General features: G+C 44.0%; 2 long non-coding RNA genes across 4 annotated transcripts; both read right to left on the bottom strand.

The window, feature by feature from the left end:
• Window positions 1-26,413: 26,413 nt before the first annotated feature.
• LOC143830464 (uncharacterized) lies at window positions 26,414-42,733 on the bottom strand. 3 transcript variants are annotated; one of them, XR_013228461.1, is made up of 5 exons: window positions 42,449-42,733; window positions 42,251-42,327; window positions 37,933-38,055; window positions 36,231-37,011; window positions 26,414-29,489 (listed from the first exon to the last, which is right to left on the bottom strand). It is a non-coding gene; the product is annotated as an uncharacterized LOC143830464 (long non-coding RNA). The 3 variants fall into 3 exon arrangements; XR_013228462.1 differs by having other exon boundaries at window positions 37,933-38,008; XR_013228463.1 differs by lacking the exon at window positions 37,933-38,055.
• A 62,431-nt stretch (window positions 42,734-105,164) lies between these two features.
• Window positions 105,165-142,570, bottom strand: LOC143828811 (uncharacterized). Its single transcript, XR_013227895.1, has 3 exons — window positions 142,468-142,570; window positions 117,930-118,000; window positions 105,165-105,321 (listed from the first exon to the last, which is right to left on the bottom strand). It is a non-coding gene; the product is annotated as an uncharacterized LOC143828811 (long non-coding RNA).
• Between the last annotated feature and the right edge of the window lie 1,609 nt (window positions 142,571-144,179).

Below are 144,179 nucleotides of genomic sequence, written 5' to 3'. Positions count from 1 at the left end.
GATGGAGCATGTATATTATTCCCATTCTGCACACCCTCCATTGATTGCCCATTTGTTACTGAGCTCAGTTTAAGTTACTGACTATCACCTATAAAGTGATAATTTTAGTTTCTCTTATCTATGGGGCTGCCTATTTCTCAAAGCTCCGCTGTGACAGCTATGGACATATCAGCAGGGGTTTCTGCAGATGACAACCTGAAAATGGGTGAAATCAACAACTGTCCATACACATGTATGGCAATCTTACACTCCTTCCTTCTCACTATCTACTTTCTTGCTGAGCAGCCCCTTTTATCTGTTTTTTTTCTTGTTTGTTTGTCCCACCCATACTGATAGCACACCAGCGGTGCCGTTCCGGCTGCTGGCGGTGCATATCCCCACAAGGGACCATTTCTGGTGGCACACTCTGTCCACCCCAGATTTCTGCAGCCTCACAATGTAGCCAGTGTGGAAAGATTCTGCCCTGTGGGTGAAGAGGAGTTATTTGCATGAAGGTAGGATGGTGTAACAATACAATCTCAACTTCATGAAAAAAATTTAATGCCCCATTTGGCCCCATGAAGCCCCACATTGCTTACTGGGACATTTTTGTCCCTGCTGAACAACTGTAAGCTGGAAGGAACCATGCCTGGAAGAGAAAATCACCTGATTTTGAAATTGCACATGACCGTCTTCTGAAAGTTCCAAATAAAGACAATTTTTAATTTAACTTAGAGGAGAAAAAGGTCATGTGGAATCAGGTGTAGGATGTATGAGGTGATTAGTTAATAAAACTGGTGTAATTATGTATTCATACAAACACCAGATAATTTATAACCTACACACAAGCATTACTGCTATTCTATAAGTATTTAAAACTTTGAGGAGAGAGGCTTTCCTTTCAGTTTCTGCATAAACACTGAGTTTCACCTTTAGAAGGCAGGAACATACAACCAAGTTCCCAAAATCCTTCTTTATATACAGATCACTCCTCTTCACTAGATGCTATTTCTAGTTCAAGGGGGTGGCAGGTTACAGTGGATGAGTGATAGGATGGTGAGTGTCCTGCATAGCTCAGGGGGTTGAACCAGTGATGTTGGGATCACTGAATTTGTGTTGTTTAGAACCACTGTTGGATTGTTATTGTTGTATTTGACTATGTTGTATGTTGATTAGTTCCATGTATCCCCCTATGATGTTGTATGTAAACTGCCCTGAGCCGTATGGAAGGGTGCTATAGAAATCAAATAAATAAATAAATAAATAAATAAATAAATAAATAAATAAATAAATAAATAAATAAATAAATAAATAAATAAATAAATAAAATAAATAAAATAAATAAATAAATAAATAAATAAATAAATAAATAAATAAATAAATAAATAAATAAATAAAAAAATAGATGACCCAAGAGAGCCCTTCCTACTTTATTATTCTATGATCCCTTTCTTAACTGGGCAGGGATGACCTCTCTTTACTAGGAAATTTCTCCTTTTTTGGCTTAAATGGAATCTTTCTCAATCTGCTCATGCTCTCAGCTTTGGTGCTGTTATTCCCAATTGTCATTCCTTAATTAACACTCTCCACAGAATTCCATTTCAACAGCCTGTTACTCAAAGGTTCTCAGGCTCAGTTAGGCATTAACCCTTGATAGTCCATCACAATGTGTTTTCTCTGTTGTGGCTTTCAGCTTGTGGAATGGCCTGACTAAGGAGGTCAGGAAAGCTTCCATTCTCCTGGCCATCTGGAAATTATGCAAAGCTGAACTACACAAGAGGGCTTTTCAAAACAGATAATGTGCAGTAAAGCCTCACTGCAGCCGCTGGTTGATGCTACGGAGGGCTGAAGCAGCCTGCTTCAGCATGCATGGCGTGTACACACAGCATGCAGCATCTGTGGGGTGGGAGGAACCTGCAGTGCCTATAAAGGTGCCACATGTGAGTGTCCCAGCCTCTTGGCCCAGCACGCCACGGAGTAGCTTCCCTCCTACCCACCCTACATTCAGGTGGATACAGCCTTGTGGCAGTATTTGAGGGGAATTTCATGTTTAATAATTGATCACAACTGCAGATTTGCATAGGACGGAGGTAGGGAGTCCAATGTGCAATCAGACTCCCTGGGGTTCGGAGCCTCCATAAGAGGTCGCATGTAAATGAGCACGGCTTACCCACCAGGGAAGCAAGGGGCTCATTTTGCCAAGTGGCCTGGGGTCAGCCAATGGAGGTTTGTGCCCAGTTTGCTCCCTAATATAGGCATTTCCCTTAGTGGTGGACTTCAGTAGGCAAGGGGATCTGCTCTCCCGGCTGGGAAAGGTGTGGATCCCCAGGGTGCCTTTGGACTCCATGGGGTGTTGGTGCAATCTGCTGACTATTAGGTCAGGCTCCCTCTCCCATGCTGTGACAACCACCCTGAGCTGTAAAGAATAGACGGTATAAAAATCCAAATAAATAAATAAACAAGCCCTCCCATGGGGAGGTAATAAAGCTGTGGCCTTGTTTATATCCAACAACTGGATATTCTAGCCCAAAATGCCCTCTTGCAAGTCAATAAGGCTGCACTGTACAAAATGGTTTCACAAACCCATTTGGATAAAAGATTGGGACTTGAGGTCTTTTCTGCTGTATATAGCATATTGTAAATGGGATCCTCTTTTAATTATTTCTTTTCACAACTGGGGAAAGAGTATGTCATTAATTACTAACCTTGACATTTTTATTTCTCCAAAGGGAAGGTGAATTTAAGCCGCTTTGAGACTCCTTTGGGTAGAGAAAAGTGGCATTTAAGAACCAGCTCTTCTTCTTCTTCTTCTTCTTCTTCTTCTTCTTCTTCTTCTTCTTCTTCTTCTTCTTCTTCTTCTTCTTCTTCTTCTTCTTTGTCGTCGTCATCATCACTAATTTACTTTTGCCTTATATATGTACTCTTATGATCCTTGTTCCGTTTAGTCTGAGGAAGAGTGCACGCACTTGAAAGCTCACACCTTGAATAAATCTTTGTTAGTCTTAAAAGTGATATTGGACTCAAATTTTGTTAGAATCCTGTTATGTCATTCTGGTATTGCTGAATATGTCATATTAGTACTTATGCTATGGTTTCTAGTCTTCCAATATCCTAATGCACTACATATTGAATATGCAATTTTGTTGATTGTATTGACTCGCTGTATGTAATCTGCCATGATTCTGTATGAGAAAGGTGGACAATCAATAATGTAAATAAAATAAATACATTCATTCTTCTACAATCCTTGCATACCTTAGGAGTTAGGTGGAATGTCCCCTTGTTACATCTTACAGGACTTCTTGATATTCAGTGTAAGTTTTGCGTATCAGGATCTGCCTTTCTTCTTCCCTTTTCCTGGTAGCCTGGTTGAACATCACAGCATAAGAATAACCCTGCAGGAGTAAGCATCAAGCATGCCATTTAATTCAATAGTCAGATAGTAAAGTCAATATCCTCCAATGCTATTGTATCCTCCTAGCAACGGATATTGAGTGGCATACTTCATAAGTGCTTATAGCTGTGGATCTATCGTTTGCAAGGTTGATCTATTTTAAAACAGCACTTGTCAAGCCATTCTAGTTAGTACTGTCCTAGTTAGTGCTCACCACCACATCCGGCATGGTGTAGTGGTTAAGAATGGTAGACTCTAATCTAGAGAACCAGATTTGATTTTGCATTCCTCCACATGCAGCCACCTGAGTGACCTTGGGCTAGTTACAGTCCTCCTAGGGCTGTTCTCTCAGTATAGTTCTGATTGAGTTCTGTCAGTCTTGCCTACCTCATAGGGTGTCTTTTGTGGAGAGAGGAAGGGAAAGATGTTTTTGAGCCTGCTTTGAGCCAGGTAGTGAAAAGTGAAGTATAAAAAAGAGCTCTGTCTAGTAAGAGCAGATACCATAAATCTTATACAGGATGAAATAAATATTTTGTTTTGGCAAGTGAGAGCTCCATTACTGGGTCCTCAGGACAGCTGGATTCCAGGAACAATCCTAGCTTCCCCTGTCTTCTCCTCACCTGCTTTGGCCATCCCAAGGACTGAAATGAAACACTGATGAAATTATTTACCATTTCTCTATGTACATCTTTTTTCTTATCTATGTATTTAAACCAAGATCTCAACATGCTAATAATTTTGGGATTTTGGGTCTAGAGCTACCATGTATATTGCAGAGAGAAATATACGGAGTGCTAGAATATCTGCAGTACAATCTCACACAAGGGCTTCACTGCAATGCAGTTTTACATAAGGGCTTGTAGGAGCAGACAGAATGTTATTAGACCATAAAAGCACATCAGGCTGATTTATGGTTTCTGATCAAGGTTTCTGTGAAAATTACTCTGCATCACCAGCTCAAGGTGACTGCTACCATTAATGTGTGGAAAATAAATGAGATGAGGAGGAGGCAGATATCAGGAGAAGTGGTGGGAAGCGGTGAGCCAGTTTATATAGCGCTGGCTTCCCATTTTGTTTTACAGTGCACAGAACACTTTCATCCAAATGGTTGCTTTGGGGCAGAAAAGGCAATTCTTGATAATTAGATCTTATGACATGGAGCTGCTGCTCTCCTGTATCCAGTAGGTAACAGTTATCAGGTGAAATGCCTTGCTCTCTCTCCCTGCATGTGACCATCGTTTCTATTATCCTGTAAATATAGGAAGCGTATTTTAGAAAATGCTGTAATGCTAACACTATTTTGCCAATTGATAAATAAATCCCAAACAGGATCTTGCAGAATGATTCAAGCCAAGGCTTAGGTTTGCAAATGAAGATGGCTATTTCATTTTTGATACCACAATATCCTTAAAAAATAAATACATTTGCCCCAGTTCAGTGTCCTGTTTTTGCACTGTACTGCACTCATTGCCAGATGACTTCACATACTGATCAGGATTTGTCCTACTTACATATAAAGTAAAAGAGAATATCATCCATCTGGCTGTGAGTTTTGAATTCATATACTTGAAAACACAAACATTGATTTAAATGCTGTTAAGAGTGTGTGGGCTTTTAGTCTGAATATATTTCTAAAGCTTAGATATTGGACCGTAGGACTGCACTTTATATTTTCTATGTCTGGCAGTCTCCATTTTCTGTCTTTCATTTTATAAATCCATTTTCTTTCTTTCAAATAGTTCACAAATATTGTATTTGAAGAGGGAGAGCAGAAAAGCAGAATGTCTATGAAGAATAGCTCTTCTACAAGCACAATTGCTGTAGCTCTTCCACCAACACAGAAGGGAGGCAAAACAGCCCACTCAGTTATTTTCCAGTTTGTTTCCTTTTCCCATCTATACCCATAAATGAATCAATTTCCGCCCTTTCCTTCCTCTGGGCCTTTCTATGCTCCTTCCCTTACAATAGAGCAACCTTGCAATCTTGTCTTATTCCTTTTATATCTTTCTTCCATCCTGCCATTTTGTAGACCTCTTGACATTTCTTCACCTTCTCTACGATCAGTTGCTGTCCTAAACAGAATCTTCTTTAGTCATTTGAAGTCAATGGGCTTAGATGGGTGTAACTTTGTCCTGCCAGTTCCTTGGATTCTCTTTCTCTAAGGTTTAAAACACTGAATTCAGACGTTGACTGTCTTACTACCCATCTGGAGCTTATCAGTTGCTGCCTGCACAGCTGTCTGGAGCAGCTGATTCTGTTATTATTAAAGGGTACATTTTCAAAGCACAGTATGAGATGAAAACCAATAAATCCTGGTTTTCAGAGATTTGTGCACATTCCCTCTCCACGGTACTTTAGAAATGGAAATGGCAATGCCCTTGAAGTATTTCTGTCAACTGACCCCCAAACATAATATGTGGCTCTACAGTTTGTGCCCCCAAACAGTCCTCAGCCCATAGCCTGTGTAGCAGCTGGTTTTTTGTACGGCAGTTAGCCTATGAGGTGGTGAAGTTCCAGCCAAAGTTATATTTGAAACGTGCTTAGCCAATGCCCCACCAAAGTCCCTAAGAGAAAAAAAGAAAGACTTTATTCTTGTACCAGGATAATTAGCTTGTGTTGCTAATAGGGTGGATTTCCTGGTACTTAATCGAAAGCAGGTGGATAATTAAAACAAATATGTATCTAATCAAGAGCCTGGCGTCAGACAATATGATGCCTGATTCATCTCATGATAAAAACTGAGCTTTTTCAGCCAGTATGCTTTGGAAGCTAATGTGAGAGAGGGCAGGAGAGCTGAATCCTGTTGCGAGCTTAATTAGAATGTATGTTGAGACTGTCCAGAGTTGAGACACAATGTTGAAGTTTTTATTTGCTTCACTAGCAAGGTTATTGGGTTTCTTTTCATTTTAAAACTGTTCTGAAATAAGCCAACCCACGGGGAGAAAACAAAATAACAGCAACATTTAAACTTATAGACAACCACCTTTTGAATGCTGACTTCTGAGCACTTTCTTACAGTTCTACAATGTCTTTTGTTAATTCTCTAGTGTAGAAAAGGATTGTCATTGAATGGGCTATAGGAAAACATATGACTGGATTCACACTGCAAATTATAACATTCAGCTTTCGCTGAGTAATTTGTGTGAATCTTGGAGAGATCCTACAAAAAGACAATACACAAATTTCAAAACAAATCAGTCTTGATGCTTGAACCTGAACAACCATGATGTGCACCATCCTGCTTTCCCTTAAATACCACTTGCCAATTATTTCCACACTGGGAACTTTGCTCCCATGCAGGAGCACAAATCCAGGCTAGATGCAGTGCACTGGGCCAAATGTTCCCCAGTGCAAGAGCAGGAAGAGGAGAAGAAGGTTGGTTCTTATATGACACTTTTCTCTACGCAAAGGAGTCTCAAAGCAGCTTACAATCATCTTCCCTTTCCTCTCCCTATAACAGACACCCTGTGAGGTAGGTGAGGCTGAGAGAGCCCTGATATTACTTCTTGGTCAGAACAGCTTTATCAGTGCTGTAGGGAGCCCAAGGTCTCCCAGCTGGTTGCATGTGGGGGACCGTGGAATCAAACCCAGCTTGCCAGATTTGAAGTCCGCACTCCAAACCACTACCCCAAGCTGAGGCCGGGTAACCTGCCCCGGCTCAAGCTCCAGCCTACAGCCTGGCACAAAGCCTTCAATGTGGAAATGGTCTTCTCTATTGCTTTCCTTTCTCTCCTCTTTACTACTTATTTCTTTCCTTTCTCCCTTTTTTGTCATATTATTTGTTGATAGTTTCAAATTTATTGTTGTGTGAATTGGTGTTTATTAAAGGAAAAGGCCCAGTGAAGTAGAAAGGATGTCACAAAATCTCCCATCCAGCTGCTGCTGCTAAAGGCAAATCCTGGCTTTGAGATGACAGTCCATCAGCCTTTTTCATGCACTGGATAGGATTGTGAGGCTAGAGATTAGTTAAGTGGTTCTGCTTCTTGGTTTTCCAAGCTGGATGGAAACAAGCTTCCTAAGGAGGCTGCTGGACAGCACAGATGCTTCTTCCTTTCCAGACTTTTAGATCTTGGCGCCCAGTAAGTAATCTGTTAAGTTTCAGGCCAAGAGGTTGGCAGGAAGTCTTTCAGAGAGTTACATGGTGGTTTTATTCAGGTATGCAAATTCAGAAATAAGGCTCCTCTGCCCAGACACTCAAACGTACACACAATACATGCCAGAGCTGGTGTGTCTGTGGTCTGACAACCCAATTCTTCTGCATGAAGGAAAAATTTTGAAAATGTGGAGAGGCATTTCAATACTTTTGCTCCCCGTATTGACCTCACATGCCCGATTCCTTCTCTAAACACTGAGTTGTCTGCTAACACTGTGGGTCAAAGGGCCAAATTTATTGTTGCAGTTGGGTTGGGAATTACTTGGAGACTTGGAGCTGGTGGGTTTGAGCCAGGGAGGAACCTCAGGAGAGTCCATGGAGTCCATCCTCCAAAGCAGCAATTTTCTCCAGAGGAGCTGATCTCTTTAGTCTTAAACTGCAATTCTGGGGGGTCCCTATGTCCCACCTGGAAATTAGCATGCCTAGCCAAACGTATGTTACATTTTTGACAAGTTTCATCCACCTCCCTTCCCTCTCACCACTTATCTCCAACAAAGAACAACTAAATCTCCTCTCCTCATCATTCCCTAGGAGGTTTTAAAAATAGAGCAAAAAGTCTCATATGCCCATTGGAGCCTCCTGGACTCTGGAATTTCAAACAGATAGAAAAATGGGTGAGAAAGACTTTTAGTTTTCTCCAGTAAAATATCTTCTGGGAGATGTTCTTGACATTGCTTAGCATAGGGTTATGCTGAGTTTAGAGCTGATAACATTTTTCTGCCACCTGCAACCACATAAACTTATACTATAACAGCTAAGGGCAACTGAAACAATGAATCTTCTCAGTATCAACATTGTCTAATGAGATACTAATTTGAGCAGTTCTCTGAGTACTGAAGAGTTACTACTACATGGCCTCAGTTTAGTGGTCAATGGCAATTTCTCATCCAGAATTTGACTAGCATTGCAGATTCAAGAAAGTTACACTAGTCAAATATCATGTCAAATTTATTTCCAAATAAGACTTGTGTGGTGAAGTGATTAGATTGTCAGTCTAGGAGTGAGGAAACCTGGTCTCAACTCCCTACACAGCAGTAAGGCTCACTGACAGAATAACCTTCGGCCAGTTACCCTGTCAGCCTAAACAGTTGGGGCTATGGGATAAAACTGCGACAGATGTCATTCATTAACATTGAATGGGAATAGCTAATAGCTGCCACAGGGAGTGCAGGTGTTCTGAAATATGCTCCCGTTAAAGTCCACCAAACTAGACTGTATTTATTTGTTTGTTTATTTCTTTAATCCTTCATTCCAAAAATTTGTGTGCTGCCTCTCCAGGGATCTGCTCAAAGAGGCTCACAAGGTAAAAACAATACAATAAAACCATGTGCACATTACACTCTTCCTTCCCAGCCTCTAATCCATAATGTGTTTTCCACAGCTAAAAAAGCAGATCTCAGAGCCACTGCCATTTTCTAAAACCAAATCATAGTTCCTCTCTTTGTATGTATATGTATATATATATTTCCTGGCTTCTCCTAAGGATGAGGTCTCTATTCTATAAGGTACATTATGATGAGATTATCTGCCTATGGTTACCAAGCATTCTTCATATCTGAAGGAAATTTGAATCCAACATTTCTCTAGCATGCTTTCTGGAATACCACGCTACTTTATTTTGAAGTTAATACAACAGGTCATGCTGCTATGAACAACAAAAAACTGCTACATTTTAAACTTCCATGCACACCTGTGTAGGAGTAAACAACCTAATATTGTTCAGCATTTTTTTCAGTCCTAAGAAAAGTATGAACCTTCTAAGATCATTGATTTGGTGGAAATTTGTATACGAGGGTGCTGTTAATTTGTTAACAAGAACTATTTCTCAACTACTACCTCACTATTAGTACCGTTGGAGCTCCATCCAAAACTAATACAGTCTCTGAGAAAGAGTTTATCATTGGCTCAAGATGCCTTCCCTTGGCCACTCAAATAGGTGGCTATCCATCCAGTACTAAAAAAGAAAAAGACTCCAGAAAAATAATGTGGCCAATTATCCCCAAGTCTCTAATCTGTACTTTCAGGGCAAAGTGATTGAAAAAACAGTGGCAGACAGCCTTCAGGTTTTCTTGAAGAACCCAACTGCTCTGGACCCTTTTCAGGCTGGGAGATGGAACAGAAATGGCATTGGTGCCTTTAGTTGATGATCTCCATCTGAATGTAGACAGAGGCCATGCCTTTTTGTTGCTCCTGCTGGATTTATCTGCGGTCTTTAGTACAGAGCCCATTCTTTTTCCCCATACTATTTCTATGCAAAGCCCTTGGAAGAGAAGAGCTATCTCAGCTTCATCAGTATTTAAAATCTTTAAAAAATCAGATTAAACAGAGGTTCACCAGTCACCCCTTGTGAAATGGGCCAATCAGTATCTTACAATTCATAAAAATTGTTTTTGAAAAGTAAATCAGGAGAACATGTTCTAAAGTGTTCCTTCTTCCATGCTAATTAAGGGTAGCAGAAATGATATTTAATTTTCCTTCTGGGTTTGGCCAGTAAATGGAAAAGTCCCTTTGTTCAATTCAAAATATTAAATTTGCCTGAGCAGAAATTAGTCATGTAACAGGATGAAAGAGCTGGGCATTATTTTGTAGGTAACACACAATATATATAATGACATGTAGTACTGGCTCTTCTTGTTAGGCTATGTCCTAATATTTGATTTTTGCACTTTTTAAAACAGAAGCTAACAACACAATCTCACAATCATTGTCAATATAGCCAGGTGTATCAAAGCACACCACGCTACGTCCTCCCCAGGTACTACAAAAACAAGGAGAGGTGATTTTGACTGTACAGTCAACCAAAGAAAGTTGGGTACATGAGAGAGGGCCCTTTAAGTAGCAGCCCCACAATAATGGAACAGCCTCCTAAGGGAAGCGTGACTGGCTTCCTTATTCTCGAACCTTAGGAGACACCTGTAGATAGTTTAATTCATGGTAGCATTCGATTTATTTTACTTGTCTATGTATCAGAAGTTGATTTTAAATTAGTTTGTTTTATGGATTTATGTTATTACTATTTCTATACAGGGTTGCCAGCCTTCAGGGAATGGTTGGATATCTGCTGGAATTATATTGCCAAAAAGGCAAATATGTATACCTGTATTTATTCAAGTAGATCAGTTCACATTCAGGTTTGAGTCAAAAGAAGAGAAAGAAGCCTAACCTAAAGAGTACTTTCACTAGGGAAAATGGCCAGCTTCTCCAACATCATGTATGAGAGTATGAGGGCATTGCATCGAAAGGAGAGACCTGCAGAAACATATATCTCCAAGGAAGTCCATATGAAATTAGTGAGAAGACCATGTGAAATTAGGTCAGAGGACAGCTCTCAAGTTTAGACAAAGGGAGGCATCTCATTCAAGGACCTAGAGTTATGTAGCACTCCCTCTCTCCTCCCCTGTGTGCAGCCATGCTGAGTCACTCACTCTAACATGAAGTCACTCCCTTCCCCAAGACCCACCCATATCCAGCCCTAAATTCTCGAGGTATTTCCCAACCTAGAGCTGACTACCCTATTTAAATTGTAAGCCACAATGTGTTCCTGCAAGGTAGTTGTGAGTTCCTGCATAGTGCAGGGGGCTAGATTAGATGACCCTGGAAATACCTTCCAACTCTACGATTCTAGGTATAAAAAGGTAAAGGTATCCCCTGTGCAAACACCGGGTCATGTCTGACCCTTGGGGTGATGCCCTCTAGCGTTTTCATGGCAGACTCAATACGGGGTGGTTTGCCAGTGCCTTCCCCAGTCATTACCATTTACCCCCCCCCCCCCAGCAAGCTGGGTACTCATTGTACCAACCTTGGAAGGATGGAAGGCTGAGTCAACCTTGAGCCGGCTACTGAGAATGAACTCCCAGCCTCATGGGCAGATAGCTTCAGACAGCATTTCTGCTGCCTTACCACCCTGCGCCACAAGAGGCTGATTCTAGGTATAAAGGTGGCTAATAAATGTTTAAAATAAATAATACAGGAGCATATTGAGGCTTTATTTTGTGTGTGACATTGGCATTCAAAAATATAGGAAAATATGTTCATGGGTTCAAAGAGGCTAAATCTATATGAAATCATTTCCCTCCGTTGCACATGTATAAAAAGCACTTCCACTCACCAAAGTGTCTACACCCTTGAAAAAATTAAGTATCAAATCAGACAAGTTATTTCAGGTTCTCTCTGTGTTTACTTGTTTAATGATTAGAGCAGTTTACCGAGTAGCTTTCGTTTGCAAAATCCATCTACCCCCTCCCAAGATGACTGCAAAACAACTCTGCTCAGGCAGTAATGATGGCTACAATATGACATAACTGTGTAAAATGTGTTTTAAATGTAAAAAAATAGATAAGGTGATTTTAAAGTGTGAACAGAAAGATGTAGTGCTCTCACCTTGTTTCAAGCTAAAGATCCACTCCCAAACACAGAGCTGAAGCCATGAAGCATTAAACAATGGCAAAATTAGATGCAAGGAAATGACTTTTAAGTCAGGCCAGAAACTTTTCATTTTGTGAAAGCAGAAAATTAAAGCAAATACTGCTGTAGAAAGAATGAATTGGGAAGATAATATGGTTTTAGCACATTATATCAATAGACAAAGGAATTAATCACTAATAAAAATTGCTTCAGAAAACATAGGTATGTTTCAGGTGGGATTTTTTTTGTTAGCAGTCAATAGATTAAATGGTACTAATGGCCTTTTTGGCAAGCTGTTTTGAAGCTTCCATTACTATATTAGCAGGGCATGCATATGTCCCATTCTGATATCAGACCTGGCTACTCACCAGAGAGAATCACATGATCAAAGTCTTCGTCAAGGTTCCAACAAAGAAGTTCTTTTTTTTAGCTAAGAAAGTGTGGCTCAAAATCTACTCCATCTGTGGACCAAGAGCCAAAACTGACATACTGGTATCAGGTAAGGTAGCAAAAATTATTCACATGTTTTTTTTTTCTGAAGGATATATATGCATATATTATATTTCGTAGCATAAGGTTTTATGATGACATCAAAATGGCAAAAAGCCATTTTTTTCCCTACAATTTCTAACTTGGGTTATAACTCATGAGCCAAGTGACCAATTTCAAATTTAAAAGTACAGTTTGAAATGCTAATAAATTCCTCTACAAACAACCAATATCAATAATTCCTTTCTTCATTACACTTTTTGTGATATATGGCATGAATCAAGGAAAAAGTCTTTCCCCCCACATTTTATAAGGTTTATAGCATATACCGCTTTTCGTAATCCAGATATTCACCTGAAGTATATCAGACAATCATAGCAACTGTACCAGTACTGAAAGAATATACACTAGGGCAGTGCTACATGCATTAGAAGCAACCAAGTATGAGACACAATGTATTGTTGTTCCCAAAGACATGGATAAACTCAGCATATATCTTGGATTTGCAGGGGAAATATCATGCCCTGGATTTGTTAAATGTGGGACAGAGTCATTTACGGACATAAGAAAATAACAGATTCCCTTGGACAGAATGAGTTCCTTGCCTTGATTGGACTACATGTCTTTACTGAATGCAACATGGTGTGAGCCTTTGTAAGTCAGGGTAAGTTCCCTCCCTTAAAGCTACTGAGAAAAGTCAACCAGGACACCTTCAGTCCGCCTAGATTCAGAGAGATAAGATGCTTTGGAGCACATTGAAGAATCTCTGGAACCATAACACCTGTTCATTTCTACATGACAAGGGCAAGGCACCGAGGGTCATAGAATGCAGGCAATAGATTTCTGCTTGGAGATAGCCATGGGCAGAGGATGAATGACTGTTCAGAAACATGATCTGTGGTATGGAGCATGTAGTATGTGACATCAAACATGATTGGAGAAGCATTTTGGGGGACTCTTTCATGAGGACAAGAGCCCTAAATCTGGATTGGGGGAGGAGCCTACCCAAACTGGCAGGAAGATTTAAAAGGTGGAATCTTCCCTTGTTCTTGGATCAAATGCTTTGCCGGGATGCTGGGACCATGTGCTAGGGTTGTCAGATCCAGTGGTCTGGGCATGAGTCCTCCACTTTCTGAACACCCCTTTCCCCCTCCAAATCCCCCCCCCAAACTTACCTGTAACTGGAAAAACACTGCATTTTAATAAAATGTACTGATGTCACCCAGAAGTGATGTTGGCACATCAGGCTTGTTGGGGGGGGGGGGGTGATGCTCTGATTTGGGGGCAAACCTCTATGGTTAGAAGTAAATTCTGCCATACAATTCTGCCCAAAAGCCAGAGCATCAGTCCCCAATGCCTCCAATATACCAATGTCAATTCTGAGTGATGTCAGATGTGTTGCTCCTGGAAAGTGCCCTCCTATTCCCTACTAGCTATACCAATGGACCTACCAATTCGAACCCAGGCTCCTGTGCAAGAGGATATAGAAGGCATCTGGGGATGTGTTTGTATCACAATAAAATAACTGTTTTGTATTTTGACTTAGTTGGACTTGTGTTTATATTCTTTTCCTTAGATCTGTACTCACTAGACCTGACAGCTTAATCTGTAGCAATAACATTTATTTCCTGTTTAAGAAAACAGACTGTTATTTAAATCCTACCCATATGCATGGATTGCTCATACACACTAAGAAATTGCATGTGGGGGTGGGGGTAGAGGCTAAAGTAATTGGAAAGCCCTGCCCTTTGTACAGAGACAGCCCTACCAGGAATCCCTGGGGAACTGGTTATATGACAGACTGTAATTTTGTAATTTAGGGCAGCAAGACATGAAGAGAAACATACTTTTACATGTTGACAAACATGCAGCCTGTATGGGAGAACAAAAAGATGTAAGTAGGGTTTGTGACCCAGTCAATTATGGAAGACATGGGAAATCTTTACAGAGTTGTTTGAAAAGGTAGAAGGAGGAAGAGGAGGAGGAGGAGGAGAAGGAGGAGTTGGTTCTTATGGTCCACTTTTTTCTACCAGAAGGAGTCTCAAAGCAGCCTACAATCACTTTCCCTCTCCACCCAACAGATACCCTGTGATGTAGGTCAGTGTTCCTCAACTTTTTTGCGGTTGAGTACCGCCTCCGGGGGTGGGGGAGAGCCGGTGGCCCGGGCACTGTGCACACGCAGCAGCTGTGTGCAAACACTCGTGCACAATTGCTGTGCATGCCCATTTGCACCTGCAGGGGGCGCAAACGCACATACGTGGCAGCTCCATGCATACACATTTGTGTCCACCGGTGTGCCAGTAGCCGTGCCTGCCTCTTCTCCCCCCTCTCGCAGCGAGAAGCTAGCCAGGCCGTGAGCTAGCTGGGCCGCAAGCTTTGCCGGCCACTTTGCTCGAGACCTGGCAAGCTACTCGCTACAGGGGGGGAAGAGGCAGGTGCGGCCGCTGGTGGCCCGGTACCAAGGCCTTTGCAGCCCGATAACAGGCCGCAGACCGGGGGTTGATGGCCCCCAATGTAGGTGATGCTGAGCTCTGATATTACTGCTCCATAAGAACAGCTTTATCAGTTCTGTGGCAAGCCCAAGGCACACCAAATCATGTGTCAAATATATGTTCCAAATACCTATGCTACTTCTGTACATGATCTATGAAATGAACCTTTTTTGTGCCAAGCATGGAGAGATGAAAAAGTTGTCTCTTCATGCACATATTTAGAGCCAACTGGTAGGGAGGAATTTGAAGTTTGCAGTTTGCAAAGCTAGGCAAAGGTACCTAGCCCAACAGATTATGGCTGGTTGACAGACTGAGATGGCCCTCTTGTCATTGATGGAATGCATGAGGTGCCAGTTGCAGTTTTGGAGAAGTTATCATGAAAATGAGTGAACTCCTGTCAACTACCAGACTATACATGGTTGTCCTATATATCAAGTACCAAGTAACTAGGTACCAAGGAGGTACATAGGGCAGCCATATATAGGCAAAAGATCTATGATAGTCATTAAGCAACTCTACTTCATAATAAAAATGATCTGGTCCTTATAGGGGGACTGCAAGAAACTATGTAATATCATACTCATTTTGTCCTATTGAAATGTCCACTGATGATGATACTACTTGGACTAGTGCTTTTTTTATAAAACAAAAACAAAAAAGTGCTAGTACTCATATGGGCCTATTTCCACCAGTTCCTTCATCCCTCTACAGATCTGCACCAGGCTATTCTGGAAGGTCCACACTCTCTTTCTGCAGCTGAGTTGGGCAGGACTTGGGAGAGTATTTACTGAGTAACATCCATAATTTGTTAGGTTAAAAAGTGGCAATCTCACTTTTAGCTATTTCTCAGTAATGCAGGCTTTATGGGCATTTTAAAATGTGTTTGAACCAACCAAATGAGGAACATATTGTTCAACAACACATTGCTTTAAGAACCCACACTAGTATTGACCTCTTTTTCGGCCTACTTAAATATGCCATAAGTACTTGAGCAGCCTCTGTTCCTATGACTGTTGCTATCACAACAACATATGGTGATCAAGCGCTTGCATATATAATCTGGTAGTTCCCATTAGCTGACAAATTCGTAGTCATGGCCACAGCAGATGTCGACAAATCTTTTTTGTTCATTTGTTTTACTGAGTAGGTGAATAGGACTTCTTTCAATTGCCCATCTGCAATCCTAGCAGCATTGTATAACAATTCAAGTTTTATTGTATTTCTTCCTTCAGATGTTAATTACCCCACACCTATTTTTGCAACCTAGAGGTATGGATAATACTATTTGGGTGGTTGTATTCAGCAGGCTAAGAGCTATGTGCGTGCTCCTCTGTTCTTCATAAAGGTCAGACACAGGATTAACAAAATTAGATTGTGAAATGTATGATGATCCTATTTTTCCACTGCCCTGTGGATGACTTCATATTCGAGCAATGGAGTAAATGACTACATTTAGTACAACTAAGACTCAGAACTTGCCATCTGGATGCCAGCCGACATGATTAAAATACTACAAACTGATACTATAGCTGGGGCTATACAAGGTCAGCTTTCCATTGTACAAGTATGAAGATGGGTTTCGCCTGCATAAATAGCAAATGTGAGTCTGGGAAAAGCTATTGTCTGTTATCTCTAAAACTTCAGGGCTCCTTTCAAATTCAAAGTTCCTTTTTAAACAATGGCAATCATTTCAGTGACCTTGTATGCAAACATTATGAGTTGGATACAGCTGACTTTTCTATTGGAGAAGAAAGGCAAAGAAGTCCCCTTTTGATTATCTGAAAATGCTGTGGTGGGAATCATGGACAAAAGCCATGTAGGACAGGATTTGTAGTAAGGTTAAAAATTTGGCAAGACTGAGCAGTAAAGCTGTCTGAATTGAGTCCAATATCTTTACAAGCTTTCTTTAGTGGCTACTCAATAAGCACCGTACATGAGCAAGTAAATTCACTAATTTATGGACTTCATCCTGTAGTTCCTCTACATATTATACTTGTTTGGTTGACTTTTGCCAATTAATGGTTTATTAAATATAAAGGTGCATCAAAGTTGGCACAAACCTCAAAAGGATGTTTCTTACACAGAGACTGTCAGCACAGGACTTGTATTGATATGTGAGGATAATCTTAATAAAACTGTTAATTCAGGTGTCCTGATTCCATAATTGTGTAGAAGATTTAAACCTAACATTTGAATTCCAGAAGTTCAGCAGTAGATGCACACATTTGGAGGCGAATTAATGACTAATTAGGTTGCGTGTTTCACATAACATGAAGTTGCATTAAAGGAACATTGAATCCCTTACAATGACCTCAGTCATTGTAATATAGAATTCAATTATAGTTGTATGACAATAGATTTCTATAGAATTTAAATACATGTTGCTATGACTGTGCATGGAATCACAGTGCTTGGTGCAAGTCCAGAGGTCCTCACTTACTATCTGTAGTTGTATATGAATGGAACTGCCTTAGGAAAATCAAACGAAAAACACAGCCATTCAAGGTTGACACACATTTGCATCTGCATGTAACAGGGGCTCCGAGTGGGCACTGTGCCACCTACTGACACCTTTCCTGGCACCCTCCAAGTGCTTTTAAGAAGTGTGGAGACAGGTGGGGCTCTTGCCCAGGAAGGATTCTGATTGGTCAAAGGAGAGCTGATAGGCTTTACAGATTAAAACAATAAGGGCATAACCATTCACACAGCTAATCAGTTGACGTATAATATGGTAGGAACATGTGTGTACAAGCATGACTGTATTTGTACAAAATCAGTTGGGCATACGATGAATCACAACTATGTGTTACATCTGTGCCTCTGCACCAAGGATCTCAACCTTTTTCGACCTTTGGCCACCTTTAGCACTCTCCCACAGGTGACAGAGCCAGCCACAAATGTCTGTCACATGAAACAGAGCAATGCACACAGATGAAGTCCAAGCAGAGAGAGGGAAGGATAATTTAAAAAAAAAAATTAATTGCCATTGCAACCATATTCTCTTCCACAGACAGATATTATATCCATTTATGCATTGTATATCTTTATCCCATTATACCTTCAAGGATCTCAGGATTGCATGCATGGAAGGTTTGTGTAATGTAATGGTTCAATTGTCTGGCTCTGCCTTGACCTTCACCTTGAACCAGACACCCACTCTTCGCCTAACCTATCTCAGAGAATAAAATGTTATGATAAAATGAGGAAGTGTGAATTTATGGGCCCTGCCTTGAGCCCCTTGGAGAAACAGTGGTATAAAAATGTACTAGTAGATATATAATACTCGATCGTTCCAATTTCTCTCCCTTTTAAATTATCAACAGCCCTGTGAGATAAATAGGGATGCCACAAATTTTGCAGTAAATGTGTTCAGCAGTGGAGCCTCAGGAACAGCATTTGAGGGGGAATTTTAAGAAACTGGTAAAAGTTCTTACACATAGGGGAAGTATGAGGCTGCATCCAACATTTCACTGTGGTCATTAGCTGGCTACTATTCCGTTTGGCACCAAACAACTTGACCAAACAGGTTTGCAGTGGGGTTTTACAGAATCACATCAGCATCCATTAACATCACTAAGGATTACTTAGATCAACACTGAACTGTAGGGTTTTTTAAAAAAAAACAGCAGTTATTTATAACTGTATTATAAGATTAATGACTGATTTAACTGTCTCTATAAACAATTGCCTGTCAAGAGGAGAAGTCAGTTCCATGTGAGCTACTGGAACTCTATAACTCACTCATGCACAAAAGCTTGATTGCACTATGAGGTTCTGTTAGGAAGGGAGGCATAGATTCAGCCTTCCAAGCAGCCAAGAATGGGTCAAGTAGTCAGTTGAAAAAATCCTTGATTTTTGTGACTGGCATACAGGATGTGAGGCATTGCATCAGGCATCCCTAGAGGTGAGTTAATCTGAGAGAGAGATTGTCCCAAACTCATTGAGTAATATTCCTGGAAGGGGGCAGGATTTGAATCAGTTGTCTGCTACGCTTCCCTAAAGAACACACAAGACAACCAGAGATGTATTGAACTAGTTTATTTAAATGGCTGATCAACTTCTTGATCTTTTTCTGTTTATGAGCAGGCTGAGCTTGTCAGCCTTTCATGGCTACCCTTGTTGGGCAACCCTAATCTGGCTCCAAATGTAGAAATCAATCAAATTCTCACTTTGTTCTCATCTGCACATGAACTGTTCCAGACAGTGTCCAGCTCTATTGCTTTCCACCCAGCAAGTCATATACAACTAAGAATTTGGTTGATGCTACTCAGAATACAGAGTCCTCCTTCCCAATACATCCTGCTATACAACCATAGATGGGCTATTCAGGAATGCCCCTTTATCACTGCATGATACACAAGAGTGCCTGACAATTCTCTGAACTATTTGCCATATATTTTGCCCTACCTGAGCTATTTGCCATATATTCCTTCTAAACAAGTTATGGCCTAACCAGTCCAAAGAACAGATCTAGTCATCCCAGTCATTCTGAGGTAGCATGGAGCAGGAACCTCCTACGGAGGATGGGTAGGCAATTCACATGTCAAATACCTGCAGAGGGGAGTTTTGAGACTGCATATATGCTTCCCAGTTGCTAATCCTCATAGGCTGGGTTATCAGTATGCAGCAAAGTCCTGTCACGTGCCTCATTTAATTTATAGAAGGAGCTGGGAGAACAACATCCTTGTCCATAGCAACCATGAAAGAATCTCTCACTGGTACTAATCTAACACTCCAATTCCGCTACATTACACTGATTCACAAGGGTGGAATATCTAGTTCTGTGCAAACACATGCAGAAAGCAGTTTTGCTTAACAACAGAAAAATAGGTGTTACTGATCACCCATTTTTTTCTCTTTTCTTTCACTTCTCTAGATAAGTCATTTCAGCAAATATCTTGCAACGAATGGGGAAAAAATCCCTTTCATACTCAATATCATTATATATGGTTGTGTCATAAGTGGCACTAGGAACTGAAGATATGGTGAAATTCAAGGATGGAGCAAGCTGACATGAAGCTACAATTTCTCATTCAATTCATAGAGAATTCTTCCGTATGGGAAGTCTTTGTTTGTGTTTGGGTGTGTGGGTGTGTGTGTGTGTGTGGGGGGGATTGTATTCTGAGGTAACTTTGAGGGAAATGGGCCATGTAGCCTTCCCTATGTATGTGTGTAATTGTGAGAGAATCCATTTACACCCTTTTTCACTAATATTTGTTCACTTATATGATGAAATTAGTTCTAACCAGGGGATGAGAACGTTCTCTCTGTGGCGATGATGCCCCTGGGACCCTCACTCCACAGGAACCCCATTTTACCAGGGCTTGTTTCCCTATTTGTACATGTGTACACTTCATTGTGAGCCTAGGAATGATAGATGAAGCCTGTAACAGATGGCAGTGAATCATGCTAAGGGCATAAAAGAAAGCAGGGCAGCTCCTCCATCAATCATGCAAAAGCTCACCCTGAGAGAGATTCAATTTTCTTTCCAGATAATGTGATCTAAACTGAGGGCATTTCCACATGCCAGGTATGTAGCCTCCCAGCCCCCAAAGGCAGGCAGCATATTCCAGCCGCTTCATATGATGTCACCTATCTCCAGCGGCTGGCTTGCCATGTCTGCCATTTTAAACCGCGACTACAGGAATAGCACAAAGTGGTCACCTCCCGGGAATGTGCGATCCTCCCACAAACAACCCACCTGCAAACAGTGGAAAGGAGGTTTGGAGGGAGAAATTCACTGTAGCCTATGTCCTGCCCTCATTCCCACCCTCCTCCCTCCAATCCCTGCCCAGCGAAGATGGCAGATTCGCCCGCCCCGACCCCCCCCCCATCATTGCAAGCAACAGAATTCTCTTTTTAGGTTTTCCTACCTAAGTGGATCTTCCCCATCCTCTTCAGTTTGCAGACCCCCATCCCTTCGTCTGTTCTCCCCCCCCCCAGCCCACTGCTCCACCAGTCCATACCAGTGCACATTTGCCCCGGATGCCTTCCCTCTCTCTGTGAGTACCTCATACATCAGGCACTGCTTCCACGCCACCCACATAGCGCCCGGCATATGACATGCTGGGGAGGGAGAGAAAGAGTCTGGGGTGACTGTGCACTGGCATGGACTGGTGGAACAGTCCAAAGAGGACAGGAAGGATGCACTTAGGTAAGAACACCTAAAAAGATAATTATGCTGTTTGCAATGGTACGGGGGATCTGCCACCTTCACCATGCCCTTCGCTGGCTGGACGTGGTTTGTTTTCACATTTGCTGCTTGTGCAGCATGTGGAGAGGGGAAGACACGGCAGGGAGACTTTACGGTGTGGAGGGGATTAATAGCTATGCAAAAGGCATTCTGCCATTTTGGCCAAATGCCCTAAGTTTTCAGATATCCAAAACAATAAGCAATATGCCAATCCCAGCTATTTCCTCCATATTTAATAATTGAGCAGGAAACTTTCTGCCTTCCTTAATCAGGTCAAGTACCCAGCTACAATTCTACCTTTCAAACCTCCCAAACAGGGGGGGGGGGAGATGATATTTTTAATGCAACCAGGGAAAGGTCCTTTTCTCTGTGAAAATAAAGTGTTTTCAAACCAGCTTATTTCTAGAAATATTGACTCTTGTATTCCAGTTCCAACACTCCTTTCACTCTTCACTCTTGACAAAAGGGCATGAAGAGGTATCTCTCAGGCTCAATTTAAATAGCCAGTTGGGTGTCAACTAATTACCCCAACTTCATAGTTGGCCCTTTAAATATTTTTTATTTTTATTTTTATTTTATACAGCTGCTCTTCCAATGATCTCGTGGCAGTTCACAACAATAAAACACTAAAATACAATAAAACCCTTAAAATCACCCCTTACAACAATAATAGGAAGCTGGCAATCACATATTAAACAATTCTAATTTGCCAATCCCCTCCTTCCCCATTCAGTCAGAGGCCAAGGCCCATTCCGCACAAAGTGGAAATGCTATTTTAAATAGTGGAATCTTGGTGTTCCGCATACCTTCATTTGTAGTGGAATCCAGTAGCGTTTCATTCGTTCCCCACAGGTTTCCGGTCTCGCAGGAATCGCTAGAAAGAAAGCGATTTTTTTCTGTGCTTGTTCCCGCCCATGGCCGTCAATCAAATGGAACAGCCAATGGGCGGTTGTTATCATGCTCCCAAAAAGCCCCTTTCCCTTTAAGCATAGGTTTAAAAAAAAAAACAGTTGCAACGAATATGTGTTGATTCGTTGCAACGCAGAGACCCATCTAGCTGGCATGTGAGCTGGCGATTCATCGTTACCACGCTCCCCCGAGTGGAAAAAAAAATCCCCCCCCCTGCATGGGTGTGATTTTTGGCCGAAATTAAAGGGAACTGTCGAACAGGGGGCTGTGTTGTGCTTGGGGACTTTGGGGAGCTTTAAAGCACTTCTGTGGAGGGACTGTAGCTGGAGAAGCCTCACTGGGTGAATGAAGCCTCGCTGGTTCATTGCTTTCCCCACTCTGAGGGGGAAAAAATGGTGATCGCTTCACCAGAAGTTCGGAGGAGAGAGCCAGGGGGAGGGACTTTGTTGCAACCGCTACATTGAGAATGCACAGGTCTTTTTCGCAAGTGTTGCAGGTTGTTGGCAAGAGTGTAGCGATTTTCTGAGGATGAATCCACTTTTCCCGATTCCCCAGAAATCACTACAATGAAGCGATTTTGGCGCTAGTGTTGCAGGAGTGTTGCAGATTGCTCATGATGTCATGCGTAATGCAGTTTTAGTGGAGAAAACAAAATGTAAGACTAGTGCTATATTACAGTTGTGTGGAATGGCCCCAAGTTTCCTTCCACTGGGAGTGAGGCACTAGATCTAATTATACTTTGGGGGATCCTCAGATGGAAACACCAGGATTCAGAAAAATGAAAAGCATGCCTACTAGATAGGGGATACACTTTTAGTTAACACTGTGTGTGAACGAGACCTTGAGGTACTTGTGGACTGTAAGCTAAACATGAGCAGGCAGTGTGATGCAGCGATAAAAAAGGCAAATGCCATTTTGGGCTGTATCAACAGGGGCATCACATCAAAATCACAAGAAGTCATACTCCAATTGAAAGGGTACAGAGGAGAGCAACGAGGATGATCTGGGGCCAAGGGACCAAGCCCTATGAAGATAGGTTGAGGGACTTGGGAATGTTCAGCATGGAGAAAAGGAGGTTGAGAGGGGACATGATAGCCCTCTTTAAGTATTTGAAAGGTTATCACTTGGAGGACAGCAGGATGCTGTTACCATTGGCTGCAGAGGAAAGGACATGCAGAAATGGGTTTAAACTACAAGTACAACAATATAGGCTTGACATCAGGAAAAAAATTTTCACAGTCAGAGTAGTTCAGCAGTGGAATAGGCTACCTAAGAAGGTGGTAAGTTCCCCCTCACTGTTAGTCTTCAAACAAAGGTTGAATACACACTTTTCTTGGATGCTTTAGGATGCTTTGGGCTGAACCTGTCTGGCCCCTTCAAACTCTATGTTTCTATTAGTTCTATATACAACTATGGAAGAAGTTACAAAAATGCTAAGCATTATTATAATCTTTCTGCATTTCTGAAGCTTAATTTCCTATTCAATTTATGTGATATTAACACAAAATCTTATGGATATAGATACAGAAGCAACCTGGATGGCCCTGTAAAAATTCTGTTTAAGTCTTCTTTTTCTTTTTTGTTTTAAGCCTTTTCGATCGGCAGTTTCAGACTTTACTGAATATATTAGTAATCATTCATCTAGATAGTCTGCTATCATTCTGATCATGTTATATAGTTCTGTTGGTGCATTTTATTTTTCCTGCTCAGCTATTAAAAGCCATGAAGTGTTCTGCCTGACCACAAAAATAGTCTGTGTGGGTGGGTGTTAGAAAGTAATTATGAGGCTTTTATTTCACTAATTATTGTTCAGCCTTTGAAATGTCATTGTAGGTCAAAGTAACAGCAGTTGTTTCAAACCAGTACAGAATTTAAATGGGTAGAACAAACAAAACCTAAGGGCACATAGACCTAAGTTCACAGCTGGTAACTTTACCTTAAACTCTGGAATAAGACAGAGACATAAATGTCAAAAACAATAATTCATCGTCATTGCTTAACATATGAATGAATAACCAGGTATGTGGAATAAGAAGGTCATCAGAAGATTAGTCAAAGTCAGAAGGTGGTTTAAGATACAGAGCAGTACAGAAACCATGTAAATTTAAGGTTCTGGCTGCCATGTCTAGATTTGGAGTATATATTCAAGGTAGAAAGTACCTTGGGATAACAGGTTCAAACCCATCAATCAGAGCAGTAATCTAGAATGACTGAATATAAATACAGCCATTATGTCAGATCCTAGTAGCATAAGGACAACTTTAGAAGCTGACCTAAGCAAGCAAACGGACATTTGGCTTGGAAGCTGGAGCTACAGATCACCCAGATTCTAAGGAAAGTCCAATTTAAAGGCACAACTTACGTCCAAGTTGTAATTCACTTCTAAACCAAATTGAACCCATGTCCGATGGCCCACCTTTCTCAGGAAACATTGGCCTTCACAGTATTTCAGAAAAGACTATTAAGCACCTGGAAAATTCTAGCACAGAACTCATGGACTGCAGTCAATTTTATTATGGATGTCTTTAATGAGGCACAACCTATACAGATTTTCACTTCCTACTAGAGAGCAAATCATAGACTAGCATTGCTAGATTCTTTTGTCTGTTAAAATCAATATGCTTAGAAGAATGTAGCTCTGTTTAGGAAGTTATAATGATTCCAAGCCAAAATTACTGTATTCCTGATTCCTCTGTTTGACTTTCATTTCATTCTTTGATCTGATAATGAGTTGGATAAACAATATTTTCAGATTTTATGTTTCAATATCCAACTGCATATACCAGGATCATACACTACCTGCGATCCATTCAATATGCATGGCTGTCATTTGCTCTGAAACAGGCATTACATATCTGTACAATGTTGCACAACCTCAAATATGCAGATGATACCACTCTAATGGCAGAAAGTGAAGAGGAACTAAAGAGCCTGTTGATGCGGGTGAAGGAGGAGAGTGCAAAAGTTGGCTTGAAACTCAACATCAAGAAAACGAAGATCATGGCATCCGGCCCTCTCAATTCCTGGCAAATAGATGGGGAAGAAATGAAGATAGTGACAGATTTTATTTTCCTGGGCTCCAAGATCACTGCAGATGGGAACTGCAGCAAAGAAATTAAAAGACGCTTGTTCCTGGGGAGGAAAGCTATGGCAAATCTAGACAGCATCCTAAAAAGCAGAGACATCACCCTGCCACAAAAGTGCGTTTAGTCAAGGCTATGGTATTCCCAGTTGCAATGTATGGCTGCGAAAGTTGGACCATAAGGAAGGCCGAGAGTCAAAGAATTGAGGCTTTTGAACTCTGGTGCTGGAGAAGACTCTTGCGAGTCCCTTGGACTGCAAGGCGAACAAACCGGTCGGTCCTAGAGGAGATCAGCCCTGACTGCTCCTTAGAAGGCCAGATCCTGAAGATGAAACTTGAATACTTTGGCTACCTCATGAGAAGGAAGGACTCCCTGGAGAAGAGCCTAATGCTGGGAGCGATCGAGGGCAAAAGAAGAAGGGGATGACAGAGAATGAGGTGGCTGGATGGAATAACTGAAGCAGTAGGTCCAAACTTAAATGGACTCCGGGGAATGGTAGAGAACAGGAAGGCCTGGAGGATCATTGTCCATGGGGTCGCGATGGGTTGGACATGACTTCACACCTAACAACAACAACAACAATGTTGCAGTGACACATATCAAGAAGAAGAAGAAGAGTTGCTTCTTATATGCCGCTTTTCTCTACCCGAAGGAGGCTCAAAGCGGCTTATAGTTGCCTTCCCTTTCCTTTCCCTACAACGGACGCCCTGTGAGGTGGGTGAGGCTGAGAGAGCCCTGATATCACTGCTCGGTCAGAACAGCTTTATCAGTGCTGTGGTGAGCCCAAGGTCACCCAGTTGGCTGCATGTGGGGGAGTGCAGAATCGAATCCGGCTCACCAGATTAGAAATCCACAGTCCTAAACACTACACCAAACTGGTGTAGCATGCATTACTGGTATATGAAATTAGAAATCCCAATTATAACATTTGAAAAAGATTTTAAAAATTTGTCAGTAATTTGCTTCCTTTATTTTCATATCACTGTTTTGATCTATCATTTTAATTTATAAAAACCATTATATTGTATGTATAGATTTTGAGAGATACTTTAATCAAAGAAGGGACAAAAATGTCTACGCAAATGAATAATAAGCATCTTTTAAAATTATTAAATTAAATCTTTAGGCCAAAGAACACCCCATTCTATAATTTGTTTCTGGGGAATCAAGGGTTATCTGTCCTTTCCTGGATTCCATAGATTGCCAGTTGTAATACCATTAATACAGCCCCTTATTAATGTTGGCAGAGTTTAAATAGGCAAAGAAATACAGAACTGGCTGCTTAAAGAATAAAGTTTTATTGAGAACTACACCTCTCCTCCAATGCCCCCTTGTAGGAGATTCCTCGTATATGCTGTTGAATCATACACCCAACAGATCTTGCATATTCTAATATGTAATACATGAGACTACATAGATTTAAAAAATTTTTTAGACAATACAGGGATTTTGAAAGTGTTTACAACATATAAGCACAGGAATATGGAGAGCATTACTTGCTTTGAAAAAATTGGTAGAGACATTCTGCCAATAAAAAAGAGCTAGGTGAGTTTCTTCCCTTTCAACAATTTCTGGACAGAAGTCTAGGTAGAATGCACACACCCCTTATTTTGTTACTCACACTTTCTGTGTTATAATGGCTCGCAATCCTTAAACCCATTTTCTAATAATAGTGGTTGTGTCCATTTCTCCAGCACCTGTTTGTCATTCCACACTGTAGTTTTCAGACCTTCAAGCATGCTTTTGGGGTGTATATGTTCAATATACTGTGCTCCTTGCCAAAGTCATGCAGGTAAAATAAGAAACTCTCTTTGCAACAGCATTCACAGATAAGCAGCTGCCTCACTCCTTGGGTGCTTTAATGAGTAGTTACTCATTTAATTACTAATTATTCAATCACTATAATTATTCTTAAAGATAGTTTGTTTATACAAACATATATTTAAATAGATTTCTATTGCTCTGTTGCCTATAGAATAGTTATATTACATTTAAACAATTGTGATGTAAGAAAGAACATTTCCATATATTTGATCAAAAATCATTGCTAAGGCACATGGATTATGGAATCTTATGAAAATTTACTTCTGTTTCTGTTTCAGATAAGTTACAACTTCTATGAATGGTACATTAATTGAGACAGTTTGCTACAAACTCCAGGATTTGCTGGCTATTTATTTTTTGAGCTTTTTATCTCCCCCATGAATTTTGCAGGGGGAAGTTTTGTTTCACATACCAACAAATATAAAAGGTATTTGAAAATAAAATCCTGAGCAGTAGCTGAGTTCATTATCAGCAGTAAAAATAGAAAGAGTTCTATGGCACCTTAAAGACATTCATAATACATTTATTATGGCAAAAGCTATGAGCCAGAGTCCACTTTGTGAGGCGCATGAAGAATTGCACTGAATTGTCAGATACATCCACACAAAAATACAAATCGAAGAGTGTTCAAGTGGGGGAAACTGCTACCAGAGAGGCCAGAAGGCCCAGTTTCTCAGGATACTGATGTGCTGCAGCATATAGAAGGCTCCACCGTGAGGGAGCGCCTGGGCCCGGCAGAAGGCTGGTAAAAGCGGCGGCAGACGGCGGAGCCTTCCGCCAGGGCCAGGCGCTCCCTCGAGACGTCCAGGACACCTCAAGGGAGCGGCTGATCCCGGCAGAAGGCTCCTGAGGAAGGGGACCGGGGCGGGAAAGGAGCAGGGATGCCGCGTCTTTTTTTCACAGTGATCCTTTCTAAGTACTGGGCCTCAGTGGCAGACAATGGGTCATACAAACACACCCTGATAATAAGAAACTTGCTGAATGAAGTTCCTGTAGGATTGCTGAAGGAAAACCTTTATGTTTATATCTTTGTGTGTGCAGGTGTATATGCTTCTCACACACCTAAGTATGCATTTCAACTGAATGTAACCTTTCATGCCTGATAAACCTGGTACTGGTTCATGAAAGGTTATGCCACAATAATCCATTAAGAGCTCTATCAACTGAAAAAAAATTGTCACACTCTTTAGTTCCAGGATATGACTTCAACTATATTGTTCAAGTCCACTGTCTCTTTTCTGTGTATCCTTTTTTCTGCATTCAAGTATAGCACTCCTGCAATTATCAGAAACACATCTGTTTGACTCCCCTTTGTGGTTTGTTTCATCCATCTCCCTTCATCCCTTCACTTCCAAATTGCTTAGTAAGTGACTCATACCCTCATCTCTCAGCTCCCTTCTTGGACATCTAGCTTTCACAAATTTCAAACTACTGAAACTGCTTTTGCTAGGATTTCTGGTGACCCTAGGTGGGGCCCTCTTGTGCCCTCATTTTTCTTGATCTGTCACGTTTGACAATGTCATCCTTGAATCTTTCTCTCCTGATGTAGTTTCCATGACACTGTTCTCTCCCTGCTTCTCACACACTGCCTAAATTTTGATGGCTGTTCTTCTTTACCTTTGTCTCAATCACCTTTTCTTTCTCCAAAAAGAAACATGAGTCTTGTGGCACATTAAGGACAACATTTTATTCCAACAAAAGCTTCTATAGATTTAAACCCACTTCTAAGTTCATATTAGTGGTTCATTTTTCTGTTCATTTGTCATTTATATGTCATAAACAAAGTGTCCCAAGAGGCTAAAATATTCTATTGGCTTGCAGGTAGGCATAGGGCGGTAAGCACACAGGGACCTGGATGGATTCAACATGGCCACAGCTTTTATTTAATATACAACATTGTTGGCCCAAACTTGGCACAGAGTTTGGAGAGCCTGCAGCATTGCTGTTAACCTTATCAGTTGGCCACAGCGGCACCAAGGAGCCCCCTGTCTCCAACCCTGGGAGCATAGGTCCCCCTTGCCGCTGGGTCACCCTATCAGGAGGCGTTTCAACCTGGAGTGCCAGAGATAGGCACAAACCTCCTCTGACACTCAGGCCACCTGGCTCTGTGAGCTTCCATTCTCCCCATCTGTGTTGGCCTAGCTCCCTCCAAGCCACCCCATAACTGGGGCCACAAACCTGTTGAATTCGATATCCCTAATTGAACTTCCTCAAGCAGGTTTTCTGTCCGTGCCAAAGCCAACTTCCAAAAACTGTGACATTTGACAACCATAACAATGTTGTTGTTGTTAGGTGCAAAGTCATGTCCGACTCATCGCGACCCCATGGACAATGATCCTCCAGGCCTTCCTGTCCTCTACCATTCCCGGGAGTCCATTTAAGTTTGCAGCCACTGCTTCAGTGTCTCCACCAGCCACCTCATTCTCTGTCGTCCTCTTCTTCTTTTGCCCTCAATCGCTCCCAGCATTAGGCTCTTCTCCAGGGAGTCCTTCCTTCTCATGAGGTGGCCAAAGTATTTGATTTTCATCTCCAGGATAGGGCCTTCTAAAGAGCAATCAGGGCTGATCTCCTAAAGAAGGTAAAGAAGGTAAAGGTAAAGGTATCCCCTGTGCAAGCACCAGGTCATGCCTGACCCTTGGGGTGATGCCCTCTAGCGTTTTCATGACAGACTCAATACGAGGTGGTTTGCCAGTGCCTTCTCCAGTCATTACCGTTTACTCCCCAGCAAGCTGGGTACTCATTTCACCGACCTCGGAAGGATGGAAGGCTGAGTCAACCTTGATCTCCTTTATATATATACTAGGGGCAAAGCCCGTTGTATCCAAGAATACAACGGGCGCTAGAGCTTGGCAGTGGGAAGAGGAAGGGGAGGAGTTGTCCAGTCTGTAAGGGCATGGGGTTGAATGTGTGTGTTGTGTGGGAGGTTGTGGTGGCATGGTGGCAAATGAGGATATGGGTGTGGAGATATGGGTGTCAAGAACCTGTGGTGTGGAATGTTCGTTGAGTGTGGGAGAGGACTGACCTTTGAGAATTTTGGCATAGTGGTAACAGATGAGCTTTCCAGAGCCCTGTCCTCAGATATGTGAAGGGAAAATCAGACTGGAGACTCTTCTTAGGGGAAGATTACATGGCAACCAATTCCTCCCAGTTCTGTGTCATTTCCCTTCTTGTGTGAATTAGGCCACATTCACCGAAATGCCCCTCTGCCCTAATACACATGGGGTAGTCACAGTACACAGGTGTGCACCCTGTTCCTTCTGTCTCCCATGTTTTCACTGTTGGTAAAATGTTATGTGCCCACATGCTTCTTTCATGGTTGCTCCTTAGAAGAATGGATTTTTGTACCCTATTGCTTACTACCCAAAGGAGTCTCAAAGCGGTTTACAAACGCCTTTTCCATTCGTCTCCCCACAATAGTCAACCTGTGAGTTATGTGGGGTTGTGAGAGATCTGAGAGAACTGGGAATGGGCTGCAGTGACCCAGCAGGCCTCAGGGGTCTCAAAGCATTTTCCAATCGTCTTCCCTTTCTCTCCCCATAGCAGACTCCACATGAGGGAGGTGGGGTACCGAGCCTCACAGGGAAGCTGGCAACCCTAAGAGGAAGACTCTCTGTGCACAGCAGTCTTGACCTTAGTAAGGCTTTTTATACTGTTTTTGTTATTTGCCAGGCCAAGGTTATTTGCCAGGCCAATAAGTAATTTCAGTTACTATGTGTCTCCAGACATTTACTTGTTCTCTGTTTACAGTTTCAGGCTGTAAATATTTAGTTAGATCTTCCTGCACTTTCCAGACTCACAGGAATGATGCTGGTCTGCCTGTCTGTGCCCCAGAATACAAACAGTTGCCGGTAAGGGCTTTCCATAACCCACAGGCCAGGAGGGACACTCCTGCACCACTCCCTACCAACTGCAGGCAAAAATGGCTCATTTGAAGGCTGGACTCTGAGGCATTGTATGATTTTGAAGTCCCACCTCCGAACCTCCAGGAATATTTCCAACCCAGGGGTAGCCAACCTACAGGTGTGGCCTGGAGAGCACCTGGAATTACAGCTCACCTGCAGAGTATAAAGATCAGCTCCCCAGGCAGAAAGGGCTACTTTGGACGGGGCGTGGTAGAGAAGAAACATTTAAGGCTTCCCACACAGGTTGTTGTTGAATTGAAAGACTTGAGGCCTACTGCACAAGGTTGTTGTGCAGATGAAACAGGAGACAAAAGAGCCAATTTCCTGTGCAGAATAACGCTGTGCAGTGGCCTCAAATCTGCAGGCAGTTGCAAAGAAGAAAGACACATGGCTTGGCTGTGTCTAACCTCCGGGCAGAGCAGTATTTTAAGTGAGAAGGGGCTTTTCTGTGGCCTCCCTGTCAGGCAACTGTTTGGCAGAAGGGGAAAGTCCCCCCCTCAAAAGGAAGGCCCTCATGCTCCCCTGCATTGCTCTTGGAAAGGCCTCCTTCTCTCAGTCATGGGCTGTCAGAGGCTCCTTTGCAGCAGGCCTGAAAAGGGTGGGGGGGGGGCTCCGGCCAGCTCTGTCAGGGTTCTGAGGCCATTTGCAGTTGGACATGACAGTTAGGGCAGCTTTGGGGCAAAAAGGGCTGGCACAGCCTCTGTTCTCATCCCCCTTGGCAGCCCTTCTGACGTCCTCTCCCTTTGGTGGTCAGGAGCTGACTGGCAGCCAGACTGGGCTGGGTGAATGGAATTTTGGTCTGTCCTGGTGAAGGGCCAATAGGAAGACACTTTGCACACTTCCCCATTGGCTGCTTGGCCCTGGATGGGCACTCGGAGGTCCCAATCAGGAGCCGCTTCGAGGCTCCTGATTGGGCCCTCTGAGTTTTTATCCTGGACAGAGCCCGCCCTAACTCCTCCCCAGGTGGCCTTACATTTTTATTTAATATCACAGGAGCGGTTAAAGATTATTATTATTTATTTTTTTTTTGGCCAAGCAGGATCAGATGATGATAACACTCAATCAGGATTCTAAAATTAGCTTCTGAAAAATATTGGCATAAAAGTCATCCTGCCCAAAATAGAAAAGAGAGTTCTGGAACCACCCAATAATGTGTGGAAAACAACAAGACCTTCAAATCAGTATGAGGCCTTACCAAGGAAAATAACGCATGCTGATAATGTCAGAGTTGTCAGATTTATCCTCACAACAGTATTATGAGGGAAGTTAGGCCTGCTTGATGCGAATGGGGAGTAGTTTCATGACTTAGAAGGATCTGAATTATGGTCTCCCTGGTCCAAGTTGAATTCTCTATACTGACACAATTTTAGGTCTGTTAGAAATCCTCTGATCATACAAAATAAAATGCAATACTTACTTGCCTTCCTTTTTTTAAACAGAATGCCAACGCCATTATAGAACTCATGTCCTGGAGAAAAAGGTGTGATGTGTAACAGAGTTTCAAAAGAGAATCAAAAGTGAAGACATCATGTTTCTTTCCTGTTGATACCAGGAAAGTGGCAGCCAACTTATGGTGACCCTATAAGAAGAGATGGTTTGCCATTGCCTCCCTCAGTAAATTCTGTCTTAGTGGTCTTCTACACAAGTACCCAGCTTGCTGGGGGGTAAAACGGTAATGACTGGGGAAGGCACTGGCAAACCACCCCGTATTGAGTCTGCCATGAAAACGCTAGAGGGTGTCACCCCAAGAGTCAGACATGACTCGGTGCTTGCACAGGGGATACCTTTACCTTTTTACACAAGTACAGACTTTGCTTAGCTTCCAAGATCTAATATACTGTACCATTTCACATCACACTAAAATGAGTATATGTGGTCTTAATAACTCTGAAATGACTTTACTACAGAAAAACATGAATATGCTTCCATATGCTTCAGAATGCGAATAGACATTCTAGCTTAAAGTTGTTAATATCTTTTATGTGTTTAGAATAGTAGAACAGGTGGTCTTGTAGCCAAAACAGCTTGATTTAGAAAAAACCCTGAGATTCTGTCATTGGTTCACATATAATTACTGGTTTTATTTCTTATGTTAATAGGAGATATATGACTTTATGATAGTTTGCTATATACCCAACTAATGTAATGTGTGACCTTAAAACACTACTGTTGTATACACTGTTGTTGGGGGTTTATTGCATGGATACTCACATTTCTGCTTTATGATATTGTGTTTTCTCATAAACATGATGGTGTAAACAACTTTTCCCTCATTTGATCTAGCGGATCAATGAGCACACACCTGTTAACCAGTCAACCAACTTGGTAGCTAATTTCTAGGATGTTTCAGTTTCCAAAAAAAATTCAAGGCAGTAAGCCAAAGCCAGAACAGACAAGTAAATATCCTTTCCCTGTGGCACACACAGCATAATGGGAATCATAGTTAATGATCTGAATCCAAACCCAAACCTTGTTTTATGGAATGCTCACTCATTGTTAAGCAAAGCCGTATGGGCATAAGCGCATACTATTGATTCTAAAATTGATTTTTTTTTAATAACTAAAGCACGGTTCACAAATCACAGTTCTGGCATTCGTACTGAGACCTCATCTGTGCTTTTGTTATAGCTTGGCTCAAACTGCATAGTTCAGATTTCGAAACAATGTATTTCTCATGGCTTAGACAGGTTCTGAACTACGTATCTCTGGACCAAGCTGAATTGATTGATGCCGAAAAAAAGAATGCGGACATGGGAAATGATCTTTTAATATTCAGTGTTTTCTGCTGCTACTTTTGAATGTATGACAATTTATATTTCAAGCCTTTCCTTGTAATTATTGTAATTATCATTAATCATCAACTTCCACATGAAATGGAAATACAGAACACTGAAAAGGTCACAGCAGCGGCGAACGCAACCGTCTTTCAAAGAAGATACGAGGCATTAACATTCAGCTGCCTCACTTGTGTGTGACAAAGATTGTAATGAAAGCAGCAAATGGCGCAACGTTATTCTACCATTGTGAAAAGGATCGGTGTGAGGTAAAAATTACCAGCAGGAATAATCAAATCTTGTGGCATACAGAATCTTAAACCTGGATACAGGTCTTGTTCTACAAATATGTCGGCTACTGTTCTTTGACCAGCTACAGATTTTGATCAATTGAATCTCCAAATTATCAAGCTTGATTAACAAAACAATCTCTGGCTAAAAAAGTTTAGCATTGTTGGTCAGCGGAAGACCACAAGTTTGGTTTGCAGGAATGTCCAGGTTGAATGACTGGTATGCCCAAAGAGAACCATTGTTAGAGCAGAAAACTCTGAGTGTGGTAGAACAATGGTCTGACTCCATACGTGTGCTCATGTCTGTTCATACATGTTATGCAGAAATCACATCACCATAAGTGTAGAATACTTGTGATGTCCCTCTCTTGGTATATCATATGGAACAAAACTATAGTATGGAACATTTTACAGATGGATCTTTTGGATTTGTGTTTCTAGTGTGCGAATCTTTCATGGGATCCCGTGCATAAGTTAACAGCAGCAACAAGAATCCTGGAGTAGTTTGAGTAGCAACCATGCCGCCAACATTGATGGTTGCTGAGCATTCTTATGTTTTGTCTGAAGAAACGTTCCACTGTTGTAGTAAGCTAATGATATAGTTGTATGCAGATTGCTTTGGAACAACTGCAGGTAACTCCTCAACTCTTACACACCATGCATAAAGACACAGCATACATATCCAAAAGTTGCCAGCATAAAGTTGTGAATTTCTTCTGGAAATAGTTTCCGATGCTCCAGGTTATCTGATGGAGAAACTCTTCCCATTTTTGAGGCAGATTCTTATGTGCCAGTGTAGTGCAACCTCATTTATTCAATTGGCCTATGGAATATTAGTTATTCAGATAAACAGTTTGGATTTTACAAAGTGACATGATGCTACAGGTTGTTGTTGTTAGTTGCGAAGTCATGTCCAACCCTATGGACAATGATCCTCCAGGCCTTCCTGTCCTCTACCATTCCCTGGAGTCCATTTAAGCTTGCACTGACTACTTCAGTGACTCCATCCAGCCACCTCATTCTCTGTCGTCCCCTTCTTCTTTTGCCCTCGATCGCTCCCAGCATTAGGCTCTTCTCCAGGGAGTCCTTCCTTTTCATGAGGTGGCCAAAGTATTTGAGTTTCATCTTCAGGATCTGGCCTTCTAAACAGCAGTCAGGGCAGATCTCCTCTAGGACTGACTGGTTTGCTCGCCTTGCAGTCCAAGGGACTCGCAAGAGTCTTCTCTAGCACCAGAGTTCAAAAGCCTCAATTATTTGATGCTCGGCCTTCCTTATGGTCCAACTTTTACAGCCATACATTGCAACTGGGAAGACCAAACCTTGACTAGACACACTTTTGTTGGCAGTGTGATGTCTCTGCTTTTTAGGATGGTATCTAGATTTAATGGGAGTTTTAATGGGGTTTTTAAGACATTGTGACCCACCATGAGCCACTTAAGGAGTGGCGGGAAATAAATTGAAAAATAAATAAAAATAAATAAATTTGCCATAGCGTTCCTCCCCAGGAGCAAGCATCTTTTAATTTATTTGCTGCAGTTCCCATCTGCAGTGATCTTGGGGCCCAGGAAAATAAAATCTGTCACTACCTCCATTTCTTCCCCATCTATTTGCCAGGAATTGAGAGGGCCGGATGCCATGATCTTTGTTTTCTTGATGTTGAGTTTCAACTTTTGCACTCTCCTCCTTCACCCGCATCAGTAGGCTCTTTAGTTCCTCTTTGCTTTCTGCCATTAGAGTGGTATCATCTGCATATCTGAGGTTATTGATATTTCTCCCTGCAATCTTAAACCCAGTTTGTGCTACAGGTATGACTTGACAAATCTTAATCCCAATGCAATATTAATCCGAATTTGATGCTATGACATGACCAATGAGGGTAGTCCAGGGTCGCTTAGTAAGGAGTCTATCTATAGTTTATCTACTGCTAACTGTCCTGCTTACTTGAAACACAGAATTATACTTATCATTCCCCATTCCTTAATGGGCTGCCAATCTGCTGTTTTCCACTTCTTGTTACTTTTTCTTCTTGTTATTGTGCTTGGTGCCTTCCAGCATCCCAAGCTCCACCACCATGTTTCCTTATAATGCTACACCTATGATTGGGTTCAGCCAAAAGTTTTCCCTGATGGAAGGAGGGGGGGATAATTTTTGCTCATTCTCTCCTCCTACTGTACCTGGGAGGCCCCTGTTTGTGCAGGGCAGAATATCACGGGGGGGGGGGGGGTTGGGGAATGCAGCAGGAGGGGGGAAGAGAAAGTTACTCTCTGCTGATGGTGAGATCCAAGCCATTTGCTCAAATAAAAAGGCCCAATATACTTCATGATAGTTCTCATTCAATACCTACCAATTGGCAGCCAAGGATGGAGTTAATTCACATGCATGCTAGCTGCCCTTAGGAGAACATAGGAGGAGAACATAGTTGGTCTGATTTATGTTGTGTGCATAATACCATGTTGTACCTTCAGAATGCTCTTATTGGCATGCCTGTAAGATGGATAAAACAATTTAGTTTGATATATATATGCCAGTTTTCCTCCTACCCTCCTTCATATGTGAGCCAGCTTGCTAATATCAACAGGTAATAAATCCAGTAATAATGATGATGATGATGATGATGATGATGATGATGTCTTCATTCTTAACCTGTAAAATAGGGACTGGCCTAAGTTTATCACATAAGCTTCATGACAGAGTAAAATATGAACTCGTGTCTACTGCTACTACTCCTGCAAAAAAAAAAAATAAATAAATAAAAAATAAACCACCTAACGTTGCCTGAATCACACCACAAGAGGTAGGATTTCTTTGCCATTTGGAGGAGCAGGCTCTCATATGCAAAACATGTGAATGCTCCAAACTGCCACCCCCACCCATTCACAATGAAGTCAGTCAGCGTCTATTACAATGTAAAAAGATGAATCACCCTGCCTTAGTCTAAGGATCTGTTTTGTTGCTTTAATGGGCAGGTTTATAAAACATGTAGTTAGATGATTTTTACTAAATTATGCTAATTGTTGTTTTTAGAAGTCCTTCTAAATCTGTTTTGATCGTTCCAGTGCAGCAGTGATGTATTTGAAGTGGCGGCATCAGAGCGGAGCAAGACTGAACGGCTCTGTCTCTCTTGCCTGTGGAGGAATGAAACGTGAGAGAAAAACAAAATGGAGCTGGACCTACATTCTGAATATACATGACCTAATCTACCCTGCCTCTAGAAGAATGACAAGATTGTGGGTAAGGGGCAGAGAAGAGAGGAAAGCTGGAAGAGTTTAGCTAGTCATGTATTGTTTAGAATTTGCTGCCGCGTTTTTACCCTGTCCAATTATAAGGAAATCCAGCTTGGCTATTCTTTCCCTTCATCTGAATGTATTTGTTTGAAAACATCCATGAAAATATGTTTGCATTGATGAGATGAGCGATACACTAAACACTGTGCTAGAATTATAGGAAGGAGGGGGAAGGAATCGCATTCATTTGTTCCAAATGATTAATTGAAAGGAAGGTGCAGACAGTATAGGAGGTAGCAAGTATGCCTGGTGAAAAATCCCTGCGTCTCTTGCCTGAGCAGAACCTCCCTTTACATTTTTGATGTTAGCTAGACCAGCATTCAAAAACTGCTTCAAAATGTTTTCCGGGTTTTTCCCCCCCTCCTGAAGCTATTCATTTGCATGAGGACTGGAGCATTCCTTTCAACAGCACATAAGTCAGTGTCCTTGGAGAGAGGGGCCCTATTCAACATTCAGCAGAGGCACTTGAACTGCCTCAATCTGCCTAATTATTTAGGCCATGTGCAATAAACCACAGTACCTAACAGCTGCTAGTGGTAAGGATTAAGGAGAAAAATACTTAATTTGATGCGGGAGCACATGTGCTGTTATTTTGTGGGAGGGAGAGGAGAGGTAGTTTTTACCTGCTCCCTAGGGGGGGTGTGCTAGATACTTGGCATAACAGATATCACTTAATTGTGTCAACAAAGTACAGTTGGGTTTGTTTAAAGCAAATATGGGGGGGGATCAGTTTTGCAGAGAAATTGATTAGTTGATGCTTACTTGACTGTCACAGTAGCTGCCTCATTCAAAGATAAAATTGGGTTGTTTTGTCTTCAGTATAGGGAGGGAGGGGTTCCTAGGAAAAAAAGATGCCATCTAAATCTGGATTTGTCTTTCTGGGCTCTAAATCAATAAAACAATAGAGAGACAAAGAGGAAAATATACTGAATCATCTATCAAAAGAGGTTTTTGTTCCCATTTCTGACCCTGGTAAAATGTGTATTACATCCCCAAGGACAAAGAAACAGAAACTGAATGTAGCTGACTGTAAACCTGCTGTCTAAGGCAGAATAAGGCAGGGACAAGATTCAAGTAATTTTTCTGGATCTCTCAAAATTAAATAATTTCAAATTTCAAGGTGACAGTTGATAAATATGAAAACAGATCTTTCATACCTAGATTAGTATGCAGCCTATCAATAAAGGAAACGCAGGAGGCATTTTTAGAAGATGCTCTTAGGGACTGAGTAAACTCTCTTAAGGGCAAATAAGCAACACTGTTCTGTTCATCAGTTTTAGAACATCCTTTCTGCAAAGAGCTCAAGGCACCATATATGATCATCATTACCACATTAAACAATATATATTATTCTTCCAAAAAAGTGTCAAGACTCTGATTGGCCTTCATTGGGGAACATTAATAGGGTGATATTGGTCCCTGACTAAGGTCCAGTCAGAGGCTCCCCTGCCACACAGACACTCCTGCTCCTCCTTATCCATGTTGTCACCCAGCACTTGGCCTGAGGAGGAGGTAAGCCAGGAAGCTGGAGATGCTGCACTCTGCTGAGCTCCACTATGCTATGTTCCACAGCCTCCTGGCCACTGGGAGGATGGGCAGGGACATCCAGGTGCACTCTGCCACAGCTACCCCATGTTTCTGGCCACAGGGAGAGCTCTGGGAAGCTATCCAACCCAACTTGTTGCCTGACTTTCCCTGTTCTGCAGAATCAAGGGTAGTGGGGTGGAGGATGAAGGGCAGCAGGGTTCCTGCAGAGTGCAGTGACCCAGCTGTAAAGCTGAGCTATCCTACTTTGCAGGGGCCCTCCACCTTCCTGCTGTTCTATGGTCCATTTTAAAAAGAGCTTTGCTACTGGTCTGTTTCTTATTTTTCACTAAGGCAAAGAGAAGACAAACTGGCCCATGTCATCTGGTGAGCTTCATGGAAAGGTAGGGTTTTAAAACTTGGTCTCTTCTGTTCTAGGCAGAGTCTGCACGTACTTTCTTTATTCAATTGTCAATCCTGTTGAATTCAGATTGCTTTGAACTTGGGTCTTCCTCTCCCCCCCCCTCCCCATTGTAACAGGAAAGTCTTCTGCACATGGTTAGGGTAGTTCAGAAGGGGGGGGGGGGAGCCAAGCCTCTTTCTTTCTTTTCTTGAAGGTGAGGGAGAGAAGCCAGGCAGGGAGCCTCTTTCTTTTCTTGGAGGGGTGGGGGAAAAGATCGAAAAAGGCAGAGGAGGGAGGAAAATCCAGGACTGACAGAAGTTGAGAGAAATTAGGGGCTTCTCCTTTAAGGCAAGTTTGTCACATGACCATGTGTGGCCTATCAGAGGTTCTCTACCACGGAGCTTGGTTTCCCAATCCAGATATTGAGCATTAAAAGCACTCTAAGATATCACACAATAAAGGTAGGGTCACTCCGGATCAATCCTTCCTGCTGCAGAAGGAAAATTTAAATCACCCCAAATCTAAACAGAAATCGCATTCTGTATAGAGGGCAGGGACTGAATCGATCTGGGGTTGGAATAAAAGCTCCGTGCAGTTTGCATCCTAGTCTGATATTCTAGCCACTGCACTACATTAGCTACCTTTGAACCGCTTTGGGTTTTGAGAATTTTTCTTTCTCCTATCAATAATTACGTATGAAGAATATATTCATCTATCAAAGACTGAAATGATTTACAAATCATTAATATCTAGAAGTTATACAAAAGTATAATAAATGAATTACTGCTAAAACATTTCTGGAAAAAAAAGAATGAATCTGCAACTCTAATTCAAAACAGCTGTGTAATATTTGTAATACTTTGCCAAACAGAATATTAGGCTTACTCCAATGGCCATAGCTGATAGAATGCTGGGGGGGGGGGGCAGCAAGATGGACCCAAGCTTTGTCTGCCTTTAACCTTTCCCTTTATGCCCTCCCAGTCTGCAGGGTACTTATCACCGAAGGAAGGAAGGAAGGAAGGAAGGACAGAGAGACTTTGCCTTTATTACCCCCAGGCCCTATAACTGGCCAGTGTGCTCAAACAAATCCTTTTCCTTTTTCTGTTGCAAGATAGAGAAGCAGACATGCCTACTGTAGAAATACACACAAGTTGTAGCCACAGTAGCCCCTTTCCCATCTGAGCTTTCTCCTTTCAGTGGCAGCACTATAGAAAGGGAAAGCCACAACCTCTGCCACCTGGCCTCTGCCTCAGTGTAGCCCAGGGAATGAAATAGTTTATGCACAAACACAAGTGTGCTTACATAAAATCTGAAAACTTCTCCCTCAGAATCAGAGAGATAATGCATAATAATGAGTAGAAATGCTATACATAGAAATATCTATTAAGACAGTCATGTTTGGTAAGAAAATTGGCTAATTACTCTGGGTGGATGATGTCCGTGTCAAGCACATACATTAATAGTTTTCCCCCTCTCACTGTTCCTTTCACTGTTTAGCAAAATGGAGCTAGATAGTTCCAGAATACAGTTTTCAGAAAAATTCTTCCAGATCCCATATGTTGAAAATCATTCTGTTTTAATTTAGCATATTTAGTCTATTTATGAATGGATGGTGATTTTGCTGGATTTTGTTTAGTACATTGCTGGTGCATATACATAGAGATTGACAGGTAACAATATGATACTGACATTTACTGGCTAGAAATATGCAGAATTGTTTTCCTTCTCTATGGAGACTCACCGCTAAATTTGGAGGAGATTAGAAGTTAGTGAGAGAAAGAAGATATTGTACTAGGAAGAGGGAAAGGAATTGTATATGAGGTGAGAGGAACAAGGGTATTTAAGGCAAAATTACTTTAAATTATATTAGTACTTTTAAATATAAAGCATCAAAGTACAATATTGCTGGATATATACTAGAAACAATATGAGCCACGGGGAAAGCTCTATCTCTTCATTTTGACTCCTAAGATAGCTGCCACATAAATCAATTATCACAAGAGAGATAATTTTTTTGAAACTCACCCACCTTTTTAGCAGACTAGCCATTCACCTACAAGAGTTAAGGTACAGATGACTTCACTAGTGGAACACAGGATATTCATTTGTTATGTTGTACTGCCAAAAAGTTCTGAGGGAGATAATTTTGTTCCCCCCTAAATAAAAGCAATTTTGTTTTGATCCTTTTTGCCACCCTCAGGATAAAGGGGTTCTGAGCCAATTGACTAGTTTTCTCAGTTGATTTTGAAACGATGAATTTTAAATCCATGCTCAAACATTCAAGCCTTTATATTCTAATGCAGCCATTCCAAGCACTCATAAACGCATACTGTTAAAATCGCCCTCAATGGTGATTTTATTTACCGTTTGATCACCTCCCTTGTAACTACTGATTAATTCTTTCTAACCATTATAACAGTTGTTGCCTACATTCAAAGAGGTTCCCCAAGGAACAACCCGAGAGAGCCAGCAAATCTAAAAGCAATAGCGTGAAATGAAATATATGTTTGCCCTTTTATGTGCTGTAGCTGGATATTCAAAATTTATGCTTTTAAGCTGTCAATTTAATCAGCAGTCAAAGCTTTTTTATATGTATGGCAACTAAATAAACTTCTTCTACTGGTCACTGATTGGTGACACCACTGTAATAGGTCACAGTGGGACAATAAGGATGACTAACTGATTGTTTGTGGGCTATTTGATTCCTTCGCACATTACTGTACATTTCCTCGTGTGAATGAAACAGCTGCAGGGACACAGCACAGATAACTTTCAAGTATGAAATGAAATGCCACTTTGATGTGGTCTCTTACTCCCTCTCCCCTCTTTCCCAAATTGCTCGCACAGGTGGCTGGACTAATTAAACAGCAGTAGTTCTTCCTGGGTGTTATTCAGTGTTCATATTACTGTTGTCACTTATGTGATAATAATGGGATTCTGCATATTTCCAATTAGCTATCTGTAGTTATGCAAGCCAAGGAAGCCAAATGGTGTCTTGCTGGCCAGATATAACCCCACCCCACAAAAGTGCATGTTTCTGCCCATTTATGCCAAGAACATTTTTGTGTTATCAGAAACAAGAGGGTCCAGATTTTGATAGCACTTCTTGGTCACTGAAAAAGTCAACCTAGGAGGCTAGATGCAATGTAATACCTTTAGTTTGTCCTGTACAACATTTAGTGGGCCACTTTCTTCAAGAGGTGGGATCTGCTCTTCCTTTCCTGTTTGACCTGCAAATTTAATTAACAGATGGCCCATTAACATCTTCCCTCCTTTTTATTACATCCCTTAGCCATGGGGGAAGATACAGTAGAGCTCTCACCTCAGCCATTAGCTGAAAAGCATACTTACCAGCATAGGTAATGTTTTGCATTGGAAATGTTGCCAACCTTCCTCTCGGTCTCAAAAAGGCCCTGGACCAGTGTTTGCAGCTCTGTGTCCGAGACTGCCAGACATTCCTCGTATAGATCATGTACCGCCTGGAATGGTTATTTTTAAACCAGTGGGCTGATCCATTGTGCAGTACTGGTCAGACCTGTTTTATAAGCAGGACATAGAAATCCTAAAGCAGGCGCAAAAGAAAACAATAGCTAGAGTTTGGAGACTAAGCCTTATAAAGGCTGTGGTAACTGAGAATGTGAAGTCTGGAGAAGAGGAGGTTGAGGGGGATGTGATTACTTTTTAAAGTATTTGAATGATTGTCATTTAGAGAAGAATGGGTATTGTTTCAGTTCGTAGTGGAGGGTAGGACTAGTAATGATTTTTTTAAAATTATAGATGTAAAAGTATCAGCAGGAAAACATTGTGCATATAAGGGCAGCTCAGTGGTAGAATTGGTTGCCCAGGAATGTTGTGGGTTAAATACCTCCTTGGAGGAATTTAAGCAAAGAATGGATGATTATTTATCAGGGTTACTTTAGGTCATGGTGCAGGAGATTGGACTGGGTGGAAATTAGGTCCCTTCCAACTTTTAATTCTATGATTTGATGAACCTATGGCCTGGAGAACTGCCCAAATCTTAAAAACAAAATTACAAGGTGGCTCTCATTCTAGCAGATGCAAAACAACCGCAATGGCACAAAAGCAGTGATGGCTTCATGTTGAGCATGGTGGCTAGTAAGAGCGACCCACATTATTGGCCACTTACTATTCCTCAGATGTGTTTTTTTCCCATTTCTCCTACTCATTTTCTCAGAATTACTTGATTAAAAAAAAGTCTATTGCCCACATGTATAAACCATCTCCATATAAACCAACAGTCTAAAGACAAACAATACAATTCATACAAACACCTTCAAAAGTTAGTACAGTCCTTCAGAAGGCCATATTTCACACCCCTAAGGGAAGTTCCTTAGACAAGAAAGAGCTAGACATACAGAAAATATGGGAAGAGGTTATGGCCAACCATGCCATTCTAAGAGAGTATTCAAGCACTGATATGTAGAGCATAAATGGTGTGGGTTCATAAAGATAGAGACAGCCCTTCAGATATGTGGCCATCAAGTTATGATAGATAGCTGGAAGAAGACTTGGCTGATGGGTAGGGCCTTGCTGGCAATGTATTGCGAGTGGCAACATAACATCCATCATGACCCCAAAATGGGGTAATTCACTTCTAACATCATGGTTTAACATTGAGCACTACCCAACCCAATTACATAATTTCAAGTTTATGTTGGAAGTGATGTAATGGTGTCAGCAAGACACTGATCAGCTCCCCTATTTCCCCCCATTTCCCCCTGTTGCCCTGCTGAGCAGCAGCAGGAAGAGCTGCCAGGGGGCAGCAAGACTCATCCCAAAATAGGCAAGAAAGGATATATCAGTCGGTACCTGTGCAAGTTTCTTTGTAAGGTTGATGGAATTCCATTCCAAGTGGCTAAATGTGGTACCTTCCATAAGGATAGATTCAAATAGTAGTCGTGTTGGTCTGAAGTAGCACAATAAAATCAGAGTCCAGTAGCACCTTTAAGACCAACAAAGGTTTAGTCAGGGTGTGAGCTTTCGAGTGCAAGCACTTTGTCAGATTACAAACTCCCTTTTGAATAGTCGTTTAAAGGAACGCAACATACCTTTACTTTGAACCTGGAAATAAGCCAGTAAAGTTGCTTTAATGGTGGGGAAACAATTAACCTCTGTTAACAAATGACGAACAGTTTGGACTATCTGTAGCTTCCAGATTGTTTTTGCATACTACCATAGCCCAATCTAGAGATTACAGAAGAGTAGCTCACTACATGAATGCCAGAACGATCCAGAAGGGTTGATACACTATGAATCGGATATGAATGGAAGAAAGCAAACTTTGCCACCAGTTCCGGGAGCAAAATTATAATAAAGCACAGCAGATGCCTGCATTTACCTGAGGCCTCTGCTGGAGGTCTTGCTTGCTCTGAGATCAGTGTCAAAGTACAGCAGATGTAAAATGGGACTCGATCTGCTTCTGCTGCATGAAAAATATGAATCCTGAATCACACACAACTTCATGCATCTCAAGATAATGCTTGTGAGGTAAACTAGTCCAGGAGGGAGGAACTGACCCATGGTTTCTGAGGGACCCATATTGTGCCTGGCTTTTTCCTCTACCAAAGCTTAAAGTAATCAAATTATGATTTTGCCCAGGAAAATTGCATGATAGGAGAGAGAACTAAACCATCTTCTCCAGCACCATGACAAGCACGATTTGTGACTTCCCTTACCTGCTTTTATCTCATTATAGCTCCACGGAAGTTTCAGGAGTTTTCCAGCAAAGGGAACAGCCTTTGCTTACAGAAAGTGCCAATGCCTCATTTCATTTCGGACAATAATCGGGGGAGGAGATTTGGAGGTTTGCACAGTGAAGGCAGTGTGAAGCCTGCTGAATATTTAGCATTTTTAACTTGGGTTGCAGTAATTTTTGCCAGTTCTTTAGAACATTTTCAATTATCTCAGGATGAACTGTGGGCTGATCATTATCATACTAAAATCTTGAACCTTGCCCAATACAATTGATGTGTGTCTATAAGTCTGTGCTTTGTCTAATGTTCTGAAGTGTGATCTTCCAAATAGCATCGTAGAGAAGGAGTACCAATGCTTTTCAAATATATGGATATCTAACATTGCTCTTTTAAAATGCTACCTTTCTATTGCTGCAACACATCATTAAAAGGCTGCAAAACAGAGAACTAAATTAAGTAATATATGCCTATAGAACATCCAGTAAAAATGCTAGGCAATTTTATGAAGAGATTGATTTAAAATGCAGAAAGAGGTTGTCTACGGTATGTGATACTACCAGTAATTATGAAGCAGTTGGTGAATAGTTCAGTTTTATACTTTACCACTTTCATCTACTGTTCAGATAAGCCCCTTCACACATGCTTAGAGAGGCACTAGCAGCAAAGCCCATTGCTTATGACAATACAACGGGTGCTGCCCCCCACCCCAGGACAGGCATTGGCAGGTGCCTTGGAAGGTGGGGGGGGGGGAGGAAGCACTGGCAGGGAGCCCTCCCCTCATGCTGCCAGCTGTAGAGTGTCCACCAAAGCCTGCAGAGGCCTCAGCGGGCATTTGGCAGGGAGCCACCAAAGGCCAGCTGAAGCCCCCAGTGGGGACCTGGCCTCTCTGGCTGCCAGCTGCAAAAGGCACACTGAGCCCTGTAGAGGCGGTGGCTGGGCTTTGGGGGGGGGAGGCTCTGGTGGGCAATGCAGCCCTCATCCCGCCACTGCAGCAGCTCCACCAAGGCCTAGCAAGGCTGGGGCCAGAGTTGCTCAGGGCAGCAGGAGCACTGGGTGGGGCCTCCCTCCTCCCTCTCCTCACCCCAACCCCCAGGGACTGCTGCCCTCCCGGGCAGGAATCATACAGGCAGGCAAAGCTCTCATGGGTCAGGGACCTTAGAGAGAAGTACAAGGAGGAGGTGGTGGTTAGAGGTGGGGAACAAAACGTGATTAGCTGCCCATTGGATGGACAGGCAATCCAGTTGTAGGAGGGAGCATGCAGGGGTGGGAAAGCCACCCTGAGTGGCAGCTAAGCCATGAGACCAACTCCTCCCACCAGCCCTTACCAGAACTATATGGTGGTACAGATTAGTATTCTTTGAGCTTAAGGCAATATACAGCCAATATTGGTCTTGTAAGGATAACTATAAGAAGAAATTAATTCCTATTTTTAATGGGACTGTGATGCCTGGTTTTTGAGCCATGAACTATCAAAAGCTTTTAGGCAACAAATAAACCAGTTTATGAGGTCCATGATGCAGTAGCACACACATACACACGCATACACCCACACCAGTATGCTAGAGAGACAAAACTCACAGGGGATCTCTCACTGACTCTCTTCTACCTGCCCTCCAACTTTTCTAAGAATTGGATTTATGGGGTCCAAGCTGTTTCTCACAAGAAGATGACCCCTGGAAAATGCTTTCTGGAGTAAAAACAAACCCATTGCAAGGAAGAGACATCACACTAGCAGAGGATCTCCCTATTATTCTCCTCTGCATGCCCTTCAAGTTATGTACAGACTGGACTTAGAGGATCCATGTTAGGGCCTCCTCAAAGAAGATACCCCCAGGAAAGTGGTAGTGGGAGAAATGGCAAGAGCAGTGTATCGAATGGACCCAATGCAAGCTACACACACCAAATGCACAAGAAACCTCATCCTGCCGCCTGTTTTGAAGTTTGGCAAACTTTTTGATTGAACAGAGATAGTCTCTCTGAAAAAGTATCAATTCATGAACCACCATAAACTGCTGGAAATTTTATGGAAAGTGTGTGCCAGTTGACCTGTCACCACCATCAGATCGTAAGCCATTAACCTGTCAAAATTTGTCATGAACTTTAGTTTGTTAGTCAGTTTGTGCCCATCTCCATTTCTGACTACCACAAGGTTCAAACTCCCATTTGGCCATGAACCTCAGAGTGACCTTGTGCCAGGCATTCTGTTAGCCTCCCCTACCTCACAGGGAAATTGGAAAAGCAAACAATGTACGCTGCCCTGAAGTCTTTGGAAGAGTGCTGGGATTAAAACAAAAAACAAAAAAAACCCAGTCTGCTAGATAGCCTTGTCAATGCGTTCTAGTTTCCTTCGGAAAATGGAGAGATGAATGTTGATATTTTACACTATACTTTAGTCAAAATATAGTATCCCCCATATATTCAAACAGGATTCAGTCTGAAAGGCTCAACTGAGTAAATCAAAAACTGCTCCCAAGTCAGATTGTGTTAGATTGCCTGTAATAACATCATGGAATGTAATAGCTTAATACTATATCTTCTTTCTTTAAGTATTCTTCAGAGGTGACCAATATGATTTACCATAAGCTGAAAAGCACTGTGAACAGCTATTGACATTAGTTCACATTTTGGAATTTGCTGTCCTTCTATAGAATATGTGCTTGGTAGAAGATTTAGAAAAAGTTAGAAAATTCTGTTTGACTTAGAGCACTTTGGACACCTGTACTATTTGCAGAATATATAAGGAGTGATTTATAGAGACAAGAGGATGGAAGATCCAGGAAAAATTGAACGCATTATGGCAAAGATTGCAATGTACCTTCCAGATGTAAGTGAGTGAAAATGATCCAAATTAGGGTAACAGACAAAGTAGCCTTGTCGTGTCATATTGATTTTTTCTTTCAGACACTTTTTGCTCTCTTAGCCAAACTTCTAAGAGGGATTGGGGATTGGGGGTGGACTCCATTTCTATACTTAGTACAAAAGAGTAGTTTTCTTCCAACCAATACATGTAGAAATTCTGTATTAGGAGTACATTATGTCAGCGTTTCAAAGGGGAAAAGGTGCACAGAGTGACATAAATTACTTCCAGTGTACCATATTTTCCCAACTCCCTTGTTATCGTCATTTGCTACGGCAAAAGACTGTGGCACAAATAAAATCCCAGACATCGCCTTCAACCTATAAACACCAGTCATTTTACCCCATTTTCTAAATGTACTGTCAAAGTACCTTGTGCATTCTGTTCTTGATTTATCTGTCATTATTCAGTCTTCACAACACCTCTGTAAGGTAGGTTAAACTAACAGAAAGTGACTGGTACGAGGTCACTTGGACAGCTTCATGGCAGAGGTTGTTTTCAGTCTTGGTGTACCAGACCCTAGTACAACTCCACAGTGTTGTGCTTTCAGAATTAAGGCAAACCTCTGCAAAAATATAAGCCCAATGCACCATTGCGGAGCTTCTCTCAGTACCTTGAACACCATTAGAAAAGAGCCTACAAAGGTTAAAGGTAAAGGTAAAGGTATCCCCTGTGCAAGCACCGAGTCATGTCTGACCCTTGGGGTGACGCCCTCTAGCGTTTTCATGGCAGACTCAATACGGGGTGGTTTGCCAGTGCCTTCCCCAGTCATTACCGTTTACCCCCCAGCAAGCTGGGTACTCATTTGACCGACCTCGGAAGGATGGAAGGCTGAGTCAACCTTGAGCCGGCTGCTGGGATCGAACTCCCAGCCTCATGGGCAAAGCTTTCAGACAGCTGCCTTACCACTCTGCGCCACAAGAGGCTCTTCAAACAAAGGTTACCTACAAAGGTTACTAGTGCAAAAATGGTTTCACTGGCCCATCTGCTTGCACATACCTCTTGTGGCCTTAGGGGTGTGCATTCAGATCTACTTGAGCCAAAAATATCTTACCAGTATTTTTGATAGATCTTGGCATCCCAAATGTATCCTGGTTTTCTTGGAAAAACTGACCAAAAATTCCTGGGGAAAAATCCTGAATGTATTCAGGAATTAAAGCAAGCACAGAAGACTGCCCAAGAATCAGCAGTGCTGGTGGGGAGCAGACTGTTCCTGCTGGCCTGGCTCGGGGTCATATTATGAAATGGATTTGAGAGGGGAGACAGCGTATAAATGTATAGGCCGTGATTTGGAAATCAGGAAACTGAACATCTGACAAAGTGTGAAGGTGACCTTGTATAAATCCAGTAGAAGAAACAGCTGTGAGAATTAAATAGATCTCTTGTTTTTCATAACCTTGTGCTCATTCACACATTGGACTGCCTTTTACTGAATCAAACCCTTGGTGCATCATGGTCAGTTTTGTGTGCTCAGGTTGTCAGCAGGTTTCCAGAATCTCAGTCATGTTAACTACTACCCGGAGATGCCAGAGATTGAACCTTTTACCATCTGAATGCCAAGCAGATGGCCTACAGCTGTGTCACAGCTCCAACCCGTGGTCACAAGTAGGATTGCTAGCTCTGGGTTGGAGATGGAGCCTGAAGAGAATGGGGTTTGGGGAAAGGAGGAACTTCAGCAGAGGACAATCCCATAGAGTCCACCTTCCAATGAGACATTTTCTCCTTTTGATCTGATCTCTGTAATCTCAGGAGAGCTACACCTGGATGTTGGCAACCCTAGCCACAGGATCACAAGTGATCTGGAACTTACTCTTTGCTTCACACCCAAAGGAAGGGTGGGGAGATGGTTTGGGAACATAGTCTGGAAAAGAGAGGGTTAAAGCAATGGTTGAAAATAATACGGTAGCTCTGTGCATCAGTGACTCTAATAAAAATTTCTCTCTGACTTTCCACCTGCAGAAACCGCATATTACTTGCTGGTTCAAGGCTTCTGCTAATGCCCAGTAAGAGAATGCTGTTGACTAATGTGCAACAATCAAAATAAATGCCTAATGAACCTTGAAATGAGCCTTCCTACTGGAATCTGTCCCCATACCTGAAAATATACCCCTATAGTTCACACACCAGTGCCCACTGTATATGGAATAGAAATGACTATTATATCACTTATATAAATAACGGATGCTGGAATAGATCTTTGGAGAATGAATCTGAAAATTAGGCTGTAAAATTAGATGGGTCTTAATATCTCAATGCATTTGGAATTATTATTATATGGCAGACTTTCTGGGAATTATGCCTGTCTGGTAGATTAAAGATGGTGATGATATCCTGAGGCAAGATCATAGGAACAGCAAATTGAATTGGAAAGGACTGAAGGTCACCTAGCCCATTCCCTTTTGCATTAGCAGGACTGCCATCCACTAACCTTTGTCCCACATGTAGTGGTGAAGGCACCGGACTCTTTGACAGGGGAGAGCCAAATTCAAATCCCCCTTCGTATGTGGTGCTTACTTGGTTATCTCTCATCCTAGCCCTCATTTTAGGATTGTTCTGAGGAGACACTGTAGCTAAAGAACTCCTTGAGGAGGTATGTGTGTAAAAATATGACAAAAATGTATATTAATAATGTTACATGTTTCCTCTTTCCGTGAGTGGTGATAAGTTCCAGGGGCAGCTCCATATTGTACACCATATTGTAATTCTTCACCAAGTAGTAGTTTACAGATATAAGTAATCCATTTCTCTAAAACTGTACATTTACAGGTGTGTTGATCTGTACAGTCCAAATATTTTTCATCTCTTCTTCAAATCAGGAGCACTTTGTAAAGTGTGAGTCTGCGATTCCACGTACGATAACTGGAAATTATATTCACGTAAAATCAATGGTATTTATTTTCAAGTCATATATCTGAATGGGATGCCAGTAATAACTTCTACTTTGAGTGACCATGACTTAAGGTATCAGATTGGGGGGAAAGAACAAGTACCTTAACAAGAAGCCCCGGAGAATTAACAAAGGGGCCATTGCTGCCGCGGGGAAGAAGAGCGGCCCGAAGAACAAGACGGGGGCGGGTACTACAAGCCCCAGCATTCATCGGGGCAGGACTGCGCACAGGCGCAGTCGAAGAGGAGCGGGGCTGAGCGGGCGCCTTTTAAGGAGCCGTTTGTCTCGGCTCAGCCTCTTCCCGCTCAGACGGCCCCGGGAGCGCGTCGCGAGGCAGCGGGAGTGATTTGAGAGGCCTGCTCTCCTCGCGACGTCGGGGACGCTCGGCAGCGATCGCAAGGCCGGGAAAGGGGAGCGTTTGGAGCCCCTTCCACCCTTGACGATCCGGAAGAGTTCGGGATCGGGCCGCGGCTAATTCAAAAAAAAAAAAAAACCTCTTTAAATCACCGGGGCTTTTGATTGAGGAAATGGGCCCAAAGGATCCCCGGGGGGGAAAGCCCGGTGGGAAAGGGAAACAGCCGGCGGCACGATCCCGCGGTGGGGGAAATCAGCCCAGACGGGCGGCCGGGCCTAGTTCACAGAGGCCTGAGAGGGGAATGGAGACAGCCCCTTCCGCGTTGCCAGGCTCCGGCGCGGCCTATGGGACGCGTGGTGCGTCTAGGCGGGAGGCTGGAATGGCTGCTGCTAGTGCAGTCACTCAGGGTGAAGGCAGGCAGATGAGGGGGAATGAGTGTTCTCCTCATCCGCATGTCGGTCAGCCCATAGTGGGTAGTGAATTGCATCCACCATTGAGTGGATCTGGAGGGGGGAATGGATTGCCCCTCGTGCAAGCGCTGGATCCCCATCAGTTTAGGGATGGGGATTTTGGATTACCCGCTTCAGGGACAGGGCCTACAAGAGTGGGTAACACAGGGCCAGTGTTGGGCACCCCTGTCAGAGGGCCGACGCCCGGATACGACCCCAGGTTCCCCCAGGGACCTGGAGGGGCAAGAACACAAGGTCAGGATGGTACAGGGCTGGCTTGGTGGCATGACTCCCAGGTCCCAGCCAATCTGTATCCATCACAAAATATTATGCTTTCAGGCTCTCTGGCCAGGAGAGATCTGGCACCCTGGGGGTCAGTAGCCCAGGGAGGAGAGAACTATGCACCTGGATATGCTACTGGTGTAGTTGGGGCCCCAATGTCACCTCACTCAGTGGGTCTGATACCCGGTGGACATGTTCAAGGTAGTGGCTCTTATTGGTTGCCTATGGCTTCTGCAAATTCGGTTAACAGACAAGGGGTACAGACTGGTTACAGTTCTCACCGTTTGTCTGATTTTCAGTCTTGGGGCAATATCCCGGGGTTGCAAATGCATTCTGCTACGGGGAATGCTTATCCTTTACCCCAAGGACCTTCTGGTTCTTTCAGTCAGGTGGCCATGCCAGGGGATACCTGGCGACCCCAGGGCATGGGGATGTCGAGGGGATATACGAGTCTGGGAGCGGGCCAACAATGGCACACGCCGAATTTAGGGGTACAACACGTTCCTCCAAGTCAGAGTCCAGCAAGGTGCACTTCAGCTGAGGTCCCAGCTGCGATTCAACAGCGGGTGCAGGCTGCTGGTAACGCAGTCGGCTCTGCCACAGTGCAGCAGGCTCAGGTTAGTGCAAGCAGCAATGGCTCTATTCCGGGTCATCAGGATCAGGCTACTGTGTCGACCACAAGTAATGTTATCCCTCTACAGGGTATGGCTAATGCAGTTGCTACAGGCACTATTACTTCCCTGCAGGGCTCGAGTAATACTATACCTCAGCAGGGTGGGGTTAATATGGTTGCTACAAGCACCATTCCATCCCTGCAGAGTCAGGTGGGTCAGGTTGGCACAGTTGCTATAAGCACCATTCCCTCCCAGCAGGGCCAGACTGGTGCGAGTCTTGCGGGTGCTTTGGCTGCGGGTACTTTGGCTGCTCCTGGGGAGGCGCAAGCTGCAGGTTCAGAGCGAAATGATGCAGACGCGCATCAGAACAAAAAGAAGAAGGGGAAGAAACGCTCTAAGGCTCGGCATACGTCCAGTACTTCGGGTGAGTCTTCTTCTTCAGAAGATGAAACTTCTGAAGGACAGAGGGATGGTTCCTACTGGCTTCAGGGTTCATTGGTCCCGGGTGTACCTATTTGGTTGATGAGCAGGCGTGATTCTTCTGACACCTACTATGCTGAGAAGCTGGGGACTGGCCCATCACCAAAACCCCCATTGGGTTACCCCACAGGCGAACACCCCCCAGGCACCCATTTAACCAGGAAGGTACGGGAGCGATCTCTGGACGGTTATTATGTTGACGTGTTCGACATGGTACCTCCAGAGGGCGATTCCCCAAGAACGGGTCCAAAAAAGAAAAAGAGGGGTTCTGTACAAACTGAAAGATCCTTCACCAATTGGATGAGGGGCTATACAGAGTTCATGCGTCTGGTTGTAGGGGCCTACCCGGAGAGGGGTTGGCACCTGGTTAGCCATTTAGCGCATGTTTTGGAAGCAAAGTCGCTATCAGGTGATGATGCAGCCATAGCATACGACTTGTTGGCTAGGGAGCGAGCATCGGGCAACATCCAGGCACGGTGGGACCTTAAGGATCACGATGCCTGGATTGTTAAGGTGGGCCCATATGTTCGCAGAGCAGAGCCGGATAGACGCAGGCAGGCAGGCAGACGTGAATTTAGAGGCACTTGCTGGGAATATAATCGGGGCAATTGTCAACGCCGCAGGTGTCGTTTTGACCATTCCTGTGAGGCATGCGGTGGGTCACACGCAAAGAGAGATTGTGACAGGTCTACAGGTAGCAAGAACCCCTTTCGAGGGGGCCGGCCCTCTGCCAAAAAAGGGGGAGGGTCGGGATCAAAGCCTGATGACACCACCAATTGAAGTTCCTCCGGAGTTACGGTCCTTGGCAGCGACCCCCATTCGGCTTCCAGTGTTACTGGCACTCCTGACGCGGTACCCGAATAGAGAAGCAGCGGACTATCTTGCCAGAGGATTCTCTGAAGGCTTTAGGATTCCCTTTACCGGTCAGAGGGTGGCCACAACCTGTAGGAATCTGAAGTCTGCGGTCCAATTGCCGGGTGTCCTTGCTGCTAAGATAGGTAAGGAGTGTGCTGCTGGGCGTATGGCGGGTCCGTTCACTGAGCCACCACTGCCGAATTTGAGGGTGTCCCCTTTAGGGGTTGTGCCAAAAAAGGCACCAGGGCAATATCGGCTGATTCAGCACTTGTCATATCCCAAGGGGTCATCAGTGAACGATGCAATTGATCCAAACTTGTGTACGGTGAGATATGCATCTTTGGACCATGCAATTTCTATAGTTAGGGCATGTGGAAAAGGGGCACTGTTAGCGAAATGTGATATTCAATCTGCATTTCGATTGCTCCCAGTTCATCCTGATGATTTTTGTCTTCTTGGTTGTTGTGTTGATGGTAAGTGGTATGTGGATAAGGCCATGCCTATGGGTTGCTCCATATCATGCGCGGCCTTTGAAACATTCAGTACCTTTCTTGAATGGGTGACTAAGGATAGAATAGGTTCTCCCCACATCACACACTACCTTGATGATTTTTTGCTAGTGGGCCCTTCGGGCTCTTCTGCATGTGCAGAACGCTTGCAGATTTTCCAGGACTTGGCTAAGGAACTGGGTGCTCCTTTGGCAGATGAAAAAACGGAGGGGCCAATCGTTAGGTTAACATATTTGGGTATTCTTTTAGATTCGGAGGCAGGTTTATCTCGTCTCCCACCAGACAAGCTATGCAAACTGGGGCAGTTGCTGGGTGAGGCACTTTGCAAGAAAAAATGTACGCTAAAGGAGATGCAGACCTTATTGGGTCATCTCAATTTTGCTTGCAAAGCGATTTCACCTGGCAGGGCCTTTTGTGCACGCATGGCGAGGTCCATGTCTGGAACTAGATTACCCCATCACCACATTCGTTTGACCCAGGCTATAAAAGACGATCTGCAGGTATGGGTCGACTTCTTGCATCAATTCAATGGTGTGTCAATGTGGCAGACACCCATTTCACCTGAGAACTCCCTGCAGGTGCATTCCGATGCCGCAGGTAGTCTTGGATTTGGGGTTTATTACAACAACAGGTGGTGTGCTAGGCGATGGCCAACAAATTGGATCGACACTGATATTGTAAGGGACCTAACATTTTTAGAAATGTTTCCCATAGTGGTTGCGGTAGTACTATGGAGTGATCTGTTTAAGGATCATAGAGTCCTTTTCTGGTGTGACAACCAAGCGGTTGTTCGCATCATCAACAGACAATCCAGCCGCTCGGATAGAGTCATGCGCCTAGTGAGAGCATTGGTATGTACCTGCCTTAAGCATAACATCACCTTTGCTGCAAAGCATGTCCCGGGGGTGAGCAACGATGTAGCAGATGCTTTGTCTTGGTTCCAGGAACATCGGTTTCGTGCTCTGGCTCCATCAGCGAACCTGGCGCCGGACCCATTTCCGGAGGAACTGTGGACACTTGGCAGCGAACCCTCCGGCAGGCGGTGACTGCATCATTGGCACCTGCTACTCGACGAGCATATTCTAGGGCAGTGCAGGGATACATGCAATTTTCTGTGTCCTGGGGTTGCGTTCAACCCCTCCCACCACTAGAGGAATTCGTACTTCGTTATTTGGTTCATTTACAGTCGCTAGGAGTGGCTCCAAAGTCTTTACAGGTTCAATTGGCAGCATTGTCATTTTTCTGTAAAGCTCAGAACTGGTGGGACCCAGCTTCATCATTTACTGCCCGCCGGGCCATTGCAGGTTGGAAACGTCTGGCCCCATCTAGGGTGGATTGCAGAAGACCAATTTCTCTGCAAGTATTAAGAGACTTGTTAAAAGAACTTCCATCTATTTGTGAGAGCGAATTCGAGTCTTTGCTCTTCTCAGCGGCTTTCACTGTAACTTTTTTCGGAGCATTCCGGTGCAGTGAAGTGGTACCTGCTTCCAAAGCAGAGCCGGGGGACAGAGCTTTGACTTTACAAGATGTTACGGTCACTGATCAAGCCCTTTACATTTGTTTGCGTCGTTCAAAAACGGACCAATTGGGAAAAGGGGCTGCGATATATTTACCTGCTATGCCTGAAGGGCCATGCCCGGTTGTATCAGTAAGAAGATACCTAGAGTTTCGCCCACCCGTGCAAGGACCATTGTTCTTACATGCTGATGGCACGTGCCTCTCCCGCTATCAGTTGACTGCCATCATGCGTTTGGCACTGGGTAGATTGGGGCTCCCAGCGGAACAATACGGAGTTCACTCATTCCGGATTGGGGCTGCTACTCAAGCTGAGTTGGTGGGGGTTCCCAGTGCTGACATCAAAGCTCTGGGGCGGTGGAAGTCTGATGCCTATAAGCAGTATGTTAGGAGGGATCTTCTTCTCTGAATTTTATCTTACAGATTTGCATCCTCCTAAGCCAGTTATATGGATAATCGGGCACAGCATCGTATATTGGGCTGCGCAGTACGCCTCTACATCAGGCTGGGATGACTGTTTGGGTCTTGGAAGTCGGGCTCGATTCGTGTGGAAAGGCCGTGGAGGAATGCGATGGAGTTCTTTCGTGGACATGCTGTGGAAAGCCGTGCGACGTGAAGGAGTGCCGGACCTGCTTGTGATACAGCTCGGAGAAAACGACTTACCTGAAACATCTGGCCGTATCCTGAAACAAATGATCCTTCGGGATTTGGAAGACGTCCGGTCGTATTGTCCATGGATGACAATTTGTTGGTCATCCTTGTTGGAGCGTCGCACTTGGCGAGCAGCAGTTCACCCTGACAAGGTTGATCTGGCAAGACGACGTGTAGACAAAGCAATTGTTCAATTTATTAAGAGTTCGATTGGCTTTGTTGTGCAACACCATGACATATCGCATCGGCAGGCTGCACTGTACAAGAGCGATGGGGTGCACCTGTCCGAGTGGGGCATGGACATTTGGCTCCATGGAATTCGTCATGGTGTTCTGAATTGGCTACAGGGATGAGCTATGGCGGAAGCCATTAAGGCATTGTGCCTTTTCTGGCTTAGTGGCGGAATTTGAGCAAGGGGAGGGTCAATTGCGGGGCGGCCAAGCTTGCGCGCTGGCCTCCCCTAGTGTTGGGGGTCCCCTTAAGGGACCGTGTGCATGTGGAGCCTGATTTAAGGCTCACATTTCCGGGGGGCCGGATGACCCAACAGAGGCGGACGCCCAGTAGGGTTACTCCACAGGCCTCCTCCCATTTTCCCATCCTGCCTTTATGTCCGGGTTTATATGGGCTGTACGGCCAGGAAGACCCGTTGAGGGGCAGGATGCGAGCGAGCTAACTGGCGGTCGGATGACCACCAGTGGGCAGACCCTCTCCCATGCTAGCCATGCTCAATCATTGATTAAAGGCTGTGGCCAAATTTATGCCAATCAGTTGTATGTGTTCTTATTAAGCGAGATTATTCACCTGCAAAGCAAGTAGTATTACCAATTCACTACTAAAACTGAGATATTTTGTATCTAGTGTTGCAAGGCATAGAGGGTTGTGGGAGGGTGACAGCCTCCTAAGAGAAATATTTTAAAACGAAATAGGGCTTTGTCTACTTACAATTTCCAGTGATTCCTAGAACGACCCTCTATGACTTCTGGTAGCTCTAGGAGTCACCAGGAATTCTATGGTAAGAACTTTCTGTATATAGACTTTTAGTTTTTAACATTTTTCTTGTGTTGCCCATTTTATTTTATTTTTTTAAATAAATTTTATTATAATTAATAAATAACAGACAATCAACAGAAATGCCCCACCAAAAATAAAATTCACCGCAGCACAACTCTGTAGCTTCATAAACCATTTGAATCTTGTAGACAGTCCATTTCATGTATTACATTTCAACTGTTCATTATAATTCCAAGTCACACATCACAACACTAGCTCACATACCTTATAGTCTGAAAATTTCCTTAAGTAATTTGCCAAATCAAGCCAAATTATGTTGAAATCCTCAATCTTTTTCTCCCCTTGAATTACTTTAATGTTATTTGTTAAACATTTTAATGGTGTTATGTGTTGCCCATTTTAATGGTGTAAGGTGATGAGACCTGGGAGCAGGACATTCCCTACACCCACCAGGGTTTTTGTTGTTGTTGCTGTTGTTGTTGTTGCAATATTTCCTTTAGAGCCATTGTGGCTATTCCTTTATTATGTACTGAATGATGATACTATTAGGAGGAGCCTTTTCCTTCTAATTTCTTACACTGGTCTTCATCAGAGAGACCAAAGTTTTCCATAAACTAGCTTGTCATTTTTATTGGTACACATGCCTGCATTACTTCTTACCTGGAGGCAGAACATCCAGGCACTGTGATGGTCAAACGATAGCCACAATGAGGTTGTACACTGACTCTGCCAACAAGTTTACTAAGCTCTGATGTATTTACCTGGAGTTAAGCAGTGGTTGAAAATTAATCAGATTGCTTTGTCCTAGAAATATTTCTGCAAGTGCCAATTGACATGATGACATCAAAAGTTATCACTCCTATCATTCCAGATCACAGCCCAGTCTAGAGAGACATGCAGGCAGAGACCAGGTGCTATGAGATACTACTTACAGAGTGTATCTTTGCAAAATCTTCTGAACTGAAGCAACCCTTCAAACACTGTGGCTGCCATATCCACTGAGTTCATTGTTAATGGAAATGGCAGTGATACCATTCTTTTGAACAAATGCAAAGCCTGGAGGAGTTTCGAATTAGTATTGTTTAACTCATAATTAAGGAAACTTTAGAAATTAGCACAATTGGACTAGTCTTCCATTGAATTTTTCACTTCAGAAGATTGCAGAGATTTGCATTACATCAACATGGTCTCATAGCAGCTGCTTCATGCCAACTGTGGGTGTTCGCCAACTGTGAACAGGGTGTTTTTTAGGACGGAAAGGGATTTTGCATTATAACCAAAGTAGCCTACAACATAAACTTTGAATATTTACCAGCTGTGAAGATTTCTGGAATGTGGGAGCTCATTAAAACAGTTTGAGCAGTACTGACTTTGTTCCAGCTGTGGCTCAGTGGAGAGGAGGTGGAGATTGCATTTCAATCATCAGTATGAACTTTTACTGGTTTGGTTTTCCTTTAGCAGCACATGAATTACAATTGTGAGGGTTTTCACATCAGTTTTTCATGTTTTTTGCATTATTTCTTTTATATAAAGCTTGAATGTAAAGTTTTAATATCATATGGCACGTTCTAAATTTCATTGGTTTGATTCTTACATTTTAGGAAAAATCATTGGGCTTTGTCGCACATCAGTTAAAATAGCGGCACGTATCCTGAACATATTTCACTAGCCCTCCTCACTTTCAAGCTGTCTCACCTTTTTCTGCTGCCATGTTGCACATTTTACCATCCTCAGTAGCGACTAGAAAAGGCAAAAGAGACAGCAATGCACTTAGATGTGCCTTGCATCGGCCTGTCAATCACTGTAGGCAACCAATCCCCTCCCGGCATATCTGGATGGTGTTTAAAGGTCCTGTGATGGTTGTACTTGTTTGTGTTTTAAAAACATACTACTTATTCATTGCAATGTGTATGCATGGACTCATAGAGGCATAGCATTGTGTACACATATTGCAAACACCTACACATGTATTCACCTATTTGTTGCTCCATGCGCATCACCATTAAAAAAAGACATGCCTTCCCAAGCCTGGGTGCAAAGGCAGGACCTAGCTTGCCGGACCATAGCATGTTTCACCCTCCAAACAGTCCTTTGGCTAGTGGCAGGCCGGTTGTTCACCGGTGGAAGGTGTGTTTTAGGGTGGTGAATCCACTTTATGCGATTCCTAAAGTCATAGGTTAAACTGGAGGAACTTGTGAGCCAGCTTCTGGAGATAGGGCCATGTGGAAGGGCCAGAATATGCCGCCTACCTTCGGAGTCTGTATGGCTACATTCCTCTTGTGCAGAAAAACCCATTGTATACTCGCTAGCTAAACAAATTTTGAGTTCAGTATCACCTTTTAAACCAACAAATCTTTATTCAAGCTATGAGTTTTCATGTGCACGCACATTTCCTCAGATACAATGCCATGGAATGGAAGTAAGCAGCTCATACTTAGAGGCAAAGTGCGAGAGTAAATCAACATCCTGCATAAGGAAAATGGTCAACAGATTCCAGAGATAAATAGGAAAAAAACAGCAATTTGGATTTGTTTGTATTCACTTGAGATTGAATTACATAGGAAAACATTTGCATATAAGAAATAGTTACCATTCCAAACTAGTTTGCATTATACTAGTCATAGTTACATTACAATCTACTTATGTAAATCACTTATTCAAATTAAGAAATAAATGAACTAAAGAGGACATCTGGCCTTTGTAAGGGATTGTTAAGAATGTGGGTTAGCATCTGTAGTGAGATAACAAACCAACATATTACTTAGGTTACAGTACAATCTACTGTCTGAGGGCATACTGGGAGAGGTGGTCCTTTAGATACACAGGGCCCACACAGCGTGAGGCCTCCATTAAAACCAACACCTTGAATTTTATCCAGAAATCAACCAACAACCAATGCAGAAAGGAATCTATAACTATGCACTCAGACACATTTGAGCTATTTACTTGTAGCATCTGAACACCTTGTTAAATGCTCCGTTCTAATTGCAGCAGGTGAGCTATCAAGCATCCCTGGTCAGAATGTAGTCATAGTTGGGGATGGGATATATTCTTCCTCTTTTTATTTACATAAGAGCCAAAGGAGGAGCATCCTGGCTCACAGCACACAATCTTAGTAATTGCATGTCACCAGCATATAGGTTGCCTTTTCTCCCCATCGTTTATTGTTTCATCCTTGGCCATCACAGTGCATATCTTTTGTACAAAAAAAAAAAGTCAGTGTCAATATATAGTATGTTTTTTCTTCCCCTCTGCACTCTATGTTGTTGTCTCTAGTGGCTTTTCATAATAGCAAAGGTTTTCTTCCCGGTGTTTTTTATTTTTCACATTTTGTGAGCTTTTCTTATATTACAAACTTTCTAGGCATTTTCGGGCTTGCAATGAAGGGGCAACAGGACTTTCATTTGAATTTTATAAATGCTGTGAGCCTTCGAAGACTTCCTTTGCTGGGAAACATGGGTCTCCACCCCTCCCACACACCTTTACTCAAGGGGAAAGTACTAAACTGAGTTTTCCTCCCCCACTCTTAACATCTCTCTAGTTCTTCAAGGTGCCATTTTCTTTAATCACCTTCTCTTTGGCTGAGAAGCAATGGTGTGTTTTGAGATCAAAGTTCCCATATCAGTCTCTCTTGAGATCCTATCAGTAAACAAAAAGACTGCTTTGTTCTTTGCTTTATGGGTATTATTCGACACTATGAAGGATTGACTTTTCTTTTTGGAAACAGATCTTTATGTGAAAGTCTCTCGTCTGCATAGTTTGTACAAAAAGTGTGTAACCTTTTCTTTCTTACTAGCATCATAAGACCTCTACCAGAAAGACAATTAATGTGAAAAATGAATGTTTTATACACTAAGAAATGAGAGACTCTTTGAATATCAGCCTCATTAAATTCTCATTATTTACAGATGAATCAGTTCAAATTATTCTTGTAATCTTTTTTCTCCTTTTCTGTTTCTTCCATTATTCTTATCAGCAACATTTTTGTCATTTTAAGTGCTCAAATTTATATAAAGTATTTAATTATTTTGACAGTTTCTAGCAAAATATATGAGTTGAATGAAAAGCAGGCTGGTTCATATATGACATTAACTGCATAGCATGGGAAAAATAATAAAAAGCTGAGCAAATGAAATGAAGGGCAGAATCACAGTTTCTGAACCAAGGACATAAAGAATTTATCAAATTAAGGGGAGTTACAAAGCAAGATTGTTTTACTTACATTTCCATGAAGTAGTGTTCTATTTTGAATGTTTAATACCTGCACATTTGGTGCCCCCCCCCTTTTTTTTTTGTAGGATTGTATCATTACAAGGAAACAATGCTGATTTTTTTGTTTGTTTGTTTTAGGAGAATGTGTAATGGAAAACAATAATCTTTTGTGCTGATTCTATATATGTGACTGGAATAAGCATGTACAAAAAAAATAACGGTATTTTGGGGTTTGGGTGTATTGGACCCCCCAAAAATGGTATTTGCTGATATTCCTGAATTGGCCTTGGCATTGGTATTCAGAGCCAGCAATATTTGGGAATCCCAAATATTTTGGGCGCCATTATACTTTATGTGGACAGTAAAGTCAATGGCGAATCTAGCCTAAATTTATTCAGTGGTCTGGTGGAGGGGTTGAAGTGGGTGCTCAAAATTTGCAATATGGCTGCTGCAGTTTCTCCTCCAAAGAGCCCCCAGGTTTCAAAAAGATTGAATCAGGTGGTCCAATTTTATGGACATATGAAGAAAGTGCTGCCATCCTCCACTGTTTCCAGGTGTGGGGAAAATAGCTAGGCAGCAGTACAAACCCATGAGAATGTCTCAGAGAATTTCTTCAGTCAAAGTGAAGTGAGGGGTTGCAAGGCCAGCCCAGCAGCAGGACCAAAGCAGTGTGCCCAGTAGAACCAGAGCCACTATGGGAGTGGCAAAACCCAATTGAACAGACCATATCTGAGAATCTCTGAAGTAGAAACTGAGGGAAAGGGGGAATTTATGCAAGGACAACCAAATCAGTGCAATCAATGTGCTAGCACCCAGCAGCAGAACCCCTGTCACCCTATTAGAAGGGAGAGACACTCCAACCCCCAAAAGAATCAAACCAGAGACCAAAGTCAAGCAAAGAAAAAAATAAAGGCCTGTGGCCTTGGCCTTACCCTCCCCCCTCCCTGTTGAGAATCCAATAATCAGACTCTGCTGAGGGAGGGGGGAAAGTACTTTACTGAGAAAGACATTGATCAGATCATCATGGAGTCCTTTCTAAGACTGGGGATTTTAGACAAGCACCCCTTTATCAACCAGCTCTATAGCCCCTCCCAGCATCAAATGGTTTGGGGCACAAAGAGCTCTTGTTAACAAAAATGATAGTCTCAACCTTCTAGGCCCAAGATGGTTTCCAAGGCAATAGCCAAAAGGGGACTGGAAGATTACTTTCACACCTATTATTATTATTATTACTAGTACTAGTACTACTAGTAGTAGTAGTAGTAGTAGTAGTAGTAGTAGTAGTAGTAGTAGTAGTAGTATCATCATCATCATTAGATTTATTAAGATCTAAGGCAGGTTGCAGTTAACCAAGAGATCATGGATACTACAATAAAGCAGACACGAGAGTTGACAGAGACATGCAACAGATGCTAAACAGAATACATGGAAAATATCTATTAATCATGGTTTTGATATACACACACACATAGCCATCAGCCCCAAACAGTAACCCAAAATGCAGAACAGAACCAGAACAGATGAAAAAGAGAATGAGAAAGAACAAAAAACAAAAGAGGCACAGAGGCCCTTAGCCTCAACCCCTTCCCCACCAAGCCAAAAAAACACTAACAGTAAAAAGAAGCCTCTTGTGGTGCAGAATGGTAATGCAGCAGAAATGCAGCCGTCTGAAAGCTCTGCCCATGAGGCTGGGAGTTCAATCCCAGCAGTCGGCTCAAGGTTGACTCAGCCTTCCATCCTTCCGAGGTCGGTAAAATGAGTACCCAGCTTGCTGGGGGGTAAACGGTCATGACTGGGGAAGGCACTGGCAAACCACCCCGTATTGAGTCTGCCATGAAAACGCTAGAGGGCGTCACCCCAAGGGTCAGACATGACTCGGTGCTTGCACAGGGGATACCTTTACCTTTACCTTTAAAAAGAAGAAACTTTTTAAAAAGTTCTTCAAACTATTCAGTCTTCTCCCGCACTGATCAGTTGGCAGTTCTTTCCCTGACATTATTTGACACCTATATGCACCCGCTCACCAGTCTGATTTGGAGTTATGGGCTTGGGTGTCACCAGTATGCCGATCACACCCAGCTCTATCTTCTGATGGATGGTCGACCATATGGCCTACAGACACATTGGCTGGATATTTTGAGGTGGTATTGGAGTGGCTCAGGGATATTTGCTTGAGGCTGAACCCTTCAAAGACCAAGGTACTGTCGCTAGAAAGGAAAGGGTCAAATAAGAAAGCGTGTTTGCCCTGCCTGAACAGAGTGAAAGTATCAACTGCACAGACCACCAGGAATTTGAGCATGGTTTTTTGATGCTTCCTTATCAATGGAGGCTTAAGTCACCAAAGTATCTAGACAGACATTTTTCCACCTTTGCCAGGTCAAGCTACTAGTGCCTGATCTGGCCCCTGAACATCTGGCCACAATGATGCATGCAACGTCACCTCAAGACTGGATTACTGTAACTTACTTTATGCAGGCCTACCACTGACCCTAATCCAGAAATTACAACTGGTCCAAAATGCTGCCATGTGGGTTGTCACTAGAACACTGTGGAGGACCCATATAAGGTACTGCGGCAGCTACATTGGCTCCTAGCAGAGTCCTGGGTTCATTTCAAGGTTTTGGTTTTAACTTTCAAGGCCATATACAGTCTGGCCCAGCATATCTCAGTGGCCGCCTATTTGAATACATCATCTGGAGGACACTGTATTCAGTGTCCACAAATTGTCTGGTAGTGGCCATCCACCATATTGGTATCCCAGTGCCTCATAATTTGCCCTGTGTTTGGTCCTTAGAGAAGTCCAACTGGCCTCAACCAGGACCAGGGCTTTTTCAACCCTGGCCCCTGCCTGGTGGAATGAGCTTTTTGGGAGTAGACATGGAGAGGTTGTCCATAAGATAAGCCAGCTCCAGACTGCATAAGGCCTTAAAGGTTAAAACAAGACCTTGATCTGGAACTCATCTGGTAACCATCTGGTAACCAGTGTAGCTGCTGGAGAACAGGCCAAATGTGGGCTCTTCATAGTCTAGCCTGGAGGCAACCATCTCGTGGATCACTGTAGCTAGGTATTCTGGGTCCAGGTAGGGAACTAGTACCTTCACCAGCAAAGGTGGAAAAATGCCTGGTAAGCTACTGTTGTGATCTGTGTCTCCTTGGTGAGAGAGGGGTTGGTGGTCACCCCCAAATTCCTGATGGTCTGTGCAGCTTGTATCTGAACCCTGTCCAGGCAAGAGAGACATGCTTCCTCATCTAATGCAGTTCTGCACTGCAGCCAGTAGGAGGTCAGGGAAGGCAGAGAACAATAGAATTTTGTGGAACACAGGTTTAGATCAGGGTCATACAGGGTGAGGGGGGAGGTCCAATCTATGAATGGGGTTCATGGTGGCTCTCAGCAGTGATTGTTCCATTACCCTGCAGCTCTTGTTCTGTTAATAAAAGCAGACTTCAGAACAATCCTGTTTTATACAATCTGAAAATGACACAAGTGTAGGAGGCTTCTTGGCCTCTCAGGCAAGCCATTCAACAAGGTGTGAGCTACAGCAGAGAATGCACATATATGGACAGCTGTTAATCTTACCCAATAGCGTGGTGGCTCCTTCAGCAGACTTTGCACAGATTTGTAAATCTGTTGCAGCAATGTGAGCCATGTTGTATTATGGAGCCCAGAAGGAGAGATAGACCTGTAGATATGTGGGCCCAATGCCAATAAGGGCTTTATGGTGAAAATATGTAACTAACAGGTAAGCCAGTGATTGAAGAATGCCAGTGATAGCAATTGAACTGCATCAGTCTGTATCAACTGAAATTTAGGAAAATGCAGACCTATGCAGAGTTCAGAGACACCCATGCCATGTACAACTGCCCTTGGCCTATGAGGTTGAGTATTATCTATTCAAACTGCAAGCAGCTCTTCAGGGTTTTAGATAGAAATTGTTCACATAACCTACCACCTGATCCCTTTAACTTGAGATCCTGGGAGTTAAACCTGGAACTTTCTAAATGCTCTATGACTGAGCCACGGCCCTTCCCCAAAGTGCATTACAATAGTTTCGTTTCCAACTCATCGTGGCATGGAACTAAGTGGCCACATTGGCTGAGTCAAGGCAGGCATCTTCTAGAATAAAAGTTTTCCTCTTTTTTTAGCTGCAGAATCAGTTTGCTTCTTTATCAGAAATGGATCAGTAGATTCAGGATGGCTTTTTCACCCAGACAGACTGTCTTCTTGAATTTGCTACAACGAAACTAGTTCAGCTGGCTTTAAGAAGACATTGTAGAGTATAAGTCCTTCCATAGCTATTAGCCACAATGACTAATTTGAGCTTCATGTTCACAAGCAGTAATAAATATCATAGCTGAAAGACAATAGCAGAGGGACACTGTGGCCTTTATGCTCTTCTTGTAGGTCTCTAAAGGCATCAGTTGGCCACTGTGTGAAACAGGATGCTGATCCAGATGAATTCCTGGTCCAGTCAAGAATATCTGCTCTTACGTTCTTATGGGATAACACAGAGTTTCAGTTTCATATGTTTCTCCTCTTCTACACAGTTTAACATTAAATATGAATTAGATATTCAGTATCTAATATTCAGTTTCTTGACCTCAGTATGGTGCTGCTATTTGATGGCATTTGGCATACGGCACATTTTTTTTTATATCCATACTTGTTACTTGGAACATATGGAGATCAAAATCAGGGTTTTTGTCTACAGCCTAATTCTCTCCACCAAATTCCCCCATCTCTGTGTTGCAAGTAATGTGGTGCAAAGGACTGTTCTGACAATTGATGGGATATGATATTTGACATCTGTTACTTGGCGCCTGACAATATTTTATAGATTTGACTCATACTTGCATGATGAGCAATCAGAAACCCCTTTTCCCCCAATCTGCTAGCTTACTTTGCACAGATTTGTAAAGCTATTGGAATCAAACATGAGCCAAGTTGTGTTTGTGGAGCACAGAAGGAGAGATGGATCTTTACAGAACCTCACCATAGTTGCCTTGACTGTACCACTTCAGAATTCAGTGTTTGAGTAGAGATACTGGCTCAGACACAAGGGAAGCAACAATGTGATTCTTTTGACTTTTTCTGCTGTTGTCAAAGTTCAAAGGAGTCAGGACAGATTCTATAGGAAACAGCTTCTCAATTACAACCAATAAAGGACCATCTTTATGAACTGTTGTAGCTTAAAATTCCTCTTCTGGCACTGTAGGTCACACATGAAGCTGTCTTATATTGAATTGGACCATTAGTCCATCAAGGTCAGTATTGTCTATTCAGCCTGATTGAAGGCTACTGCAGTAGTAAGCACTACCACTAGTGTCTTCCCCATGGACATTCTTTGTGGTAAAAGAATAATTTCCAAGTTGTATGAGGACAACTCATCCACTACCTGATTGGCTTTCCACGGCATGATCCTCCAATAGGGAGCATTCACTCCACCTCCGAGGGCCAACAGGGGGTCTACCCACCCATGCATGCCTCCCCCTCTGCCTTCTTCCATCTGAAGGAAGAGCTGACCCCCCTCTGATGGCCCACCTCTGAAAGGAAAGGTGACCAGAGAGTGGGGTGGTTGGGAGGGAGAGACAGGCTGGGCTGCAGGCCAGCCCCAGGAAGTCCAGTGTGACCACTAAGGCCACCTGACTGCCTGAGATCCTGGGGGTATGGGAGGGAGGCTGGAAAATGGCCATCCACCAGTAGGACAGAGCCCACAGTGAATTGGAGTGGCCTTTTCATGGCTCACCCAACTTGGGGGGAAGGGCAGATGTTACCCAAAAATGCATGTCAGGAAACACATGTCGGAGTGCGGAATGGCTTGCAAGAGGTTGGGTAATGTACCATTGGATCAAAATGCCTATGTATACCAGGTAATTGTCCCCTTAGGAACTCACGACAGACAATAGATATTAAGTAAAATAATAAGTAGCATTTATTGAAAAAATCAATTTTAATGTTTTCAAAACCAGCTTCAATTTTGTGAAATAATCTCTTAACAGCGAGTAAGGTTGTTTTAACAAGTGCTACTCGTAGCTTATGGCATTCCAGACGCCATTAAATTGATGTCCCTTGAAAAAGCTAAAGAGCGAAATGTGTTGGGATTTGTTGACTATCAAAGAATAAAGAACAATGGAAGTTTGAAGACTCCATAGAAGTCTACTCTGTATTGGCCATATTGGTATGCCTCATAATTTGCCCTGTGTTTGGTCCTTCACTTGGTCCTACCCCTCTTATTTTCTTTTTGCTTTGGCATAAACCAGGACTGATGAGGGATGCCAGTCTGGTAATGAGGGGTTCCATCACACATAACTCAGGAAGGCCCCACAAATGCCTGTCCCTGCCCTAAATGGGCCTGCTGTAGCCTGTGCAGGCCTTGGCATTGCCCATGTGGGTCTGAGGATGCCAGAAAGGCCCCGGAAACACCTGTCCACAAACCAAAAGGCCTGTGGTAGCCTGTGCAGGCTTTGGTGATCTTGCAAAATGGCCATCCCCACCCTGAATGGGCCTGCCACTGTCTTTGTAGGCCTTGACATTGGCCGTGCAGCCTTTTCCCCAGAGACACAGACTGTGCTCCCTTTAAGCCCACTGGGGAAGGACACCCAGGTAATTAGGATCCACATGCTGTTAACCCACAACCCTTCCTGCTCCTGTTCCTGCTCCTGGAAAAAAAGAGAGAGATTAGGCTCAAACCACAGCTCCACACTCCAAACTAGCATCCTACACCTGGGCCAAAAAGGCAGAGGCAAAGGAGGCATGTCATTGTGGAAACTCCACAGCAACCCTGGCATCACAAGTATTCTCATGGTTCCAGGAAGAGAAAACTGCAAAGACAGGCACATCTCAGTAGAAAGGCACTGGGATAGCATGGCTTGGACTCCTAGTTCAATCCCACATGAGGCGGAAACCTTGGAACTGATGTGTCAGATGTCAGCAGTGCTGTGGGGGAGAGTAGGACCAAGAATCACCACCATCTGAGTTTGTGTAGCCACACACACTCCTTGTCCACCCACCAGACTGCACACAGCTACCACCAGTATGTGTGTGCAGGGGGCAAGGGGTGGGGACCAATTTGCACAGTCAGTTTTCAAGGTGCCCCTTGACCTCTGCTACAGTTTGAAGCTGAATAGAACAGTAGTCTTTGTGATACCATAAAGACCAACAGCAGCGATTCCAGCAAGAGCATTCCCTGAGTCGTAGCTGTATGGGAAATCACGTGGAAGATATTGTTATGAGGAGTTAGTGATGGGCCTTTGTCCTTTCTCACATCACATAGCTTGGTTCCTTCCATTTTGTATGGGTCTAGAAGCAGGCCTTGCTGTAAGCGGCAAGCATTGCTCATATGTAAACATGCTTATCTCAACCTTTTGAACCTGGACACAGGAAGCTGGGTGAAGATTCACATGATCTCAGCTCGTTAACAATAGGTGACACGGTATAATTGGGAGGCATCACGGGCCTCTGTTTTCCTTATGAAAAGTACTCCTAATATGACGTATTGGGAAGTAAGAGATCCCTCCCCTGTTTGGGGCTTTTAGTTGTAGTTTAAAAACTAGTTGTTAGCTGAACACTGGGAGCTCTGTGTAGGTCGGGCCTAGACGCTGCACATCCCTGGCCAGGGGTCACAATTTCTGCAGCTGACCACTCTCCCAGTGGCTGATTAGAAATTAGAGACTGCTTATTAGGTGAGTATGAAAGGGTGAGATTGATGCTGATTGATGTAACTGTGAAAATCTGTGTTGCAATTGCCTGCTAATTATAACAAATAAATCACAACTCATCTACCTCTACACCAGTGTGCTTATTGCTTCCAAATCCTAATAAAAGAGCAATTTGCCACTTTGACCTGGCAAGACAGTAGCCCACCCCTTCTGATGTGTGAAGCAAAGGTCATCCCAAAAGTCATAGGGGGAAGTCACAGATAGTGGGGAAGAGGAAAAGTAGGCAGGGAGAGGTGTGGAAGGAGTTGGAAAAGGAGAGCGTGGATAGGAAATTCTAATGAATAAAGTTGCCAAATCCTTCTATTTGGAATGCAGCCTGTGTCCTTGTGAATTCTGCCCCATGGGTATGGGGAGCTTAGTCTGCCCCTCTCTCAGTATGCATGAGAGAGTAGGGTGAATTTGCCAGATGAAAACTGCCTGAGGACCCAGGCTGCAAACGGTGAGTGGGCAGAGTGGCAAGGACATCACAGGTCATACTCCCAGATCTTCTTCTGGTTGAATCACCATGTGTATGGATGCCAAGCAAAAATAAATGTGGTGCTGGCAACAGTTCTATGATTTCATCCCCATGGGCTGAGCTCATTTGCCAAGAGACACCCTACCACCAAGACACATGTTGTAAGTTGTCACCATCCAAATGACCCTTGCTGATCAGATGAGGAAGTGCACTACAGTTACATCTTCTCCATCCACTGCAGCTACTGCATTGGGCTCTGATCCAGCAACACCAGAGGTGCCAAGGCTAATTGGCCAGTGGTTCCATGAAACAGAGTGAAACCACTGTAAGTCACCCCAACCCCACTTGTTCCCTGTCTTTCACCTGGGGAGAGAGTCCCCCACCAAGAGAATGTGCTAATAGCCCACTATGAGGCTGCCAACCTCTCCCTCCAGCTCATACATATCATGAACAGCTGTCACGAGTACATGTTCCTGGACATATGCCCCATTGTGTGAGTGTGTGATGTGCTATCAAGTTACTTCTCTGGGACTTATTCTGTTCCAGCAGCACTATGAAGTCACTGACAGATCAAAAATGGTAGGATTCAAGTGATTGCATACAAATTAATACCAAACAAACCAATGCATACGTTTTGGCTTGATCAAGCCCTTGTTGAGCTCATGTCGTGGTTCGGTCCTTGGTGGCTTGGGAACCGGACCGAACCCCGCCATCAGAGGCGCCCGCGATCACGGAGGTAGGGCATGGTGATCATAGGCAAGCCGGCAGCTGGGCGCCCCACCCGATCGTTGAGGTGGCAATGGCCGCTAAAGAACCTCAATGTCCCCCTCCACCTTTTGACAAGGGCCCGGAGATGGCCCTTTGTTCCAGGAAAATGGGCCATCAGGAACCCCGGAAAACCTCGCATATGTGCATGAGTCATGATTGTATCAGCATGTTCCCTCCGCAAGTACTGGGTGGGGCAATACAGCCTAAGGAGGTGGGTTTTGTATAAAAGGGAGCTTCCACCTGGAGTTCGGTGGAAGCTCTTACTCCATACCAGCGGACTCCACGTTGCTGAAATAAAGCTTGTTCCTGTTGTATCGTTCACCAGGCCTGGCGTGACGTTTTCTTCAAAGGGGCACCCTGTTTTTTCAGTTAGCAAGCGGGTCCCCGACATCGTAAGAGCTTCCCACCGAACTCCAGGGTCGGCATCGCATCCGAGCGCTTATCGGGACGGATCCAGAGATGGCGTTTTCAAGCAACGGGGCGGTCTCGACCCCCACGAACCCCGGGAACATGAGTTTAATGTCCCCGGGAGATTTCCTCCGAAAATCGGGGGGCCAGGAGCAGCTGTCCGGGACCCCGAGACCCTCGGCAGCGGCGGCCAAGGGAAGGCGCCGGGCCATGGGGTTCCCAAGCACGGCGGGGAGCGCGCCGAGGTCTGGGGGGTTGGCCCCAACCTGGGACACCCAGCTGAGGCAGGCGCTTCGCCCGGTAGGACCTGAGGAATCCCTAGAGGACCTGCGGCGGGCCATGGCGGACTTGGCCAGGCGCTTGCAGGCAGCTGAAGCCCGTGAGCAAGCTCGGGCCGGGCCCGGAGGGACTGGTAATACAACGGCGGAGGGGATCGCGTCGAGTGAGGACGTCTCCAGCGACGAGGACGAGCCCGGCACTGGTGAGCGGGCCCCGGACCCCGACCCGGAGCAGTTTTCAGTCCCGAGTAGGCGAGACGGCCAGCGGAGAGGCGAGACAGCAGAGGATCTCGGGGGAGCGGGTGAGCCGACGGGGCGGCGAGAGCCGGACCAACGCAGGAGCGACGTGCAAGGCAGGGAGCGGCACGGCGTCGTTGGGCAAGTTGGTAGCCGGTGGAGCGGAGCAGGACGAGACGGCGGACGCCGAGAATCCCGGATCCGGAGGGGGTCGGACTACTCTCCAAAACGTTCCCCCCCAGAGCTTAAGGCGCGTTTCGACGGGACGCCGGACGACCTCCCGCAGTTCCTCCTCCACGCGCTGACGCATGCCCGGAGGTATGGAGACCGGTATGAGGACTCCGAGGACTTGGTCTGGGGGGTGGCCTCGTGTCTCCAGGGCAAGGCGGGTCAGTGGTACCTAGGGTTGGCCGAGCGCGGCGACCCGGCAACTCGGGACCTGCAGGACTTCGTGGTCGCGCTCCGCCGACGATTCCAGGACCCCCAGGCTGAGGACAAGGCAAAGAGTCGGATCAAGGGACTTCGACAGGGTACTAGGGGGGTTATGGACTATATAGACATTTTCCGGAGGGAAGCAGGCAAGGTGTTCTCCTGGAACGAGGAGACCCAAATCGAGTACTTCCGGGAGGGCCTTAACCCGAAGCTCAGGGAATGGGCCGTGATCAAGGGGACGGAAGAAGATCTGTCTACACTGGAGGGGTGGTGTTTTGTGGTCGCCAAGCTGGAAGCCAGCCTGGGTTGGGCCGCCGCACCCCCCCGGGAGGCCAAAGGCGGGTCAGCCGAGGCGCCGAGACCGGGCCCCGACAACTCTCGCCCCAAACGACCCCCGAACCCCGAGCGGGAAAGGAGACGCCGGGAAGGTCTGTGCCTGAAATGCGGGGGGTCAGGACATTTCGCAGCAGCGTGCCAACGGCAAGGGGGGGAGGACCGCGGGCTCTCCCAGGGGGGAGGTGCGACACGCCCCCAGCAGGCACGCCGGGCGGAGGACCTCCGCAACGAACCGGGAAGCGCCCAGGCGACGGGAAACGGCCAGGACCTGCTGTAGACGGCGCCGGGCAGCAGGTCCCGCGGTGCGAGGGAAAACCCCTACAGCATGAGGCGCGACCTCCGAACGTGGTAATTTTAGAGCTCCGGAACCCGGAGAACGGACTAAGTTGGGTGGGGGAGGCTCTTTTGGACTCTGGATGCGACCACAGCATGGTCCACCCCCAGATAGCCCGGGCTTTGGGGCTACCGAAGCGCATTCGGAAGGTTCCCCTGGTTTTCGTCCAGATGGACGGCAGCCCGATTCAGGGGGGACCTTTCGGGGAGGAGGTGGGTCCTATCGCCATCCACATAGGGGACCACCAAGAGCTGCGGTGGCTGATCCAGGTCCCCGTAGCGGGATATCGGGCGGTGTTGGGCCTGGATTGGCTGAAGGAACACAACCCCGTGGTGGACTGGCGGGCGGGGACCCTGAAGTTCGACTTGACGGTGGGTGCACGGCATCGGGTCCCCCACGAGAATTCCAGCCACAAGAGGACGGCGGCGCGTCCCAGGGGAGCGGCGGCGGCGCAGCAGGAGATACCAGAGCCCGAGGTCCCGCCAGAGTACCGAGACCTCGCAGCCGTTTTCAGCGAGCGGGAAGCGGACGAGCTACCCCCACACCGCCGCACGGACTGCGCTATCAACATCCCAGAGGGGGCGGTACTACCCAAAGGGCGCATCTACAAGATGAGTGAGGGTGAGCTCAAGGACCTCCGGGAGTTTTTGGGTAAAAATCTGGCCCGAGGTTTCATCCGGCCCGCTTCCAGTCCCATGGGAGCTCCAGTCTTGTTCGTCCGGAAAAAGGATGGGTCCCGACGGCTGTGCCAGGACTACCGGGGCCTCAACGCCATCGCAGCGGGGAACGCTTACCCCCTCCCGCTGATCCCGGATTTGCTGGCCCGGCTGGGCAAAGGGACTCTGTTCACTAAGCTGGACCTAAGGGAGGCGTACTACCGGGTACGCATCCGGGAGGGGGATGAGTGGAAAACAGCGTTTAACTGTCAATTGGGACAATTCGAATTTAAAGTGATGCCGTTCGGTTTAAGCGGGGCACCGGGGGTTTTCATGAGTCTAATTAATGAGGTGTTGCAGGACCTTCTGTTTCAGGGGGTGGTTGTTTATTTGGATGACGTCCTGATTTACAGCCAAGATCCCCAAGAGCACGTGACCCTGGTGAGGGAGGTGTTAAAGCGCCTGCTGGCAAACCACCTATACGTGAAGCTGGCTAAGTGCGAATTCCACCGTCCCTCCCTGGACTATTTGGGCTACCGCATCTCAGCCCAGGGCATAGCTATGGACCCCGAGAAGGTGCAGGCGGTGCTGGCCTGGGAAGGCCCCGCACCCGGAAACAGCTACAAAGCTTCCTGGGGTTTGCTAACTTTTTTAGAGGCTTCATCCCCAGATACTCCTCCGTAGTGGCTCCCCTCACGGACTTGCTAGGTACCAAGGGGAGAGGTCCTCGCGCCACGCGGCCCAGCGCAGCGCTCGGCTGGAATGAGAAATCGGAGGCAGCGTTCCTGGCCCTCAAGCAAGCTTTCGCGTCTGAGCCCACGCTACTGCACGTCGACCCAACCCAGCCGATGGTGGTACAAGTCGACGCCAGCGACGCAGCAGCCGGGGCGGTTCTCCTGCAGCGAGACAAGGCGGGACAGCTGAGGCCGGCGGCCTACCTCTCACGAAAATTCGCCGAAACGGAGCGGAACTGGTCTACCTGGGAGAAGGAGGCGTTTGCGATTAAGTTCGCCCTCACCGAATGGCGGCATTGGCTGGAGGAAACAGAGGAGCCGTTCGAGGTCTGGACAGATCACAAGAATCTGGAGGCGCTCCGGCAACCGCGATCCCTGAACGCCAAGCAGATGAGGTGGGCGGAGTTCTTTTCGCGGTACAATTTCAAGCTTGGTCACATCCCCGGCAAAGAGAATTTCCTCGCGGACGCCCTCTCCCGTCTGCCGCATTATGGGGAGGGGTACGCTCCCTGCACCAGGTCCGTGTTTGGTGAGGAGCAGCTGGGACGGGGGGTCGTCACTAGGCGTCGGGCCAGGGAGGGATGGGAGCCCGACCCGGCGACCGCCCCGCTCCGAGACCGCCTAGTGGCAGCCTACGGGACAGACGAGGAGCTGGCTGAGCTCCGGGACTCTTTGATTTTGGACTCCGGTCTCTGGCGGAGGGGGGAGGCTGTCTACGTCCCGGAAGGGCTACGACGGGAAGCCCTCAGCCTCTGCCACGATGCTAAGACCGCCGGGCACTTCGGTTTCGTAAAATCCTGGAAGTTGGCCCGGCGGCGGTTTTGGTGGCCCAGACTGCGGCGGGACACAAAAGCTTACGTCAGTGGTTGTCCTGTCTGCCTGACCTGCAAGCCGGGGGTTGGCAAGCCGAAAGGTCTGCTGCACCCGCTCGAGGTCCCGACCCGGCCGTGGTCAGTGATCTCCATGGACTTTATAACAGACTTGCCTCCCAGCAAGGGGAAAACGGTGATCTGGGTGGTGGTAGATCTATTTTCCAAACAGGCCCATTTCATTCCTTGCGCCAGTGTCCCCAGTGCTTCACAACTGGCTCGGATGTTCCTGGATCACGTGTTCCGACTGCACGGGCTGCCGGACAAGGTGATTTCCGATCGGGGCTCACAATTCGTGTCCCGGTTTTGGCAAGCTTTCCTGCGCCTGTTAGACATCGAGCAAGGGCTGAGCTCCGCTTACCACCCCCAGACGGACGGGCAGACCGAGCGGGTTAATCAAGTACTGGAGCAGTACTTGCGGTGTTTCGGTTCCTATCATCAAGACACCTGGGTGCCCCTGCTCCCCCTGGCCGAGTTCGCGTACAACAACGCAGACCACAGCAGCACGGAGATGTCGCCTTTTGCCGTCGTCTACGGGACAGACCTGAGACACTTCCCGGAGCTTGGAGAGGTCCCCGCCCGGGAATCGGCCGACCTTCGCGAGTGGGGGAAGCGTGCCGGGAGCTGCTGGAAGTCGCTGCAGGAGCAGCTCCACAAAGTCAAGGCAGCGCAGAAAGAGGACGCCGACCGGAAGAGACGACCAGCTGAAGAGATCCGACCGGGGGATCGAGTTTACCTTTCCACCCGGAACCTACGGTTGAATTTGCCCAGCAAGAAGCTAGGCCCTCGGTTTTTGGGGCCTTTTGAGGTCTTGGCCCCGATCAACGAAGTTTCGGTCAAGCTCAAGCTCCCCAAGAACCTCCGGCACATCCATCCCGTCTTTCACGTGAGCCTTCTAAAAAAAACTCCGGACGGTGACGTTTGGCACCCCGTGTTTTCCCCGCCAGCGCCCGAGGTCCTGCCGGGGGGGGAGCACCACGAGGTGGCGGATATCCTGGACTCTAGACTCCACAGGGGGAAGTTGCAGTACCTCGTGGAATGGAAGGACTTCGCTTTGGGGGACCGGGAATGGGTCTGGGCAGCGGACGTCCTTGCGCCCCGACTCACTGAACGTTTCCACAAGCGGTATCCTGGCCGTCCCGGGGGGTTGGAGAATGGACCTTTGGGGGGGCAGAATGTCGTGGTTCGGTCCTTGGTGGCTTGGGAACCGGACCGAACCCCGCCATCAGAGGCGCCCGCGATCACGGAGGTAGGGCATGGTGATCATAGGCAAGCCGGCAGCTGGGCGCCCCACCCGATCGTTGAGGTGGCAATGGCCGCTAAAGAACCTCAATGTCCCCCTCCACCTTTTGACAAGGGCCCGGAGATGGCCCTTTGTTCCAGGAAAATGGGCCATCAGGAACCCCGGAAAACCTCGCATATGTGCATGAGTCATGATTGTATCAGCATGTTCCCTCCGCAAGTACTGGGTGGGGCAATACAGCCTAAGGAGGTGGGTTTTGTATAAAAGGGAGCTTCCACCTGGAGTTCGGTGGAAGCTCTTACTCCATACCAGCGGACTCCACGTTGCTGAAATAAAGCTTGTTCCTGTTGTATCGTTCACCAGGCCTGGCGTGACGTTTTCTTCAAAGGGGCACCCTGTTTTTTCAGTTAGCAAGCGGGTCCCCGACAGCTCAACTGTATTTGTTGCATAACTCTAGAATTCACTTTGGCCATCTACAAAAAATTGATTGAATCTAGAGAGAGTAAGGTTCCTATAAAGCCATCTGTTGCCATCTCCCCATTAGCTGAAGATCCCTAGTCCTGGCCAGTTCTGCCTTTTGCCTCCTTTGAAACAAATTGAACTAGGGCAAAACATTCTACAGCAGTAATGCCTTGAAAGTCCCTTCTATAATTTTTTGCTACTTCAAAAATCTAGGCCTTGCCTTTCTCTGCTGTAAGATTTAAATATCCTCTTCAAGTCGTGCTAGATCTTACAGCATTTCTACCCAGATTTCTTACTGTTACCATTGCGAAGGGAAATGGAAATTACAATGCTCATTACAATGTATAACCCGGTAGTAACAATATTAAAATATTATTTTATTCTACCATCATTAATAATCTATATTAAGCTTCAATTCTCCCTGTACAATCATGTGGCTCTGTGAAGAATTTTATGTATACATTTTAAGGCACTAAAAAAAATAATGAACCCGCTGAGATGCTACAGAGAAATAAGATTATATTCCCTAAATGGAAAATATGTAATAGACATTTGAAATATAGGAAAATAAATATAATTAGGAAAAGTAGTTTGGTGAACAATTAATGCTATCCATAATTACAATATGCAAACAATGAAATCATGAGGGAACAATTGTACCATAATGAGATTTTAGGTACTGATTGCGAATTCTTCTCTGAAGGAGCAGGAAAGTAGCTTTCATAAATAAAAATAGATTAAAGAGACATCAAAACAGCTCAATAATTTTAGACGTGTTTGCATCATTAAGTCATAGAATCATAGAGTTGGAAGGGACCTCATGGGTCATCTAGTCCAACCCCCTGCACTATGCAGGACACTCACATCCCTATCGCTCATCTACTGTAACCTGCCACCCCTTTGCCTTCACATAATCAGCCTCTCTGTCAGATGGCTATCTAGCCTCTGTTTAAAAATGTCCAAAGATGGAGAATTTACCACCTCCCAAGGAAGCCTGTTCCACTGAGAAACCACTCTAACTGTCAGGAACTTCTTCCAGATGTTTAGATGGAATTTCTTTTGAATTAATTTCATCCCATTTGTTCTGATCTGTCCCTCTGGGGGAAAGAGAGAACAATTCTGCTCCATCCTCTACATGGCACCCTTTTAAATACTTGAAAATGGTTATCAGATCCCCTCTTTAGTAAATAATATAAGTGTCAAAGTAACAGCAGAGGTCAGTTTGGGATCCTCCGTTAAGACTATGGTTTTCCAAACAAACACGTGTTAGTTAAAGACCTGTTTCTGGGCAAAGTTAAAGACTTAGATCCCATTGATTCATACCTAACCCACTCTATTGAAATGGATCAAACTTCAAATATAGCATTTATCAGGCTGTCATGTTTCAAATAATTCTGGGTCACTTAATGCATTTGAGTTATGCTGAAATCCTGCATACCTGCAAGTTAGGATGCTTACACACAAGTAACGATGGGTTTGTCTATAGTTTACAGTGAAGCAGAAGAGAAAGCTGAAAGGATTTATGCTTTGGGAGTAATTTGAGTAGGGGAACACATTGTCTTCCAGGAAAACAGCTGTTTCTGCATCTGGATTACTCTAATGTGCAAAGCATAATATGACTGTCCTCTTTTGGTCGCTGGTATAGTTCATTCCATTACTGCTGATGAGAAGTTTGTTCCATTAGAGAGTCGGCAGTCTGTTGCCAGCCAGACTAAAATCCTCTACAGTGAAACCAGAAAGAAAGGAGAGGAAAGAGAAAGAAAGGAAAGATGGAAGGAAAAGAAAGTCAGCCACAGTAAGAATTTTTTTTGAGTTTCTGTTTTAAATTCTGCCTCACTTCCTTGCCTGTGTCAAGACACAAAACAACAACGACCAATAATTTCATAGAACTGGAGCTCAGTGGTGGAAGTGCAGACAAATCAATGGCCAATGCCTAAGATCATTGTGAAAATGAGAGTTCCGATGACTTATTCATTTGAAATCAACTTTTCCCCAAAAAATAAGAATTTGAGAAGAGAGAGATCAGTGAAGCCATCAGATTATGGTTTGATGTCATATGAACAAGTCTGGGGGCTTTTCAGACATGTGTGCGCCTTCTTGCCCCTGCCTCGTGCAATGCAGTCTAATCAATTGCCCCATTTTTCTCAGCAAACCATCTGAACTAGCAAATAATGGTTGGCACTTGTCTTTTGAATCTGGATGGCAGAATGAAAACAAATCATGCCTTACAAAATGTAATTGACTGCCTTGGATGTATAATAAACTGTTTTGCTTGGTCTTAATAAAAGAAATAACACAGTTTTAATGTTTTGATCCAGTCATTGTACATACCCAATGCTTGTCAGTTTGAACGGAAAGGTTATTATTTGGCACATGAAAAAAGTATAATTTGAGATTCAGCTGAATCCAAAAGGCACAAATTCCCCTTTACCTTTTCAGAGCTGGCTAATTGATTTGGCTGAATCCAAAAAGTTTTAGGGCTCCATCAGTTGATGGATGTGTTGGCCACTTCCTTTCAAACATAGTCAGCGCACTGATCAGCTGTTGATCAGCCCACTCCATTACATTGCCTCCCTAATTGGGAAGGCATTTATAGGCCCGCTCCCTTTTAACTGCAGCTAGTACACTGATCAGCTGATCATGACTGACATCCTGCCTACTCCATTTAAAGTTGGGGAGGGATTTAAAGGGAGTGGGCAAAGCGCTTGTCATCAGGTGATCTTCACATTCTCCCTGCGCCCCCCCCCCCAACCTTCCAGCAAGGGGGGATGCATTTGGACAGCCAAATTGTGGCTGAATTGCAATTCGGCCACCCTGATTAAGACTGTCCAAATGGATGGTTCAACTCCAATGAGCTGAAAAAGTACCTGAATTAGCATTGGAGTACTTTTTGGCATGCCTAGCTATTACTTTACTGTTGTTATTAATACCATTAGAGTTGCCTTGCCATAACCCTGACCCCACCTTTGTTAGCAAAGAATACTGTGATATTTGTTAAAGATAGCAGAGTTTGCCCAGTCATAGAAGTGTGATATTTGAGTGCTGTAAATGAAACTCACAAGAAGTATAGTGCAAAAAGTAAAACTTAGCATTGTTTTCAAGTTGATTTTGTTCACATTCAGGTTACAGTTGAAAGGGGATAAAGAGAAGTCCAACCTAAAGAGTAATTTCCCTATTACAAGTGGCCAGCTGTTCCAGCATCATCCATATGGGAGCATGAGGACATTGTTTCTACAGGAGAGATTTGTGTGACTCACTGAAAAACCATGTGAAGAATGGAAAGAACAAATTACAGAGAATGAGGAAGAGTCAAGGGGCAGCTCTCAGGCTGAGATAAAGAGAGTCATCTCTTTCAAGAAGATCACAGTCATACACATTTAGATGTAGCACCCCTCCTCCCAATGTCCAGGCATGCTGTGTCGCTCCCTCCCGCACAGTCTCTTGACTCTTAGGCCATTGAGGTTCACATTATTCAGATTGTCCTACAGACTTGATATTGGTTTAAACTCTCCGCCTATAGCACATAGGTATCCAGGTAAGTGTTACCCCGGGTCATTCCAAAGCATCTAGGAGGAGAGCTACAAGGGAGTATGGATCCTATATATGTCTTATGCTTGTATGTGGACTGGATCTTCATGTGGATTCCAGTGTGAAATTTAAGATCTCATTTTGTCTATTGTGACTAAAAATCCTCACACATACCCCACCTGCTTGCTCACCCACTCAGGTTAGGAGTGACCCAGTGAATGTCACCCAGCCCCACACTCCTGACTGCAGCATAGCAGCATGAGGCTGGGGTAGGCCTCTCACTCACCTGCCTCCACTCACTCGCCCACCCTTCCTGCCCATTTGCTCACCTGCCCAAATCTGGAGTGGGCCAGCAAGGCAATTCAGTCTCATACTATTGGCCACAGTGGAGGAACAAGCAGGCTGGGGTAGGCTTCTCATTTGCTTGCCTACATATTCACTCACTGTTCTCCCACCCACTCATTCCCCTCTCACTCACCCACCCAGGTCCAGAGCAGCCAATTGAGGACACCCAGACTCAGACGTCTGCTTGCAGCACAGCAGAAAATGACATGTTGCTGGGGTAGGCCACTTGTTCCCCACTGTAGTCACCACAACCAAGAAAATGAGAGGAGAGGAGCTGGCCAAGGTTTGATTGGCTGGGGCCCCTCCCCTTCCAACCCCCTCCAGGCCCATAATTGGCCATTTTGGGAGGAGGTAAGTTGACTTGCCTGCCTAAATAAGGAAGGAAGCCTAAAATACCAAGGAACTGGAAATGCAAGCATAGTATAGGAGGGCTCCCCCCAGCCACCATTTTGAAAACCATTCAGGGGTTCTCATAGTACCATTTGGTACCACAGCACTGCAGTTGGAAATGCCTGATCTGATCTTTCTTCCATCCAGTCTGCATCAGCATATCCCAATAGCGGGGGTTATTAGTTGCTGGCAGTCTCAGTTTAAAGTGTTCAGTATGCTTTTAAATACCTTGTCACCCTTTTAACTGCAGTCCAATCCTTAGCAGTGGGTGTGCTAACCCTTCTGGATAACATACTTACAGCTGTTGCAATTTCAGGTCTTGTTGTCATCGCTAAGTGTAGAATCTTGCCTGTGGTAAGCTCTGGAGTTATTGCTGTCTGGCAGTGGTTAATCAGATACCTTTTCTTAGCAGAAGCTCGATTCCATTGCTGTGGGCATTGGATTAACACCAGATCCAGGTTTTCCAATAATTCCAGTTACTTCTGCTTTTGACAAAGAAAATAACTTCCCTCTGGTTCCCATTCAATCTGAATTTCCAATTAGGAGTTAGCATTGCCTAGGTGTTTGATTTCTACTTCCTGGTTTAATTGGGATATAATCTCAGCACAGTCATTTTGATTTTATTGATAATCAGATCATCAATATAGGTTCAAGTAAATGTCCAGCTTGCATATTTATGTCAACTGTAAAGACAGGGATCAGGTTTACCTTGTCTGAAGCTCTGATTGCATAGCATCTTGGTCAGTTTCTCTAACCACATTTTTGCAGTTTGTTCAAGACCACAAAGCCCCTTTGGAAGTTTAGATTTTGTATTATCTGTGACCCCTGGTGGCTTTCTCATGTTTCATTCTTCCTCTAGTTCACCATGTAACAAGGCAGTCTTGATGTCTAAGTGTTCAATTTGCATGTTTCTGGAAGCTGTGATGCTCAGGATCATCTTAATTGAGGCATATTTTACAATGGGTGCAAAAGTTTGGTCATAATCTGATCCATACATTTGAAAGAATCCTATTGCCACTCGTCTGGTTTTGTATCTCTCATCATCATCTTTTGTATCCTGCTTAGACCCAATGGCATTCTTATCCTTGGGCACTTGAATGAGATTCCATGTTTTGTACTTAAAGGTAAAGGTATCCCCTGTGCAAGCACCGAGTCATGTCTGACCCTTGGGGTGACGCCCTCCAGCGTTTTCATGGCAGACTCAATATGGGGTGGTTTGCCAGTGCCTTTCCCAGTCATGACCGTTTACCCCCCAGCAAGCTGGGTACTCATTTTACCGACCTCGGAAGGATGGAAGGCTGAGTCAACCTTGAGCCGGCTGCTGGGATTGAACTCCCAGCCTCATGGGCAAAGCTTTCAGATGGCTGCCTTACCGCTCTGCGCCACAAGAGGCTCTGTTTTGTACTTATGCAGCATCAAATTGGTTAATATAGGTGGGGGTCCACAAGATTTCATCCCTTCTTCTGCCATTATCCCTTGAGCTTAGGTGCAGCTCTCTGCCACAACCATGCCATCACGAAATGGGGCCCAGTGTGACTCCCAAGAGACAACTGCTGGTGCAACTGGGTCTGATGATGCTCCCAGAGTTCACTACCAGCATGGACAGACCCAACGCAGCTCCAGGACTCCGTCAACAGCAGTGCTGGGCCAGTAGCAGCTCCTGGAGTCTGTCTGTGGCAGCCATCAAGCCTGGCACAGTTCCTGGCTCTACTGACACCGCCGGGCCAGGAATGGCTCCTGAACTCTGCCACAGGACAGAAGGTAGGAGCATTGTCTGTGCATGTGCAGACAATGCTCTTCATCCCACTCAATTTAATTTTTTATGTTTTCACATTTTTCTGCCCCCCAAGTTTGTAAATGTATCTGTTTTGTATTAGTGTGACGCCAACCTGCAAATTAACCCACACTTGACTATTAGATATAAGATTATGTGTCCTGTGAGCAAACTCACTCTCCTTTACTTTAACGTTACCTGGATGGGAAAGAGAATTTTATAATCAAATTCACATTTTGTAATTATAACTTGAAAAGAAACATATTTTGATGAGTGAATGCAAAGCTAATATATTTGCACATGATATTAAATTAGTCCCATATGCAAAGATCAGTTCAGCTGCTTTGACTCTACACTATACATTGGAATCAAATTTCTACTTTTGTTTTAACACCATATTGTTAGTGAACATCCCAGTCTGCAGGATAAAGGATTCACTATATGTTAGAATTGATGGTTCTTTTTGGCAGAAGGACCCAGTGAATGTGCTATGCTGTCCCTTGAGATTCTGAGGGAGAATGCCAGAAATAAGCCATCTGTTGATGTTTAAGAGAGGAAAGAGTTTAGCAAATGCAAAGGATCATCTTGTGAGCAGATTTCTGCATCATTTGAAAAATGCTGGTGCATTGGCCTATTATGCATGGATGTTTCCCCTTGCTTTCACCATGCATGTCTGTCAGGTTTTCTTTGTCATTCTGCATTGATTTCCCTCCCTTCAGTGCTCAGTTCACTTTCTGGTCTCTGTTTCCCAAGGTTTTTTGAGAGTGCTTTTGTGCTGTTTTCACCTTTGTTTTATTTCTAAGTCATAGGTAATTCAAAAACATACAGATTTCCTTGAATTCCCTTCCTGCCCGTTTGTTGCCCCTTGTTTGTTTTGTTGCCCTTGATTATATCAGTGCTTGGATCTTGTGACCCTTTCCTATATGCCCAGGGAAGTGTTGATTACTACTTTGAGATCGGGAGATGAATTTCCTCCAGGCCAGATTGTCCAGGGATTCTGTTTTTTTTTTTTTGGGGGGGGGGCATAATCTGGGCATGAAATTGGGGTCACTGGGGTGGGTAGGTAGTTATGAATTTCCTGCATTCTAAAGGGGGTAGGACTAGATGACCCTTAGAGGTACCTTCCAACTCTATGAAGGTCACACTCTGCCCACACTGAGCTTGTTCAGCTTATTCTGCACCTTCTGTTCTCCTCTTTCCTTCATTGGTGTATAAGCTCCATTTCTCCCTCATTTTTAATCTTTATTTTTTTTTTTACAAGTGACATGAGACTAGCGATATGAGACTATTGCAAGTCTTGGACTGCTGAATTTTTTTTTTTAATGGGGAGAAGTTTAAAAGGCACCGCACAAGGTTTAGTTCACTACTGGTACTGACCTGAAAGGCAAACAACAGTGCAAAGAAGGATTTCAGTATTGCTTGAAAACAAAATAAGGGGGGGGGGGGGGAAATCATCAGCACTGAATGAGATTAATATGAGATGTAAACAGAGAGAAAGACTTGGATAAGAAGCCTAAAGCTTTGAAAACATTTTCCCTTTAATGGTTTAGTGAACAAAGTTTTTTTCCAGGGTTTTTTTTGGCAGTCTCTGAAAGCCTAACATTAAAATGGCTGCTGAGTCATATGAACCTTATGTGAACTGTGAAAAAAATTGCTTGGGATCAATTCATTTAGAGCAGGCTTCCTCAACTTTTTTTTGAGAAACTCCTGAAACATTCTTCAGGCTTTGAAAACCCCCCAAAGTGGTGTAATTTTGTTGAATATGGTTAGAAAGCATAGATGGTTACACACTGACCCGGGACCACTCCCCTCCCCCTCCAGGCCCATCACTGGACATTTTGGGAGGGAGGATGGGTCAATAATTAACTCCCACCCATTCAGAGCTCTCAAGAAGCCCCAGGATTTCAAGAAGCCCTAGTTGAAAAAGCCTGATTTAGAGTAGTATTGAGTCCAGATCATGGGAGTGAATGGTACCGCTTTACTCTGCTCTGGGTCGGCCTCACTTGGAGTGCTGTGTTCAGTTTTGGGCATCACAGTTGAAGAGAGATGTAGACAAACTAGAACGTGTCCAGAGGAGGGCAACAAAGATGATAAGGAGTTTGGAGACCAAGATATATGAGGAAAGGTTGGGGGAGCTTGGTCTGTTTAGCTTGGAGAGGAAATGACTGAGAAGGGAACTGATAACCATCTTCAAGTATTTAAAAGGCTGCCATATAGAGGATGGAGCAGGGTTTTTCTCTCTTGCCCTGGAAGGATGGACCAGATCCAGTGAGATGAAATTAATTCAAAAGAAATTCAATCTAAACATCCAGAAGAAGTTCCTGACAGTTAGAGCGGTTTCTCAGTGGAACAGTCTTCCTCGGGAGGTGGTGGGTTCTCCATCTATGGAGATTTTTAAACATAGGCTGCAGAGCCATCTGACAGAGAGGCTGATTCTGTGAAGGCTCAAGGGGGTAGCAGGTTACAGTGGGTGAGCGATAGGGTTGTGAGCGTGCAGGGGGCTGGACTAGATGACCCATGATATCCCTTCCAACTCTGTGATTCTATGATTGTATGAGGAAGAGTGGAATCCACACAGGACAGGCTTTTAAAAACTGGCAAGATCATGACAAGTGTACAGGATCAAAGCAGAGAATCACAAAAAGAAAACCACACAAATTTGCAAGGAGGGGCAGGAAATGAGTATACTATGCAGTTGTACAGCATTAGCTAAAATACTCCACCCATAAAAATTGCAGCCCTTTGCAAACCATGTTGGAGTTTCAGTCAACTTCACGCATGCACACACACACATGCATATTGCCAATGACCACTACTTGCAAATCCAGTGTGAGTGGGTTCTACTGTGCATTCTGTACACCCAACATGTTTCCCCTTATTGGATTTTGTGACTCCCATTTTTCATAGTGGCTGATAATACAGAAGAGAATCCTCTATTGCAGTATGGAAAACAGGGCTTCAGAGCAGCTTGTCAGTTTCAAAAAGGTCTTAACAATTTCAGCATCAGTTTTTTACCCTCTTTGTCTGTGTTCCTTTCTGTTCCCGTTCATTCAACAAATGAACACTAAAATGCATGCACAAAAATGGAACCACAAGGATTTAAATGGAAGGTGCCTACAAGATGCTACTGCACAGTCCTGATAGGGCAACTGCATATTTTAAAAATAAAAACTTTGGACAGCATCTCCCATGTGGCACAGATGATGTTCCAATTTTGTTGTTCTTGTTGTTAGGTGTGAAGTTGTGTATGACCCATTGTGACCCCATGGACAATGATTCTCCAGGCCTTCCTGTCCTCTAACATTCCCCGGAGTCATTTAAATTTGCACCTACTGCTTCAGGGACTCCATCCAGCCATCTCATTCTCTGTCGTCCCCTTCTTCTTTTGCCCTCAATTGCTCCCAGCATTAGGCTCTTCTCCAGGGAGTCCTTCCTTCTCATGAGGTGACCAAAGTATTTGAGTTTCATCTTCAGGATCTGGCCTTCTAAGGAGCAGTCAGGGCTGATCTCCTCTAGGACTGACCAGTTTGTTCGCCTTGCAGTCCAAGGGACTCTCAAGAGTCTTCTCCAGCTCCAGAGTTCAAAAGCCTCAATTCTTTGACGCTCGGCCTTCCTTATGGTCCAACTTTCACAGCCATACATTGCAACTGGGAATACTATAGCCTTGACTAGACGCACTTTTGTTGGCAGGGTGATGTCTCTGGTTTTTAGGATGCTGTCTAGATTTGCCATAGCTTTCCTCCCCAGGAGCAAGCGTCTTTTAATTTCTTTGCTGCAGTCTCCATCTGCAGTGATCTTGGAGCCTAGGAAAATAAAATCTGTCACTATCTCCATTTCTTCCCCATCTATTTGCCAGGAATTGAGAGGGCCGGATGCCATGATCTTTGTTTTCTTGATGTTGAGTTTCAAGCCAACTTTTGCACTCTCCTCCTTCACCCGCATCAGTAGGCTCTTTAGTTCCTCTTCACTTTCTGCCATTAGAGTGGTATCATCTGCATATCTGAGGTTGTTGATATTTCTCCCTGCAATCTTGATCCCAATTTGTGACTCCTCTAATCCCGCCTTTTTCATGATGTGCTCCGCATACAAGTTAAATAGGTAAGGTGACAGTATACAGCCTTGCTGAACTCCTTTCTCAATTTTGAACCAGTGATTCCATGTTCAGTTCTCACTGTTGCTTCTTGACCTGCATATAAATCTCAAGAGACAAATAAGATGCTCTGGTATTCCCATCTCTTTAAAAACACAATAAAAGGCTTTAGCATAGTCAATGAAGCAGAAGTAGATGTTCTTCTGGAACTCCCTAGCTTTCTCCATGATCCAGCGTATGTTGACAATTTGATCTCTAGTTCCTCTGCCTCTTCGAAATCCCGCCTGTACTTCTGGAAGTTCTCGGTCCATATATTGCTGGAGCCTAGCTTGTAGCATTTTGAGCATAACTTTGCTAGCATGAGAAATGAGTGCAATGGTGCGGTAGTTTGAACATTCTTTGGCATTGCCCTTCTTTGGGATTGGAATGTAAACTGACCTTTTCCAATCCTGTGGTCATTGTTGAGTTTTCCAAATTTGCTGGCATATTGTGTGTAGCACTCTTACTGCATCGTCTTTTAAGATTTTGAATAGTTCAACTGGAATGCTGTCACCACCACTAGCTTTATTGTTGCTCAGACTTCCTAAGGCCCATTTGACTTCACATTCCAGGATGTCTGGCTCCAGGTTAGTAACTACCCCATTGTGGTTATCAGTGGTGTTAAGCCCACTCTTGTATAGTTCTTCTGTATAATTTTGCCACCTTTTTAAAATCTCTTCTGCTTTTGTGAGGTCCCTACCATATGGGACCCTTATCATACCCATCTTTGCATGAAACGTTCTCTTCATATCTCCAATTTTCTTGAAAAGATCTCTGGTCCTCCCCATTCTATTGTTTTCTTCTATTTGTTTGCACTGTTCATTTAAGAAGGCATTCGTATCTCTTCTAGTTTTTCTCTGGATTTCTGCATTCAATTGGGTGTATCTTTTTCTTTCTCCTTTGCCTTTCACTTCTCTCCTTAGCTATTTGTAAAGCTTCCTCAGATAGCCATTTTGATTTCTTGCATTCCTTTTTCCTTGGGATGGTTTTAGTTGCTACTGTTCCAATTTAGATAAGTGTATTTTGTTTTACTTGTTGCTCCAGAATAAATACACAGGAGGAAAAAGAATGGTGCATAAATCAGGCAAATAATCTGAAAAGCTTAAAGGCTTACTGCTCTGAAAATCTGTTGTGAGATGTGAGTACATAATGGGCCTTTGTCTCCTATTCCATCCTCTGATGCTGTGGTGCTAGATAAGGCAGAGGCTAGAAAGTCCTTGGACTGTGATGACATTTGACCAATTGTCTTCCTGGTGCTCAAAGTGAACTTGTGTAGAGCATCTGCTGCTTATCCCCCTTCTCTTTGAACTGGCTGCTGGATGGCAACATTGTCAGTGTGTTGTTAAATAACCTGAACTGAGTTTCAAATGTTCCATCCAAATTTGGTTTGGGAAAGTAAAATTGCCAATGCAGAAGGTTACTGAGCACTAAGCAACATCCTTTCCCTGAAGCCAAGAGATAGATGTGTGTGCAGCAAATACAGGATCTTCTCCCTTCTTGGCTGCTTAAGAGACCCTATGTGTCCCTGGATCTATCCCAGGTCTTTTAGAAGAGCATGAAGCATGGTAAATCAAAAGCCACCACATGCCCTTGAGTAACAGAGCCAGAGGAAAACCTGAGCCAGATTTGAGGAGGATTAGGGAGCATGGAAGGAAGAGCACTGGCTTTTGTTTGTCCTTGTATTTTTCATCAGCCCTGAATGCTCTGCAGTTTTAGCATGGCTGTTGGACAGTATTAATAAAGTCAGAATAAAGCACTTCCATCAATATGTATAATGGCCAGTAAATATGCACTGAAATCAATATCTCCCATCAGGTGTTTTATGGGGATATATTTACACCAAGTAAAGCATCTGTTTGGAAATGTATATGCCTAGTGAGATTGTATAACTAATTATGTAGCTAAAAGAGTAACCCAAGAGATTGCTTAGTCTTCTCCTTGAAGTCCCACTTCTCTATGATCAAGTGTCAGAGTGTTTCTGCATATGTGTTTTGAAGTGATGCAGTCTTTGGGGCAGAGGTTGTGATCATATGATTTATACAAAACTGTATTTTGACTCACAGAAAGCCACATCATGCCTTAGACTGGTAAAGCTAAGAAAAAGGCCACGGAGGGGCCCACAGGCACAATGGGCTGCCACAGCTGCCATACATTCTGACTTGCTGAAAAAAACCTATTATTTCCAATATGATGAACTTTGCCAAGGTAAACAAAGTCAACCACAATAAGTTCAATAAAGTGACAGTCTCAGATGGACCCTCATGCACTTGTTGAGAGATGCGGACCAGTATTTAATACTGTGTGGTGGATTGAATGTTCAGGACTTGAGCTGTGGAACAAGAGAAGGCAAATTGGCCTCTGCCTTGGCTCTAGCCCATTGGAACACTCTCCTGGGTGAGATCAGGGACCTGCAGGTCTTAAAAGAGTTCTGCAAGGCCTGCATGACAGAGCTGTTCCATCAGGCCTATGACTGCGACACACAGAACATTATCAGCTGCTGGCCTCCCTGCACAGACAACAACATCTGCATGCTACCTAGTTATAATACCATAGCACTTTGCCCCCCCACCCCCCAATTGGAGAAAAGGTAGTGAGCTCCTAGGTTTTAACATCAACTGGTGTTTAATGGTTTAATGTTTTAACTTTGGTTTTATAGTCATATGTTGTGAGCCTTTGGGAAGGGCAGCATTAAAAAACCTGAAAATAAATAAAGTCTTCCACAATAGCACTATGTATGGATATTGTGACTGATTACTGCCAAGAACTAATCACATAGTCTATTGAGGGGGAAACAAGTGATTGATCACATTCTAAAACTTGGAACCCAAAAAATTCAGCCCATGTGGATTTCAAAAATATATATTTTTAAGTTGTGCCCAAAGCTATAGCCATAGTTCAGTCTACTGAAGAACATAAGAGCCTTTCTGGATCAGACCCAAGACTATTACTTTCCAATAGCAGCTGAGCAGATACCTCTGGAAACCTAGCAGTAGGTATGGGAGGTGATGGCATCTCCCCTGTTGTTTGTCCCCAACATATGGTTTGCAGAAGTATATCTTGTATGTGGAGGCTCTGTTTAGCCATAGTGGCTACTATCCACTGAAAGTCCCATCCCCATTATCTAATACTTTTTAAAGCTTTGTTCTGGCACCACTTACATTTCTCCTCCTTAGCGTTTCCACACCGACTGCAGTGATCGAGTGCAAGTTGATCAAAATCTGACTTTTTAAAGAAGACAGCATGCTGTATTTTGCACAGACCAATATTCTTTCTCCTGAGCAAACACTGACAGAAGGTCCCCCAACCCCCCCCCCATTTTCCAGAACTACAGGTGATTGTTGGTCACCAAGTGAATAAAATGTTATCAATAATTCACTCTTAAAGCTGATCACTCACTCATAAACAACTCAGATTGTATCGCCACCATTTATTATCTTGGCAGAACTTTTAGTATAAGTTATTACTTTATGTGGAGATTGCCTATATGGCATTTAAATTTAGGCTTTGCAGTCTGAATTATTTACAGAGCTCATGGCCGAATGTCTGCATCTATCCTATCCCGTTCAATCTTCCTCTGTTTGTCTCCTTACATATGAGATAAATCGTTGGTACATTTATTGTATTTAAACGTGATATTAACTCACATCAAATCTGATCAAGATAGAGCGGCTGGGGCCCATGTATATGGAAACCTCCATGCATGTCAATCAAAACTGTTTGAGGGAAGGCAGTTATATTGGCATTCAGCCCCAAATGCTACGGAGTGCCATGTTCAGAGGCAGCAAGCCTCTGGATACCAGTGCCAGGAATCAATATCTGGGGAAGGCCTCGGCCTCTACTATTAGGCCTCCAGAGGAACTGATTGTCCACTGTGCAAGACAGGATGCTGGACTAGACAGACCACTGTTCTGATCCAGCGGGTCTGTCCATATGTTTTCATGAGCTTGTGGAACCCACAATATGTCACAGCTGAACCCTGTGAACACCTCAATAACTAGGCTGGGTATGATAGTGTCAGTCCATTGGTCTGTGACCATCTTTCGTGTACTGGAATATGCCCTATCCCTCTCCTTCTCAATGTGCTCCAGAACATACGGCAAGTTCCAGATTTCCAGTAGGGATGTCCTAGTTTGCAACAGTTCATGTAATTGTGCACTACCACATCCCATTCCATACTTGGGACATAATATTAGTTCACCCACTCTAAAGCGGTTACTATATCATCACTCACTTCAAGAGCCTTGTCTGATGATAATCACTGCTTTTATTTTAAATGAAAATCTCCTTCTCCCACGTAGAAATCCTTTGTTACACACGACTGCTGTAATTTATTAACATTAGGGTCATTAAAATATGACACCGAAGGCACAAAGTTCTTTCATGGAAAAATGATTATTGTTTCCTATGAGTATATTTGAGATAGAACACTGAAATGTGGAGGGTTTGGCTGGTAGAAGGCCATTTTTCGGCGAGAAGAAATATGCGACTCCTTATTTGGCTTATAACAGGCCACAGCTTTATTACAAAAACTCTTCCCACTGGAAGGGTTGGAACAGCATAGGCATGAGCCTGACCTGAACAGTCTGCCAACAGCAACCCAGAATCCACACCCCATCAGAGTACGTCAAATTCCCCACTGGGAATACATAACTCCTTTGGATTCCCCTAGATAGGAGATGACACAGCCGGGGGGCCAAAAGGCATGAAACTCCTTGGTTACTCCCAGGGCCATGCGGTCACGAAGAACTATAAAAGGCCTACCCCACTGAGTAGGCCCCAGTTCATTCCCTCTACCTCTTTAAGGAGGCACCATACACATTGGGGAGGCCAATTACACAACGGCTCTCCTAAACAGGCTCATTCCTATGTGCTTACCTACTGTGACAACAAACAGCCATAATACAACTTGAAAATAGGGAGGGAGGGCCACTTGTCTGCAAGGCCGTGAAGAGGAGGAGCAGGCAGGCAGGCACTTGCACCCTGCCCCTCACAGCCGGAGTGCTCTTCTCCCACCCAGCCTTTCACCCACCAAACGGTGGCTCAGGTGAGTCCTGCCGCCCATTCTAAACAGTAGCCATATTGGTGGGTGTAATGCTTGAATGTGTCTTAAAGATCTGGTGTATGTTGTTCCTTAGGAAAACTGCTCTTTATCTGTCTCTCTTAATAAAACAGTAAGAAGGGTTGGGGTGGGCTGAGTTCGGGATCAAAATTCCTGGATTGGCCCTTTGGCCCCAGACTGACAAGCAGAGGGGCCAATTGGAAGGCACGAAGCACCTCCCATTTGGGCCCTCACCAGGACCAGAGTTCCAGGGCAATATGGAGACATGGCTGCCAGTCTGCTCCTGACCACCAAAGGGAGAGGAGGTCAGTAGGGCTGCCAAGGGGAATGAGAACAGAGGCTTGGACAGGCTGCGCCAGCCCTTTTCGCCCCAAGGCTGTCTTAACTGCCATGTCCAACTGTAAATTGCCTCAGAACCCTGACAGAGCTGGCAGGAGGCTGCAGAGTGCTCCCCCTCCCCCCTTCAGGCCTGTTGCGAAGGAGCCTTTAACAGCCCCTGTCTGAGGGAAGGAGGCCTTTCCAAGAGCAACGCAGTGGAGCCTGAGGGCCTTCCTTTTGAGGATGGGTGACTTTCCCCTTCTGCCAAATAGTTGGCTGACAGGGAGGCCACAGAAAAGCCCCTTCTCACTTAAAATACTGCTCTGCCCGGAGGTTAGACACAGCCAAGTCTTTCTTCTTTGCAACTCTCTGCAGATTTGAGGCCTACTGCACAGCGTTATTCTGCAGACAAAACTGGATGCTGTTGCAGAGTTTCTTTTGACTCCTGTTTCATCTGCACAACAACCCTGTGCAGTAGGCCTCAAGTTTTTCAATTCAACAACAACCTGTGTGGGAGGCCTTAAATGTTTCTTCTCTGCCACACCCCTGTCCAAAGTAGCCCTTTCTGCCTGGGGAACTGATCTTTATACTCTGCAGGTGAGCTGTAATTCCAGGAGCTTTCCAGGCCCCTCCTGGAGGTTGGCTACCCCTTGGTTGGAAATATTCCTGGAGGTTTGGAGGTGGGACTTCAAAATCATACAATGCCTCAGAGTCCAGCCTACAAATGAGCCATTTTTGCCTGCAGTTGGTAGGGAGTGGTGCAGGAGTGTCCCTCTTGGGCTATGGCCAGCCCTTACCAGCAACTGTTTGTATTCTGGGGCGCAGACAGGCAGACCAGCATCAGTCCTATGAGTCTGGAAAGTGCAGGAAGATCTAAATAAATATTTACAACGTGAAACTGTAAATAGTGAACAAGTAAATGGCTGGAGATACATGGGAACTAAAATAACTTTTTCAACCTTGGCATGGCAAATAAAAAAAAACAGTATAAAAATTTTATTACGGTCAAGATTGCTGTGCACAGTCTTCCTCTTAGGGTTGCCTGCTTCCATGTGAGGCTCTCTACCCCACCTCCCCCATGGGAAGTCTGCTATGGGGAGAGGAATCGAAAACAATTAGAAAATGCTTTGAGACACCTGAGGCCTGCTGGGTCACCGCGGCCCATTCCCAGTTCTCTCAGACCTCTCACAGCCCCACATCCCTCACAGATTGACTAGTGTGGGGAGACAAAGGGAAAAGATGTTTGTAAACCGTTTTGAGACTCCTTTGAGTACTAAACAACAGGGTACAAAAATCTGTTCTTCTAAGGAGCAATCATGAAAGAAGCATGTGGGCACATAACATTTTATCAACAGTGAAAAAATGGAGACAGAAGGAACAGGGTGGACATTTGTGTACTGTGTACTGTGTACTACCCCATGTGTATTAGAGCAGAGGGGCATTTCGGTGTCTGTGACCTAATTCACACAAGAAGGGAAATGATGCAGAACTGGGAGGAATTGGTTGCCTTGTAATCTTCCCTTCACATATCTGAAGACATGGCTCTGGAAACCTCATCTGTAACCACTATACCACAATTCCCAAAGGACAGTCTTCTCCAACACTCAACGAACATTTCAAACCACAGGTTCTTCACACCCATATCTCCACTCCCATGCCCTCATTTTCTACCACGCCACCACAACATTCCACAAAACACACACATTCAACCCCATGCCCTTAAAGACTGGACAACTCCTCCCCTTCCTCTTCCCACTGTCAAGCTTTAGTGCCCATTGTATTTTTGGATACAACGGGCTTTGCCCCTAGTAAATAAAATAAATTTGTTAGTCCTTAAGGATGTCAATTCTTTCTTAGAAACATAGAATCATAGAGTTGGAAGGGGCCATACAGGCCATCTAGTCCAACCCCCTGCTCAATGCAGGATCAGCCCAAAACATCCTAAATCCTTTACCATCAGCCTAGTTTGAGAGCCAGTTTGGTGTAGTGGTTAGGAGTGCAGACTTCTAATCTGGCATGCCAGGTTCGATTCTGCACTCCCCCACATGCCACCAGCTGGGTGACCTTGGACTTGCCATGGCACTAATAAAACTGTTCTGATTGAGCAGTGATATCAGGGCTCTCTCAGCCTCACTCAGCCCACAGGGCGTCTGTTGTGGGGAGAGGAAAGGGAAGGCGACTGTAAGTCGGTTTGAGCCTCCTTTGGGTAGGGAAAAGTGGCATATAAGAACCAACTCTTCTTCTTCTAGTCTTCAAATAAAATAAAGTGGCCATCCTTCAACTGGTCTCTTAACCCTATATCTTTCAAGCTGAGAGGAACAAGGACATTCTAAGCTAGGGAGAAGGGGACTTGACTAACTCCTTCTTGTCTCTGAAATGCCAAAGCTTTGATTCTTTAGAAAATATGATATAGTTGTATTATTGCAAGGAATATGAAGAGATGGTTCATCTGTGTCCATCCTAGTACTATAATTCTACTGGAACAATTGTCTTGGCAAGTATTTATGTGTGATCTATTTAATACAAAAGAGAGAAGGTGGTATGTACAGCATGATCCCATCAGATCTCAGAACATAAACTAGATCAGTAGGTGACTGATCAGTAAACTGGATCAGAAGGAAGAGTCTGCAGAGGAAGCTACCAGAAAACTGCCTCTAACTTCTCACCTACCTTGAAACGGTACCTATTGCTCGGGCTGTCATAAGCTGGTTTCAGCGTGTACATTTATTGCTTTATTTGGGTATTTATGAAGAAGAGTAGTAGGTTTTTATACTCCAGTTTTCTCTACTATAAAGAGTCTCAAAGTGCCTTGCCTTCCTCTCCCACAATAGACACTTTGTGAGTTAGGTGGGGCTGAGAGAGTTCTGTGAGAACTGTGACAGGACCAAGGTTACCCAGAAGATGTCATATGGAGGACTGTGGAATCAAATTGAGTTATCCAGATTAGATTCCATGGCTCTTAATCACTATGCCACTATCCCAGTTTGCTCCCCAGTGAGGTTACAAAGGACCATTCCGCATGACTTCAATGTTGCAAAAGGCTTCCAAATTGTAAACGCTACTAATTTGCAGTTATGCACGACGTCGCCACACTCCTGAAACCAATCCGCAAAAAGCGATTTGTTGTAGCGCTTAAAGGGAAATCCAAAAAAGTGGATTCACCCTCTGAAAAGCGCTACACTCTTGCAAACAATCTGCAACAGTAGCGAAAAAGACCTGTGCGTTCCCATTGTTGTGGTTCCAGCCAAGTCCCTCCCCCTGGCTCTCCTCCGAACTTCCAGCGAAGCGATCGCCATTTTTTTTTTCTCAGAGCGAGCAGAAAGCAACGAACCGGCGAGCCTTTATTCACCCAGCAAGGCTTCTCCAGCTACAGTCCCTCCACAGAGCTGCTTTAAAGCTCCCCTCAAGTCATCAAGCACAACACAGCCCCGTTTGCAAGTTCCCTTTATTTTCGGCCGAAAATCGCGCCTGTGCACGGGGGGAGGATTTTTTTCACTCGGGGGAGCGTGGCAACGATGACTCGCCAGCTTGCACGCCAGCTAGATGGGTCTCAACATTAGGAGGAATCAAGGCATATTCGTTGCAACGTGTGTTTTTCTTTTTTTTCTTTTTTTCTTTTTTAAACCCTGTTCTTAAAGGGAAAGGGGCTTTTCGGGAGCATGATAACAGCCGCCCACTGGCTGTTCATTTGATTGACGGCCAGGGGCGGGACAAAGCACAGAAAAAATCCCCTCCTGGATGGTGATTTCTGCGAGACTGGAAACCTGTGGGAAACGATTGAAACACTACTGGATTCCACTACAAAGGCAGGTATGCAAAACACCGAATTGCACTATTAAAAATAGCATTTCCGCTTTCAGAAACCAATTGGCAACATTGGTCCTTGTGCAGAATGGGCCATAGTATCTGTTAATACCATTCTTCCCTTTATTGTCACAATAATAACAAACTTGTGATCTGGGTTTTGCAGAAAGAAATGGGCTACTCCAATGTTCCTCTGTGCACAGAACGGGGATTCAAACCTGGGCTTCTCAGATTTTAACCTAGGGTTCCCAGGTTCTCACTTTGATGGAGAAAGTCCTGCTGAAAGCGCCCTTCCCCAGACAACTGCTTGAACAATAAGTTGTTGTTTCTATCAAGTCACTATTGACTTATGGTGACCCCCATGGGGTTTTCAAGTCATGAGTTAGCAAAAGTGAGGGAAAAGTGGCAGCCATAGAGGTTAGGAGGGGGAAAGCACAGAGTGTTGCTGGTGCCATCTAACCATCTAGTGTGTCCTGGCTGTGTGGAGTTCTAGAAGAGAGAGGTGGCTTCATTTGCATCAGTGTTCTATTGTCAATTCAGAGTGTGCCAGCTGAGTCTCAGTGCAACTCCTGCAGTGTGTGGCCACTGGCCCATGTGAGGTTCCACTGCTGCTCTGAGGTGTCTAGTTCTTCCTGCCTTGCTGCATATAGCTGCCATGAGGCTAATCACTCCCTCTTACGTCACTGTGGGGTACTGGTGGCTCTGCCACCCACTGCCTTCCTTGCTGCCTGCAGCTGTCAGGCACCTAGGTGTCTTTAAGCCCAGCCCTCAGAGTGCTGCTGGTACCATCACCAAGGCTGCCCACTCCATTTCACCTTGCTGCATGTAGCTTCTCTCCCCCTTGAAAACAGTGAGGTTTGGAGTTTGGAAGACAAATGGATAGAAGCAGCAGGCATTTTGCAGCTCATTCCAGTTGGACTCAGATCACTTGGAAAATGGTGTGCGCCTTTTGAACAGAAGAAGTTGGCTTTTCAACACCTCTTGTTTGTATTACATTAGCTTCATTACCTGAAGCTAGATATTAAGACATTGATAAATAGAAGCCCTAGCCAGAGCAAGTCTGGAGATAGTGGTGGTACTGTGTTTGGTTTGGAGATCTGAGGGTCAGAAATGCAGGGAGTAGAGATTCAAAAGCATTACAAGCCTATGCACATTGCTGACTACAATCCACGGAAGCACAAGGAACAACAATTTGCTCATGTCCCAGTGGTCACTGTCTTTGAAAATGTGGATGCCATCATGTGGTGCAGTGTCAAGACAGAATGAACTACTTTGAAAAGGATGCGGTTAAAGTTTCCAATTATGTTAATAATTAGACCGCAGGACTAGAAATATCAAAGGCTGCTGAGAATTGGTGGTAATGATAATTGAGGCTGAGGAAAGACTTTTAGGTGAATTATGTAGTGTTATTTTCTTTAAAAGTTGGAAAGTGAATGACAGAAGTCCCCAACATATGGGGTCCCTGTTTGTGCCCTGTGGAATAGGTGACTCACCAAGCCAGGTCCCAGCTCGCAGGCTTCTAGACTAAGGTGACCAGATTGTCCCACTTTTGGAGGGACATCTGGGGGTACCTGGCAAATTATACTTATGTTGAAAGTAAAAAATATATATTAGAATTATAGTATCAGAGAATCATAGAGTTGGAAGGGGCCATACAGGCCATCTAGTCCAACCACCTGCTCAACGCAGGATCAGCCCAAAGCATCCTAAAGCATCCAAGAAAAGTGTGTATCCAACCTTTGCTTGAAGACTGCCAGAGAGGGGGAGCTCACCACCTCCTTAGGCAGCCTATTCCACTGCTAAACTACTCTGACTGTGAAACATTTTTTTTCCTGATATCTAGCCTATATCGTTGTACTTGAAGTTTAAACCCTCTCCTCTGTAGCCAACGGAAACAGCATCCTGCCCTCCTCCAAGTGACAACCTTTCAAACACTTAAAGAGGGCTATCATGTCCCCTCTCAACCTCCTTTTCTCCAGGCTGAACATTCCCAAGTCCCTCAACCTATCTTCATAGGGCTTGGTCCCTTGGCCCCAGATCATCCTCGTCGCTCTCCTCTGTACCCTTTCAATTTTATCTACGTCCTTCTTGAAGTGAGGCCTCCAGAACTGCACACAGTACTCCAGGTGTGGTCTGACCAGTGCCATATACCAGTGGTCCCCAACCTTTTTATCACTGGGAATCGGTCAATGCTAGATAATTTTACTGAGGCCCGGGGGGGGGGTAGTCCTTTGCCGAGGGATGTTGCTACCACCGCCTGAGCCCCTGCTCCACTTGTTTCATGCTGTTGCCCCTGACTTTCCGCTGCCCACTGGGGGGCACTGCCAGCAGAAGCTGTGCAGTGCCATGCCGAGGGGGAGCCCCAGCCATGGCAGCCGCTGGAGAGCACCAAAGGTGAGCTGGTGGCAGAGTGGCAGGGCAGCCCCCGAGGCAGCAGCCAGGTAGGATGAGGAGGAGCCACGGCCCAGTACCAACTGATCCACAGACCGGTACCAGTCCCTGGACCGGGGGTTGGGGACCACTGCCATATACAATGGGACTATGACATCTTGTGATTACAAGATGTCATATCTTGTGATTACAAGATGTCATTACAATACTATTCTTGCATTCTATGTGTTCTATGACACTTTTTGTTGCTCCATATAGACCAAATTTTTAACCAAGAACCCTCCCAGTCAATGGTGTTCCACTTTACCGATGTTAAATCTGGTCACCTTATTCTAGACTCTTCCCCAGTGGGTCAGTCAGGGCTTCCCAAATTGCTCTAGGGGTTAGGGCCAGCCAGATGAACCTTAAGTGGTCTGTTTCCAGTGTGGTCTGTTGGCTCTGCCTAAATTCAGTCCTCCCTGGTGCCCAGTCTGTATTCCACATTGCCAATTTGCTTTATGTTCATCACAACTTGCTAAGGGTCTGAAGAAGAGTGCTTGCACTCGAAAGCTCACGCCTTGAATAAATCTTTGTTGGCCTTAAAGGTCCTACTGCACTCTGATTTTATTGTGCTAAAGAGTTTGTCATTGACCCAGAATCCTTCTGGGGAAGATTGGGCCTGCATGTCCATCATCTGGGTGCCCCTAAATGCCTAGGGGGCACAGATTAAGGAGGCATGTCCAGGTCTGAGGCTGCTGGTCTCTCCTTGCCCCCAGATGACTTGTGTCTGACTATTCCCATACTACTACCATATCAGGGCTTTTTTCCTCAGCAGAAAGGCAGAAGGATCGATTGTCTATTGGGCAGCAGGCAGGTTGTTTGCTTCCTTTGATTCACTGCCCTCTGCTGAGCCAAACTTTGGCAGCTGTGGCCTACTTTACTCACACTTGGTGTCTCAGTTATCTTCCCAGCCCACAGCCACCCATTCGCCACTAGGTCAGCCAAGTAGAATCAGGTTACTCCTCTCAGTTGACCTCCCTCTCACCAACACACATTCCTCCTCTTTCTGTGTGCTGCAGTTACAGATGGATAAAACCTTGAGATGAATTTGAATCCCTCAACCACCAGCATTATGAGCGAAAGAGAAACTTTGCAGAACCCAAAATTGCAGAACCCAAAACCCATGTCATACTTTTTATTAAGATCAACTAAAAGTTCTCTGGAGTCCTTTGTTAAGTTGGGTATCAAATGTGGGTGGGTGTTCCAAACACATCTCACACTCACTCTCTCTCTGTTCCTCTGAGTTACAGGTCTTGAATAGTACCAATAGTACCAATCAATCCTAATTAGGAATAAGAGGAAGAATTCAAGCTGTTTCAGCCTTCCTGGAAGAAGAATGGAAAATGGAAGAGTTCAATAGAAAATACATACACCAGTCACTAGCTAAATCTTTCACACACACTTTTGAACACACAGTTCCCTGGTTGAGGTGGGAGCTTATATGAACACATGTTAAACTGTTTTACACTGAATCAGATCCCTGGTCCATCAAAGTCTATAACGTAAGCTGAGTGTGTGTGACTGGCCCAAGGCCATCCATCAAGCTTTCATGGCAAAGTAGGAATTGAAACCTGTCTCCCAGATGTTAGTCCACTCTAATCATTACCCCAACCCTTCTTACAATGAAAATAGGGACCCAATGCAAAAGAACTGAAGACATCCAGGTTTTGAATCCTTTTATTCTTTTCTGATGTGGCATAGACCAGAGTAGTAAGGTACAGGCTGCAGATCACAACTTGATCTGGTAAGATGTTTCCCCTAGATCATCTGGCCATGAATGAGATGTCGCAAGTCACATTGAGTGGGGTGATTGAACAGGGAGGGAGGGAAGTCCTTGGCCGGCTGGTCAGAGCCAGGAAACCACAGACAGCCTAGAGTATTTATGATTTGGTGTTCTGGAAGGCAATTGCTCGTAGTGCCAAATGACATATCACAGTTAAAAAGTGCTTTAAAATTTCATATCTGAGTCATTCAATATTTGTATCAAATGCTATCTGGACTTGAACTGTTACTGTTTAACTTATTACTTGGCTTTAAAACTTTTATATATTGGCATACCAGTCTGAAACTGATCTCCTGATCTGTCACCTTGGGGAAAAAATGAAACATGACAAGTTCTCCAAATTTTTCTGCAGTGAAGAGAGAGATATATATATATATATATATATATATATATATATATATATATATATATATATATATATATATATATATATATATATATATATATATATATATATATATATATATATATATATATATATATATATATATATATATATATATATATATATATATATATATATATATATATATATATATATATATATATATATATATATATATATATATATATATATAGTTCGTTGATTTAGGAGACTAAAAGGTTGAAAACTGAGTACATTTGGAATATTGTGAGACTCCCACCAATAATGGTGAGGCACAGCAGTCTTCTGGACATGTAGGATTTTGGTCAGAGAGAGAGAGAAGGCAAGTTGTTTTCCTACTAGAAATTGTTTCATATCAATTTTAATGACGGTTAGATGTAAAAGGCCACATTCCAGGCTGAGTTCATTTTTACCTCAGTTTCCCATGGGGGCAAGTCCACTTGGGATCATTAAAAACTGTAGTCTTCAGGAGCTCAGAAGGTCATGTGAATCAAATTTAAAGACTGCTGCCTTGCTTATTTGTTATGGCTGACAATAAATGTGGGTCCAGTTGAATCAAGTCTTTCACCCCTGAGCAGTTTCCATTACCCTTATTGCTCCCCATTTCATGTAAGGCTGCTTCTAGAGCTTCTCATCTTAGCCCATTCTGCACTGACATGACTTTTTTTCTCTTTGGCTTGTGGTTAAAAAGTTGGGGCTAGAAGTAGGGAGAGTTTAAGAAACATAAAAGTGTTCTACTCTCCCAAATTCTCCACTGCTTGGCCAGTCCAATACCCCAATTCATATGTTATATAAGCAATGTAATTGCAAATGAAAAATGTATTTGATATGGATAGGCCTGCCAGCTTCCATACGGATCCTGAGGGTCTTTGGGTGACAAAGATCTTTTCCCCTGGCTCCACTTATACCCCACTGAGATCCTATCCATCCCCTGGTGCCACTCCCAAAATCTTCCATTTTTTCCCCAATCCTATATATGGAAGTGCTCTTCGTCATATATACAAAGCACCATCATATCCATAGGCTAGATTTTGAGCCTTGGTGGTGCCTTCCTATGCAAGCCCATCGTCTCCATCGGGATCAGTGGCACCTGTATAGAAAGGAATCCTATAATCTAAGCAAACTGTTATTGGCAACACAACTATTCCCCTGATGGACGTATGCGTTAGGCCTGCAACGCCTTTCTTAGACCTCCTCAGACCCCGTTCTGTTCTCATTGTTTTGTCTTTCCCTCATCAATTGTCTAAATGAGGTATAGCAATTGCTTTCTTTGTCTTTAAAGCTTTGCAGTTTACAATAGTCATTATTGAGGGAAACTGTTATAACACAGCAGCACAATTACATTTTTCTCATGAGTTGCAAGACTAGCAAAAAGCAGCAGTTATTTTAAGGTAGCTTTTTTCATTATATAGTGGCTGCTTATAAGAACTCATGAGTGGGGAAATTGTTTTTGCTACCATCAGTGACATTTCTGATGCAGAAACAATTTTGAATTTTCTAATTTATCTCCCTAATTGTGTAAGAATGGCAGCCCCAATAAGAATATATGTGCTACTATTATACTTTTAATAGTTATGGGGATAATGTTTGCTAAACACTGAGAAACAAGAATAGCATCCTGGAAAATTAGTGGTTTATAAACTCCTGGGGATTTTTAAAAAAATAGCAACCCCTCCTCCCCCCCCCCCCCCCGCTTATCTAATAAGATAGAGATTGGTTTTATATTTTCTACAGGTGTAGCTCTCCATATTCAAACATGGATTATCAATATTTGCACATGTGATAAGATTTCTTTTCTTTTTGTTTCCCCCTTGACTTGGACATTTCCCTCCAAGTGAACAAAAAATATGTTTACCCGTTCTCTGCCTTCTTCTGCCATGCTTCCTGCCATGACATTTCCCCTCCTGAAATAGCCTCCACTCTGTATTCATGTAGCCATTCCTCTTTGTATCACCTTCAGTGGTTCAACCCTAGCATCCAACTCTTCCATTTTCTTTCTTCCAGACCTCTGCCTTGGATCTCTGTCCAACCCTTCACATCTCCCTCTTCTTTATATAAGTTTGTAAGCCCTCTGGGCACTGCTTTGGTGTTTCATACAGCTGCTAGCATGCTGCTAGTATCTTAAATACATGTGGAGATGCTGTATTGATGCTAGTATGAAACTCTAGTGCTTGTGTTTTGTTTTGTTTTGTTTTTTAATTTAAAATCTTAGGCTGTTTTCCACTAGAATTGTGCACCTAGTTTTAGGAACTGGGTCTGATCAATTGTTTGTTGTTTGTTTTTCTCAGCAGCACCGAACACAGAGACCTCAAGGCAGGAGATAGGGCAGAAAGCCATTTTAGGTGAAGAGATTGGCCTGTGCACACAAATGCATATTGAGCACCTTGCTATGGACTGGGCAAGCACAATTTGGATTTCTATCTTTTTTGCTTGGGGGAAGCAACCAATTTTAGCCCTTTCTTTCCTTTCTCCGCGAATTCAAAATGTGGCGACATTTTATAGCTCTATTTGAGATTTGCACAGCATAGCAATACCATAAATCTCTCATGGTATTCACTCCCTTCCAGCCAGGCAGGGGAGCTTTCTCTGCATTTTCAACCTACTGCAGTGAGAGAGAGGGAGAGGGGGAGGGAGCCCATTCATGAAGAGGGACAGTCGGATGAATAGCACTGAATTCTTCTCTTGAAAAGCCTTGCAGACTTTTCTCTTTCTCTTCCCCAGCAAATAATTAAATGGAACTCCTTCCTGTTGCTTGTTAATCTCTGCTCCCTGCCTCCAAGATGTTGAAACCAACTCATTTTAGCCAGGCAAAAACAGGAAATACTGGTGATGATGGCAGCAGCCAACTTTCAGATGACAGGGGCGTAGAGGCAGGTAGATGTCACTGCTGCGATTCCCCCCCCTTCCTCTTTCAGACTGTAATTGCTGCTACATGATACATCACACATTCTCCTTCTGCAGCACACCTCTCTGAGCTGCCTGGTTACTGACTGACTAGCTGGCTGGCTGGCTGGCTCTAAAACCCCGTATCGTCAAGATGTGCAATTTTCAACATGACATTTTGGATCTATTAGTAGAGCGCCTCTCCTGCTAGTCTCAGTGTTGGCTGGGATGAAGATCCATTAAGGAAAAGCCCATAGTCCAGACTGCAAAGTTTTCTTTTAAGCTCTCTGCTGTGCTTTTATCTTCTCTTGCGCTTCCTCGGGTCTCTTCCGCCTCCCCCCTTCCCTCTTCTGTTCTTTGTGCTACAACAGTGGCCCTGAATGCTGATGAGGCAGCTCTGCAGTGAAACCTCAGGCAAGCCATAACTTCTCATACCAGCCTGACTCTTTCCCTGCAGTCGGACGGTGTAACAGGAGTGCGGGGGCTGGCTCGACTCCCATGCATGAGGCAGAGCTGAAGTGGGGAGGTGATAAGACATGGTTAGGATAATGCACGGCTAGCCAGGCTGACACTACAGAACACTAAAAGCACCACACAATGTATTTATTACATGCCATAGCAGAAGCCTTAAAAGCGCGGGTAAAGATGGGTGCTCCTCTACGTCTTCGGCCATCCATTTTGCAGCTGTAGTGAATTGCCTCCTACAAACCATTCTCCCCCCCACTCCCGCCCCCTCAGTGGAGAATCACTGTAGCTCAGTAGTTGGTGAATTAGATCCACCTCTGCTGTGCATTCATTTTGCAGTCTCTGGAAAAGGCCTGTACGTAACGAATGCCTGGCTTGCCTAATCATACCCCCCCCCCCTTAATTCTTCCACATCAGCGTAGTTTTACCTCTTCACATTTGTGATGGTACTCATTTGTACCAGCACCTTTTTCAAGGCTCCCCTAAGTTGGGGGGGGGGGAGAGATTAGTTGAAATTGGTGCAGTTTTCTCTATGAGTACTGGGACCTTTTTGGCATTAAAAATGGAAACATAAATACCACTAAGTCATGGCTTAGTGGTAGAGCCTCTGCCTTGCTTGCAGAAGGTCAATCCCAAACATCTCCAGGTAGAAGTATCAGGTACACAATGATATGAAAACCTTTACGTGTGGTTGCCAGCCTCCAGGTGGTACCTGCAGATTTCCAGGTGAATATCATCTCCCCTGGAGAACATGGACTCCACTGGCATTATGCCCTGCTGAGGCCCTCCCTTCCCAGGCTTACCATCAAAATCTCCAGGTATTTCCTAACCGAGAGCTGAGAACCCTACCTGGGACTCTGGAGAGCTGCTGCTAGTCTGAATAGACAGTATTGATCTCGTATACCAGCATTCTGATTAAGTAGAAAGTGGCTTTTTGTGTTTATATATGATTTTGCGGCCATCGTGGTGCTTGTGTGTACCATTTTATGTGGGGGGGGGCGTTAGATTTTTATGTAAACCACCACGAGCCGACTGGGTCCGAGAGTGGCGGCTAACAAATATGGGTATAAAAAAAATCCATCTTCAATAGTAAACCAGAAATCAAGTTGGAAGTTACAACCAGCTGTCACAATCAAGTCATGATATGATGCAGTTGGCTAGCAACACTGGCAAGAGCAGAAAGAGATCCCTGCGCCTGGAACACCTGCAATGTGTCATGCAATCTTCAAGCATTGCACAACTAACACACAAATAAGCAAAGTGTAGCAGAGGGTCAGGGCTCAGCCTAGCTTAGCTGCACACCACCCTCAATGGCACATTGCCCTGTCTGTAGCCTTAGAGCTTACAGCAACCCAAACTGTAGTAGCCAGCAGTAAGAGAAATTCTTTACCCAGTTTCTTTATTCAGTTTCTCCCTGAAATCCAACAATCCATTTCTTCTTCTTTTAGGCATTTGTAGTCAGCTTCTATTCAATTTTATTTTGAGCAAAGAATAATTCAAAGAGATGAGAGGCAGGAAGGGAGGTTATGCAGAATTTATCTCTGTAGAAGCTCAGAGGCCGGCAATGCCCCAAGCCTTCCCATCCTCTTGACAGGGCTCCACATTGTGTTCTGTAACATGAAATAAATGCAAGGGCTGAAGTTACAAAAGGGAATTTGGGGTTTTCTGTATGAGAAATTAGAAGAAGAAGAGCTGTTTTTTTAAACCCTGCTTTTCAAAGGTAGTGTTTATAAGCGGCTTCTTCTTTGTAAGAAGCTTACAAACTCCTTTGTCGTCTTCTTCCCACAACAGATACCCTGTGAGATTAGGTGGGGCTGAAACAGCTCTAAGAGAACTGCTGTATGAAAGCATCCCTAAGAGAACTGTGACTAGCCCAACTGATTGCATATGGAGGATTGGGGAATCAAACTCGGTGCTCCAGATTACAGTTTGCCACTCTTAACCACCATACCACACTTGCTGTCCTACAAACTGGAATGAAGGAGAAATTCCTCTTTTAAAATAAAAAAGAGTGAATGAATGGAATTAATGCTATAACAAAAAAATGGAGAAAGGAATTCCTTCCCTTATACCTACACTAGTCATAGCCAGCTCTTGTCAATGGAATTGCTACAGAGCACCATTCTGCACAGTAAGGTGGCATGCATAGTAAGGATAGGCCAGCATAGAGCAAGTTACAGAAGTGAATTCTGGAAGTGACCGTCACATGGATCAACATGGCCAGGTGCTCTGGGGACAGGTAGGACACTAGCAGCCTTACCTGGTGTAACTGATAAAACGCCTGGTGGGCTACACTTGTGATCTGCACCTCAATAGAACAGGAGACATCAAAATCACCCCCAAATTCCTGGCATGGGGTGCAATGCTAAGTTGTGTCCCAGTCTGGTAAACATGCTTCTTGGCCTGCCCCCTTCCTCCCAAGCTATAGGGCCTCTGTTTTGGAGGGGTTGAGTGAGATGACTCTGCTCAAGCTACGGCTTCCAAACATCTGGTAAATGATTCCAGGGGGAGTATGAGTGGCCATCCATAAGGTGATAGAGCTGGGTGTCATCTGCAGATTGATGACAACCCAGCCTGAAACTCCACACCAGCTGAGCCAGATGGCACGTAAAGTTGTTAAAAAGTGTAGGGGAGAGTACCACTCCCTGAGGGACTCCACAAGGGAGTTAAAAGGGGTGAGAAATCTCCTCCCCCACTGCAACCCTCTGTATCTGGTTCTGCAGGAATGAATGTCCCTCATATCCCCGTCCCGGTGAGGCTGTTGGCCAAGAGTTTGTGGTCAACCATGTCAAACACGGCTGACAGACCTAACGTCTAGAAGGAGGGATCTCTGAAGGATGAAACAGAGTAGCTGGAAGGGTATGGCAACAGAAGGTGATAGATGGGTCTCTCTGGGGTGACAGTTCCAGAGTTTGAGTGGCACAACCAAGAAGACCCTTTCCTGGGTTACTACCTGCTTAATCTCAGAAGGTTGGTAAACCTGAAGAACAGCTTTAAAAAATGACTGTAGCAGTCTAGTAGGTCCATCCGGCAAGAGGCAGAACATTAAAAGCCTAATATTCTACTTCTAGTACCCTATTCTTCCAGTGTTCTTCAGCCCAGCACTTGAGCAGACTGGCTTTTAGTAGCAGATCTGTGCAGTAACCAGCTAGACATTATACTCTGTCCCTTGTAAAATCAAAGCAATGCAAAGGTTGGACTGCCAGCTTTTTTCAACAATGTAGGAAAGATCATCTTCATTATCTCAAACCCAAGTGGTTCCTCAATAGTGTTGCATTAGCATTAGTGAAAGTTCATGATATGAGTTACTAATAGCCTTGGGAACATCTAACCTATAATTGTGCCTAAAATCACACAAGGGATACAGACAAGAGGTTTAGCAGCATTTAAACTCCACATGTAAGTGTTGTATCCAATAAATGGAAGTGTTAACATTGGAACATATCTGCGTATACCTGTTTGCATGGTTGGAGCCTGTGAAAGCTGGAATTAAAGCCGTAGCTCTATGAATGCTCATTTATTCAAACAAATGTGTTATTTACTTGAGAGAGAGATAGAGAGAGAGATGATGGCTATTTAAATTTTCTTACTGAAAGCATTGTGTAAAGTAAATCTCCCCTGACTTGTTACTGTCAGTTGCCAATCTCATTATTTTAAGCTCAGGCTGCTGGACTCATGCTGTGGCATGATGAGTGCTAGGAGAGATATTAGGAAAATAAAAGAAAGTGTACAAAAGTCAGCAGGAATCCTGACTCGAGAAGCGCTTAGAGAAGCTCCATCTGGTCTCGACGAAGCCGCTCCAGGCCACTATAGTAGGTCTGCAGCACCTCTCTGTGGTCTGTTGCTGAGATGTTCCCTGGATTATGAAAAGAAGGAAAAAATGCCGGATCTTTCACTCCCCTGCCCGAAACCAAACCCATCTTTTGAATTGTAAAGAAAGGGAGTGGAAAGATCCAAAAACATTCCCATTATTGTGATGATTAAGTAGCATCATAGCTTAACATATTTGGGATTGAAGAAAGGAGAGAGAAAAGAAACAAGAATTCTCTGTTAGGAATTAGCTTCCTATGACATTGTTTTGCTGGTTGACTACACAAGTCAATAGTGGGGTGGGGGTGGGGAAAGGAAAGACTTCTTTACTCACTGAATAATTCTATGATGACTTTCACTACCAGAGATGTAGTGATGGTCACGAACATGGGTGATGTTAAAAAGGGATCACATTAATGGAGGATAGGGCCATCAGTGGGTAGTAGTCATAATGACAAAAAGAAACATTCATGTCTGGAGGTAGAACCCTCTGAATACTGGAAGCATTGTCATTGCAGGTCCAGTATACTGATGGGACAACAGTAATAACATGATAACCCCAAGACACTCTTCCAAGGGGATCCCTTTCTTCCTGCATAGTATGAATGCCCTTTTGCATATGTGTACACATGAGTGTGGGCCTAGAAATGATAGAAGAGCCTTAATTAAGCTAATATCTAAAGACACTGAGTCATGTCAAGTATTGCAGGGCAGTTCTTCTATCAGTCATGAATAAAACCACCAAAGAGAAATTCATTCGAGAGTCACTTCCCCCAAGGACCTCAAAACTTCTTTCCAAATAATGTGACTACATTTCCAGGATAATAGGCAATGGGATGATTCTAGTGATCTCCTTCCAATACAAACAACATGGTTCTAGTCCTTTTCCAATTATGACAAGTCTCTGGCAACAGATACATACGTAACTTCTAGCTATTCCCAAGGAACTTTTCTGAAACGCTTAGTGCAAAGGACACTTTTCAGGCTTGTACATCCTAAAACACCTAATTCCAATGGAGACTAGACTGGTTAGATGGTTAGATGGACAGGGAACTGGCTAGAAAACCACACCCAAAGAGTGTGTGGTTTTCATCAGATTGCAGGGAGGTGAGCAGCAGGATGCCACAGGACTCAGTAATGGGTCTGGTACTTCTTCAACATTTTTATCAATTATCTGGATGAGGGGGTAGAGGGACTCCTCATTAAATTTGCAGATGATACAAAAATGGGAGGAGTAGCGAACATCCCAGAAGATAAAATTCACAGAATAACAGAATAATGGAATCATAGAGTTGGAAGGGGCCATACAGGCAATCTAGTCCAACCCCCTGCTCAACGCAGGATCAGCCCAACGAGATCTGAACATGCTGGAAAAGTGGGCAAATGAGAACAAAGATGCAATTCAATAAAAAGTGTAGAGCTCTACATTTGGGTCATAAAAATGAGAACCTTGAGGAGGTTGGGTGGGAGGTACACTTCTGGATAGCAGTGCGTGTGAAAGTGATCTTGGGATACTTGTGGACTGTAAGCTAATGATCTAGGCCTGGGGGCCAAGCCCTATGAGGAAAGGCTGAGGGACCTGGGAATGTGCAGCCTGGAGAAGAAGAGGTTGAGAGGGGAGATGATTGCTGTCTTTAAGTATTTGAAAGGTTGTCACTTAGAGGAGGTCAGGGAAAGGCTCTTGTTGGCAGCAGATACCAGCTATATATCAGGAAAAAAATTCACAGAGTAGTTCAGCAGTAGAATCAGGTGCCTTAGGAGGTGGTAAGCTCCCCCTCACTGGCAGTCTTCAAGCAGCAGCTGGACAGATATATATCCTGGAAGCTTTAGGTTGATCCTGCATTGAGCAGGGAGCTGGACTAGAGGGCCTGTATGTCTCTCCCAACACTATGATTCTGTAATTCAAATGGCATTCCCCTCCTCACGGACATTAAAATGTGAAATTCAGTGCCAAAGGATGTAGTGATGGCCACAGGAACAAATAGCTTTCAAAGGGGGTTACATACATTCATGGAGGATGGCGACTGAGGGTAACCTCCATCTTCAGAGGCCCTAAACCTCTGAATGGCAGTGCCAGGAGGCAACATTCGGTGAGGTCTCAGCCTCCATGCCATGTTGTTGGCCCTCAGGGGAACTGGTTGGCCCCTGTGAGACAGGATGCTGGATTTGACATACAACTGGTCTGATCTAGCAGGGCAATTCTTATGTTCTATTCCCAGGTAAAAATATTTTAAAAATTCCCTCTTCATACTCAACTTTTTTTTTCAATCTCTGCTCTTTGCACCAGGACCTTGCACTGTGCTTCCCTTTCCTAGCTAGCCAGTTTCACCTGTTGACACAGCTTCTTTGTGGCTGAAGATACCCCTCCCCACACAAACACACACATACACACACTGCTATTCAGGAACAGGCTTATATTACTTTTTAACATATTTATTAATGATCTAGATGAGGGGGTGGAGGGACTACTCATCAAGTTTGCAGATGACACCAAATTGGGAGGACTGGCAAATACTCCGGAAGATAGAGACAGAGTTCAACGAGATCTGAACACAATGGGAAAATGGGCAAATGAGAACAAGATGCAATTTAATAAAGATAAGTGTAAAGTTCTGCATCTGGGTCAGAAAAATGAAAAACATGCCTACTGGATGGGGGATACGCTTCTAGGTAACACTGTGTGTGAACGAGACCTTGGGGTACTTGTGGATTGTAAACTAAACCTGAGCAGGCAGTGTGATGCAGCGGTAAAAAAGGCAAATGCCATTTTGGGCTGTATCAACAGGGGCATCATATCAAAATCACAAGATGTCATAGTTCCATTGTATACGGCACTGGTCAGACCACACCTGGAGTACTGTGTGCAGTTCTGGAGGCCTCACTTCAAGAAGGACGTCGATAAAATTGAAAGGGTACAGAAGAGAGCGACGAAGATGATCTGGGGCCAAGGGACCAAGCCCTATGAAGATAGGTTGAGGGACTTGGGAATGTTCAGCCTGGAGAAAAGGAGGTTGAGAGGGGACATGATAGCCCTCTTTAAGTATTTGAAAGGTTGTCACTTGGAGGAGGGCAGGATGCTGTTTCTGTTGGCTGCAGAGGAGAGGACATGCAGTAGTAGTAGTATTCTTTATTACGGTCATAGACCAGCAAAATCAAAACAATTTCACAATTACATAAATAATATGGCTAAAACACAGTTTTACTCCTAAAATAGCATTATGTTAAACACTTAGACTATGAGTCTGCTAAAATATAAATTAGAATTAAATGGAAATATAGGAATTTGTTCTAAATGCTCTCAGGGTCTGTTAAGTTTTAGTCAACTTCCACCGCCTTTTCATGGCTGCAGCACAAAACCTGGCGACACTATATGTGATGGAACAATTTGTGTCTGTGAGCAGCAGGGAGATATAAAATTGTCCTGAGCACCCTGAGACTCTATGTAGCCATGGTGTGATAAATATGGAACGTATGTCATCATAAAACTGACAATACAAAAGGATATGTTCCAATGTTTCTATCTGACCAGAGCCACAGGGGCACTTCCTTTCACCATAGGGGATTTTCTTGTATCTCCCTTCAAGTACAGCTGAGGGAAGGGCATTGCAACGAGCTAAAGTGAAGGCCCTCCGGTGGCTAGGCACCTCAAGATTCTTTAAATAAGTCAAGGGAGCTGTGACATACCTGTAGCCTTCACTAACAATGAAGGCAGAGGTATTCGCTAGATCATGTTGGCGTTCTATATCCACTACTCGCTGTTTGATAACCTCTTTAGCTTGGTCATAGGCCATCCGAACCAGAAATTCTGGAGAAAATCCCAAAGCTGCGATTTTCCCCCTCACTGATTGTTTCCATGAAGACTGGAAGTCATCCTTCATTATCAAGGAAGCTAATCCACAGGGGAAAAAAGAGATTTTAAGCCAGTAATTGAGAATGTTTAACCATACTCTTGCCTCCACCTTCATAAGGCCAGTCTCAAGTCGCAAGGCGGCACTGGAGACACATCTCGGGACTTGGATGGCTGATCTTAGGAATTTGGATTGTACAGATTCCAATAATGCAAAGTTGGAATAAGGACCTAGCTGCGCACCATATAGCAGTTGTGCCATTGACTTAGGACATGCAGTAATGGGTTTAAACTTCAAGTACAACGATATAGGCTAGATATCAGGAAAAAGTTTTTCACAGTCAGAGTAGTTCAGCAGTGGAATAGGCTGCCTAAGGAGGTGGTGAGCTCCCCCTCACTGGAAGTCTTCAAGCAAAGGTTGGATACACACTTTTCTTGGATGCTTTAGGATGCTTAGGGCTAATCCTGCGTTGAACAGGGGGTTGGAATAGATGGCCTGTATGGCCCCTTCCAACTCTATGATTCTATGATTCTATGATTCTGTGATTCTATTCTAGGCAGGGAGGTTTTCTAGGGAAAGGTTTTGTGTGTGTATGATTCACTGCATTGATTTCCCATCCTGTAATGTTCATTGCTATTGGTTCCCCATTACATCGATTAATTTGATCTCTTGTTTTGTTTATAAAATACCATCCCTGTTTGTTAAAAGACTTTCCCCCCTCATATTTCTGAATGTTGATCTGAATCTGGACCTTGGTATACCCAGGCTAACTGTCCAAGTATTGAGGTACCAAAAATACTCATGTTTGGCGCAGAGTGGTAAGGCAGCTGTCTGAAAGCTTTGCCCATAAGGCTGGGAGTTCAATCCCAGCAGCTGGCTCAAGGTTGACTCAGCCTTCCATCCTTCCGAGGTCGGTAAAATGAGTACCCAGCTTGCTGGGGGGTAAACGGTCATGACTGGGGAAGGCACTGGCAAACCACCCCGTATTGAGTCTGCCATGAAAACGCTGGAGGGCGTCACCCCAAGGGTCAGACATGACTCGGTGCTTGCACAGAGGATACCTTTACCTTTACCTTTATTCTGTGACAGCAAGGTGATGTCTTTGCATGTTGCAGCCACTACAGATGTATATTGATCTGGGTAACAAACATGTAGAAGGGGTAGCCAATTATTGGCCTATTGGCAAATTCCAACCAATCAACAAATTCCATCCTGCATTCCATGTGCTTCAGTGTGGATGTAAAATCATAGTCGACATCTAGTCTGTAATCTCCTGATCTCTGGACTGTAATTTCCTGGCCAAAGTGGTTCATCTTACCTGAAGCCAACTACCAGGAGCTTTTAAATTTGCACTGGAGAAATTTCTGCAAGCCAGTTTTTCCTCCTTGTGCTCTTTAAAAACTGTGCAGTTAAGGTATCTATACCCAAAAAGAATTTTGCCTTTTCCAAAGTTACCAAAGGGTCTGAATAATCATAGTGAAAGTAATGTCACCGAAGTTCAGAACATCCTACTACTACTGGATATATGCTGAATTAGACTGAAGACAGAGGTCGTGGGAGAACAAAAAACTAAGGAGGGGTTTCTTTGGAGAGAGTTTGGAGTGCTTTAATGGCAAATTTGAGATATGTTTGGGAGTTGCTTGAAGTTTGCAATCAGGGTCAAGATAAGAAAGGCCTAATCTACATATAATCTTTGTATTTTTATTTTTATTTTATTTTATTTGTTCTACTTCCCATCCGCGTTTCTTCCTCGTCCTCCATTTTAGTCCTCTATTTCCTCATATACAACTATTTGGTTCTTTTCCTCATAAATTTTCTTCCTCTTCTCTCTGTTTCTCCGCCCCCCTCCTTCTTAATATCCTTTGACCCTTGCATTCTCCCCTCCATTAGTTCTAGTCCCAGGCAGCCTAGCCAGGGGCTGAGCCAAACTAGTTCTTTAACTTTGTGTTTCTTTTTCATTATTGTTGAAAAGCACTTGCATTTCTCGGCACATTTTTATTGGCCTTGAAATTGTGCCTTCTTCCTCTTTTTTTGTCCTAAACAAAAGCTCAGGGGGAAAATACCCCAAAGGCCGGTTGATCCAGGAAACTGTCCCTGTACTCTACACACCAAACAGAAGGAGTTGTCCATTGCTAGCATATATAAAAGTAACAGATTTTATTTTCCTGGGCTCCAAGATCACTGCAGATGGGGACTGCAGCAAGGAAATTAAAAGACATTTGCTCCTGGGGAGGAAAGCTATGGCAAATCTAGACAGCATCCTAAAAAGCAGAGACATCACCCTGCCAACAAAAGTGCGTCTAGTCAAGGCTATGGTCTTCCCAATTGCAATGTATGACTGTGAAAGTTGGACCATAAGGAAGGCTGAGCGTCAAAGAATTGAGGCTTTTGAGCTCTAGTGCTGGAGAAGACTCCTATGAGTCCCTTGGACTGCAAGGCGAACAAACCGGTCAGTCCTAGAGGAGATCAGTCCTGACTGCTCTTTAGAAGGCCAAATCCTGAAGACGAAACTCAAATACTTTGGCCACCACATGAGAAGGAAGGACTCCCTGGAGAAGAGTCTAATGCTGGAAGCGATTGAGGACAAAAGAAGAAGGGGATGACAGAGAATGAGGTGGCTGGATGGAGTCACTGAAACAGTCAGTGCAAACTTAAATAGACTCCGAGGTCAGGAATGCCTGGAAGATCATTGTCCATGGAGTCACAATGGGTTGGACATGACTTTGCATCTAACAAGAACAGCATATATCATTCCTGATCCACAGCATACTTGTTTGAAACAAGAGATTCTTGAAGGTGATTTGGTTCAACAGTGACACCAATATAGTATCATCTCCTCCAAACCTTTAGCAGACAAGTTCGCTTAGTTTCAAATGCTAAGTTGCTTAAGCAGAATCTGGGTATGCCCAAGAGGTTTATGCCAGCGGACAAAGGCTATGTTAAGAATCCCTGTCAAAGAACTCATGAATGCACCGCTGTGCAGTGCATGAGAACAAAGTAAGAACTGAATCTCAGCAACCTTGATCAAGGGGAAAGCTTTCCTAATATGGCAATTAGTCTGCTTCAGAGCATGAACATTTCTTCAACTTGTCCAAGAGAAATATTTGATATTTCTTCAGAATCCATTCCTGCATACAGCTGATCTCCTTCTCATGCCATCACCACATCCTGTCTCCATCATCACTTGAAAAGAAATATTTGCTGCTGTCTTATAAATCCTTGAAGCCTTTCCTAAGTACTTATCGCTGTAGCATTGCTGTAGTTATAACTGTTCCATATCATAATTCTTGTCCTTAAAGATGTAGCATACAATACAAAATGGAAGGCTGAGATATAGGACAAATACCTCATTTCAAATATTTGCAACAAACCTTATAATAATATATTAAACATCTCAGCATTTTGTGTGTGTGTGTGTGATTTTTTTTAAAAAATTAAGCATGTCAGTTAAAGCAAAACTGTTTGCAGTATTATAGAAAAGCCAGAGACTATTGTAATAGAAAAATCAGGCACTGGGTAAGAAGACTCTGTTACCTTGTATCTGGAGAACCCAATGAAAGTCTAGAGATGAAACAGTGCCGGTCAATGCCCCACCGAAAGTCCTTTTTCCAAAGGCAATCCATTCCCATAGGAAATTCCTGTACATTTTAATTTGCCTGAGCATTTATCACTCCTGAAGCTTAAAAGCCCCATAATTGCCTCCTAACCAGCATTTACATCTAATGCTTTTGTTATTCTGTTGAGCCAATCTTGCATTTTCCCCTCTATTATTGTTGAGGCTACACTGCAAGGATTATAGTAAATGACAAATATGAAAAGATAAGAGATTTGGGTATTTTTCCCCAAAGCTTAAGACAGTTTCCCTACACTTTGAAGTGTAAGCTGCTTTTTGGATTTCATCTAAATATCCAGACAATTTGTGTGAAAATGACTTATGAAGCCTAGGTTTACGTGAGAACCATGGAATTCAAAGGGCATTTGCTGCCCACTGGGAACCTTCTGAATGGAAAAGAATTCCACAGCTTAATACAGTCATTCGGAAATTGATCATCATGTAAGCCATTCCTTAGTTTATTGGAACTCCTTTTATTTGGAAACAATGTACTGGACTTATTTTATATTTTTAGCTATGACTGAGGCTGAAGCAATGAAGTCAAATTTTAATTCTCTTAGGCCAGCTGCCACAATGAGAACTGAGGCACTCAGCCAAATATTGTATCTTCTCCCCTGTAAGAATGTCCCTGTTGCCCTAGCAATGGAGGTAACTGTAAGAAGCTCAGACATTAAGCGGTTATCTTCAGCATGCCAAGGCCCAATCTTTCTTTGTGCTGAATGACTTTCTTTTTCCCTGAGCAATCTAAGACTCAAAATGCTGAAAGGCAGTCATTACAGGACTGTAGCCAGAATGTAGCAGAGCAACATAAGCCAGATTTATGATACCTTTGGACAGTTGTGCGCATATTCACAAACAAATCCATTTATTTGTCAAGTTTCTTACATCCACAAAATTTTATGAAACTAGAATTTTTTAAAAGAAAAAGTCTTAAAATTGCATTTTTTGAAGGATAACCTTCATGTCATATTCTCTGTGTGAACAGCTAGCTGCACAAGCCCTCAACCTTCAGTTTAATGGGGTTATTTTTTTTTTTAAACATCAATCAAAAGGGAGACTGCAACCACGAAATCATAAGGAGATTGATACTGGGAAGGACAGCCATGGAGGAGCTAGAAAAGATTCTTAAGTGGAAGGATGTGTCACTGGCGACCAAGAACATAATAATTGATATCATAGTATTCTCCATTACTATGTAAAGCTGTGAAAGTTGGACAATGAAAAAAGCTAACAGAAAGAAAGTTGATTCCTTTGAAATGTGGAAAATAGGAGAATTTTACAGATACTGTGGACCAACAGAAAGACAAATAACTGGGTTCTAGAACAAATCAAGCCTAAGCTCTTCATAGAATCTAAAATGACTAAGCTGGAGCTATTGTATTTTGATCACATTATGAGATGACCAGAGTCACTGGAGTGGGAAGGGGGGGGGACAAAACTGCTAGGAAAAGTTGACAGCAGCAGAAAAAGAGGAATACTGCATGTTGGCGGCAGTAGGGATGGCCTCATGGTGCCTATTTAAGGTGCCACATGTGTGGGCCCAGCCTTTCCGCCACCAGCTGCCACTGGGACAGCTTCCCACCCTCCCGCCTTTGTTATCTGGTTACATGGTTTTACTTGTTCCATCACAGTGGTTTAAAGGAGGCACGAGGTAGTGCCCGGGGTCCATCAGGGCTCCGGTTTGCATACTGCAGCCTTGGAGGGGGTCCCCATAAGAGACTGGCTTGCATGAGCACAGCCTACCTGGCTGGGTAGGTTGGGTAGGCTGCTCTGAGCCAGGCAGCTGGGTGAACGAATGAGGTGGGCACCCAACAGTCACCCGCTAAGCTGACTCCCAGGGATATGGACCCTGGGGACAAGGACCTGTCCTCCCAGCTGGGAGGAAACAGGCTCCAGGTTGCCCTCAGAGCCAAACAGGAGCAGCTGGATGGCTGATGGGGGCTCTTACTCTCATGCCATGCCAACCCTCCGGCTGGAGGTTGTTACAGTAAAGCTGCGGCCTTGTTAATGCCAACTGGAGTTGTGTCTTGCTTGCTAATATGCCCACCTGCCAGTCAATTCATGACTTGGACATGATTTGATGGCACTTAACATGCATACAATTCCAAAAGAAAAGAATGTTACAGACATACATTGACTTCATCCAGAGAACTTTCAGTCCCGAGAAGAGAGGACAAAAAACAAAAAGAAGGGACAGTTGAACAAAGAACTGGTGAGAGTAGGGCAGAGTCTGCACTTACTTTCTTTATTCCATTGTCAGTCCTGTTGAATTCAGATCACTTTGAACTCGGGTCTTCCTCTCCCCCCACCCTCCCCACTGAAACAGGAAAGTCTTCTGCACGTGGTTAAGGTAGTTCAGAAGGTGGGGGGGGGGAGCCAAGCCTCTTTCTTTCTTTTCTTGAAGGGAGGGGGGGAGGACCCAGGCAGGGAGCCTCTTTCTTTTCTTGGAGGGGAGGGGGAGAGGATCAAAAAAGGCAGAGGAGGGAGGAAAAATCCAGGACCAACAGAAATTGAGAGAAATTAGGGGTTTCTCCTTTAAGGCAAGCGTGTCACATGACCAGGTGTAGCCTATCAGAGGTTCTCTACCATGGAGCTTTCTTTCCCAAAGGGATATTGAGGATTAAAAGCACTCTGAGATATCGCACAATAAAGGTAGGGTCACTCCGGATCAATCCTTGCTGCAGAAGGAAAATTTAAATTGCCCAAAATCCAAATGGAAATAGCATTCTGTGTAGAGGGCAGGGACTGAATCGATCTGGGGTTGGAATAAAAGCTCCATGCAGTTTACACCTAGGTTAGAGCAGGATTATTTGCTATCAAATTATGTGAAATAGTAAATTTATGAGAATTTAGGGATGTCATTGTGGAACAAGTGTTGAGGGGCATGAAAGAGAAGAAGCAACAATATTCTGTTAATGGAAGCATTTCTGATAGCAGAATTTCTCACCTTCCATCTTCTACTGTAGCTCAACATTGTCTTCAATCTGCTGCCCCTAGGCAACACGGGACTGCCAGAAACTGCATGAGACAGGAGGGAGAATCAGCAAAAATGCCACTCCTCTTCCCATTCATAAAAATCTATCACAGCTACAAGAAGCCACTTTAAAAAAACAAACATAAAAATAACAAAATGAGAGAGGATCTTACTCCAGACATAAGTGATGTTTGAATTACATGGTTGGCACTTCTAGTGATAGTTTAAAGCTCCCTCAGTGACATTTTCTGTGACAGTTTCCTGGAAGACTACCAGCTTCAACTGCTGAACCCCACTGGCACCCAGTAATAGCAGCAACTGAAGTAATATCAGAAGTAGAAGCAGCATTCATTGTATGTGGCCAAAGGCAAATGCAAATGCTCATTAGGAAGTAGTGGCAAAGCATTAATGCCGCTATGTTGCCACGATGTAGAGACATACCTTCTGTTGCATGGGGACAGGTAATGGCATCTTTGACTATGCCAGGGGCTACTTATCAGTGCTGAAGTAGAAACCAAGTACCTCTCCCCCTGCCTCTTGACACTCATGGACTCTAAATTCCCCTAAGTTCCTAAATTCACTACACAAGATACCACTGTGGTTTGACTAGGCTTTTTGTTGGGTTCCTTCATTTTTCCTCCCTAGAATGAAAGGAGGAACAAAGACTATCCAGGTCCCATTACTTCACACCTTGCTTTTCCAGTCCTTTCTACTTTTATCTGAGGAGACCACAGCAAACTGATGCCTATTTTTCTGTGTGAGTGAGATGTGGAATCTATCCACTGTTCATATATGAGGAGGAGTTTCAGAAAGTCAGAAATTGATTACTCAAAAGGAGGAGTGCCGAGCTTTGCTACTCTCTTTTTTTCATTCCAACACTTTCTGCCTATTTCTGTCCATTTTTATTCTTCTTTGAGGGCCTTGTGGAAAGCACGAATGATTCTCTCTTCCTCAGTTTGATTGTCACAATAAACCTGTGAAGTAGGTGAGGCTGAGAAAGAATAGCTGGCCTGAATTTGGGGGGACACTACATTATACACGTTGTGTTTTATGTTGTTACAGCAGCAACTTAAGTTTAGGCTTGATAGGAAAGTAAGCAGCACATTTATTTCAGTTCTTCTAAAACTTGCTATTAACAACAGCACAGACCAATAGCCTTTTTCTCCCAGCATAGCTTCAAACCTTCTAAAATATTTCCAGCTGCAAATTGCCCTCCAACTCACTCAAGCTACAAACAAGCTAAGCGACTGTTGGGAGTAGAGCAAGTTACTCCCTAACTCCCTGGATGGTAAACAGATGGAATGCTTCGAGAGGGAGTCTCTTGGGTCTCCTGTGTGGGAGCCAAGAGATTCACTGGGGTACAGCCCGGTAAGAGTTTTGTTCACCAGCACCATCAGTTCCCTGGGCGTGCCAGTAAGCAAAACTTTTAGTGTATATTGCATTTCAATAAATGTCAAAAGTTGTCAAAGCTTACCTATGATATATCCTTTGCAAAGCCCTACAAAAACATGGCTCATGAGGGGAGAAAATTATTCAAGAGACATATAAGATAAATGCGGGTGGTTCTCTGCTTATGAAATTCCTCTCCACATACATCCATTTGAGGATGAATCTTTGGTGTCAGCTGGAACAATTTGTGTCATTATGGGCAAGTGCACTCCAACTGATATTTTATTGCCCATACTGCTATGTTTTGCTTTATTTATTTATTACACTTATAGTCTGCCTTCCTCCTTGGTAGGACTCAAGGCAGATTACATAAAACCAAATAAAATCCCCAATCCTTAAAACTTCCAGATGCCAGAAAGAAAATCCATCCACCCCCTCCACAATCATCCACATAGGTTTATGAAAAACATTCATAAATTATTGGTCCGGCTATATTTCATTGTTTGTCAGGTACAAATGTCACGTGGTTTTAATGATATTTATGAAAAATACGCTATCATCATTAATGGCTTCTTCATTGCTATTATTGTTGTATTGGGCATTATTTTATTGTTTTATGGGATTTTAGATTTTATGTAAATCGCCACAAGACATTTGACTCCGGGAGGGACAGTCTAAACATTTGAATATAAATCAAATCAAACAAATGTTATATTTTCACATTATTTGTAAACTGCTGGGAGAACTAGAGTTGTGTCTAAATATTCATTTACTGAAAATATCTAAATCCCAACTTCCCTCCAAAGGAACACAATGGGGAAAATAAACTTTACACCTAAAATTTTAAAAATCTGAACACCTAACAAAAAAGTTAAAACTATATTAAAAATAGTTTTGTAAATTTTTCTAAATATCTTTGGTTGTCCATCCCATAGGACGGCCATCATGGTGGAAAAGGCACAACCTTTGGCCTAGGAAGATCAAACCTCTCTAGTGGGGGGGGGGGACTGCCAACAGTAGTTAATTGTAGCCTTCTCTAAAGCTGTTGCTTAACTGCCTGTGTCCCTCTGTTTCCATGTTCTATATTCTTTGCCTTTCTTCCTCCTCTTCCCCCCCCCCATTATATTCTGTGATGCTGAAGCCAATAATTTATGTGGAAATCCATTTGCAGAGTCACACTGCTATTCTCATTGTACCTCATTATCGTATGTCTTACTGTTTTGTTCCCAAAATGCTGAAGCAGCATGCAATTTTCCAGCTGACCTTTTAGCTGCATTTGCTAATTAAGTTCTCATTTGGGATACCTTTATGACAATATCATTCAATCTGGAGAGCTAAAGATGTTGGCTCTTCACATATTGATTTTATGCTATATAATATTTGTGCACCTAAACCATTTTGGGGAGGTGTGAACCCTCCTGTGGTTTTTGGAAAGAGCTGAATCCTCCATAATGACACTTGCCTGGTATCAAGGGTCATATTCTAGGAGGTCTTGGCATATAGCAAGAAGAAGCAAGAATTGTCCATTCTGGCACTGGAATATGGTGTATCCATAAATAAAAAGCAGAAATCTACCATATGTAATTTCTGGCTGAATTCCAAAGGATGTATGGAGGTGCTGGGTTAACGTAGTCCAGCTAGAGCATCTTCCATTCATTAGACAAAGGGAGAAAGTGAAAGATACTTTGGAGAAACTACCCTCCTATATTTGTTTTCATAATTCAAAGATATTACATGATGTCAATAGTGGTATCAGAAGACAAGGAGGACAAGAGACTTGCTTTCTGCAGTGCATTAATTTAATACACCTAGCCAAGTGGAGATGCACACACTTGATACTGAATAAGAGCTTTGTTCCATCAAGGTTAGCTTTACCTCGTCAGTGATCTTCTTGCAACATAGGCACAAATCATCAACTCCTTTCAAATATCAGTCCATACTTGGTGTCCGGGACTCAATAATGCCCCTATCTCTCAGTTTTCCCTGTTATGATCAGTATGAGCCCTTTCAAGGCAATTGCCTTGGCAGCCATGCAACATTAATAAACTTCTTGGTTTTCTCATGAATCATTGCCTTTTTCAGGTGCACAGGCTTGGGACTTGTTTATCCCCCAAACTAGACCATTTCTCGGTTATATAATACAACCCATGCCCTGGAATTTTTATGGTTTTTTTTTCCAAACTAGGAAATAGGGTATTACATTGTAAACTACATTTCTGCTTTTTTAAAAAAACGTCATCAATGTCAGCCATCAAAGACAGTTTCATTGGGTCTGAATAAGGGGTTACATTAATCTTCTGGATGCAGATACTGACTTTCGATACTGAGACTAATGAACATAGACTTTATGTACATAAATATAGATATACTCGTGATATGTTTTAATTTTAATGCCAAGTTAAGTATAAGATCCAGGAAGCATAACATGGAACACAGTCAAATTTCATTTGCTAACTAGGCAAATACTTATTTTGGACATGTCAATTAAAAACTTTAATAAAGTGATTATCCATGTTTAGTGTGAGAATTTGTTTATACCAGCCTATATTATATATCAATTTATATCTCCTCTCTCTAGAACAGTATATTTGAAGAGAGTTAATAGCACATCATGAACACATTAATTTATTTTTATTTTATAATTAGGCTTGTATCCCGCTGCTTTCCAAAGACTCATGACAGCTTACAACGTAACCCCCCCCATAAAATCCCCATTGTACCTAGGGGACCTAAGACCCCCATAACCACAAAGATTGGCAGCTAAAAAATCCCCTGTTCCCTGAGCAGACCTCCCTAAAGGTGAGGGTTATAGATATAATACAACTGAGCCTGAGGATGGGCCATGCTATTCCTATCACTGGCACTATTCTCAATCAAAGGCCTGGTGCAAGAGCTCTGTTCTGCAGGCCCTGCAGAACTGGGACAGTTCCATCAGGGCCCTCAACTCTCCCAGGTGCTCATTCCACCAGGTTGGGGCCAGAACCAAAAAGGCTCTGGCCTTGACTGAGGCCAGGTGCGCTTCCTTAGTGCCAGGGATCTCCAAGAGATTTGCACCCACATAATGAAGTGCTCTGTGGGGGGCGTAAGCAGGCAAGTGGTCCCTCAGATAGGCGAGACCCAAGCCATAGATGGCTTTAAAGGTTAAAACCAAAACTTTAAACTTGATCTGGGCCAAAACTGGCAACCAATACAGCTGCCTCAGCACAGGCTGGATAGGAATCCTCCAAGGTTTTTTTGTGAGGACCCTAGCAGCTGCATTCTGTACAAGCTGGAGCTTCTGGGTCAAAGACAAGGGTAGACCAGCATAGAGTGAGTCACAGAAGTCCAATCTAGAGGTGACTGTTGCATGGATCACAGTAGCCAAGCTGTGCAGGGGCAGGTTGGGTGCTTGTAGCCTTGCCTGGCACAGATGTAAAAATGTTGTGCAGGCTACTCCCATGTACTGGGCCTCCATAGACAAACAGGCATCTAGAATCACATCCAAGTTCATTGCCAAGAACAATATGTTAAGTTGTACCCCAGCCCAGATGGGCAAACACACTTCCTGTCCTATTGCCTTTCTCCCTAGCCAAAGGACCTCCATCTTGGAGGGGTTGAGTTTCAGGAGACTCCTCTAATCATCCAGCTATGGCTTCCAAAAATCTGGTGAATGTAACTGGGGAAGAGTCCAGATGGCTGTCCATGAGGGGATAGAGTAGGGTATCATCTACAAATGGGAGACAGCCCAGAACACAGCTCTGGAACAAATGTTAGATAGCGCATAAAGATGTTAAATAGTGTTGGAGAAAGAACCATTCCCTGAGGAACCCCACAGGAGAGTTGATAAGGGTGCGATAATTTATCTCCCACTGCCACCATGTGTCCAGTTCCGGAGAAAGGAGCACAGCCACTGAAGAGCTGTCCCCCAAATTCCGGCCCCAGAGAGACAGTGAGCCAACAACTCATGGTCAGCCATGTCAAACGTGGCTGACAGATCAAGCATCATGAGTATGGCTGAACTTCCCTGATCCAGCTGGCACTGGAGATCATCCACCAAATTGACCAACACCATCTCCACCCTACGGCTAGGATGGAAGCCCAACTGCTTTAGGATGCTTAGGGCTGATCCTGCATTGAGCAGGGGGTTGGACTAGATGGCCTGTATGGTCCCTTCCAACTCTATGATTCTATGATTCTAACTGGTATGGGTCAAGGACCAAGAATCTGTCTTCTATTGAGTACTGGTCTATCAAGGTCTATACTTCGGTTGGCGTCAAGTGGAACAGGGACTGCTGTTTTACCACCTTCCCAGGCATTCCGGCTATGGAGTGTGGTAAGGGATAGGTTGGGTATAGAACAGGGGTGGGTTTATCAGAATGGGTGGGTGGGAGAGGGGTTTTGTGGTGTCGTTTGGCTCTTTTAGTTGTTGTAAACTGCTGTGAGCCAGGAGAGCTAGGAATGCCAGTAAATAAATGTAATTAATTAACAAATTAAATAAATATACTGTCTAGTCTGACTGGAAGCACTTCTACAGGGTGTCTAGTACAGGACTTTAACATATCCCATGCAAATGACTGCCCCCTAGGAGATTCCAATCTTGTTATGAACTCTGCTGCATTCCACCAGTCCTACCTCTGCTCCTGCCCCTCTGCTGTTCCCAGTTCGGTGTAGTCGTTAGGAATGCGGACTTCTAATCTGGCATGCCGGGTTCTATTCTGCACTCCCCCACATGCAGCAAGTTGGGTGACCTTGGGCTCGCCACGGCACTCATAAAACTGTTCTGACCAAGCAGTGATATCAGGGCTCTCTCAGCCTCACCCACCCTACAGGGTGTCTGTTGTGGGGAGAGGAAAGGGAAGGTGACTGTAAGCTGCTTTGAGCCTCCTTTGGATAGAGAAAAGCGGCATTTAAGAACCAACTCTTCTTCTTCTTCTTCTTCTTCTTCTTCTTCTTCCCATTTTTGTAAGGGCTCCAAGAGGAGTAGAGAAAAAGGGAGGCAATTTCTACCCTGCATTATCACAAAGCAGTCAACATCAAGGAGGTTGGGGATAGAAACCTTTTTCCAGCTTAACTTGGCTTCTAAGCCAGGAAGGGAGTCAGAATGAAAGTCACAGGGAAACTGGGGAGGAAAGTCCCATGTGAACTCTCCATTTGCCATTCCCATGACTGCACAATGGAAATTGCTGCCATGTGGAAACAGCCTCAGATGGCTTGTCTATGGTTTTTGATTTATCAATGCTATCTTTTCTTCCCTTTATCTTTTCCTTAGATGTAAAAGGTTTCCATCTTTCTACCTTTCATGATTTTGCATTCCCTTTCTCTGATTTTCACTCTGACAATTTTTCATTCTGAGTCTCAGAGAAATTTGCTCTGCTTTACTCTGTAATGATTCTGTTTCTCATAAACATTGGACTGGTTGTGAATGGCTACCTACAGTTTCCAGATTTATATGCTTGTCAAGTCAATTGTCACTTTCCCAACATCCTAATCTTTGCACAGACTTTCCTGCCATCATTTTTCTTTCTGTGCTTGTCTTCTTGTTTTCCTTTTCTGTTTCCACCATCATCAATTTAATTTATTGCTCTGTGCATGTTCAGAAATGCAGACCTGTGCCTAGCACATTTTCAGATAATGTTATCCATTTTGTTTTCATCCTCATGCTTTGCAGGTTATTTTATCAAATGACAACACAACACTTGTGTACTCTGCTTCCTGGGGTTGGCAGAACTGAATTAATTGCTTCAACCACATTTTGCTCACCTTTTCTTTCCCCAACACTGAAACAGATTAAAACTGAGTGTAACCTCTCTCCCACTAGCCCTCTGTTTTCTTCCTGCATATCTATATATAATTATCATGTACCGTTGATCACCCTCTTGTTTCCCCCCTCTTAAAAAAAAAACAACAACATTTGTTTGGGGTTGTTGATTTTGTTTTTCCAAAAATATTTTTCTGAATATACATCTAAGTTCCTTACCACCATCAGTAGGAGCCTACTATTCCTAACTCCTGAATCACTCCTAAAACTCATTTTGGTTTTCATACTAATATACAAGACACCCTTATCTTAAGTGAGCTAGTGATTTATGGTAAGCTTCAAAGTTAGTTACTAACTTCAAAGCCCGGCACCGAGCACACCCAGTGCCCCAGGGAGGCTGCAGGTGTACTCGGTGGCCATGGAAAAGCACTCCCCCTGCTGAAGGAAGCCATCCCCAGGGCTTTATGGGCCCAGGAAAGCCATCCCTGGCCCCCTCCCCCCTGCCAAAGCCGTGGCTTCCCTGGGGCCTGCAGAGCACACTAACAGCCTCTGTGAGGCGGCAGGATGCTCTGCATGGCCAGGGAAGCCATCTATAGCCCCCTCCCCCCTGCCGAAGGAAGCCATCACACACCCACCCCGGCAAGGCCGCGGCTTCCCTATGGCATGTCAAGCACACCTGCTGCCTGAAGACATGGGAAAGACATGGCCTCACTGGAGTTCCTGTCGTTGGGGTGCTGGAGAGGAAGGGCCTGCACTCCCTGTGGGGGTGGGGTGGGGGGCGGGATGCTGCGGGTGTGCTTGGCGGGACACGGGGAAGTTGCACACTCATGGAGGGCATGGCTTCCCAGTGCCCCACAAAGCACAGCTGCTGCCTTAAAAAGGTGGCAGGTGTGCTTGGCAAGGCGCCAGGAAGCAATCCTCAGCCCCCTCCACCAGGTGAGTCTGCGGCTTCCCCGCAGCCTGCCAAGCACACCCACCACCTGTTCAGGCAGCAGCTGTGCTTCGCGGGCCGTGGGGAAGACATGGCTGGTACCCTCCCCTCCTCACCAGAGGTCCTGTTGTCAGGGTGCCAGTGAGGAGGGGCCTGCACTCCCTGTGGGGGTGGGGCTAGAACTAGGGCCCATCCACTCTCCTCCCACAACCTCCTTAACGAAATATGTTACCACTCCTTGAGCAATTTAAAGATATTTATTTAAGACAAGTTCTTTCCACATGAACCTGAATGCTATTGGTTTACATCACTTTTTAGGATGCAGAACACTTACCATCTATCTCGAGGGAGCCTTAACCTGTAGTTACTCTAGCAATTCTATGAACCTCGTGATTAAGACATGTTCTTCCAGGGTCAGAAAACATATATCCTTCATTTTTATTTTACCTGAGATTTCTATTTTTACACGATGGTCCTAAGTACAGCAAATGTTTTGCAATATCCTTAATAAAAATTATGTAACCAATTTCTGATCTGTATTCTAATTATCCTACCTAACCCACTCATTTTTTGTTCAGTGGGTAGAATGGCAAGGTAATTGTCACCGTTATCTGGTTATTCTAATCCAGCTACTGCAGGCGGTTTTATCAGTTTTTCTGTATTCCTCTCTCTTTCAACATTTCTACTGTATTTTCATTTCACCAAACATGTTTTAGTCTCAAAACGTATAGTGTGAAAGTATATAGAAGTAGATGTTGCTTCATTTGTTAAAAGTTGCGTTGCTCAAACGCCATGGATTTGTATGTATTTCACCCCTATATTCACAAGATGGCAGTGTAGCAGCATATCAATAAAAGATCATAAAGCATAAAATCGATGCGTATGCTTTCAAATAGCAAATTTTGTTCTTGAAGTACATATTACTAAAATACACTACAAGATAATTCAGATTCAAGACTTCAGTCTGCTGTAACATTTCATTTATGTTTCTAACAATTTTTTTATTCAAAAGGTACCTTGTTAAGATTTAAAACTACAGCTAAATTAAAATACAGAGTGATGGGAGCACATTCACTATACTTAACTATCTTGGGGTATGGCTTCAGCAGTTTCGGGGAACACAGATTATACTCCTCAGTACACATTCAGGTAGCCCATCTCTAGCTGGTATTTAGGTGCAGATAGCATGCTACTATAAACCTTTTCACTGTTCCTGAATTGTGCTTACACGTGTCCTGTGACATGTGGGGAATAGTTGAATGACAGGGCGGTAACACAGCATTTAAGGATCAATTGCCAATATTATACAATGTAATTACAACATTAAGAACTCAAGGCAGACAACGCTGGTAAATTGTAAAAATAATAAGATACTTCATTAGAAAGAAAATAATAAGAACAACAATATATCCAACACACCAGGCAGTTGTATCAAGAGGTACAGGGTGGGAAAAGAAGGTCCAGTATAATTAGCTTTCCATAGAGATGATGGGAAAGAGAAAGCTGGCTGTACAACCAGTGCCCAGGAAGTTCCAAATTAGATCCAAATCAGACAAGCTTGAGAGGAAGAGACTTGCTAAAACCATAATTTTTATAGGGTTGGGACTGGTCTACGTGATGCAAGCCAGTTGGGAGGCTAGTTGGAAAGTTCCACTGAGCTTGGTGTTGGGCAACTGGTTTCCCAAGATGGCTGTTAATGGCCTTAGACCAAAGGAGCCATCCTAGAGATGGTTCTACCTATTGACTGGGTGATGGGCTTAACCACTGGCAGAGCGGCCAAGTGTGAGTCATGGGCAGGAGACAAAGAAATTGGCCAAGAGCCCAGTTCTGGCCAGACCACGCTATCAGCAAAACTATGTGTGTGTGTGTGGGGGGGGGGATCAGAGTCCAAAGGCACCTGAAGTTCCAGCCTGTAGCAGAGGACAAGCCAAGGCATGTCCTGGATTCCAAGATGGATTCTCTCCTGGCAGTGTGTCTTGTCAGGGTGTTTCAGTGTGTTTCTGTGTCTGGCTTGCTCCCAAGTCTAGATTGTTGTGGGGCACTACTGGTTATGGAGTACAGTGTGCCAGCATGTGAGGTAGGAGTACTGCCATACTTAACAAGCGAGCCACTGCTTTGTACCATTATCGATATACTAGTAGCAACATGTGACTTCCCCCAGCAGGTATCTAAATCTGTGGGTCAGAATCACATGGACACTAGAGGGATCCCCCCCCCCCACACACACACACACACAAACTTGGGGGACCTTTAGGTTTGCAGAAAAAAATGATGATTTAAAAAGAGGGCAATTTAAGTTCCCCCCAAAATTCCTCTCCAGCAGCATGGCAGGTTGGGTGCCCAGTGCCAGTGGCACAGCAGAGCAGAACGGTGTGGAGCCTGGTGACATGACAGGCTGGGAGCCACACTGCACCCAGCATTGGCAGAATGGCAGACTGGGAGTCACACTGGGCCCACCAGTGCCAAAGGAGGCCACTGGGCTCAAAAACCACACTAAATTTGGCACTAGGGATTCTCCTCCCCCCCCCCAGCTCATGGTGGTGGAGGATGCCAAGCAGTCACATCTGTCCACATCTGTGACACAAGATAATGTAGGCACAGGAGCCATCCAAGTTTCCCCCTGAGTTTCCCCCCACCATTGAAATGTAAACTAGCAAGGGGGTATCACTAGCAATATTAGGATCCCCCCCCCCATGAATATTCTGGATCCCCATTTGTCTGTTTGAAACTATAGCCCTTCATATGCCTAGTATCCTAAGAGCCATGACCGTATCCCCCTGTGAGTCTCCCTCCACCATTGAGTCATAAGGGAAATCACTAACAAGGAGTATTGTAACATGTCTGTATGAAACTACATTATCATGAAGACAACTGGATTTTGCTACATGACAACACCACAGGATTAATGAAGCTCATTCATTAATTAAAAGGCCATTACATTGACCCTCCGTGGGCACCAGTAATATTCAACTCTCAAACATTAAGTAGATTAATTTAAACATGCATCTGGTGTGCTACCCATAGATCCTTTGGGGCTGTTCCTCTGCTTTTTAACCATTGCAGGACTGGTGGTGGGAGGGGCATTGAAACATTTCCTCAGCACTGCATCTTCATCCAGAAGAAAAGCAGACCTTGTAGAATTTCTGTCCATCATGCCATAGTTAATAAATGTCAACAACTTGTGGAAAACTAGACCAAACACAAAGTCTTGCAAAAGCTGATGGAAAATGTTTTTTTCTAGTTTTTTTGCTCAAAATTTTCCCGAAATACAAGGGACAAACAGGAATACAGGCTTGAAGGACTCCTGGGGGGAAGAGGGAATAGCCTGACTAGTCCCTATAGTTTCTGCTTGCCCTCATCTTGTTCAAGCTTCAGTTTTCCTCCCTTCCTACTGCTGCTCTGGTTTCCTTCCTTCCTTTCCCCCATACTATTTTGCTGTTTTCTTCTCCCCCACTTGACCACACATCTAATCTTTGTGCCTACCGTATCTTCCCTTCTCTCCATTTGCCCCATGCTGTTTTCTCACTTTCATATCCCCAGTTGTATCTTTTTTCTCTCCAACTCCTCTCTGTTTTTCCTCTCACGACTTCTGGTTCTCCTCGAACATTTCTGCACTGGAGGCTTCAAGTCGGGGCAGGTTGCCCCGCCTCTTCCTGCTCCAAAATGGAGGTGCATTTGACCTGGTGCTCCCACATGGGAGCCAGGGCAGCAAAGTTCCAAATGTGGAAATGGTCATCCTGTTCCTTCCTGCTTTCCTTATATCCATTTGCATCCCCTATATTGTCTCCTCCTCCCACTCAGAGCCCCTACATTTCTACCCCCTAGCAGCCCCCATTAGTCTCTTATAACTTTTGCTATTCCCTACTCTACCTACCCATTTTCTAGTGTGTTCATGCAATACTGGATGCCATTTTGGGATATGTGTTCGACATTGTGAGGTGGTGTGCTTGCAGCTGATAATCTCTCTTTCTCTCTCTGCCTCTACATTCAACTGACATTCCTTAATTACATATGGCCCCATTTTTCTTCCAAAGAATTCAAAGAGGTTTACATATAGTTTTTAGGAGATCTGCCAGTCAGGCAACTTATAGGGCTGTACCTGCATCATGTTCCCTCAGTACTAAGGGAGAAGTCAGTCCCATTTGTTTCATGGAAGTAATAATTTGTATATAGCAGTAAGTCTGTATTGGGGGGGGGGCTTGTTTCAAGGCTTCTGTTTATTGAACGAAAAACTACATGGTAGTGGAATTATACGCAGATAGCTCTTGGCAAAAGACTACAGCTCAATTGAAACATTTAGCTGATGTAATAAACCTTCGGGAGGAAATCCATGATGGTACAAGTCAGCAAAACCCAGATTTAATTACTGCCAAGTAATTGCAAAGAGGACCATGCATTATCTTCAACATGCTGTAAAGGAAAAGTTCATAGCCTTAAACTATTTATGGCAAATGGTAAGCTTTTCATTAGGTCTGTGAAATGAAATGGAAATCTGCTGTCTTTCCAAAACAATGTAGGCAATGGAAACATCTAACAAAGACAACTGATATAAAAACTATGCTGGTTCTGTCATTAATGTCTAGCTGACATTGCTGACTTTCATATGACAAAATGGCATTTCCATGTGATTGTGTGGAGTGGGGAGGGGATTCTTAGCAAGAAAGCTTTGCTATGCTGCATCCAGCATAGCAATGTGCAAGCTGCCTGACCCCTTTCAGCTGAGAGATGAAATAGCATGTTGAAGGTGATACTAGCCATGTTTTCCCCCTTTTATCCAATAAAAGCTCTATGATGCATTTCGTTAATAACTCCTCATCCAATAGACACTTGTAGTTAATCGCTTCTCATTCAATAGACAAAAGGAATAAAAACTTTTTGTGACTGCTGGAGTTTTCTTTCTTTCTTTCTTTTTCTTTTTTGATCACTGGGAGCAAGTAAAAAGATAATTAGATTATAGGAATGAGCTTACAAATATAGTGAAATGTAACACCTCTTGAGAGGGCCCAGGAATGGCGATCAATAAATACAATCATAAACAATAAAAAATTACCATACAAAGGACACTCCTGAAGAATGTGTGATATATGTCAATCTTATCTAAGAGTCAAAGGCAGATTGATTCTGAATAAGACATGAACCTATCCCCCTTAACTATTGAGGAATGAGCATTTAACCTGGACAGAATGAACACCTTTAAGCCGGCTGTGGGAAGACCAGAGGTAAGTGTAGGAAGAAAGAGATTTTGGAGGTAAAATACCCCCCCTCAAAAAAAAAATTGGATGAACAGGTGTTCTATGCTTTAAAGACAGAGCTTTGGTGAATGATTTATTTTACACAATTTCTCACCATAGAACCATAGAATCATAGAATAATAGAGGTTGAAGGGACCTCATGGGTCACTTAGTCCAACCCCCTGCACTATGCAGGACACTCACATCCCAATAGCTCATCTACTGTAACCTGCCACCCCTTTGCCTTCACAGAATTAGCCTCTTCGTCAGACGGCTACCTAGCCTCTGTTTAAAAATTTCCAAAGATGGAGAACTCACCACCTCCCAAGGAAGCCTGTTCCACTGAGAAACCGCTGTAACTGTCAGGAACATCTTCCAGATGCTTAGATGGAATTTCTTTTGAATTAATTTCATCCCATTCGTCCTGGTCCATCCCTCTGGGGTGAGAGAATAATTCTGCTCCATCCTCCATATGGCACCCTTTTAAATACTTGAAGATGGTTATGAGATCCCCTCTCAGTAGTCTCCTCTCTAAGCTAAACAGACCAAGCTCCCCCAACCTTTCTTCATACCTCTTGGTCTCCAAACCCCTCACCATCTTTGTTGCCCTCCTCTGGACACATTCCAGTTTGTCAATATCCCTCTTCAACTGGGGTGCCCCAAACTGAACACAGTACTCCAAGTGAGGCCGAACCAGAGCAGAGTAAAGCGGTACCATCACCTCCCATGATCTGGACACGATATTCCGTTTGTTACAGCCTAAAATCCCACTTGCCTTTTTAGCCACTGAGTCACACTGCTGACTCATGTTCAATGTATGGTCTACTAAGACACCTAGATCCTTTTCGCACATCCTTTTCGCACATGCTATGGGCCCAGAAGCACACCCAGGGCCTCAAAAAGGCCCCGGGTATGCTTCTGGGCCCAGCAGGAAGACTGTGCTGTGGCCGGGGGGAGGGAGGGCTGAGGGGGAAGGCTGCACCACTGCCAGGGGGAAGGAGCCCTCTCAAACCATCTTTCTCTTTCTTTTGTGTCCTCACTCCTCTCCATCTACTGCTACCTTCCTCCCTCTCTTCTCTATTCACTCTTTAACTTGGCCACCTTTGGCCCACCTCCTTACCCTACAGCTGCCTTCCACCCCCTCTGCATTCTTCCCTTCTTTTCTACCTTCTTGCAGATTTCTCTTCTTCATTCACACAACTCTCTCCTCCCATCCACACTTTCTAGCGCCTGTTGTATTTACAAATACAATAGGCTTTAAATCTAGTAACCTATATAAAATGGTGAAAGAACACCTAGCTATATCAAACCCAAGTAATTACGTCCGTAAAGATAATGCTTCTGGGAAGGCCATCATAGCTTAGGCCAAGTATTATCATTCCAGTGGATGTGACAGCAGAAGTTTTTATTCTGAGACACACTGTCTTGCCTGGTCACATAAAGCTTGACATAGATTCGTGTGCAAAACAAAAGGGAATGATCATTGGCCCAAAAGGACAAAACTCCCAGGAAGCTGGCAAGTGAACTACAATCAGAAGAAACAATGAAAAATCCATAACTCTAGTTCCCTTGAGGCCGAGGAAGATGTAATTCCCACTTGGATCAATCCTCTAGTGGCCATTCAAAATTACTAAATCCCTTTGGAAAGCAAAAGTGGCCCGCCTCAGGCTACTGGTATTCATTACAATCTTTGGATGATCATCAAAACTACCAGGGATTAAAGAAATTTGCATTGTTAAAATGATAGTTTTAGGATTGAATGATTGTTACCAACCCCTATCTAGCTTATTTCCCACACTGGCCAAAGGTAGGTTCAAATGACGAAGCTTTGAGCTCTTTGACCTCATTTTTTCCCCTTTAAAGCGGATCTTACACAGTGCTGGAAAGCAGCATCATATAATCTAGAATGAGTTAGTTTCTGATAGGATATTGATAGGAAGAAGAGGTGACTTGATTGTAGTAGTAGCATGCAGAGGAATGCTTCACTTATAGTCAGAGAAATTCTTCACTGAGACCAATGGCAGATACCCCAGAAATACAGCATAACAATGACTTAAATAAAGATAAGTGGGGTTTTTAAAGAGTTATTAAATTAACAGCTGGACTTCTCCAAGTACATAATTTTCTGGTTCCTTATCTAGTGGTTCCCTACTAGGTGGCTGTTGTGGATGGGAAGTCTCAAAGTCTGACTTGTGTGATGCAGACAGCTGGCTGAGTGAATACATTAGGAGGAGACTGAAGTTGCCTAAGAGCCCAGTTTCTTAGGGAAACTGACTAATGATTAATAGTCTTTTGTAATCAAATTTATACTGTAAGAATCCTAAGAATGCAGGACAGCCAGTATTTGCTCCAAGCATCAAAGCTGTTAGATATTCCATGCATCCAGGAGGTGATGATAAAATGTTATCACTTCAGGAACTCAACAAAATCTGTGTTCCATGAAAATATTTTAAGCCTCGTTTAATCCTTATTTCTCTATCACTAGTAGTGAATAAAAGTTATTTGTTGATCCTATTTCCCAGATGTCTCATATGCAGTGACTGTACTTCGGTTCAGTCTATTAGTAAAAAGTTGGAGTGTTCAAATTACACCAAATTTCAAATTACACCCTCTTTTCAAAGGGCCTCTTAGACCACATCTTTCATAGCTGACCAAAAGCCTGTGTGCAGATTTGAGACATGCAATGTTGAGACATGCTGTTTATCAGTATCATTAATCTACTAGATTTAAAGCACGTTGTACTTGTAAAAACAATGGGCGCTAGAAAGGCTGGAAGGGAGAGTATCTTGTCTGCATATGTAGGCCAAGTTTTATCAGGCAATTTTTTATGAAAAGGTCACTGATCTAATAAGGACCCTGTGAATGGCACAACTTCTGAGGCCATGGGGAAGGCCTCCTTTCCCCCCCTCCCACCCAGCCGCGATGCGGCCTTCCCTCTGAGCCCAGAAGCACACCTGCGGCCTCGAAGAGGAAGGCCTACTTCCCGTGAGGGAATCTGGGAACACTGTTGTGCTGCCAACCTGAAATCGGGAGTGAGCTGCTATCCCTCCTCTGGTCCAGGTATTTCACCTGAGAGTACACTGAAGAATGAGCTGATTAGCTTCAACAGTCCCAAAGGGCCCGTAAGTCAGAGCTGTTCTTCCAGGCCAGGTTAAGGCCAGGAAATAACATCAAGGAATGCCAGCCTCTCTGTCTATAAAACTGCAATCCACCCAATATTAATAACCCAACCACCTTCAGCAAGGTTTTAAAGAGGAATTAGTGGACAACACTCAGGAAGGACACCTTACAAACCTAGTGCCCTGTGTATTCCTGGGTGCACCAGCTTTGCCCCTAGTTTATTTACATATGTCCAACACACACACAAATATGGATGTAACAAACTGGAAAACTGGACAGTTTTTAAAAAGCTCCTACAAACATCTGTTCCATCTTGTAATGACCAGATGTTCTCATATTGCTCCAATGAAGAAAGACAGGAAGAGAGCTTTGCAGCAAATGCCAAGGCATGGGAGGCTTCTGACAGTCCCTCCAATTGGCTGAACTGAACGTTGCAATATTTCAACATCCTCTCCACTTCAAATGTCTCATGGCTCAAGAGGAGGGTAGAACAAAAGCAGTTCCCACACTCATCTGGGTAGGAACCAAGCTTTGTTTCTAATTCCAATGGCTCACTAAGGCACAAGAACTAGGCCAATAAAATGTGCAAAAAAGTAGTGGGACCAACTGGAATCTTCTTGGTAATCGATGTGGAATAATTAGGCTAATTATCTGAACATCTTTTGGATGTTCAGATAGTATATATGGACATGAAGTTGGGTCTCAAATGAATTGGGAGCTTTATTTATTTATTTGTTTGTTCATTCATTTATTTGTTTGTTTGTTTGTTTGTTTATTTATTTAAACTTGTATACCACTGCTCCGAGCAAGCTGGCTCACGGCAGTTCACAAAAAATACAAACAATATCCCATAAAATCATACAATATTAAGCATCCTAAACACAATCTCCAAAATTATACAAAATGGCTGTATATAATTTGACCTAAAAGCCTCCCCCCATGCTACTGGATGTTGGTATTGCACACCCTAGGATCCCCGACTGACCTCAACCAAACACCTGGTGGAAGAGCTCTGTTTTGCAGGCCCTGTGGAACTCAGAGAGTCCAGACAGGGCCCACAGCTTGCTCGGGAGCTCATTCCATAAGGTAGGGACCAGGACCAAAATGGTCCTGGTCCTGGTCAAGGCCAGGCATATATCCCGGGGCCCCAGGACCCTCAGCAGATTCATACCCATGTAGTGGAGTACCCTGCAGGGGGCATAAAGAAGCAGGTGGTCCTGTGTAGGTAACTAGGGCCCAAGCCGCATAAAACCTTAAACGTCAAAACCAATACCTTGAATATGATCTGGAAGCAAAATGGTAACCTCTGGAGTTGTTTTAACAAAGGCTGAACATGGGCCCTCCAAGATGACCTTGTAAGGACCCGTGCAGCCTCATTCTGCACCAGTTGCAATTTCTGAGTCAGGGACAAGGGTAGGCCCACATAGAGTGAGTTATAGAAGTCTAACCTGGAAGTGACCATTGCATGGATCACAGTGGCCAGATTTTCCAGGGACAAGTAGGGCGCTAGTAGCCGAACTTGGCGCAGATGGAAAAACACCATCCAAGCTACCTTAGTGATCTGAGCCTCAATGGAAAGGGAGACATCAAAAATTACTCCCAAATTCCTGGCTTGTGGTACAGATGTCAGTTATACCCCTTCCAGGCAGGGAAGATGCGCTTCCTGATCCTGCCCCTTCTACCCAGCCATAGGACCTTTGTTTTGGAGGAGCCGAGTTTTAGGCGACTCTTCTTGATCTATCCAGTTACCACTTCCAAACAGCTGGCAAATGTTTCTGGGTGGACATCCGGCTGGCCTCCCATCAGGAAATAGAGCCTACTAAACAGTGAGGTCATCATTATCATGCGAGAGGGTCTTGGGACCCCAGACTCGGCTATAATATTCCTTCATTCCCTTCCTTTCCTCATTTCTGTACTGAGATAAGGTTGTAGTAGAGGACTTCAAAGAATACTGCATTGAAAGTTTGAAATAGGACTGATGGGGGCGAACGCCAAAAATAAAACTTCTTCCTTTCATCTTGCCATGTCTCTATTGGCAGCAGCGATCCTATTGAACTGGTTTTCTGGTCCTGCTATAAAGTGGATGGCTACATGTGCCTTTACAATTATAGATGAGAATGTGTGCCAATTTTTATTCCAAAAAAACCCTTCAATGCAATTACAACATCACTCTTGAAATGGTAGCAGTAGGTGGGTGACAGAGACTGCATAAGCAGGAACAAAGGTTTAGTGAAAAGGAGGCAGTGGGATAGCTTTCATTTTCTTTTTAAATTATCAAAGGATTAAAGCGGGATTAGAAGAGTAAGTCAAAGCAGGTTTGAAGAGGCAGAGAAGAAAGGACAGTAAGACAAAACTCGTTGCCTTGTCATTTTAATGAAAATTTTAATATGATCAAGGATAGAACTGAAGTTTGTAGAACTTACAATAAAGAAAAGGATGCTTTAAAAATGGAGTTTTGAAAACTATATTGTCAGGGGCTAGGAAACAGAAGTATTGTTTGTTCCAACAGAAGAAGAAGAAGAAGAAGAAGAAGAAGAAGAAGAAGAAGAAGAAGAAGAAGAACAAGAAGAAGAACAAGAAGAAGAACAAGAACAAGAAGAAGAAGAAGAGTTGGTTCTTATATGCCGCTTTTCTGTACCCGAAGGAGGCACAAATCGGCTTACAGTTGCCTTCCCTTTCCTCTCCCCACAACAGTCACCCTGTGAGGTGGGTGAGGCTGAGAGAGCCCTGATATCACTGCTCAGTCAGAACAGCTTCATCAGTGCTGTGGCAAGCCCAAGGTCACCCAGCTGGCTGCATGTGGGGGAATGCAGAATCGAACCTGGCACGCCAGATTAGAAGTCTGCACTGCTAACCACTACACCAAACTGGCTCTCTTCACAAATGTGGTATACAGGAAAGGCAAACTTTGGAATATGTTGAGAAAGGAGAAGACAAGGAGGCTTGAGGCCTCTTCACATGGGACGGGGGGGAGCTGGTTCAGATTGGTACCAATATGTATGGGGACAGAATAAGAGAGCTGGTTTTTATACCCTGATTTTCACTACCCCACTACCTGAAAGAATCTCAGAGCATCTTATAAACACCTTTCCCTTCCTCTCCCCACAACAGATATCCTATGATAGTGGTCCCCAACCACCGGGCCGTGGCCTGGTGCCGGGCCATGAAGGCCCTAGCACCGGGACGTGGCTCCCTCTCTCCGCCCCCCCCCCCGCAGTAAAAAACCTCTTACTGTGGGAGGGGGGGAGATGGAAGCAGGGCCGCACACGCGCATTGCGCATGCACGGCCAAAATCGCACATGCGCGGCACATTCACACATGAGCGATTTCACCCGCGTATGCGCAATTTCAGCCACACATGATGCATGTGTGCATGCGCATGTCCGGCCACACATGCACAGCGTGCGCGGCCGGGCAATCGCCCTCCCTGCTGCCACCGGTCCCCAGCCTCAAAAAGGTTGGGGACCACTGTCCTATGAGGTAGGTGGGGCTGAGAGAGCTCTGGGAGAACTATTACTGACCCAAGGTCACCCAGCAAGCTGCATATGGAGGGGTGGGGAATCAAACCTGGTTCTCCAGAGACCTCTGCTCTTTAACCATGTTGGCTTTCACAACAAGGTTATATCTTCCCCAACAAGGTTATCTCTTCCCCTGTGCCATTTCCCCAACCATTTCAGAGAGCTGCTCTTTGCTGGTATGAGTCACGTAAACATTTTTGTTGGTGGAAGGGCTGTTTCAGTAGTCAAGGAGCTACTTTTTAAACAGAGGTATATTGTGCTAAGAAGACTCAGACTAGTGTGATTCATGGCAGCAGTAGCATGAGGTTGGATGCCCTCTGAAAGTGCAATGGGGAGAAAAGAGGCATTGTAGTAGGACAAGTGCTGGTATCACCCCAAAACATTGCCATTACCAAGTCCCAAACATTTTTGTGTTACTCTTCCTTCTTTCTAAAAATAAGATTTCCCTGGTTTCAACATAGTATGTGTTTAGGGTGTATTGCATTTATTTGTAACTCAGTCGAGCTGCCAAAAATAAAAACAATCCAAGGAACTTAAACAGATTTTGTTTGGCTTCATTCTCTGTTTGTTTGTTCACTGGGGTGGAAGGAAAGAGCATTAGAGGAAAGGAGCCCAAAACCAGAAGTTTCTGATAAATGATATTAATGCTGCAGTGTCTGATAATGACTATGCAAAGCAGTAGAATTGGAAGAAACAATCACATGGGAGCTCTCAGGAATCGGATCCAAAGCAAGTGAATCCCCTACCGACTGATAGGCACAAATGATCCATATGTGTGAAAGATTTTAATGCTTTTCCATAATGGTTCTGTCTAGTCAGATAACTCATAACAATGGCAGAGTGTAGTAGCACTTGGGATAATTGTTCAAAGGTTATAATTTTGGGCTGTGAGCTATTATAATGATTTGTTTTGTTTTTCTAGTATACTTTATTCCCTGGAAGATGTCCCGGTTCTTCAGGCAGGAATGGGTAAGTTGGGAGTTTTAATTCTTGTTTAAGATGCAATACATCTGAACTGTCATTTCTTTTTGTTTTGTTTTTTTATAGGTGGATTTATCTAATAGTGAAAACAAAACACTCATCTGTAAACTCTGCTGTATTTATCAGCAGATGCTTGGTTCGCATATAACTTGCTCATTGGAATGCAGTGTTCAAGGCAGGGTTGCAAGGAATACTGTGTGCAAAAAAGAAAAGAAAAAGCCAGCATCTGTTTGGTGACTGTGGCTGGCTATTGCCTTTCCTCACTCTTGGTGAGCCATGCATATATGTAGACAGGGGCATCTCTCGACTCCCATTCTAACCACACTTGGAAGATCTGCCATCTGAATGAGAACAGCATGGGCTGCTCTAATATAGAACATTTCCTCCAGTTCCCATACATCAAGCATAGATAGCCACATGGTACAGGAAATACCATTGCCCATAAGTAGGCCTCCTGTTTACCAACCCAGGGTGGAGATTTGATCATGCCCAGTCTGAATTTCCCACTCCCAAGGAATTGAGGAATGAGAGGAAAATAGCCTTAATTAATTAATTAATTCCATTTATAGGCCGCCCCTCTTGGCCAGCCATCTTGTGGAGACTAACAACAAATTTAAAATACAGAATTAAAATTATTAATCTAAGCACAACATACAAAAACATAACATAAATCCCCCCATCCCTCATACATTACCCCCATACAACCTCTCCCCTCCGCCCCCCAGGCAACCGTTCCCAGGTAGATGTAGGTGTTGCCTGTAGGGTGAAGACAATAGAAACTAGGTGAAGCAGTCAACAGCATTACCCAGAAGAGATATCACATCCTCCCCAAACTCTCCCCTCTCCAGGACCCCCCCCATCTCCCAGAATTTGCTATGGCAGTACTAGAAACCAAATCTATAAGCCCAGTTGTTTTGTGTATCAACTTCAGTTCTTAGATTTGCATGTCTATATAGCATGTTTTCCAAGTGTACATATTATTGGCTATTACACTACTGTGGTACTGTGAAAAATTATTCTCTTCCTAATTATCTTTTCCCAAGAGATTATTATGACAGCACAACATCCAGAGATGTGCTCCTCCAGCCTTAAATACCAGCATGAAAAGGATGACATGGACATGCTCATGCACCCCCTGGAAGACTAATATAGAACATTTCCTACAGTTCGCATACATCAAGCATAGATAGCCACAAGGTACAGGAAATGCCATTGCCCATATATATATATATATATATGGGAGAAGGAGGCAGATTCCTCCTGTCAGTTCAACCTCCATTAAGTCTCTCTGCACTAGTTTTTTACTAAGTGCCTCCTTCCCTTCCTCCCCTTCTTCTCCCTCCCTTCTTCTTCTCTCTCCCCCCCCCCACCAGTCTGCCTGCCCGCTGCTCAGCCATTCCCTTCCACAATTGCCTAGGACTCCTGCCCTCCCCCCCCTACCTGAGCACTTCTTAAGTGGGGCGCTGCCTCTATGCTGCCCGTGCTGCCTGCACGCCACCCATGCCACCTCCATGCCACCTCCGTGCCACCCATGGCGCCTCCATGCCACACAGGATTGCACAATTTGACCCTCTGTGCAGAAATCCCCTGTCTGTATGAAAATTGCCATTGTGAGTCTCCTAGGGGAGCATTACAGACCTTCCGCATTTTGCCTAATTCAGATGGAATATCATGAAGGTACAAGTTGGACAAAGGGTAGGGGGAGCTTCAATGGGAAATAGAATCGTGAAAACAGTAATGAATGAAACAATAATGAAACAAAACTAGGCAAAACAACCCAATACCAGAATACCACCTTTCAGGATTAATAACAAAAATGAGTAAACAAAGTCAACTTCTGTGCATACTCACTACAAATTGAATTGCTAAAATATATATATACTGTATATGTAAAAGTAGCACTTCTCCACTAGAGGGCAGGTATGCAATCTTGATGAGTTTATATATTTATGTTAGATGTTAGCTATTCTTTACTTAAAATGTATGAGGTATTCTTTCGAAACTGAATTTTAACATTATAATGCTTATGCTGCAATAACATATACAGAACATATATAGAAGTATAGATTTCTGTACTGTTCGGAGAGTGGTATAGAAATCAAAGAAGGAAAGAAAGTATTGTTTGTCCTCTGTTTTTTACTACCTGAAGGAGTCTCAAAGTGGCTTACAATCACCTACCCTTCCTCTCCCCACAACAGACACCCTGTGAGGTGGGTGAGGCTGAGGCAGTTCTGAGAGAACAGGCCAAGGTCATCCAGCTGGCCGCATGTGGGAAAGTGTGGAATCAAAGCAAATTAGAGGCTACGACTCTTAACCACTACATCAAGCTGGCTCAATATAGACATAGAACGCATTGTACATTTCTATCAGAATAATATTATATACTGACATTTTAGCAATTTGTGTATTGTTTTATTTCAAGTGGGACTCCCAACTAAATGCATGTATTTATCCAACTGACTATCACCTTAAATTATTTTAAAAGCTAAAGTCAGGACAAAGTCTTTTTGAAGCACTGGGCCCTCCATGTACAGCAAGGACAGAATCCCTGTGATGTTTTGTTTTTAATGGTATAATATGGCCAAAAGTAAATTTTGCATCAAGATATCCTGCTAGGCCCTGGGGAACTGGGGGGAAATTCAGTATTTTGGGGATTTGAGTTTTCCTGATTCAGGAATACTCAAATCAACCAAATCACTGATTTGGTAGATCAATTTGAGTTTGGACCAATTCAGGAAACTCAAACCCATTTGACCAAATCAGCCACCAGGCAGCTGATCCTGCAAGGGAGCTGATCCTGCAAAGGAGAGAAGCCTCTCCAGGGATCAGCTGTTTTGCAGCTCAGGAGGCTTTTAAAAGGCTCTAGGTCCTAGCCAGCCCTTCTCACATGGCTCAGGCTGTGCAGGAAGGGCAGTAGACAGACTTGCGGTCTGCTGAGCTGGCTCCAGCAGGGTAAGCAGGGCAGACAAGTCTCTCAGTCTTTCTCTATCAGCCAAATCAGCTGAATCAAGCTCAATTCGCTTCAGGCTTCTGTGGTTTGGCCCATTAGAACTTTTGGAAATTGTGATTCATCTCAGATAAGCCTGAAAGTTTACCCAAGCTAAATTGCTCTTCCCTTTATCCTACTTCCAGGATCCAAAATACCAATGGAGTACAGTATTTTTTTTTCAAACAAGACATTTTACCCTGCCCCACATTTTTGCAACTAGACTATAAAATAATACATAACTTCCTAATTAAGATTAACATGTTTGTTTGAAATCTTACAACACAATTCAAAGCAGAGTTACACCCTTTTAAACCCAATGAAGTCAGCAGCCTTAGAACGGTGTAACACTGTTTAAGAGCACCTTAATAAAGAGTCCTGCCACATAATACCAGTTTTGTACAGGGCAGCTGCTGTGTGTTTTGCTGTATGTTTATACAATCAGAAAGCACAATCACCTGTTGACTCCTGCCATGTGATTTTGCAATAGTATCTGTATGAAATAGTCCTGGGTACAAATTGTGAGATTTTGGATCTTAATTTGAACCTGGCCTCAGTTTTGGCATCTGTTTTCATTGCTAGGGCTAAACTGTGCCGTATATAGAAGGACCAAAGTACCTGATCAGCAAGTGCAGAGTGTGAGCCTTTTCATAGATTAGGGATCCAGGCTTTCAGTTCATATAGGAGATTTCCAGAAGGTATTCGAGCCCTAACCTGTCTGTTTCCTGGAAATTAAGCATTGGGAATGACAAGGTTTGGTAAATGAAGACAGTTTTCCACAAGAGGGCGCTACGACTCTTTCTCAGGAAGTATAGTGGTTCTTCAAATGAAGAGCATGCTAATGTATTAAAGCTAAAGTGATGCTTAATTGTTAAAGTATTTTCAGACGATTAATTTATAGCTGTTGTCTTCAGGGCAGAAAAGAATTAAGAAGGAATTGGGGGGGGGAGGAAAATGGAAGGGACTGATAAGAATTCAAGAACTCATGTGGGGAAAGATGGTGTAGATAGGCACACGAGCGGGAAAGGCAATTGTTCCCAGTATAAAGATTAACTACCACCAGCGCAGAATTATTTTGGAAGTTGCTTAGTGCTCTTGTGCAACACATTTGAAGAGCACATCCTCCCAGTACCTGCATGGCTTTAAGAGCAGTGTAGGAAATGCTATTCCATGTCTTCCATGTCTGCTCATGTTCTTCCTGTAGGCCTCTCTCGGGCCGCTGAGAAATAAGCATATCCCTAGCTAGACAGTCCATCATTCTTTCTGCTCTTCAAAGAGTCCCTAGCAGCAAGGTCTTTACGCAGGACTTCCCACAGAAACTTGGAATAGCAAAATAGTCTCTTAGCCCATGTGAAATGCAGGCCTCATCCATGAGCAAACTCTCCTTCACAGAGATTTGTTGTTGTTGTTAGGTGCGAAGTCGTGTCCAACCCATCACGACCCCATGGACAATGATCCTCCAGGCCTTCCTGTCCTCTACCATTCCCCGGAGTCCATTTAAGTTTGCACCGACTGTTTCAGTGACTCCATCCAGCTACCTCATTCTCTGTCGTCCCTTTATTCTTTTGCCCTCAATCGCTCCCAGCATTAGGGTTTTCTCCAGGGAGTCCTTCCTTCTCATGAGGTGGCCAAAGTATTTGAGTTTCATCTTCAGGATCTGGCCTTCCAAGGAGCAAGCAGGGCTGATCTCCTCTAGGACTGACCGGTTTGTTCGCCTTGCAGTCTAAGGGACTCGCAAGATTCTTCTCCAGCACCAGAGTTCAAAAGCCTCAATTCTTTGTTGGCAGGGTGACGTCTCTGCTTTTTAGGATGCTGTCTAGATTTGCCATAGCTTTCCTCCCCAGGAGCAAGCGTCTTTTAATTTCTTTGCTGCAGTCCCCATCTGTAGTGATCTTGGAGCCCAGGAAAATAAAATCTGTCACTATCTCCATTTCTTCCCCATCTATTTGCCAGGAATTGAGAGGGCCGGATGCCATGATGACTGGAGAAGGAAATGGCAAACCACTCCAGTATCTTTGCCATGAAAACCCAATGGACAGTTCAAAGAGCTGTCATTTCTTTTTTGCTGCTTAATAGGTCACTTGTATCTCTCCTTCCTTGTATGCAATTCATCATTTGACATCAGGTACACTGTTGGCTATTGCTCTCAGGCAAGGCCCCAACAAAGATAAGACACTGATAGAACCTGTCTCAGGTGGATGATATTACAAAAACCAAGCCCAAATCAGATTCCTTCTCTCAATGTCAGAGTTTTTACACAAGTACTTAAGATCCCTTTTAACAGAAGAACAACCAATAAAATCATGTGAAGGAAGAGTATCCTGCATAGT

Source organism: Paroedura picta, chromosome 2 (genome assembly GCF_049243985.1).
Source record: "Paroedura picta isolate Pp20150507F chromosome 2, Ppicta_v3.0, whole genome shotgun sequence".
In the NCBI taxonomy this organism is placed as follows: Eukaryota; Metazoa; Chordata; class Lepidosauria; order Squamata; family Gekkonidae; genus Paroedura; species Paroedura picta.
The sequence above is the reverse complement of the archived record's forward strand: the minus strand, read 5'-3'. Positions and strand labels throughout refer to the sequence as shown.